At 33.1% G+C, this 128666-nt stretch overlaps 14 protein-coding genes and 1 pseudogene across 24 annotated transcripts in view; 6 read left to right on the top strand and 9 right to left on the bottom strand.

The window, feature by feature from the left end:
- Positions 1-3248, bottom strand: part of LOC133689475 (kinesin-like protein KIN-7O) — a 9047-nt gene extending 5799 nt beyond the window's left edge. The window contains 11 exon segments of the mRNA XM_062109332.1: positions 44-124; positions 232-249; positions 251-335; positions 419-564; positions 664-738; positions 813-880; positions 998-1079; positions 1165-1278; positions 2640-2758; positions 2831-2920; positions 3024-3248. Of these exon segments, the coding sequence (XP_061965316.1) occupies positions 44-124; positions 232-249; positions 251-335; positions 419-564; positions 664-738; positions 813-880; positions 998-1079; positions 1165-1278; positions 2640-2758; positions 2831-2920; positions 3024-3147 (1002 nt within the window). The 5' untranslated portion in view covers positions 3148-3248.
- Positions 3249-5290: 2042 nt separating this feature from the next.
- LOC133690240 (uncharacterized) lies at positions 5291-9220 on the bottom strand. The gene is made up of 6 exons (XM_062110467.1): positions 8820-9220; positions 8170-8276; positions 7038-7146; positions 6786-6947; positions 6070-6243; positions 5291-5547 (listed from the first exon to the last, which is right to left on the bottom strand). Exons 1-6 carry the CDS (start codon positions 9069-9071, stop codon positions 5518-5520), a joined length of 834 nt encoding a protein of 277 aa, XP_061966451.1. The 5' UTR covers positions 9072-9220; the 3' UTR covers positions 5291-5517.
- A 5587-nt stretch (positions 9221-14807) lies between these two features.
- LOC133688417 (protein STRICTOSIDINE SYNTHASE-LIKE 2-like) lies at positions 14808-25400 on the bottom strand. Of its 3 annotated transcripts, XM_062107894.1 has the most exons (4): positions 24996-25400; positions 18067-18159; positions 17038-17304; positions 14808-15451 (listed from the first exon to the last, which is right to left on the bottom strand). In XM_062107894.1, exons 1-4 carry the CDS (start codon positions 25280-25282, stop codon positions 14884-14886), a joined length of 1215 nt encoding a protein of 404 aa, XP_061963878.1. In that variant the 5' UTR covers positions 25283-25400; the 3' UTR covers positions 14808-14883. The 3 variants fall into 3 exon arrangements, with proteins under 3 accessions (XP_061963878.1, XP_061963880.1, XP_061963879.1); XM_062107896.1 differs by lacking the exon at positions 18067-18159 and having other exon boundaries at positions 24996-25397; XM_062107895.1 differs by lacking the exon at positions 24996-25400 and having other exon boundaries at positions 18067-19492.
- Positions 25401-46564: 21164 nt separating this feature from the next.
- LOC133687873 (two-component response regulator ARR8-like) lies at positions 46565-48759 on the top strand. Its single transcript, XM_062107210.1, has 5 exons — positions 46565-47198; positions 47338-47447; positions 47588-47665; positions 48096-48166; positions 48295-48759. The coding sequence occupies exons 1-5, from the start codon at positions 47090-47092 to the stop codon at positions 48602-48604; spliced, it is 678 nt and encodes a 225-aa protein (XP_061963194.1). The 5' UTR covers positions 46565-47089; the 3' UTR covers positions 48605-48759.
- Positions 48760-49967: 1208 nt separating this feature from the next.
- LOC133688217 (uncharacterized) lies at positions 49968-56376 on the bottom strand. 2 transcript variants are annotated; one of them, XM_062107632.1, is made up of 8 exons: positions 56266-56376; positions 55003-55178; positions 53393-53498; positions 52581-52763; positions 51229-51717; positions 50851-50934; positions 50684-50754; positions 49968-50305 (listed from the first exon to the last, which is right to left on the bottom strand). In XM_062107632.1, exons 2-7 carry the CDS (start codon positions 55048-55050, stop codon positions 50726-50728), a joined length of 939 nt encoding a protein of 312 aa, XP_061963616.1. In that variant the 5' UTR covers positions 55051-55178; positions 56266-56376; the 3' UTR covers positions 49968-50305; positions 50684-50725. The 2 variants fall into 2 exon arrangements, with proteins under 2 accessions (XP_061963616.1, XP_061963615.1); XM_062107631.1 differs by having other exon boundaries at positions 50684-50764; positions 56266-56375.
- Positions 56377-57625: 1249 nt separating this feature from the next.
- On the bottom strand, positions 57626-61356 carry LOC133689474 (cystathionine beta-lyase, chloroplastic-like; annotated as a pseudogene).
- A 453-nt stretch (positions 61357-61809) lies between these two features.
- Positions 61810-64637, top strand: LOC133688624 (tubulin-folding cofactor B). Its single transcript, XM_062108172.1, has 8 exons — positions 61810-61968; positions 62047-62198; positions 62301-62419; positions 62575-62636; positions 63088-63129; positions 63369-63502; positions 64095-64164; positions 64382-64637. The coding sequence occupies exons 1-8, from the start codon at positions 61864-61866 to the stop codon at positions 64427-64429; spliced, it is 732 nt and encodes a 243-aa protein (XP_061964156.1). The 5' UTR covers positions 61810-61863; the 3' UTR covers positions 64430-64637.
- Positions 64638-67633: 2996 nt separating this feature from the next.
- On the bottom strand, positions 67634-75449 carry LOC133688566 (condensin-1 complex subunit CAP-D2). Of its 3 annotated transcripts, none has more exons than XM_062108084.1 (17): positions 75232-75449; positions 74425-74768; positions 74120-74280; positions 72846-74028; positions 72504-72695; positions 71693-72355; positions 71429-71602; positions 71200-71267; positions 70897-71119; positions 70712-70811; positions 70500-70615; positions 70366-70423; positions 69569-69720; positions 69277-69478; positions 68321-68461; positions 68149-68242; positions 67634-67948 (listed from the first exon to the last, which is right to left on the bottom strand). In XM_062108084.1, the coding sequence occupies exons 1-17, from the start codon at positions 75362-75364 to the stop codon at positions 67945-67947; spliced, it is 4008 nt and encodes a 1335-aa protein (XP_061964068.1). In that variant the 5' UTR covers positions 75365-75449; the 3' UTR covers positions 67634-67944. The 3 variants fall into 3 exon arrangements, with proteins under 3 accessions (XP_061964068.1, XP_061964069.1, XP_061964070.1); XM_062108085.1 differs by having other exon boundaries at positions 68321-68458; XM_062108086.1 differs by lacking the exon at positions 67634-67948 and having other exon boundaries at positions 68145-68242; positions 68321-68458.
- A 2084-nt stretch (positions 75450-77533) lies between these two features.
- On the top strand, positions 77534-80133 carry LOC133689077 (uncharacterized). The gene is made up of 2 exons (XM_062108799.1): positions 77534-77923; positions 79759-80133. The coding sequence occupies exon 1, from the start codon at positions 77757-77759 to the stop codon at positions 77901-77903; it is 147 nt and encodes a 48-aa protein (XP_061964783.1). The 5' UTR covers positions 77534-77756; the 3' UTR covers positions 77904-77923; positions 79759-80133.
- A 5860-nt stretch (positions 80134-85993) lies between these two features.
- LOC133688839 (uncharacterized protein At5g39865-like) lies at positions 85994-87703 on the bottom strand. Its single transcript, XM_062108460.1, has one exon. It carries the CDS (start codon positions 87434-87436, stop codon positions 86195-86197), a length of 1242 nt encoding a protein of 413 aa, XP_061964444.1. The 5' UTR covers positions 87437-87703; the 3' UTR covers positions 85994-86194.
- Positions 87704-92120: 4417 nt separating this feature from the next.
- LOC133689941 (mitochondrial fission 1 protein A-like) lies at positions 92121-95124 on the bottom strand. The gene is made up of 5 exons (XM_062110056.1): positions 94842-95124; positions 93778-93916; positions 92674-92795; positions 92532-92595; positions 92121-92419 (listed from the first exon to the last, which is right to left on the bottom strand). Exons 1-5 carry the CDS (start codon positions 94932-94934, stop codon positions 92334-92336), a joined length of 504 nt encoding a protein of 167 aa, XP_061966040.1. The 5' UTR covers positions 94935-95124; the 3' UTR covers positions 92121-92333.
- Positions 95125-97005: 1881 nt separating this feature from the next.
- LOC133689940 (uncharacterized) lies at positions 97006-98442 on the bottom strand. Its single transcript, XM_062110055.1, has 2 exons — positions 98130-98442; positions 97006-97957 (listed from the first exon to the last, which is right to left on the bottom strand). The coding sequence occupies exons 1-2, from the start codon at positions 98277-98279 to the stop codon at positions 97316-97318; spliced, it is 792 nt and encodes a 263-aa protein (XP_061966039.1). The 5' UTR covers positions 98280-98442; the 3' UTR covers positions 97006-97315.
- Positions 98443-103316: 4874 nt separating this feature from the next.
- Positions 103317-106050, top strand: LOC133688833 (uncharacterized). Of its 2 annotated transcripts, XM_062108454.1 has the most exons (3): positions 103362-103403; positions 103523-103688; positions 103781-106050. In XM_062108454.1, the coding sequence occupies exon 3, from the start codon at positions 103956-103958 to the stop codon at positions 105654-105656; it is 1701 nt and encodes a 566-aa protein (XP_061964438.1). In that variant the 5' UTR covers positions 103362-103403; positions 103523-103688; positions 103781-103955; the 3' UTR covers positions 105657-106050. The 2 variants fall into 2 exon arrangements, with proteins under 2 accessions (XP_061964437.1, XP_061964438.1); XM_062108453.1 differs by lacking the exon at positions 103523-103688 and having other exon boundaries at positions 103317-103403.
- A 2179-nt stretch (positions 106051-108229) lies between these two features.
- On the top strand, positions 108230-111115 carry LOC133689101 (uncharacterized). 5 transcript variants are annotated; one of them, XM_062108842.1, is made up of 4 exons: positions 108231-108438; positions 108556-108722; positions 108815-108874; positions 109002-111115. In XM_062108842.1, exon 4 carries the CDS (start codon positions 109080-109082, stop codon positions 110688-110690), a length of 1611 nt encoding a protein of 536 aa, XP_061964826.1. In that variant the 5' UTR covers positions 108231-108438; positions 108556-108722; positions 108815-108874; positions 109002-109079; the 3' UTR covers positions 110691-111115. The 5 variants fall into 5 exon arrangements, with proteins under 5 accessions (XP_061964824.1, XP_061964823.1, XP_061964825.1 ...); XM_062108840.1 differs by having other exon boundaries at positions 108230-108438; positions 108556-108653; positions 108815-111115; XM_062108839.1 differs by having other exon boundaries at positions 108230-108438; positions 108815-111115.
- Positions 111116-112901: 1786 nt separating this feature from the next.
- Positions 112902-115696, top strand: LOC133688554 (pyrroline-5-carboxylate reductase). Its single transcript, XM_062108063.1, has 7 exons — positions 112902-113262; positions 113348-113396; positions 113550-113641; positions 113785-113857; positions 114189-114309; positions 114494-114599; positions 115315-115696. The coding sequence occupies exons 1-7, from the start codon at positions 113053-113055 to the stop codon at positions 115501-115503; spliced, it is 840 nt and encodes a 279-aa protein (XP_061964047.1). The 5' UTR covers positions 112902-113052; the 3' UTR covers positions 115504-115696.
- The last annotated feature ends 12970 nt before the right edge of the window (positions 115697-128666 follow it).

The raw sequence follows: 128666 nt of genomic DNA, 5'->3' as shown, positions 1-128666 counted from the left end.
AAGTACAATACAGTTTAGTTAGTGCAAGACAGCAAAAAAACACCTCATTCACATGTGCACAATTCGTGACACGCAACGCTCTGCTTGCAAACAGTAGACTACTCTTTGTCTCGTCTGCATGAATCTACTATCAACAAACGTGATTAGCAACATAAAAAACAGATGAAATCATAACACTTGTGCTTTTAACAATGTTAACCAAGATAAATTTGAATGGCTACAGAATGTTACCTGTGCAAGAGTTATGTTGGCATATTATAGCTGTATTTGCATTTCCACCCAAAGCGGGCTGCAAAATGCGTGTGAGTTTGCTATCTCTATATGGAACATGACCCCTAGATCAAATTGAATAATAAAAACAGTTAAAGTGTATGAAGTGATTAAAAAATAAAGATAGTCACACAAATATAGAAAATACCCTTGGCTTTCTGCACCCTCACTCAATTTCTTAATGACAGTGCCAAGTGTCATTAAGCTTTTATTTATGTGTGAACCCTCTTTGAGCCGAACACCTTCTGCTCCAGTTTTTGCCGCCCGTTCAGAACCAGCAAGGTCCACCAAATTCTAGAAAAAAAAACATCCATACTAATTACCATAACAACAACAGAAAGAAGCATAACCACCATAAAGATAAAAGGAAACACAATACACTGAATCACATACCAAAACCGATACACGTACAGCATCACATGAGTTGCTACTATCCTCATCCCCAGTCCTATCTCTACTCTCAATAATCTGTTCAATAATGAATATAAGGAAAATGATCGTATAAAACAAACAAAATCAGTGGGAGGAGAATTTGATCTTACCATACGGAAAATAGTGTGGGACCTGCTACTATACAAGTTCATGTTTGTCTCTCCAATGTGCCTGTGAGCTAAAATTCGATGAAGAAAAAGCAGAAACCAATTAATCATCAAAAAGCCAACGTAAAAAAATTGTGGTTTCTAACAAAAATCCAAAAATATTAACATTACGTCTAAAAATAACTTACATTCTCCAAACTGCATAAGGTCGAGAACTTGTTGGGGAGAGGCAACTATTTCTTCACGCAATCCAGCTACATATATTCCTCTCTACGTACACAAAACAAAAACAAATAGCTAGCAACAGTCTTGGCAATATAGCACATAATCTCCAAGAAACAGAAATTTTGAGTACCTCTGTACTTTCATGAATTTGCAACTTTCGATGTTCGGGAGCCAATAAGTCATTAATATCTTCATTATATATCTCCATGTAAGACATTCTCAACAGAAACTCCCGGTCCACATCCTAATTTACAAATTAAAGTCTCATCAAGTAAGAGTAATAAAAAAATTCCTTGCAAAATTAAAAATACATACCCAAACTTTTACTAAATTGTTAAAGCTATTTCTACAAATTATAATTATTATCGAGGATGCCAAGGTCTCACTCTCTTGTGTTTGGCTAATGACCTTTCCGTGTCCTTGTGATTTCAACTCCATCAATACAATGCACAATCTTTTGCAGAGATTAAAAGGGTCGTCTAGTTTGGCATTGTTATGAGTCAAAGTAAAACTTAATTTTGGAGGGACATGTGGCATCGTTTGAATGGTTGTGGGTAATGAAGATGATGTAACATGTGGCATTTGGTAAGATTAGGTAGCTGCTACAACAAAATTGGTAACCTTGTATAAATAACTAGCTCGTTTATCATTTTAATCATCGAAGGAAATGTAAAGCAGAATCGTTTTCTTTGTCTTCCTTTGTAAATTACAACTTCTCTTCTTCCCTATAAACACTTAATTCTTGTTTATATAAATTATTTTTTTTTACCATAAAAAGGAACCATAATCGCAGAAATCAAGAAATTGGAGGACTCGGTCCAGAATTTTAGAAAGGTAAATTCAGAATAGTACTTGGTGTTACCACCCAAAATAACCAGTTCTTTGAGAATAGAGTAAATGGGTTGAATATTTGGGAGAAAAGTTAGTACTTGTTTGTAAGGGACTAATTTTGGGGTCTTACGGAATTCACAATCTTTTGTAGACGCTGTTAATCATTTGGGGGTAAATGGTGACGGTTATGTGGTATTTCACAAAATCATTATTATTGGATTTATGGAGTTAGAGTGCAAAAACAGTTTGGAGTACCTAATGATTCCACAATATTTTCAAGAAATTTGGGAAATGGTCTTGAGTTTTAACCTAATCAAGCAGTTAATATGGGAACGGCAGCAAGCTATAAATCTTTTCTTAATGGTGTTAATAGAGTGAATCAAATGGAAACTTTTAATCAAGATGGAAGTTAGAACATTTATGGAGTTAGCAATAGTTTGTTGTCAAACTGCATGTCAAACTATTACTTTTGTTAATGGAAGTCAAAACATTTATGGAGTTAGAATAGAGAACCTTGTATACGTAGCTAGCTCGTTTATCATTTTAATCATCAAAGGCAATACAAAACAGAATTCTTTCTTTCTCTTCCTCTCCTCTCCATAAAAACTTAAATTCTTCTCTATAAACACCTAAAACATGTCCAAAAAGGAAAGGCTCACTGCCATCTAAAAGCTAATTAAAATATCAACATTAAACAAAACAATAAAATAAACCCAGAAAATTGTGTAAATCTCAATTAACATGCAACTAAAATTAGATTCAAATTAAAATTACCTGTTGTATTATATGAAACAAATCATGCACAGCAAGAGGAATCACGCCAGGCTCATTAGATGTCCCTCTCATTGTATGCGTCTTTCCACTGTTAGTTTGTCCATAAGCAAATACAGTCCCTAGAAACCATAATTACACTCTTGAGTTAATCCAATTCACTTATTAAAATCTTAATTACTTTCAAAATTTACCGTTGAATCCACGAACGGCAGCAGTAACGATTTCTTTAGTTTTGGATCTATAAACCTCTTCAGTCTTACACGCTTCACCAAAAACACGATCTAAGCAGCAAAAAAAATTGAAAAAATTAGGAAACCGGAGGTAAAACCTAAAAAAAAATTATTTAAAAAAATTCAAAAAAGTGGAATGTGAACTTGACAGTACCGAATTCGAATTTATTGGAGTAATTAGGGATGAAAATGGAGCTTCCGGAGATTCTCCATGGAGTAGATTTTGCGTCTTCTGCTGATAATGGTCTTGCTCTGACGGCGACGTGGATTCTCTCCATTTTCGTTTTTTGGAGAGAGGGACGGAGTCAACAGTTGATGTTTGAAAATTTGAAAAGCCCTATTTTTGGTGTGCCTGGTTTTTTTTCCCGCCTACGAGGGAGTCGTTTTTATTAGACTGGTTAGTCGGGCCTGGTTATGGAAATGGGCTTCTTGATAGCTTACTTGATTTTATTTTATTGACTTTTTTTTTTTAACTCTCTCTTAAAAACTATTAAGTTTATTTTTTATCAGCGAGCTTGGTTGAATTTAGTTTAGATAAAAAAAAATATCCAATTTAATTAATTATTTTTAAAGAATTTCAGACTAAACTGAATCAAATTGAACCGATTGGTTTGATTTTATTTTATTTTATTTTTAAATTTTAAAAATTAAATTAATTCATGACTCATTTAATTAGAGATTTCTTATGTTTTTTTAAGGTTTTAAAGGCAATGTCTGGGAATATAGTTAAAACCATGTTTTTTATAAATTTAAATTTTTTTTTTATTTTGTTTAAAATTATTTTTTTATATTTTCAAATCGTTTTGATTTTTGATAAGTAGATGTCAAAGGTAAATTTTCAAAAATAAAAAAAAAATATTTTAATATATTTTCAAACAAAAAATATTTTGAATCATAACCGCTATCATATTTTTAAATACTCCATGAGACATATTTGGATCTTTAGGTTATATTGGACAATTATTTAATGGGTAAAAAAAACGGAACTTTAATCTATCATGCAACTTTAATTACTTAATGTAAAAATAAAAATTAGGAAATGCTCATTTAAATTAATATGAAATGTGTGATTGGTATTATTGCCTAATATGTGTGTTTTAAAAATATTTTTTGCTTTAAAATATATCGAAATATTTTTTAAATTATTTTTTATATAAACACATTAAAATTATCAAAAAATAAAAATAAATAAAATCACAAGAATAATAATGACAACTCTAAGAACTCATTTATTTTTGTGTTTCAAAAACGTTTTTGAAAATATTAAAGATATATATTTTTTCTTTGCTTTTAATTTTATTGTATTTTCTGATTATTTTAATATATTAATATTAAAATAAATTTTAAAAGCTAAAAAAATATTATCTCCATAAATTTTCAAATAAAAATTATTTTATAAAAATAATTGCTGTAATAGTACCGAACACATTATCCGTTAAATTAACCCAGCTCCTGTGAGTGTTGTCTGAACCTTCTGAACTTGAACCAATAGCCTTTGCATGCACTGCTAAAATGTGCCAAATGGAAGTTTTGCACCATTTTAAATGTCCAGTTTTTGCAAATAATACAATTTCCTATGGTTACGGGGGCTTCAGGATACAAATGATTAAATAGTTTTACTTATTTTATCATAATAATTTATCTTGTCAGTTAATAAATTAACTAAATATCTCATAATTATATTAGTTACTAATATAATTGTGCAATTATAATTCTAAAGGTATATTGTTATCTTCAAAGGAAATAGATTCACTCAATGCACTGTTAAAAATAATAATTAATCTTTTTTATAATCTAGCCAATTCCTTCACAATTATAATAAATACTAACAATCAGGTATGATTTAATAGCATTTCTTGTTGTCTTTAGATAAGTAAAAAAAAAAACTATTTAAATTGTAAAAAAAAAATCATTTTTAAGTAATTATACACTATTTACCTATATTGCTTTGTAAATATTTCAAAAGCACCATATCAAGGTGAAAATATAAGTTCGATCCTTGAAAAGCACACATATTGAAAGGGATAATTACAAATCCTAAACATATTGAAAGGGATAATTACAAATCCTAAACATATTGAAAGGGATAATTACAAATCCTAAACGGGACTAATCTCGTTCTTAAAAAAATATATATATAACAATACTAGATTGGCACCAAAAAAATAAAGCACCACAGCAAGCAGGTCTGCTGCAAAACAACCCGTAATTTACTGTGCTGATCCTTTCCAGGAATATCGAGTTCTGGGCTTCAATTGTAAGATTTGTCAGTATTGTTTTTCTCTTTTCTTTAGATTGATGAACTCAAGAAAAAAATTAGCAGAGAACCCTACGTTCCATGCAAATGGACCACTAAAAAGTACGAACCATAAAGAACATACCGTGTATAGTCTGCATACCATCAAAAAGAAAAGAAACAGGTTGTCTGCATAAGAAAACTTGCGATATATAAGCGAGATTTACAAGAGATGACCAATTACTCGACAAGGGAAAGGCTGTATTCTCATCTTACATTAGTTACTACCCGCACTTGTCCTTCTACAAACCACAGCAGAAGAGAACACTATGCACAAACTCTTCTTAAAAGTCGAGGTAAACCTTTTACATATAGAGAGCCTCTTAAAGATTGTTACACAAGAAAAAATCTCTCAAACGGGCACTCCTATCCTCTGCGCAACCTGCATCAGCGAAATCAAAGTGATCATTCTTACTTTTGGCAAGGGTAATTACAAACAATGATGATCATGACGGTGATAATTGTAATGTCTACAAGTCATGGTATATAGTGTGTAATGACTGTCTCGTGCATGAAACCATGGCAAACTGTAACCTGGATCCTATTTACAGTAAACTGAACCCATAATAGCTGGCTGACATGCTAACTACAGCCAGAAGATAGTCACCTCTAAAAACGAACATATACTTTGCATGTCAGGTCACAATCCCCGTAAAGATGTTGACATGTTATGTCAAATTTTAGCAAAATTAATTTGAGAATAAACAGGCTGGTTTCCAATTTCAATGCAGATACAACAATCCTAGCTGCAGTTTGCGAACACATCTCCATGCAAGTTTACAAGAGCTTTAGTAATCAAATACCGTCATGAGATTTGAAACATTAAGGATTCCAAGAAATATTAATGTGATCTCTTCCCCGCCCTCAGTTTTCACCTAGTTCTATATTGATTATTGAAGCCTACCTCCTCGAAGGAGTGGACGTCACTTCCCCAAAGCCAAGCATCACAGCCTGCATCCCTTGCACCCCATATATCATTCCTACGATCATCGCCTACATGCACAACATCTTCTGGTTTTACTTCCAACAACTCACAAGCTTTTAGAAATATTGTTGGATTTGGCTTCTCCGCTGCAACCTGATTAGAGAAAGAGAGCAGAATTATTGCCAATACCAAGGAACTTTATCCTTTTCTAATTTATTTTTGTCATATGAAAAGATTCTTAATATCATAAGACTATCACCAAATGCTATGCACTTCATGCATATGATCAATTCTGAATGCAACAAAAATGAAACAAAACTCAGTCATTTCAAGGTTGGACGTTAAATTTATCTTCCAACAAATCAAATTCTCTTTACTTTAGTTTGCATAATAATATCGAAAGAACCTTATGCAGACTAAAGACCTTTCAATTCTTTGAAAATAACTATGAGACAAGAAAGCAATTCTACAAATTTGGAGCAGCTTTAGTTTCTCTGTTTCTGAGTTTCTTAAGAACAAGAGTAATGACTACTGTCGAGCAACCTGTACAGATCTATTAGTATTTGATATACAGATGAAAAATAAAAGCCCGTACACCATTTCATGTAATTCTTTTTTCTCATTTTAGATATATTTCAAAGAGAGAGGAAATGAGAATAATTCAATGCATGTCTCTCTGTATTCGATTTTCTTACTTCAGCTGAAACTGCCACGGCATCAAACCAGTGATCACAGTTTAAAGCCCGCAAGAGAGGTCTAAGACGAGTGTCAAAGTTTGACACAACAGCCAATTTTACACCCGCTTTTCTGATGGCCTCAAACACTTTCTCGGCATCTGGATCACAGAGGTGCCAGGCCTGAAAAAAACAGCATATGAAAGTTGTAGCCAGAATAACAAATGCATTACAAAGGTGAGAATTTTTCTATGCTCAAACAATCTACCGTACCTTTTCAGTGGTATAGTAGCTATAAAGCTCTTCAAAGTACCGAGCATCTGAGCAGCCAGTGGAAGAACTGACTATAAACTGCCAGAAGGGTCTCCCATCATTTACATATCTGCGATAAAATATTAAAAAATAAATATCAAGCTGTTGACCACAAGAAAAACAAATTCTTGCCAAATATGGCATACAAGTGCAAGATAATTTTTGACAGACATATAATCCATGCGTGACCATTGGCCTTTTTCATGTAGACAATATGCCTTTGCACATTGTACCTAGGAAGATTAGGACTAGAAGCCAAATTGTCATTAGTGGACCCTCAGAAGAAGAAAAAACTAAAAATATCAGAATAATGACAGGAAATTCAACAACTTTTACAAAGCAGCAGGCTTGGAATGTGTGGGAATCTAGGAGATACAATATACAACCATGCTATGCGTAAAGAACATTAAAATGGACTGATTCTTTTCCATGTGCTAATATTTCTATTCATGCTTTTAGTTTGTTTCCTGGAATCGCTGAGATTCCCTGGAGCACATTCTTAGAAATATCCATTTAAGGATTTTAAATTGTTTAACAGTCCAGTCTGTCCATATCGCATCAAATACTCTTATGAAACATGCCCTGCACACTGAAAAAGTGAAAACAGGCCCATGCCTAATATGATAACATTACCAACCATACATCTAAGCAAATTTGCAAAAGATCTCAGCACAATTACCATGGTTTGTCTACTAGAATCATCTGTGGGGACATTATAAGCAGCTGCAGCTGCAGTTTCGAGCAACTTGCATGTAATAATTCTAGATTTGTTACACATGATGAATCTGGTATCACGTATCTGTCAAGCAGAAAGAAGTTTACTAAAGAAGCTAACTTGCTGGCGGCGTTATTCAACTCATTCCTAAGAAAAGGGATGAAAACACAGTACGAGCCATTATAGCAATACCACCTAACAAAACGACTCAAGAATTTCTTTGCTACCACTATTATTGCTACTCCAACAGTCCAGAAAGGCAATAGATGCAAGAATAGTAATCTTTTAAGAAAATCCACAAGTTCTAGTACATGGATTCCAGCGAGGAAATCATAAACTAATTCCATCTAAATGCGAAAAGTAAAAAAGGGAGCAGACCTGAGACGAGATCGGCCCCAAGGCTGCCCATAAGCCCATCGGTATCTGTTTAATATCTCATCCTCGGAGTACTCCACTCCATACTTCTCCCCAATCTGTCTATATATCTACAACAACAAAACAACAATTTATCACTCCATTCATATCAAAATTAGTTTACATTTCATACAAGAGAACCAAAAAAAGAAAATGTTAAATACCACCCCGAATAATCTATCCAGACATGTAAACAACCTATACAAAACGAAAGGCATAAATTATTCACCGTACGTATTTATACAGGGAAGAGTTACATACAGAATCCATGAATGAAACAAACTCAGACTCCCCTAATCTACACACAGATCTTTCAGCTCTAATATAACGAGAGATGGGAGCTTTTGATTTAAGGTAGAAGCTGATTTCGCTGATAACACAAGCTCTCGAAACACCACCCAAAATCTTCCTGAGAAATGTTGAGAATGACTTAACTAATCAACTACAAAATTCAGAGCCCAGCATATTAACAAAATCACTAGCAAAAAACAAAATTTGACACAAACATCACCACTTGGAAACCTCATAACACAATCCACACAACCAAAACATCCTAAGCCCGGAAATCAAAACACGCAAAATCACAGTTTAGACACACACACACACGTTAGCACCTGAGCCATGGGCTGTGAGGGAACAACAAGAGTACCAACAGCATCAACAAGCAAAGCTCTATGTGAAATATCACCGTATAAAGACTTCCTATAATCATCATAATCCTTCACCGCTGTAGATGCAGATGTTGAATACTTGGCCAACCCATTAAAAGAAGACCCGGATCCCATTACCCTCAAAGGTTTGTTGTTAACATTATTAATGAAGAATCTTGAAATAACCCTTGTTAGTTTTGTTCCTGCTGTTGCCATTGCTGTCTTAGTTTTGTTAGTACTGTGATCTTTGTAGCTACATTTATGCTGGCTTTGGTTCTTCGTGCTTTTGGGTTCTCAAGTGGCAAGAGCAGGCTTTTAGAAAGCAGGAACCGGGTACTCGAAGAAAGAGAGTGGCGGATAATTTGGGAGATTGTGAATTTGTGATAGTGGGCTTGTAGGGACTGGTATATTACGTTTTTGCCATTTTTATGGATATTGGATAGTAAACATTGTCACTGTGAATGTCAATAAGTTTAGGGATTAAATATTAAACACACGATTATAAAAAAATATATATATAAGCTGGTACTCAAAATAAAAAATCAAGGAATAAAGTGATTTTGAGTGCTAAACTTGAATGTTTGCCTTTTAATTTATTCAAAAATATTTCCAATTTTATATACATAATAATAATAAAGTGTCTAAGTGGATATATGTTGATTGCATAAATATTCTATAAAAAACCAATATAATTTCTTGTTTATTTATTAAAAAATATTATTTTAATATATTTTTAAATAAAAAATATATTAAAAAATAACAGATAAAATACTTTTAAAAAAATAAAAGGAAGGTTCCTGCTTTTTCTCTTTCATGATGAGCAGAGAAGAATCAAGGTTGTATGGATTTTTGCCTTCATCTCTCTTTCTCTTTTTGAAAAGTATTTTTAACATACACCGGACCCATCTCGAATCATGAATCATGTGCGAGGATGCGAGCACTGGATCGTACGGTCAATAGAAGCCTAAATAAAAATCATGATATCAACAGATGAAATAAATAACCAGACTAATAATATTCATGAATCAATCATGGAACTCAAAACCATTATCTAAATTAACTAATATAAAACACCGTGGATGTGATTTTTTTTTTATTTTTTTTAAGCTTTCCCTTCTTTTTTTTTCAAAAAAAAATTTTCAACTTTCTTATTTTTTTTTTGTCATTTTTTTTTCAAATTTTTTTTTATTGATTTTACCTTTTAAAATTTTTGCTTTGTAATTTTTTTCTTTAAAATACTATGGATTGTTATGATGTTTTTCCACTTTATTTTTCTATTTTATTTCTTTATTTTTCAAAATTATATTTGTCGATTTTTTTTTAATATTGAGCTGATTAAGAATTTAGCTTTATATTTTTTTTCTTTAAAACACTGTGAATTGTTGCAGTGTTTTTCCATGTGATTTTTTTGTGATTTTTTTCAAAATTATCTTTGTTCATTTTTTTAAAATATTGAGTTGGTTAAGAATTATAATTACAATAAAACTAAATCATACGAGGAAAGCGTTGTACTTTTTCTCACAAAACATTGTGGATTGCTACAATATTTCTCTAAATGGTTTTTTATTTTATTTAGAAAAAGCGTTATAGTTTTCCTCACAAAACATTGTAAATTGTTGTAACATTTTTTCTCATGGGTTTTTTTCCTTCCAAAATTATCTTTGTTGGTTTTTTTTTAATATTAAGTTGGTAGAGAATTTAGTTTTGTAATTTTATTTTTCTTTTTATTGACTGAAAAGCTAAATCATGTGATGAAAGCACTGTATCTTTTCTCACAAAACACTGTAAATTACTACAAATCATTTTGTTCAGTCTCTAAGTTTTGGATCATCAATACAATTTTTTTTTTGTCATGAAATATTTGCTCCATCATACCTTTAATTTATATTACTTATCTAGCGTTGGTTTACAATTATAACACTATCAAATACATTTGTTTTACAAGCCCACGGCATGTCATCTTGTAAAAATCTATACTGCGTGATAATTTGATACAAAGTAACTTTTACTAAAAAGTGATTTTTAAATTGTTTTTTAACTAAAAAAATTTAATTATTTTTCAATAATTTTAACATGTGGATACTAAAAATATTTTTTTTAATATTGTTTTAATATATTTTTAATTAAAAGATATTACCCACGATGATGTTTTATTCAATATTTCAATAATTTAAATATTGGTCATTATATTACCAAGCTGTGAAGCAAGCCCTGCAGAAGCCATGATGTGGCATGCAATGCAGGTAGTTAAACACCACGTCATCAAATCAAACTCTAGCATTGCCCATCTTCACACAAAGTGGGGCCACAAGTGGGCCCCTTTCCCCATGTCATCACTCATATCCTTACCATCACGGTGGGCCCATTTTTGTTTATATAATATATTTTTATTATTATTAAGATGTGTATCAACGATAATCTAGATTCAAGTGATCTCAAACTAGTTATTTTTAAAAATTAAATTTAAAATCGTTAATTAAACTATATTTTTTAAAATTAATGATTATATAACATTATACCTGTTAAAGATATTTTTTAACATTACCCTACTGGTCAAGTACATAAGTCTTTTTTTAATAGGTGATTAATGTTTATATATTTGTTTAAAATATTTTTTAACATGACCCTACAAGTTAAAAATAAAAATATATTTGTTAATATTTGTCAACATATAAAAAATGTTTATATATTTGTTAAAAAAATTTGAATATATAGGTGGAAATACAGATAAAATTATTGGAGCAAAAAGCGACAGGGGATTTACAAAATATAGGAAATTCTCAAAAAGAAAAGTACAAGAACCCTTTCTTGTAATTTTTTAAACACGTCATGGAACTGTTAACGTTGACATAACGTTGGTCTTGTCGCTACGGACATGCCTCACAAGGTATTCGAAGTGTTTGTGAGATATTCGTTAACTGGTCATCTGCTTGACTTTCACGTTACCATCTCAATCTCAAATCCAAGGAGAGATTAGGAAAAACAATCCATCAATATATCGATTAATAAATAAATTTTTTGTCAAAAAATCATCCAAAAAATTGATTTAATTTTTCACGCATAAAAAATAAATCAAGGATTCAAGCTAAGAAAAAGGTAAAAATTAAGGAAATAAAGATAAATTTCATTATTCAGGATTAAAAAGGTATTTGAAATTGAAATAATGGTTATTTTTTATTTAAAAATATATTAAAATAATTTTATTTTTTAAATTTTATTTTTGATATTATCACGTCAAAATAATTCAGAAACATTAAAAAATTAATTTTAAATAAAAAATTTAATTTTTTTAAAAACCATATTTCTGCTGCAAAAACAAACAATTATATGTTATTACAGTCGAGGTTGCAGCGGCGGTGCAGCCTCAACTACTTTAAAAATATTTTGAAGTTGAGATTTCACCGCAGGTAATCTAAAACATGCTCTAAGTATAACGTTAACCATTAAGAAGAAAGAAATCAAAGAATCTGCACCATCCCATCTTTCTTCTCTGCCTTCCATCAACCTAGCTAGTTCATTTTCGATCATACGAATCTTATTACAAGATCCAATGTCATTGTTTTTATTGAGATAAAACACTGAAATCTGTACTCACAAACGAAGGAAAAATCAAAATTACACCTCCAAGTGACCGTTTATGCAGAGCATTATTGTCAGCCACACGAGAGCAGCTTGAAGCACAAACCACAGGTTCCCAGTTGGTGGTTATATAGTTTTCAAAGGAAAAGCAAGAATCCGATGGAGGACCCATTTTCGACCACAAAAGGCCATGTTCAAGATTAGGTTTTGACATGTAGATAAACACCAGGACTGTATCATGAGCCAAGAGTCCACAACCTTGAAATCGATGCCTGTCAAGAGACCGTATATACAGTGATGGGTGGGTGGGCTAGCTTGAATGTAAGAAGGATATGTTGGATTCTAGACCACATCTGTGTGTTTATGATCTTGACAGCTCGCATGATTGATGCAGTCGGTTTTCAGAGCGGATGACAGGACCAGGTATCGAGCAATATATGGACGACAGAATCAGTGGTGGTTGAAAACAGGTTGCGCGGAGGTGTAGCTCAGCCTTAATGATCTGGGCTCTTTTATTTTTTATTCAACGTAAAGATATTACTCATGAATTCATGTATCAATTAAGATTGGGATTTTTTTAAGTAATTATAAACACAAATCTCTCGTATAAATTTAGTACATTTAAATAAATCCAAATAAATCTCTCTAGCCTTAAAATTTAAATTTAAAAAATCAATGAAGAAACAAACCTCCTTAATCACTAGATCATTCCGTTGGAGTTTAAATTGCTCCACTTTGATAGATAAATTTGGCTTGTATGCTATTATTTCAGATTCAAAATTAAAATAATAAATAAATAAACTATACATAGATACATATAATCACCTAAAACCATATCAAAATGTATCAGATATTTTTTGATGAAGCTGGGAAAATTTCACCGAACTTGGGTTTTCTTCACGGATAATAATAGTCTGGGCGATGAATATTACCTGCAAAAAAACCCTTCGATACTTAAATCAGTTTAAGGTTTTTTCATAAAAATATATAATGTAAAAGAAGCGGATAGAAAGATAACTAAAATGTTTTTTTGGTCTTCTTGAGATGAGAATTTTTCTTTCTATCGTTAAACCTGAGAACTGAGAATATATATATAGTGTACTTGAAAAAAATCTAGAGCAGCTTCCTATAAAAGGTAACAGTTTTATTTTGTAGCTCACTCATGTCTTAGGATAGCTTGCTCATGTTACGTGCAGCTTGTATTGTAAGTGGCTCACCAGTCACCATGAAAAGTGGTAGCTGTAGTTGAAGTTGTAGCTGGTGTAACTCAATATATGTGGTGGCAGCTAAAAAAATTGACATGGCCAATACAAAAGGGAGAGAAATGAAGAAAATAAAAAATAGGGTGAGCTCGTTGGGCTGTAAATTGACCCAATTGAATTACATTATAGCTCTGTTGCTAGCCCGAGATAGCTTGGTAGAGCCCAGACTAAACCAAACTTTTTTTGTTTTTATTGTTGTTCTTCATGATCTACTACCAGTCTTACATGTATGCAAGTATAATGGAAAAGGACTGGGGGGAATTTATTTCTGACTCATCTTTTCTTCGAAATAATTGTGGGTTTTTTTTTCTCTTCAAAATTCAAGAATACATATATCTGCAAACCAATTTTTATGTCTTGAAATTAAATTTCTTTCTAACTGTAAATTAATTAAATAAATTATCTATACTCAGAGGAGGTCATCTTCGAGAGTTGTTGTAACCAATGCAAATCAAGCAAGTTGGATAAAACACGGAACTATATGGAAGGACATAGCTGACAAATTGGTCTCTGCAGCCGATCCATCCCCTTTCACGACAAGACTTGCTTGTGTGACTTTTTGTACATAGCAATCAGAGTGTTTTTGGTGGTGTAAATTTTTTTAAAAAATCAATTTTTTTCAGAAAAGCAATCGAAAATATGAAGTTCTGCGGTATGGCATTCCTAGTTTAATGATAGACGAAAAATGGACACCTTTTCTGATGAGAAGTTGGCATCATTTTCTATCAAAAGCTTTCTTTTTTGGAACTGCTGACAGAGCAATGTATTTATAAATAGGTCAAGGAGTCTTTTTCCATTGATATTTTTTTATTTTTACAGTCAGTTTCCACCAGGAAGTTTATATATATATGACCCTGATAAGTGATTGATCACCTGTAATCCACTTAAGATTTTTAAACAATTCATTGCCATTTCCACAACTAATCCTCCTCCAGTCATACTCCAAAAACCCATTATGTTTTCCCAACTTTTCTAATCGGAGCTCGGCCTTAATTTCTTCTCATATATATATATATATATATATATATATATATATATATATATATATATATATATATATATATATATATGATGAAAAACCATATACATACTTATATTGCCTAAATGTTAAAAAAAAAAAAAAACTTTGCATGTAATTCTTAATTGTTTCATGAAAAATCCATACTAATTAATATATCGTTGCATGTTCATATCCTATACCTTCCAGCAAAAGGTAAAGCTATCGACCCTATCCATAATCTCCCATCTTTCTCCATGACCTCACTTATAGACTTCAACCCATCTCCGTCGTCGTCTTCGAACACTTCCAGTATGTCACCATTCTCACTCAACCTCACTGCCAAGCCACTCCCTCTATACTTGGACAGAGTTGATTGGAGCATCGCTATGTCGAGTGGAAGCTTAAGCAGAACATTCCCTATCCATGGATATGAAAATAACAACTCAGAAAGCTTCTCTCTCCTTGAATTTATACCAACCCAGTATCCTCCTCTAGGGCTCCTTTTTATGTTATCCGGGAAACCCTGTAGTTGAGCAAAGACTTCGACAGTTCCAGCTTTCGACGTTTTTATCCAATACCTTAAAATTCTACATCTGGTGGTCTCAGCTAATAAAATGAAGTTGCCATCTTTGCTTAGAGCTACTCCATTTGGAAACGTGAGGTTGCTGAGAAGAACTCTCACTTGTTTGTTTACTGGATCATATTTCATAAGTCTTCCTGATTTATCCCCACTCAATACCACTGAGAGATATTGCCTGCAAGATTGCATCTATCATTCAGGCTGTTATAAACATTTATAAGAACATATGTGCAGGTTAGGGCTACCTAGAGAACCGTTCAAAATTTGACCAACTAATAATATTTCAGTTGCATTTATTGCTTTGCTAACATATTCAAATGAAGGGGCATGCCATGCAAAAATGCACGCACTTGTCTGGCCTTTCTAGAACGTGCCAGAGTTTTTTCTAGTAGTTCAGTTAGATGGGCCTGGCTATACAGACCCATTAGCACCTGTTTTTAAAAGGCGGGGCTGGCCTCATTCTCTTGGCCTTTTTCTCTCTTTTTTTATTTGATATATATATATATATATATATATATATATATATATATATATATATATTAATGAAATGCTCTTTAAATAAATTTATTAACATTTTATTTGAAACATTATCTACTTTTTTCATAATTTTCAATTAAGATTAGATTTTTGTTTTTATAGTGATATCAACAATTACTTTATGAAAAATTATATATTAACCTAATATGAAAAGTTTGTATTTTAAAATATGCTTATAATTATTTAATGAGAATAAAATATTTTTTATATATCACTTTTTTTTCATATAGTTACGGTAAAATTATAAAGATGTGTTTTTTTATTAAAACTTGTTTTATAGATTATAATGAAATTTAAAAAAAAAACATGTTTAAAATTTTTTAAAAAATAATTGAATAAATAATACGATTTTTGAATAAAAGAATGCATATTTGTTCCTCAACTTAAACTATTAAAATCCTTAAAAATATTCAATCTAATTTATTTTTTTTATAAAAAAAGCTACAATTAAAGAAGGTATTTTTATCAAAACGAAAATGAAACGCATGAATAAAAAATATAATTTTCTACTCTATGAATAAATATTGTCGTTTTCTTTTGAATTGTTTTCATTTTATTAATATTTATTTTTTTATGAAATGCATGAATAAAAAATAGAATCTTTTACTATACGAATACTTTTTTCCTTTTCTTTTGAATTATTTTATTTATCATGAATATTTTATTATAATTATGTAAAAAAACAAAATTTGCAGCAAACCAGCTAGTTTGTGGCTAAAAGAAAATCCATCCCCACCACTTAAAGATTTGTCCCAGCGGTCTTTGTACTGGGATAGCCTCAATTTTGTCCCCCTCCTCTTCACAAATTTTCTATGAAGTGAGGATATATATATATATATATATATATATATATATATTTCAAAATGATATCTGGAACTAGTCAGTCAATCCGTGATCTTAGTCTTAAAAATAATTGGGGAACGCGGTATAACCCGTGCTTTTAAAAAAATAAATTTTTTTTATTAAAATTTAATATATTTTATATGTTTTGGATCGTTTTGATATACTGATATGAAAAATAATTTTTAAAAAATAAAAAATATTATTAACATACATTTTAATACAAAAAATTATTTAAAAAACAACCACAACCTTACTATTAAACATTCCCTTCATGTCATGAGTTAATTTAAGTTAGTTTTAATATCTTTCTTATAACCAAAAAACATTCTCCTAATATTATTATTATTTAATAAATAAGGAAAGATAAGTTGTTTCACATACCTTCTTTGATACTGTGAGCTACTATCGGTAAAATAAATGGCACCACTTGATTGGTCTATGTCCAAACCATTAGTGAATCTCAAGGGAATTCCTTGTGCATGTGTCACGATCTTGGTGGCCAAGCCACCTTGGGTCCCCACCCTAAGTAATCCCATGTAAGCATCAGCAATGTACAGATCACCGTGTGATTCGTCGAAGCACAAACCTAATGGACGCCCGCAAATGTGCTCCGTGTGTTGGTGATCACGTGGCCCTCCACAGCCGTCCCTGTCGGCGTTGTCAATCATAACATGTTAAAATTAGTGCATGCAAAAATCCCATTAAAATAAGAAATTAAATTATTTTATTTTATATAATTTGGTCTCTACAGAAATCCCATTAAAATAAATAAGAAACTGTTCCATTTAATACAGGAATTTGCAATTGGATTTTGATAAATCATTATTATTCCATTTCTTCAACAATTTGGTACAATAACGACTTTCAATTTTTGTTTAACTCGTTTTAGTTAAACAAAAATAACCTGATTAACTAGTAGCTTGATTTAGTAAAACTCAGTAAAAATATAATAATATTTTTGTCAAAATAAAATATTTTAATTTTTTTTAAAATAATTAACTTGGATTAGCCCTGAACCGTCCTTATCGACTGCCCGATCAGGTTATAAAATATGGTGCCAATGATGACCATATTTACCCTTCTTTGAGGAAAACATGAAAGATAAGGTAAGGACAATAAATGCCTTACTTTTTCCCTTCTATCTCCATCACCTACCTGTTTTTGTCCGTTCATTTCCTCTTTTTTTTTTTTTTTTTTAAATTCGGTGCTAAAGAGCAGAAAACAGAAAAAAGAAGAAGATAAGGCTCAACATGCAAGACAATTGCAGGAATTAGCTTAGACCTTCAACGTGTTAATCTTGATGCTGATGAGTAATAACCACGACGTGACTTTCTAGCCTAGAAAACATCTAGCCATGAACTTCTTAAACTTACACCAACGTGAGCAAAAGGCTGTTGCTTGCATGCATACCTATTTGGAGAAGCCACAGCAAAATCTGTCCATCCCTTTCTATTTCCCTGCCATTTCACTATCCTGCCGTCCGATAAACTGGCATAGGGACCCTTGCCAAGCGAATCAAATGCAAAGCTTTCAGGCCCAAAAGCACCCACAATCGGAACCTTTTTGAGTTGTCTAGCTCTGGCACTGGAAAGAGGTTCTATATTGGATGTTTCGGAGGAAAAAATAACAATGGCTAAGGTGGAGAGAAGAAGAGCTATGGCCGTGAACAAGATTTTGGAAGCCATGGTTATGGGAAAGGAGGAATTTTTTTTGTTGTTAAAGAGAGAAGAATTTATATACATTTGAAATTGTTTTTTGTTTTTTGTTTTTGCGCACAAAGAGCTAAAAGGGTGTGTTCGCTTTATTATTTGTTGGTGGAATAGTTAAAAGGATGGGCCAGGTTCATGAACCCGCAGGGTGTATTTAAAATTACGTGGGTTGAAGTTTGAGGTATTTTTTATTTAAAAATATATTAAAATAATATTTTTATTTATTTTTTAAAAATTATTTTTTAAATCAACACATCAAAATAATTTAAAAATATTAAAAATTAATTTTTAATAAAATATCAAAATTTAAAGAAACACTGTATACACATTTCCAAATAAACTCTAGACTCATGAGTTTTACTGATCAATCCATGTATAACCAGTTTATTAAGGATTTTTAAAAAATATAATTAAGAAAGCTGAAATAATATTATTTTAAACAAAATTTTTAAAACCAAAATGGCGAAAATACCTTAAACAGAACAAAATATGATTGAAACCAGATTGGTCGACAAGTTAGTTATCGAGTTGATATTGTACAGAGATGAAGTGGGCTGATAACAATAATATAAGGTTACACGTAATCTTTCTCTCTCATTCATGATTGGTTTGCCGCTGGAAATTAGAAGAATTTGGATAATATTTGAGAGAGTTGTGAAGGCTGGGGTAAGTGCCAAGGACAGGTGGCATATTGTGTGTTCTTAGGATTAACCCTCATCCAACATTTCATGGTTGAGGAGAGGTGAAGTATCCAGCCAAATTTTTATTTTTAGGAATTTTCTTTTTAGACGTGCATGTCAATTAATATTCCGAGTTTTATTTGGTGTTTAAATTCTAATTTAATTGGCAAAGCTACTGCATATAGTTAATTCCAAGTAATTTTAAGATTAAATCATGCTAATATTCGAAATTTAATCTAACTAATTTACCCTCCAACAATTAATGTAATATTGGAGTCTTTTCGCTAAATTAATGTATTATTGTTAATGAAATTCTTATTAGTTCACATTTACGTTCATTTGTAAATGAAAAATCACAACTATATATCAAAGTTTACTTTGTGGTTTATAAATTCATTTTAAAGAGATATATATAAAGATAAAAATAAAATCACAAGAAATAATTTCAATGTTAATTTAAATTTAATTATATATTTTTTACTCTCTCTACTTATCAACTGAGAAATTTTATAAAATTAAACTAAGCAAATCAAAATTATTAAATTTATTTTGTTATGGTTGGTTGATTTAAAACCTATTTGATTTAACCCTTGGTTTGGATCAGAATTTTTTAAAAATTAATCTTAATTTGACCAAGTCAACGTAGTAAGTTAACCCAGTCAAAAATATATTTGATTTAATATTTTTTGAAATAATATTATTTAAAAAAAAACTATTCAATGCTGAATTGATGACCGGTTTAAGACCGGGTTTAATAACTTGGAGCAAACAAAACGACACCATACATGTGTGCACTCTATTTGTACACGTGTGTGCAACTAGTCTACGTGTGCTGACGGTATTCTGACTAGAATTTATTCGGTTGAGGACATTAATGGTCAGAGGCACAGAGCTCACATGAATTGAAAATTTACAGCCGACCCGGCCTAGAGTTTTCTTTCACCATGCTTTATTAATTTATTATTATCATTATCATTATAACTTGAGATTCTAAAAATAAACTAGGCGGTAAAAATTTAAATAAAATGATAAGAATAGCATGTGCACTTTTATTAATATTTTTCAACATCGAATTTTATGTTTATAAATTACTTGATTTTTATTTACTCCCTCCCAATTTTTTTTTCACTTAACCTTGTTTGAAAGTGTGGTTACGATTATTTTTAAAGTGTTTTATATTTAAAAATACATCAAAATAATTTTTTTATTTTTTAAAAATTATTTTTATTATCAACGTATCAAAATAATCTAAAAACATCAAAAAAATATTAATTTGAAGTAAAAATATTAAAATACATTTAAATTTTTTAAAAAATATTTTTAAAACACAAAAATAAACAAAACAGATATCAATTCAAACGTTGACGGGGTTGGTTTTTTTTTAATTTGTTTTTTATTTATATGTTATCACCTGGTGCTACAAAATTTTATTACGGTATTATTTATAAAAAAAAAGTTGTAAAAGGAAATTGTGTGGTAAAAATTGCAAGTGCCATGATGGAAAATACTGTAGCTGTCATACTCATCCTCCCCGAGAATAGTTCGTCAATCTAAAATATTACTTGTTTTGAATTTATTTTTGATGTATTTAAAAAGTTAATTTAATCAAATTCAGTTGACATTTAATTTTTTTTAATACCATAATTTTAATTTTTTTAAAAAATAAATATTATTTTAATATAGGTTTGATTTATCCTGCCAACCAAGACCCGTGCCGCTCTAATAACCATGAAAAATCTTCCATTTGCAATTATAACAGCGAAAAAAAAAAAGGAATTTTAAAGGTCCATCATGCATTAATGTGGTGTCTATAGTTTTTGGTCCTAAACCACGGTCCTGCAGCAATCTTGTTCATCAGAAGTATTCTGAAAGGACAGCTCGTATAAAGTTCAAACGTTGACAAGTCACTGTTCTGACATTAAAAAAAACCAAGCCATGCGGAGATTTCAAAGTATACCTTGCACTGTGCACAGATTATTCTCAATTCTTTTTTTATATATAATTTTAAATTTTGTCATCAGATTTTTTTTTCACAATTGAACATTTCTGGGTCTGAAGTAATAATCAATCACATTGTTTTTTTTAAGAGATGATGAAATTAAAATATAAAGGATTAACATGAAAGGCACATATAAAATAAATAGTGACTCCTCAAATTTTATCTAAAAAATTAGTTTGTATCCTATTTGTTTTAGTTGAAATTCAGCTTCAAAGGAGAAAATACCGTTGACATCTATATTGACCATCACAATTGTTAAAATAGGTATCAATATGGTCTTCTCGATGATAGTTTTATAGTGGTTGTTTTGAATCTTAATATTATCTAAAAATTATATTTAAGTTAAGAATATAAAATTTTATTCTAGTTGATTTTGTGATTTATAACTTTTTTTTGATTTATTAGATTGATGAGTTGGTTTGTTAATGTTTTAAGGCTCTCTGTAAGGAGTTTTCATATTAATATGAGTTGAAAATTGATTTTTTAGGTAAAAAGCACATAGACTTGATTTTCTAACCACCATAATAGTAGCCAAATTATATATTGGCAAAATTTATCTGCTACAACAGGTGACGTGTTATATGTCTAATTTTTTTTATAAAAAAAGTTGTATGTCCATTTAAATCATAAAAAAAACAACAAGCTTAAGCGTATTGGCTAGGGCTTGAAGGCCCCCAAGCCCGAGCTCTTCCTTTCACAAGCCTAGGGGACTGAGCCATGGGCCCACATTGTTGGGTTGGTTGTCGGCCCTTTTTCTAGTATGTTTAGGTTAACTATAGATTTATGGAAAAAATAATTGAACCTCGCTGAGTCCGTGACCTGGATTATAAGTTCGACAAATTAGGCCATAATATCCGATCTATTATTTTTATTGGTTCAATGCATTTTGTGACCCTCAGTATAAAGAAAATGAAATCTTATCATTTATTATCAATTATCTATTTTTAGACCACAATATCCGATCTATTATTTTTTTTAGTTTAATGCATTTTGTGACCCTCAATATAAAAAAAATGAAATTTTATCATTTATTATAAATGATTTATTTTTTTATTTAACTTGAAATAAAAAAAATACAGTTTGACTCTTGTTATCAATAATTTGCTTTTGTTGTCCAAGCCCCATGCATTAGTCATGGTTTTTTTTAAAAAATATCTAATACAAAAAAATTAGTGTGCACTTTATTGTTATTAAATATATTAAATGAAAAAAAATCTATGAAATAAAAAATTTATTGAATCTAATTGTGTGCATCCCTTGTGTCATGAGTTTGTGGTTGGTTGATTCAAGTTTACATGTTTTTTTTTTAATTGAGTGTTTTTTTTTTACGAATCTTATTTTTCAATGTTGAGTTAATTAGAGATTTAGCTTTCCAGTTTTTTTGTTCAAGATTACACCTGCAAGTTTTCAATTCAGACTAACCTAAATAGATTTAATATGTTATTATCTCAATATTAAATAAAAATATCATTTAATATAAACATGATTTTAAATTTATGGTTAAAGATTATTTTTTTCTAAGACATATTAAGAATGCCTATATTTTTTTCAAATTTTATTTTTTAGCTCCGACTTGCGGTAGAACAAGTCCAATAAACTAGTTTAATCTAATATTTTTTTCTATCTCTAGTTTTACCGACAGATGCATGAAAATGTATGTCTCTTGCACACAAAGATCAGATGCTGAGAAAAAGCTGTGACCTATTTAATTTGGGGAGCATAACAACGATGTCACCGTCCCCTAAGACTTCCATCGCCGTCGTCATAGCTCTGTCCTAAACCGCCAATTTGTTATTATTTCAATGTTTTTCTTCTTTCAGCTCAATATCCTCCATTACCTCAATTTTATACACCTGATTCTGTAGGTTTTGTTCAAGATTGTAACAAGGATCAAAGAGTTTTAGAAATCAATTCATTTGCCTCCTATGATATACTGATTTATATTTGAATTAAACATTATAGCTATATATGTATATATATATATAAAATCGAAAAAAAGTTTCAATAATTGCATGTATTTCAAAAATATATATATTTTTTAAACTAAAAATATTTTTTTGATAACAGTGAGATTATATATATATATATATATATATTAATGTTAAAATGAATTTGAACTGAAAAGATATTAAAACCATATTATTTTATATATTTCTAGATAATTTTAATATTAAAATCATTAAAAATACTAAAAATATATTAAAATAATATCGTTCAATATATATTTTAGATAATTTTAATATTAAAATCACTGGAAAAACTTTAAAAATACCAAACTAAAGTTTCAATCCAAACATAATTTTATAAGAATATATACACCATATTATTAAATACACATTAAACTGTATTGATTAATTAATATATCAGGTACAATAATATTGATACCAACGTGATTTAATTTTTCTGAATATCCTCTTACATGCCATTTTTCTTCTTTACCCCCCTAATTAAGGCTCTGCCGCTCCCTTCTTCTTAATTTACACACCAACTATTCTTGCCCCTTTAGTTTTGTACTGTTTTCGTCTTATTTATTGTTGGAAAGTGTTTTTTTTTTAGAAAATACTTTCTTGATTTTTCATGTTAGGTTACAGGTCAATTAAATTCACTTTTTGATAAAAACAATATTAAATTTTAGATAGAAAATAGTATTTTTTCAGTTTAAAAGATTGGAAAATACTTTCCATTAAGAACTAAATTGGTACAACTTTTATTATTATCAATAAATTAGTATTTAAAAATATATTATTATTAGAAGATAATAAATTAATAATATATTTATATAGGAAATAATATATTAGGACATATTAATATAAAATATAAAAGTATATTAATTTAAAATACTAGTGCATATAATATATATATATATACACTTTAATTTAAATAATATTGCTATCAAATATATTCGAATACAAAATATGTCATATTATATAACAACCATGCTTTTTAAATCGTAAAATTGTGTTATGAAATTAGGATGCCATATAAAATAAATTTATTTTCAATGTTTTTCAAATACAAAAAACTAGATATATGTTGAATATTTATATTTAATGTTTTATATTTGTTAGATAAGGTTGAAAAAAATTGATTTATTATTAAGTAATTTTTCAGATTATTTTTTATAATATAACCAAATATAACCAAATATTTTCTATTTTATTTTCTACTTAAATATAAAAAAATATAGTTTATTTTTCAAAGACTAAATATCAGTAAGCAATAGCTTTACAAAAAAGGAAAAAGAAATATATTTTTTTTCAGTGATTAGGTGCGGAAGAAGAATCATATCCTATTTCTACTGACTATTCGGAAATAACAAAAAACAAACAGTTAGGTTTAGGGGTGATTATTCTCGGTTCGATTCAGTTTTTATAAAAAAAAAATAACTAAACTGATTTTTTTTTAAAAAACCGAAACCCGATAAAACTGACTGGGTTTCAGTTCGGTTTCTTAGGGCAAAACCGATTCAAACCAGTTTAGCTCGGTTTTTTCGGTTTTGGCTCGGTTTTTTCGGTTTGGCTCGGTTCGGTTTTTTTTCGTTTTTTGCTTATAAAACTGAAACCAAACCGAACTAGTCTATTTTTTAAAAATTTTAATCAATTTTTTTTTCAATTTGGTTTTTTCGATTTTTTTTTTAATTTTCTCAGTTTAATAGGTTTTTTTCTCACCCCTAGTTAGGCCTAATCCAATCGTTCTAAAGTTTTTTTTTTTTTAAAAAAAAATAAATCGTCATTTTCAAACAAGGCTTGTTGTCAGCAAATCTAAGGCAGGCATGAAATGGTATCATCTCCTTCACTAGTTTTCTTTTTCGTTCACCTTCCTTCGTTCTTTCATTATCCATTAAAATAATCGTAAACACAACAAGCATAGACTTGAAAAGCTGACGCAAGAACATCTTTACCGTTTAAAATTGAAAAGAAAAAATATAGATATTCATTATATAAATAGTACCTCTCTTGAGAAGCAAAGGAAAAATTGATCCAGCGCCTTTCATGTTCTTCCCACTTGACGACTCGACCGTCAGATATTCCGGCGTAGGGACCCCGGGCAAGCGGGTGGAATGCAAAACTTTCAGGCCCGATTGCACCCTCAAGTTGAAGAGCTTCCCATTCCCTACCACTAGAAATCTTTTCTACAACGGATGGACGTTGATACAAAAACTCATGATTAATTGCAATTAAGGAAGAGGTTAGAGCTATGATAGTTGCTGTTAAGAATAGCTTTGAGCTCATGGCCATGGGGAAAAGATGAGAGGATCAGGAAGGAGATATAGATAGAGTATGAAGGGGTTGCTTAAGGGTGAGAGATATATGTTCATTCTCTTGGAATTTGGAAACACACCAATCAGATAGGACTACGTGCGGATGTAAAATCTAATCTTTGATTTGTGGTTCAAATTCTTTAATAAGTGCGAAACCCCTTATTTATCCCCAATTAATTATGCAAGATCGATCGATCAATGTGTTTTTTCTAGGTATTTATTTCTTTCTATATATGTTCACGAAATATTCACTTGTCTAGCTACGTAGACAACATATATAACAACATAGGCATATTGGAGGCACTAGCAAGCAACATTTCTTCAATCTAGAGAGTAATTATTATTATTATTATTATTATTATTATTTGCCTGGAACAACTAAAGGAGTAATTCCATGATAATAATTGTAATTTTAGAATTTAAACCTCTTTGCGAACTAGACGTTGAACAATCGGGGAAGAATATCCCTTTTTTTTCTCCGGCTTGGGTTTACAGGCAGAGCTAGAATTTTATGAAAGGGGTTTTGGTATAAAGAATTGAAGGATAAACTTGCAAGTAAATTAAAACAAAATAAAATTATGAAATAAAAGAAATTATTCTCTAATTAAGAGCTAAGTGTATACTTCTATATATATATATATACATATATAAACAAGCTAAAAAGCCAGTTGGATTGACACTAAAGGCAAATAGCATTCACTCCCTTGCTAGCTAGGAAGAAAAAAACCAGAATAGCATGCATATGATTCCATGATGGAACGCCTCTATTTTTTATCAACTCCATTCATTTAAGTTGTGAGTTATGATTTCATGCAATTAATTTGACATGAAATTCAAAAGAAATTGATAGGACAATGACTTCTCCGACAGGACTATATTGACATACCTCGATGTAGAAAGTTAACCCTAAACTACATTTAAAGACATTTGAACAACGAATCTTAAAGATGTGAGCCACCCCTTCTATAATTACATCCATGAACAACAATAGATGCTTATAGATACTTGATGTTTAATTTGCGCAGGTCAGATTTTTTTAAAATAAAAAAATTATAACATAGGTTTTTTAAACATGTTCTTGTAGTTAATTTTTTTAAAAATAAAAATTAAAAAGTTTTTATATGCATGTAATCAAATAAATAAAAAATTATGTGTGTTAAGAAATAGAAAAAAAAATCATAAATGATAACCAAACAAATAAAAATAAAAATTAAGAGACAAGTGTTGATTTCATAAGCTGGGATATTTATCTAGTTGTGTTTGCTAAATTTTTTTATTAAAATATTTTTGTTATTAAAGCAAACGATAATATAAACATAAATTAAATTGATTGAATAAAATAAAAGGAGAAAAACAATGATATATATTAGAAATATTATCTGAAAATAATTTTTTTATTTACAAAAATAAAATTTATTTATACACAAGATAAAAAAATATATTATAGATGAATTATAAAAATTCAAATTAATTGGGGATTTCTTTGAATCCTCCATGACATTGTATACAACCAATAATTTATTAAATTGTTGAAATCATGGATGTTCAATACTTGAATTTGTTTATCCAATGCGATGTCGTGGATGCATATTAGGACTAACAAAATATATTAAAAACATTGTATATTGACGAATCTAAGACTATTAGAATTAAAAAAAAAAAGACAAGAAAGATAAAATTTTGGACATATAGAATCTTTTTGAAAAAATAAAATTGATCCATTAATCATACCAAGAATTATAAATACAGTATAAATACAATAAATTTGTATTCGATTCATCATAAATCAGAAGCTCATGCATCGGTATACTCTCGTCCAGTTCATGCACTGTGATCTTCTTATTGAAATTAATTCGACAATTCAGTGTGCTCGAATTCCACAAACTGGGTCCAAGTATGCAGAGAATTAAAGTATGGATTAAAGGAAGGGACGCCAACCGTGCCAACATCAGAAAATATGGATGGCTATTGAATCATTAGATTTGACTACAGTGGAGCCCTTCATCATATTTTCAATGGCCAATCAGGGATGTGTGCATTTTGGGATGCTGTGGTGGCCTTCTGGGCACTCAAGAAAAGGCATGAGTGCTGAATAAATATAGAGCTACCCATCCTTCTCCTCCACTTCACTGATAAACCTTAATGTTTTCCCTTCACAGTCTTCGAAAACCTCCACAATTCTCCCTTCATCGCCCAGCTTTATAGCAGTAGCATGTGCCTTTCCTCCCACTAACAGCGAGTGCAGCTGCTTGAGCCTGAGTGGAAGATTCGGATTGTGGTTTTGTTGGATGAACACGAGTCGATCTCAAACAATATTATTTTGGTTTTTAAAGAAATTGCATTATTTTAGATAAAAATTTAAAAAACCCTTGAAGTTGATCTAGTCAATGTCGGCTGAATTTAACTAGGTCAATTTTCAAATCGGTTTGAAATAAAACCCATCTTAAACCTGGTTTTGAATCAATAAATTAACGGGGTGACCTATAAACCATGTTTTATAATTATGATTTTTGCAAATCACTCGTAACCATTGAAAAATCAATCATTTCTCCATGGATCTTGGGGCAAAACCAAGCCACCCCAGGAGTTTCTTGGTCTAGGCTGACCTCTACCTTCCTGCTGAGCTGAGCCCAACTCAAGTTGCACCTTCTCTTTAACTGGGCTGAATAATTGAAAATTTAATCAAAACCTTAAACGGATCTTTCTATCATGTTATTACCTCGGATTCGGATCTCGAAAGTTGCCGGAAATTTTTCTTAATACATTGATCCATGAAAGAAAGAATTCTCGGTATACAAAATTTGTCCTGATTGTCAAAATACACCAATAATAATCACAACCACAATCATCTTAATAGATATAAACAATAGACAATGGCATCACAAATCCACAGACAAAGAATAAAAAAGGCCCATAAAAATTTGAAGTTCCTCGTTAATGTCGTCTTCCTAAGAAGAATCATCCAAGTTTCCAATGCTTCTCTCCTTTTCTTACATGAAACAGTGAGCAGGGAAGAAACCTGTGTGAGTCTTTCATGTGATATAAACATAAAATACAAGAATCTCTATCATATTTTCTCTCTGGGGGTCAAATTTTTTGGTCTAGAGAGTACTCAAGTGAAATGGCCCCAAATTGCCTAATGTCCACTCCATAATCAAGTGCTAAATACATGGTTATTCTATGAAGGAGAGGGACAACTTAACCAAAAAGAAAAGAGCGGATAAAGCAAGCTAATCAAATTCTTACTCGAGGCATTAAGAAATATTTCTTGATTACTTTATTTCCTTCAATGTCAAACAATTCATTTTCTTGGTGGACTCAAGCTTGAGAGCTTCTTCAAGGCTCTGACTATTGATTCCAAAAGCTCACATATATACGTCTTTATTGATTGCTTTTGTTGAGTTAAACTTTCCTGTGAAGACAAAAATCAATCATTTTTTATGTCGTGATGATGAAGTATTATGATTTTCAAACGTTTTAATTATTATATAGATTGCAAGGTTGATGTTATTAACGTTTTGTCTGTAGCATCTTTAAGCTTGATTGACTCAACTCAAATTATCAGAGGGAGATTTTGTGTGTGTGTGTGTGTGTGTGTGGTTGAAGGAAGAATGCTGTCGAGGCTGGGGAGATTTTGGCAATGGAATGTAGTTAAAGCCCAGGAACAAGTTCGAACTAAGGGAAACGGTGCTGGTTTTGGTCCAATCTACACAACCTCTAGTTACTGCCCAAAAATGTTTTGATTATTAAACCAGACATTGTCTGCTCGACGAGTTGATCCAAATTTGTTCAACTCCAGACTTGATTTGAAATGAGTTTTAAAAGAAATATTAAAAGAAAAACATAAGAAGAGTTTATCTAGAATGATCAAGTCGATCGTTGAAAATAGTCTAGATCAACTGAGGCTAATCTTGTCAATCCATGATCATGATAAAGTTTTGACCTATTTTTTTTATTATATATATATATATATATATATATATATAATAATCAAATCCATTCTTAATAATTAAGAAATAATTGAAATATGTTTAAACAGTCTTGAAATCATGAAGTTTCGTACATTCTTATTCAAATGCCTCCCTATTTCTTTTTTGTAGCAGGCAAGATATACATTTTTTACTCCCTATTTCTAAATAATTCACTAAGATAACTTTACCATGATTTGGATTTTTTTGGGTGCCCAAAAAATAAAAATTCCTGTACATGTAGAAAATAATTGTGCTTGAAATCGATTTAGTTCTTCCAATTAGACTTTATTAAGCTTAATTAGACTCTAATTAACTAGTCTGCCAAAACACTTTCTGAAGAAACTTTACATTATCCAGTGTTAGATGTTGCTTGTGAAGAAGCTTTTGCACATATTATTTTCCTTTAAGAAATCTTTGAACAATCCATTCATGGACATCCAGAGCAAGAAAAGATTTGGAGAAAGATTCTGGGTGCCCCAAAGGGATGCCCTAGGGACACTTACAAATGCCCCAAGAGGCCATCTTAGGGGCACAATCCTTTCCTTACGAGTGGGTTATCACTGCTTAAAAATACCCTAAAGATCTCAGCCGAAGAAGATTTTGTGTATAAAAACAATTATATAAAATAATACGACTATATATCATTACAGCAAATTAACACCAAATCCTACATCCCAAAAATAATTGCACGATAAACTAAAGCACAACTGCTTCCATGATTTTTTGGTTCAAGTAGTGGGGGATTTTTTATATTCGAGTCTACGAGCCAATTTCTTTGTTTTTCAGCTTTAGATTATAGTCCTTGAACTTTGGTTTATTTTCAATGAAATCTCAAATCGGTTCCGTAAAAGTTAAGCGTCTATATCTCCATGGCTTGCCTTGTGTTATTTTAGTTTCAATATTATCCTATTTCTTTCATATAGGCCCCTGCACTTTTAAATTTCCTGTTCAGCTCTGTTGTTTGATTGACCTTTTGCATTCTCGTCACTGCATTCGTTTCAAGTTTTGGTAAGGCTATATCCAAGAAAAGCAAGAAACAAGGGTCAATCAATAATTTGATCACTGTTTAGATGAAGAAAAATAAAATTGCCATATCACCATGACAAAACATGCAAACGGATTAGGAATTCTTTCACAACAAGACGTTGACTTTGAGTGGAAATTGAAGATAACTGCAGAACAGATTTGAATATAAAGCTGTTTTTTTTTTTTGGAAGATAATGAAAAACTCATGTTTTTTTCATTATTGTCGGAACAAAATTATTAATCTCATCCTCGAGTACATCAACTAAAACAATATCATTTTAATTAGAAAGAAAATTCATGTTATTTTGAAAAGAAAATGTAAATAGTTAAGTGGGCTTTGAACAGATCATGAGATGATTCGTTAAATCACTTGAGTTTGATCAAATCAAATCCTACTTGGTTTTTTTGAGACTTAGCTCGAGCCAAGTCCTAGATTATTTGAGCCTTGGATCGACCTGTTAGACTGGATCTAGTTTAATAACACTACTAGAATAGAAAACAAGAAGAAAAACAAGGTTAAAACAAATATTTTTCACAAAATATATATGTAGAAATTCAAAATAAAAAATAATTATATAATTTTTTAATTTGATATATATATTCAAGTCAAGTCAAAGTAGAGTTTATATAGCTAAACAATAAGAGATATAAGAAAATAAAAGAAATAAAATATTTGACCATCTTCTTCTTTGATTTAGATGATAAAAATAATTTATTGATTGTCTTTATTTATTTAATTTCTTTATCTTATCTATTAGAAAAAATATTCATGTTGATTATTTTTTTTAATATATGTGTATATACTGGCCGTTTTGTTTCCACAAATTTGCTCATTTTTTTTTAAATTATTTTCTTGTACAGGACATGAAAGACTTTAGAGAAGAAAACATGACCCACAATACCTGGCAAGAATCACGATCCTTGAAAGCTCCCAATTTATAAAAAAAAAGGATCTTTTGTTTTGGAATGGCAAAGCCTTTCTTGGAATGCGAGATTGGGACCATTCACCTTTACAAACAGTTAACAGCTACGATTTCTATAAATCTCAGAGATGATTGCCGCTTGACTTGTGTTCAGTGGGCTGAGCATCTCCATTGCCTCATCTAATTTATTTTTATTATTTTTTGAATTTTATTTTCTATATAATATATTAAAATGATTCAAATACATAAAAAAATAATAAAATATTATTCTGACAGTTAAGATACTACTATATCCCTGCAAAGATAAAAACATAGGTTCGATCCTTAAAAAACACACTTATTAGGAGAGGCAGACACGGACCTCGAATGAGATTGGTTTCACCTTTTAAAGGATTTTAAAGGAGATAAAAAATAATTAATTAAAAAAATTATTTTTTAAAAAGCATCGTGTAAACAACGAGCTCTTCACCGGGGTTGCTTTTAATCCCACCATTATCGAATAACCATTCTCCCTTTTGTTTTAGTTTGATACTTTTGTCCTTTTTTTTTTATAATGTCAATTCCCAAATAATATTATATTGATTATATTTGTAGTAATTTACTATCTACCTTTTATTTATTTATTTATTTATTTTGAGCTCCCATCAACCAATTAAATTCTCATCCCATATTTCTATTCCAACATTTAATTGATTCCCCCCTCGGATATGGAAATCCAGGACTGGAGAATTGAAGGCATAACACATGATGCTCGAGCTAAAAAGATATCAAATAATAATTAACTATTTAATACATCTAAAACATTTTAAAAAAATATTATGGTGATTCACTATTCATAAATAAGTACTTTAACTTCTTCCTTTTTCTAATTAGACCCTTTCATAACCTAATTTTATGAAATTAGCTTCTTTTCTCTCAATTTAATCCTTCAACTATTTTTCCACAATTATTTGGGTTGTTTTTTGACTGATCAAGTTGACTGAATTGATCACGTCGAGGAAACTCTCATGTAAATTAAATTTAAACCCAAGCCAGACAAGAAGTTGGGTCAAGAGTTTTTTTCTTCCAATTTCATTGTTATTTTTTTAAAAAAAAAATTCACCCTAAAAAATTTATTACCGGTTAATCAAGTTATCTTTGGACCGGTCAATTCGACAGGGTTATATTAAAGTAACTTCCACACGGTTTAATTTTAAACATGAGCAAGGTAAGAAGTTGGACCAAGATGTTTTTTTTATATCAATTTCATTTTCTATTTTTCTCAATTTTATCGTTGGAATTTTTTTAAACGGTTTGGTGGGTTGCCTCTGGATGAACCAAGTAGTTGGAGTCATATTAAGGTCACTCCCAAACGATTTAATTTAAACCTAGAACAGATAAGAATTTAAATAGAAAGATTTCAAGGTTAATCTGTTTGGTCGATTTTAATAACAATATCAAATAATTCTCTATTACCTAGATATTTTTTTTCATCCAACAACATATCATGGGCTATAAACTAGTTAATTACTAAACATTGTGCACATGTGCATTGCTCACCTTTTCACATTTTGCTATGAACTTGCTATTCAAAATTTTTGTTTTTTATTTATTTTTGTCCTCAAATTTTTATTTTATACTATTGCATTTTTTCAAGCACAATTAAAAAACAAATTGAATCAAATTTATTAATGATAAAATTGAAATACAAAAAATTAAAGTGGAAAAAAACACCACAAATGAGCGATGCTGTCAAAGTTATCACAAAAAAATTACTTTAGTCCTCAAACTTTACAAATTATACTTGTTCGGTCCCTAAATAGTTTTTCAATTCAATTTTGGTATAAAATCTATTTTTTTTTTAGTTTCTAATTTGAGAAAGGAGAGAGAAAAGATGTTAAATTTCAATAATAGAGAAAAAAATCAAGATTAATACCGATTTCGACCACCAAAATGGTCAATTTTAGTGTTAAAATGTTCCATTTGGTAAGGAAGTTTAACTTAGGTGTTTTTTCACCTTTAAATTTCTTTAAAAACAAGATTTAAGCTTGAGAAAAGTTTATGTTTCAGTTAATTTTGAGTTTTTGTATTTATTTTTAGTTTTCAAGGTTATTTATGGGCTTTTTTCATAGCATTTAGCCTCTTTTTTTTAGATATTTTGGGTCAAAATTTAGTTGAAAAATAGATTTTTAGATTTAAAAAAACATATGTCTTGTTTTTGCATCCACCATGGTGACTAGAATCTTAGGAATAGAAGGCAACGCGTTACTTGTGATTGTTTTTGACAAAATATTAGGGAGTCGTTGGCCCCAATTGAACTTTTTAAAAAAATTAGGCCCTTGTAATTGTTTTTTACCCTCGCACGAGCCCTTTTAAATGGCGTATGTTCTTTTTTTTGTTAATTTTATATTTTTTAAAAAAATCATGATTTTTTAATGTGTTTTTTTAAATAATATTTTTAATTTATATTTAGATTAATGCGATTTCTCTTTGATTTTTTATTTTTTTGTATTTAGAATATTTAAAAAAGTGGTTATTTTTTAAATTATTTTTGCATGTATTTAACTTTTGAAAATATTATTCTAATTCATCTATAATTTTTCTTATGTTTTATATAATTAAACTTTATTTTTAAAAATAAAAAATATTTATTTTTAGATAATATTTCTATAAATACAACCTTACGAGATATTTTTTTCCTTCGATTTTATTCAATCAATTTTATTTGTGTATCTATTTCTATTATTATTTGATTAAATAAAAAATAATTTCAATAAACAGAGTGATTGAACACAATGCGTGAATGAACCGTGTTGCGAGATTATATATCTTGATTTACATCTGCCTCTTGATTTTTCTAGAAGTGTATTTAGTTATCGTTAATGATTTTTTTTTAATTTATTGGCATAAATGATTTTTAATTTATTTAATTAGATTTGTATACTAACTTCATGATTTACATTTAATATTATTTATATAAAAAAAACATATTGCAAATTCCTCCATGTTTAATTTTTTATTGAAAAAAAAATCCAGCTCACCATGGTTAATATCTAATAAAACAAAAGATCCACCACCATATCTACTCATGTGCTAAAAAAATCCAATAAATTATATTTTATCATTTCATTGAAGGTTGACCTACCCATGATTTGTATGGGGCCCAGGCGATAATGATTTCCAATTACTATTTTGTTTGGTTAGGAATTTTATTCATATTTGGCATGATCAATTGGCTCATCTAAACAAGCCAGAGAGGTTTTGAACTACCTTGTAAGTTGTAATCTTTCATATGGATCATGCTAGCTATATGGTTGTTTAAGAAATTAATTTCCATGCACCATCTCTCAGTCAATCGGCCTAATCCAACCTTATTTGTCTAGTAGCTTTTTTAATTAGAAAAAGTAATTCCTAATTATTAACTATGATTCTCGAGGTCCAAATCCAGCGGCTCTTACAATGGTTTAGGGTTTTGCTTGCAAAACAATTGTGGTATTTTATATTTCTTCATCAAATTTTCCAGCCTCGGCAGATGGGATTTAGCTTTAAATGAAACTTATTTTATTTCAAGCTTGTGTGCCCATGATTTGGCTATGATCGATCGATACACACCTAAGACCTAATCTTGCATGTGTTTATTATAAGTCTTTAACTAATCTCTTATCTAATTGTGTATATTCTCCCAAGAGATCTGAAAAAGTACAACTATATCTTATAAATAACTCTAATTAATAGCCTTCCTGCAGGAGGGTTCATTGAATCAATCACTTAATTGGTTGCAACTGCTCATTGAACATCATTAGGTATAACCCCCTTCTCTTCATTTTAATTAATCCCCCCTCTCCTCTTTGTTAATTTCTATCATGGTTTCATGTGATTTTTGAAAAACAATTTCCCAAATCTTGTCGGGTAATTAGGACAAATTAATATAGAGACATATATGAGGATGCTTTTTTTTTTTTTGTCTTGTATGTATTGGTCCGAAGAAAAAAAAGGAGGGTTTTATTTTTACTATTGTATTATCTAGCTACCTTGTCTTTGTTTGATGATTAAGGAAAAAGAAAGAGTGAAATTCTCATAGAAGGATGATTTTTCTAGTTGAAAGGGCACGTCTTAGGAGTATATATGTCATCACTCAAATGATGCATCACTGTGAGCAAAATTAGGTCCACCATGTCTAGTCACATGTTAAGAATTTTTAGCATGTCAACATTATCATTTCGTTGACACCGACTTTACAATATTCTCGTTATATAAGTCAAATAATAAAAATAAGTTGGTTAGTTTATAAATCACCTAGCTAATGTTTTTTTGAGTTGGATGAACCACGTAATCTTGATATGAATAGTATATGATATGTTTTTCATTCCACTAAAAACACGAGCATAGTCTCAATGTATAAAAATTAATCTAAAAATATTACAATTTAATAACATATCTGATCAGAATAGTTTTTTCACGGACCGTTTTTGTTTATAAGCATGTTAGTAATATATGTATTGGCGGATTGTGAGTGTAAAAACCAATAAAATTTTCATCAATAAAACTATTAAATCTGGTAGTGGTAGACATGTGATAGCTACCATTTTTATTAAATTCGGTTCGGTAGGTGAATTCGATAATTTGTCAATCTAAGACATAATTAGAGTCGAGTTTTGAAATAAATTAGATGAGAGTTGATTCAATCGACCTAACAAGTCAACTTATGACTCAATCAAAATTTTTTCACTTCTAAAAAAATTCAAAAAACTTTATTTTATTTTTTTTGTTAAAAAAAATATTATTTTAGAATGATCCAGATCAATATATCCATAATGTGACTTGAATCTCCAACCAATTTGGGATTAATGATGCTACCCTGTCATATCCCAAGATTAAATAGGTTAGTAGTTATTTAAAAAGAAAAACTAAAAAGACGAATTTTGGGATTTAGTAGATTTACCATATCATCACTACCCCATATATGCATGCACTATGCAACAAATAAAAAAAATTGTAAAACTAACACTGAAATTTAATTAATTACCTTGCGACTCAACAAAAAGATTTTGTTTTTTTGATAATGCAATGTTTTATTGGTACATGATTAAAAAACCATGGAAGCCATATCTTACCGTAATTTTTTCATCATCCATATCTTACCATATTAATAATGATTATAATAGATCATGATTTTATTTTCTTGATAGAGTGATTATAATATATGATGATGAGTGTCCACTTATATGCCAATATAACGTGGTACCCAAAATCAACTTTTAAATCTACCTTCTTTTTTCAGATTCGAGAGAAATGGAGGAGGAGAGGGGACCATGTATGTGTGTGTGTGTGTGTGTGTGTGTGTGTGGGGAGAAGCAAAAAGGCCCAAAGCAAAGGGCAAGAAGAGAGGGACCATGCATATATTTGGCACCCAAAAACCCTAATTTCTAACCCAGGAGATTTCTCTATCTGCCAAAGCATAGATCGATCTCTCTCTATATATATGTGTGTGTAAGTGTGTCAACAAGCCATGTGATGACGGAGATGCCTCCCTCCACTCTTATAGTCTTAATAATTTCTACAAGATGATTTACATTTCATTATTACAAACCCTCCAATATGTACGTTTTCAAGTGTTTCTTTTCTTGATTTTGTACAGTATATATTGCTCTCTCGGCAATGTGGCCACGCCAAAAATCCCTCGAGGTTTTAAATGGTAAACAATTCACAGGTGAAAAGTTGTAAGAATGACACAGATAGTGTAATCTACACATATAACACGGTTCTAATGGAAGGATTAGCAAATTAATTTACTTGTTAATCTGTTTATCATGGGGCTAGGGTTGAATGATCGGTAATCTTGAACTAATCTCTATATGTTGATGGAATGAGGAAATCAGTCTTTCTGAATTATTTAATGGAGCCTAGCTACACCATGGAACCTCTTAAAATTAGCATAACTGTGTTTGATTGAGCTGATTTTAATAATGTTGTGGTTTTTATATATATATTATCGGATTAGTTAGCAGTTTTTTTGGTGCAATCAATTAGAGCAAAAAATCTAAAATTGATTTGCTCAAAGCCTCCAGCCAGCGATGCTTTTTACTGTTATTAATTCTAATGGACTGAATATTACTGCACAACCAAACAGATGCTTAATATATTGGCGTGAATGTTTTTGCATTATAACCTGTTTACTTGTTTTTTTAAATGTTTTTTAAATCATTTTTCACTTTAAAAACATTAAATTAATATTTTCTTAGATATTTTTAAATAGTTTTAATATGATGTTATTAAAAATTATACAGCACAATAAGTACTAAACACAAAAAAAGCAAATTAGAAGGTTGTTGAATGTTCTTTCTTGCCCTAACGGTTATTATCGCACAACCAAATACAAGCTTAACATATTGTACTGTGAATCTTTTTGTGTTACAACCTGCTTTTAAAAATATTTTTTCCTTAAAAAACATCAAATTTAATGTTTTTTTATATATTTTTAGATAATTTTGATATAATAATATTAAAAATAAAATAATTTTTAAAAAATAATATACACCACACTATCAAATACAAACAAAATAAATTAGACCGTTGTTGAATGTTCTTTCTTACCCTAACGGTTAGGATCATATATACAAAGAAAGAGTAATTTTTTTTATTTTTAATGACATAGAACAATTAATATAAATTGTGGTTTTTGTAAATATGTATATATATAATAATAATAACTCCAATTTTTTTCATCAAAATAAAAATCTGGGTCTCAAACCCTCAATGCTCAAAGACTATTTAAACAAATTATAGTTCAAAGTGTCCACTCAAACTCATTAATTTCAAGAACTCAATTCACTAACAGTTAACTCTATATATAAAAAGAAAAAACAGAGAGAGAGAGAGAGACAAGATCCCGATACTGAAATATTTGGTCGATGGAAATGCCAAATCCAAATGTCACTGAAACAAAGGTAGGGCCAAAGTGACCATGAAATATGATGGGTGAACGTGTGGGGTTGGTTCTTAGGCAGACAAGCTCAGCTACAATCATCCTGTTACAATGTGGATGCCCCTGTCTAGAATGGTGCAATTTTTATGGCCTCGATGTGATTGTGTCTGTGTGTGTGTGTGTGCACCCATTCCATTTTAACTTTGTAAGTATCAAAGGGATGATCTTTGCCACTTCAATGGTGGCATGCTAGAGCACAGCAATTGCTGGGAGGGGTTTGGTTTGGTAACTTTTTGGTTGATGTAATTCGTTTATATCTTGTTATATTTTTACCTTCTGTATAAATGATCTTGATATTTTATAAATTTGATTATTTTTTGTTTTTAATAGCCTCAAATTGCTACTCTTTATATATATATATATATATTTTTTTTTTTTGGTAAAGCCCTTCGACTTTAGTAAATTCTCAAGAATAATTTTATATTATTTTTTGATGCACAATTTTTTTGAATGAAAATCATTTAAATTTGAAATTTACACATGTTTACTTATTAAATTTATACAGATCCATATTATTTTATGTTTAATTAATTTATATCAACTAGAATGAGGATGGTAAAATTAAAACTTGTGACCGTTTGATTAATAAAATTTTGATATTGTATTATATAATCATTTCAATCTTAAATCTTGGATTATTAAATAATGTTTTAATATTAGTTTTATATTATTATATATCTAACAAAAAAAACATCTTTCTAAAATTTTAAAGTGGGACACTTGTTAAATAGTTGGTAGATCTTTCTAAACAGAGTTATGTAAGTGGTGGCTAAATCACCTAGAAGTTAGAAATTATTTGAAACAAATCTATATTTATCACTAGCAATGCATGCCTTATATACTTCTACCCCATTACTTTCCAGAAAGGAAAGGTGAAAAACGAAAAATAGCGTGGGGGCACTGTATTCTTCTTATTGATCAATATAAACAGTAAAATCATTGCTGAAACGATTGGATAAAAGAACCATCTTAACCCAATAGCTTAAACTATTAGTTGAGGTTCAGGATATGATTTATATTATTCTCTAACACACCCCCTCAAGTGAAAGCTCTTTGGGCTTGAAACTTGCATGGAGCCATATTACCTTGTGCTTAATTTTTATCAAATAAATGGAGATGGTGAAATTCGAACTCGTGACCATTTGGTCATTAAGGCTCTGATACCATGTCAAAGAACCATCTCAACCCAATAACTTAAGCTGTTAGTTAAGGTCTCAGGATATGATTTATATTATTCTCTAACATTTTTCTTATTGATCAATATAAACAGTAAAATCATTGCTGAAACGTTTGGGTAAGTACAAGGCTTTTAACTGTTGTTGTGTTTTTTTACTGTAGTTTAAAAGTTACGAGTTATAACTTCAAAAGTTAATTGTAAAATCATAGAAAGAGTTACGATATTAACTTTTAATTATTATCGAACACTTTAAAATTCTAATTTTGAATGAAAAGCCATAAAAAAACCCGGTAATTCCCAAATCGGCACCAAGTTTAGGCAGCCAAACACTGCAGAAGACTTCATAGTTTTCTTTCAGCAACTACCGATCGGTGAGTGGTGAAAATCTGCAGGCTGAGATATTAGTAAATATTTATTGTGTATTTTTTAAACTAAAAGTAATAGATTTGTAGGCTCCTTATCAGCTGCTCCTAGCAGAAAAAAATAAAAAATAAACAAGACTCAATTTAAAAATTTAAATTGTTAGGTGAGATTTCATGATAAAATTTATATTATTTTTTATTGCATTTTCTCAAGTAAAAGTTTTTTAAACTTAAAACTTGTATAGATCCACTTTACCTGTGCTTAATTTTTATCAAATAAATTAAAATAATAAGATTTGAATTCATTACTGATTAGTCATTAAAACTCTGATACCATGTCAAATAATCATTTTAACCTACAAATTTAAATTTTTAAATAAAAATTTAAGATATAATTTATATTATTTTATAGTATTACTTTCAAAAGGTGAAGTATTAAGTAATGTTTTACTAAACACTTATCAAGGTAAGAACAAGGTTTTGAATTCAAATAAAAAAGACTGATCTATTCGAAAAAAAAGAGATCTTGATACTATAGGGATTGATGGAGCTAAGTAGAAGAGATCGTGTCATATGTAATGTCTGGCAACTGCTTACGTGGCTCCACTAGACAAGCTCTTGTAATCTTGCAGGATCGGATTGTGTGTGACAGGTTGTACAGTGAATTAAAGTGTGTCGGGGAATCTTTCTCTTTTTTTTCGATAATGTGAGTACGTGGCTAGCCATGTAGTGATGCCCTTCCAGCAAGGGAATTTTCTTCATATTTTATTCTTTTATGGCAAATAATCAATCGACTTAAAATTAAATTTTCTAAAGGATTGGGGTTTTCCCACTGTATATTTCCTAGGGTGTAGGGTAGATTTGAAAAGTAAAATAAAATAATAAATAAATAAGATAAATTTTTGACTTTAATATTTTTCTATTTTTAGCTATTGGTCAAGGGTTGAATTTGCTCATAATAATTCATGTTGATGTCTTCTTCGCATGTGTTGGAGATCATTTCTGAGAAAAATCCTTGGAATTAAGATCATTAGTAGATTTTTTTTCTTTCTAGATCATCACTCAATGCGGAGTCGTTTTTCAGTACTCGGATTTTTTAATGAATTTTCCAGTCTTTCTTCATCGTGCATGTTTAATTAGTGTTTTAAGATTAAAAAAATAAATAGAAAAAAAATAGAAACATGCTTGGTTAAAAAATTAAAAATATAAAATAAATTCATCTAAAAATCTCTTATATCCAAACCATTCTCATCTTTCCACTGTCAAATCAGTAACCTGCAGACAATATCGTAGAATCAAAAAATGAAACCATTTTACATGAATCTTTTAATTTTCTTGGATAATTTTCCTGCTGCCTTCAAGACAAGATCCAAACGATCCCAAAAGAACAACACCCACTCTCAAGAATTGAATTCAATCAGTGAGATATTTATAAGCTCCATTGGTGATCATCACTACAATGGGAATGAGTTATTGCATGTAAAATGCAGGCAGGATTTCAATGTAATGTAAACTATCATTAATCGAGTCAAGATCAACGGATATAATATTGAGTTATATATTACATGGCCATGCATGTCTGGACTTTTTGCAAGATTTCTTCCTTCGAGCGAGTAACTGTAATAACTAGAAAAGTTTGCTTTCGGTGAGAAATCAAAGCCATGCTCAATCGTTCACATGCATGGATGTAGAATGTTAATTTCCTCCATTAATATCTGTAGAAAGGACCTCATAGATACATACCAACGCAATACATGCGTCATATACAGGTTATGGTGAGCATTTGCCCAAAATTTAATCGAGATAATACGTTGTTAAGCATCACCCAAGATTTATTTGGGTATTCTTTTTATACATGAAAAAAAATATATAACCTAGAACTGATCTTATTAAATTCGGCTAGACATGTCAACCCAATCTCTAGTAGAGGCCAAGTTTTAAGTTAGACTGAGTGAAAGTTAACTTGATGTGATCCGATCAACTCGGCAGATTAACCCACAACTTAATCTTGATTTGATTTTTTTAAAAAAAATAATATCATTTTAACTTCAAAAAAATCTTGAAATACAATAGTTTTAAATTGAATTGGATTAATCCACCCAATTTATATCCTGACCGAGCTTGGTAACTTTGTCTGGAATAATAAAACAAAGAGTCAAATTGAATACTTTTTAAGCATTATTATAAAATCCAAACCGGCCTAATGAGTCAACTCATAGCATAGACCGGTCTGGGTTTCATATAAAATAGAGGAAGAAATTGACTTGAATAACTTGTAAAAAATCTGAGTTAACCTGCGACTCGGGTTAACCTATTGAGACCTGGTCGAACTCAACCAAAAAAATCATTGTCATTTTTGTTTGTATTTCTTTTAAACGATATCATTTTTATTATTTTAATAAGAAATTGAGGCTGTATTTGTTTCCCGGAAACTGGTTTCCAGGAAATTATTTACCAAACTTTCCTGTATTTGTTTGTCATTAGAAAAGTTGGTCAACGAAAAACACTTTCCAGTCAAAGAAAAATTTAGCTTTATTTCCAGGAAAGTGTTTTCCTTTTATTTTGAGAGGAAAACACTTTCTAGAAGTTGTGAAAAATTTAGAAATGTCATATTATTTGCTGATTATATCAAATTTGGTCATCAAACTTTTGATTGTTATATATATTTTGTTTTGATTTTTTTTTCAATTTCATCTCTTAGAATTTAAGTTTTATATTAATTTTGGTCTTTATTTTTATAATTGTTATTTGCTTTTCCCTTATCCTTTTTTAATTGAAATTTTTTATCTATCAAATTTGATCCTTATTCTTTTGATTGTTACTTATTTTATTTGAAATAATTTATGAAATGTTAATTATTATTATTTTAATTTCTTCATCTTTCAATTTTTTTATTTTTTAGATTTGATCTCTATTATTTTGATTATTATTTATTTTATTTGAGATAATTTATTAAATTATATTTTTTTTCAATTTCATTCTCATTCAACTTTTTAATTTGTAAGATTTGTTCCACATTATTTTAATAAACTTGAAAGAAATAAAATATTAATAAGTTATTTTCCAGCTCATTTTCCATGACATAATCAAACACTGGAAAGTGTTTCACAACTTATTTTTCATTACACTACCAAATATCGGAAAATAATTCATTTTTTCGGAATTTATTTTTCAAAAAAAACTATTTTCCAGCAAAAAAAAAAAAAAAAAACAAGAAAAATAATTTTCATGAAACGTGACTCAGGATTTACACTAATTTGATCCTAGTTTAATAACTGGGTATTTGAGTTGAATTCAACTGAAGCAGCACCTCGTAATTGTAAAGCTTCTAGTTGGAGAATAGTGTACATTCATGTGTGCAAGTTCTCACGCGTATTTATCCATGTATTTTCTCGAGTGACTTCCGGGTGCAGATTTCTCCGATATAGATAAAACACTATGTGACAATTTAAAATTCAAAAGCAGGTGCATGATTCTTGATTCACTTGGCAAGATCATGAGAACGGAAACATGGCCTTTTCAAAAGGCAGGGGAGAAAAATCATAGCAGCTGCAGTGATCAAGAAAGCTAACGCGGATTATCAAAATGATGACCCCTTTTCGGCATCATTTACAGGATTAAACTTGCAATCAGAGGGAGCGAGAGAGAGAGAGAAGGGCAGGGAATTTGAAGATTTTTCCAAGCTACATTGGCCCACTAGAAACTCTCCCTCTCTTTCCCTCTAGTTAATCACTTCACTAATTGCAAGTCTCTTGGTTAATGGGTCTAGACTTTATTTACTAATAGCAGTGGAAATTCAAGAGCATGGTAGACAAAAGATCGAGGGTCTCATCACAGAGATATGATATTTGACGTAGAATTTGTTGACCTGCTTCTGATAACAATCTTGAAGAAATTTGATGGCTTTCTAGAAAGTGAGAAAGGCATCAATCAGCTTCGACGTGTCTTTCGTTCAACAAGCAAATCTTGAATGTTGCGAGAAAAATCCCTCTGAGATCTAGAAAAAATCTACTACAATTCAAACTTCCGAAATTTCAAGGAAAAATAGTCATCAGTTTCCATGTGAGTATCCGTGTTTTATTTATCGTACGAAAAGTTATTTATTATTGTGATACAGCATGTATATTTTTTAAAATATATATTAAAATATCTTTTATATAATCTTTTTATGTTTATGTTGGTATATTAAAATTATTAAAAAATATTAATTAATATATTTTTTTAAATAAATACACTTTTAAAATATACCAAACACACGGTTAGAAACCCGCTCCCACTCAGTTTTGAGGGCCAGCTTGTAGTCTACTGGTAAAGCTACATGCTCTTGTTTTTCCTTGCGTCAGCAATTCGGGTCCCTCTATTTTCATAAAAGTTTTAATGTGGGTCCTCATCAATTAATTTTCCTAATACAGTCCTTCTACTTATCATTCGTTGCTTAAATAAGCTCTTCTGTTTAAATTCATTCGCTAGTTCCTGAGTTGTTATGGCAAATGAGACCCACTGTTCACCTTGTTTTAATGCTTAAATTCTCGATCTACACTACAATTTAATTATAAAATCGTGATAAAGTCTCGTTAATTGATCATGGGTTGAAGTGTGGAAATGCAATTCACAAGAAACTTAATCCTAGATTAAAAGAAAAAAAGTAAGATTTGCACGAAAATAATTTATTTAGGCAATGTGAGATAAGTAGGAGGACCACATTAAAGAAAAACTATGAAAGTAGGGATTTGTTTGATATTATTAACCCGCTTCAATTAACATAAAAATCTCAAATCAATAATCCAACTGTTAAGGGATGTCACAAATAATAATAATAATTAATGAATCCAGATAAAATGAATTAAGAAACATTCCAAAATGAACTAAAAAACTTCCCTTGAAATAGGACAAACACGAATATCTTTATGGATTTAGGCTTGGTTTCCCAAGCTCAAAGTAAATCATGGGGCTAAAATGAATGGTTTCGGGCATAGTAAACCCAAACCTAACACTTAAGGGGCTTGAGCTCGGGCAAGAAACTCGAGCCTATGTAGAGTGCAAGCCCAACGTGGATGTGACATGCCCACTACCCTTAGTGGTGGGCGTGCACCCCAGCACCCCGTGAACTCAAGTTTCCACACTCGAGTCAAACGTGCTTAGATCTAGGTAGATCATTTAAACTCATTTTCATCTCTAATGGCCTCAAGCCCAACACTCACCAGATATTTTTTTGGGACCCAATACGAATCCCTCAATATTTTATATTAATACAATACGTATTATTTTAAGTAGAATATAATTTAACATATCACAAAGGTAAAATTACACTCCATCCTCTCTTTTCTATATAAAAAATAAGATTCGTGAGTTATAAATACAACATGAATCATTCAGGTTAAAAGTTCACAACCAGAATATCTCTCTTTATAATATTATTGTATTTTATCTATAAAAAAAATACTTATTCAAGCATTGAAAAGTTTTTACCTCCACCAAAGAAAATGTTTTGCAAGCACTAGCTACAAATTAAGCACCAAGTATAAGCTATCAACTACTTTGACTACGAATAATGAACGAGGTTGTTAAGACAAAATAATTACTTGATTATCTAACATGAGAATCATATTCCTAGATTAATTGGATTTTTTTTACATTATTCATAATAATTATAATAATAATAACAACAATAACAAGATGAAAATCTGACTACCCTCCTTGCCCTACTTCTTCTCCATTATAATATCGTTAAGTTTCAATGTGATAAACACTTAAATTCAAGTAATAATAATAAAAAAAAAATCCAAAAATACACTAGTTGTTAAAACCAGAAAAAAAGTGGATAATCCAGGGACCTGTTACTTTACTAGGCATCCCAAAGGGTTACCAGTCCTTCTCCAAGCTTAAAAAAAAAAAAAAAAGATTGACAGGAATCCTGTGATAAATTTTACCAATACCAATTTATATGGTGCCTCGATCCCCATGTGCTGCGACAACGTTTTCTCCAAAATACAGCCCCTTGTTTTCCTTCGAGGGACCCCGACTCGCCTTACCTTATTGAAACACAACGCCAACGAAACTGTTTAAATATTTTAGTAAGGTGACCGGTCTGAATTTTAAAAATATATATTTTTAATTGAATAGGTATATATATACTTTTCATTTTATATACCAGAACATTAAGATTATAAAAAAATATTTTAAATAGCATTCAATTAATATTTTTTCAAACAAAAAACAACTTGAAAAACAGATTAAACCAGAATCCATTTAGCAGCGCGGCAACTTTCACTTTTGGATAGTTTTGAAATGTATATTTGTATTGAAAAAATATTAAATTAATTTTTTTTAATGAGTTGATATTAAAAATAAAAATATTATTTTGATATATTTTTAAATTAAAAAATACCCTGCTCAAGATATCAAAATCACATTAAATATTTAATTTTCATGTGCCAAGAAGACCGATGAATTGCCAGCTCTGCACCTCCAAAGCGTGGTTAGATGCATGAACGAATTGAACTGAACATGAATGCATGAAGGTGAAGTAAGGATGGATATAAAGAAATGAATAGTCAGTGAGGTTTTATGATTATCTTATGAGCTTGTTAGTGCGTGCGTGTGTGTGTGTGTGTGTGTGGGCGGGCATGGGAAGCAAATCTTAAAAGGGAATCAAGGCAGAAAAATGGCCTCTCTTCGCCCTCCCCACCTGCTCAAGATATGGCAAGAGCCACATGATTTCACATTAGGAGAAAAAGGCAACTATGCTTACATCACCTGTATCTCTGGGGAGGATTTTGATGGGTCCCACTTCCACCCCTTGAGGGGTTTTTTTTTTCTTTTTTTTTTCAATCCAAAACTTCCCTGCCATTCTCCCCATTTTCTCTCTTCCCCCCTCTTTATTTATTTGTGTAGTCCTGCTCCTCCTCCTCCCATTCTCCCATGTTCTACGCGCTGGTTGGTTCCATATGTAATTTGAACCGACCTCCCCATCTTCCCATCTCCTTCAACATTTCCCATAAAGATTTTATTTGTTTATTTTATTCTTTTATTTTTATTTTCTATTGGGTCGTTGTGCATTTCTTTAATGCATTGCTTACCCTGTAATTCAATTCTAAAATCTACTTGGAAATTTTGCAAGATTTGAAAAGAAATCTGGTCGGATCTTGCTTTGTGGGGTGTGTGGATTTTGTTGGGAAGGTATCGTTTCATTACTACAAAATAGGCCTCTCCCCTCCCCTCTTATTTCTTATTCCATTATAGAAACAACACCGCAAAAACCAACCCACCACAACAGAAACAAAAACAAAGCAAAAACCAAAAATTCTCTTCTATATTTTTTCTCTACTGTGGTGATAATATTGGATCTGGAATTTGATGCAATGGCAATAACGGGAGATTCACACTCACAGTTTCATGTTTTAGCTGTTGACGACAGCATGATAGATAGAAAGCTGATTGAGAGGCTCCTCAAGACATCATCATATCAAGGTACTAAATTTACTTTCTTGGTTAAAAAAGGAATGATTTTTATGACACGGGTTGTAACTGTTTTTTTTTTAATGTTTTGTAAGGTTTCTATTTTTTTTCCCGGGTTCTGATTGTTATGCTCTCCGTTATGTCATGGCAGTTACTGCAGTTGATTCTGGTAGTAAAGCTTTAAAATTTCTGGGATTACATGAAGAAGATGACCAGAGCAACCCAGATACAGTACCTTCTGTTTCTCCTAACGATCATCGGGTAAAATTTCTTTCTTTCTCTCTTTCTTCTCCGTGTTTTCCTGTTTTTCCTTTCTCAATGCCAGAGATTCCTCTCCTTGATAATTTTCCATCTTCTCTAGGTTTCTGATTTTTTTTCTCTGTTTTTTTGTGCTTTTGCAGGAAGTGGAAGTGAATCTTATCATTACAGATTACTGTATGCCCGGCATGACAGGCTATGATTTGCTCAAGAAAGTAAAGGTAAGCTTTTTGGATCTCTATTCTCTTGTCTTCATTTTGAGTAATCATATATTCCCTCTTCTTTTTCTCAATCTTCTCTCATTTCTATTTCTAGCAAAATGGGTACCTTGAAAATTCTTTCCCAGCCTGAAAACTTTCAGTTTCCAAAATGATGGGCGTTAGTTTAGTTGTTGTCAACATGTGCCCTATTATTGCCCACTTGCTTGAGAATCTCAAAGAAAATCTTATTGGAACACTTTGCCACCTATTTTGTATCTAAACAAATCTAGCTCAAGATATTCAGAGATTCTCTTTGTTTCTTATGGGGTACCTTCTTCTGTCATGCCACCCATCGAAGACTTTTAATGCACATTTATTTTATTTTCCAAGAAAACAAATAGTAGTTAAAGAGATTTATGGATTTTTTTTTCTTTTTCTTCTGATCTTGCAGGAATCGTCATCTCTCAGGGACATACCTGTGGTCATCATGTCATCTGAAAATGTCCCTTCAAGGATCACCAGGTGAAGAGATATAATCAAAGCTAGAATTGGGTTCTTCCTTCTTTCCTTTTTGTGGAAAAAATTTGAGGAATATACCATTTGATTTTTTGATGTCATGGAACTGAATATTGCGTATAATTTCATTACAGATGTTTAGAGGAAGGAGCAGAGGAATTTTTCTTGAAGCCAGTACGACTAGCTGATTTGAATAGGCTTAAACCTCACATGATGAAAACCAAAATTAAGAACGAAAAACAAGAAGATCAAGAAAAGCTTGAAAAATCAGAAATTCAGTCAGAACAGCAGCAACAGCCACCGCCACAGCCACAGCCACAGCCACAGCCACAGCCATCACCACTACTACAACAACCCAACAATAACAAAAGGAAAGCTATGGAAGAAGGGCTTTCACCAGATAGAACTAGACCTAGATACAATGGCATTACTACCATGGTCTGATAAATCATGGGGAGATTTTTCGCACAATGTAATTCAGATAATCTCCCCCCCCCCCCCCCATCTAGATATTAATGCTGGTTATTACAGGCTCAATAGAAGTGTAGAATAGAGTTGCTTCATGTATACAGTTTTCACATGAAAATATTTCCTTCCAATTTTGTTTTTGCCAATTAAACTACAAGAAAATGAAACTTAAAAGGAGTTTTGGGGTTGATCCAAGGAATATTATAAAATGTTAACGCCTGTAACTGCAAGTCTGTAATAGTTTAATCCCAACTCCTGGTAATAAGATAAGATTGAAAACGTTTACACAGTCTAAAATATATCAAAAAGAAGAAAGATTATGCAGTTCAAAAAGTGAAATCTTTCTGCTTTGCTGTTGAATCAAGCATTTGCATGGACGATGTTGTTAGGAATGGTTACTGGTTAGACTGTTTCTCTATGAATGAAAGGGCGTGGTCATTGTTTTTGTTGGCATGGTCTATGAACTGTCTTCTTCTTTCATCAATGCATTTACATGTGACTTGACTCTGAGTTTCATGGTGGAACTGATGGCAGATTAGGCCCATATTGGTTGCTGAAACATGTGGCTTCCCTTTCTCTCTGTCTGTTTCAATTTCTATCTTACCAAACTGATACGTTAAACACATTTATCATTTCATTGTCCCAAATCCCATGTTTTCAGACTTTGTTCCCATTCAAATTTCATTAGAAGCTAGAGCTCACCCTCTCAGATACCATGTTACATTCAAATACATTACAAAAGGATGTTTGATGTAATTGGAGAAGAGGGTTTCCGGTATCATTTTCAGGTTCCTTAACTAGGTTTATGATTTTCCAAGTTCATCTCCCTTGAACAGATTCACATTTCTCTATTTCATTCCTTCCACGAATCTATCAAATACTAAAATATCCAATCAGCTTTACTGGGTAGATATCATGCAGGTAAGGGAGTAATCTGTGCGGTTGCAACTTCAGCCTTAGGAACCTACTGTTACTCTTGACACAACTTGCATTACTTGATGGATAACAAATCTATTAGAGTAACTTAATCCTTGTAGTTTAGCAAAAATAATTAATTTACTAATAATAATTATATTAAAAACTATATATTTGATCCCTACATTTTTAAATTCATTGTTATCTCAATCTTTTGTCCATTTCGTAAATAAAAAAAGAAAATTCTGAAGAAAAAATGTATTATTTTTATGAAAAAACACATTAAAATATGCTTGATCAACACCAGTCAGAAAATTAATTATTTCTTATATTACAAGAATCAATTATTTTGTTTCGGTACAAAAATAAATAAATTCTGATGTCAAGCCACAGAGAGAAGAATTATATCAAATTCAGAATCTAATTAAAAAAATGAAAACACAATTTTATTTAATGCAAAAGACCAATCAACAAGAGCAACCACACCAGAGCGCAAATAAATGCTTCTGCAAACACCTAGATATAGTATAAATTATCACCATGAATTCCCATGGTGCTTGAAAAGGTAATCTGTTGCATTCTTCTGAACTTTTTTTTCACCCTAAAGAATCCTAATGTCAAGAGTAATAACTACATACTACAGTCAGCGAAATCTTACACACGCCGATCAATCCCCTGCTGGTCTACTTCTGAAGCTTCTCCCATGCTAAATTGCTATTTACAAACCTGTTCTATGGATGAGTTGGACCTGCAATAACAAAACTGAAAAAGGGAAAAAAATGAAAAAACAAAGTAAATGCTATAACAAATTCAACAGGGAAGGCAAAGATGCGACTCTATGCATGATTCCATGTTTGTGGTAAAAAGCCAGTATGAATTCCTTTTTCTTTCAGAAAATTATAAAAACTAAAGTTAGAAGCAAACACAGATCAATCCAAACATTTATGACATGAAGACAGAACCATTTCTAGCAGTCTTAGGTATATAGAGACGGCGTGGAGACAGAACTTAACTCTGATGCAGCAAAGATGTATCACAGTATACTTAGCTGATTGGTAAATGGTACACATAACTATCCAGTAAACAATAGCAGCACAAGCAACTCAACAAATTAAAAAAAAATTAGCACAAAGAACTCACCACGGAAATTCTATGGTTATTCACTTCCAAAATCATCATAACTCATGCCTTCTGATATAGTGTCCAGCCTTCTGTTGTCTCCTGCAGAATCATGGCACCAAATTAGTTTCCTCCTTTCTGATGTACCAAATATTACAAAGCCTTAAAATAAAATAAAATAAAATAACCTGGTTGTTCTCTTTCTTGAGAATCTGGGAAGTTATCATTGTCTGCTGCTAGATAGGGTGATCTTGGGTAGTTCTCCAATATTTCTGAAAACAGAAAATGTAAACGTAAAATTTGTAAATTGTCTACTAAATGTTCCATTACATGCACATAGGACCAAAATTAAGAAATGACTCCACCAACTTACTTAATCACACAAACTGAGTACTCACCTAAACAGATTATAATTGAGTCCACTGAAAAGCATGTTGCCTAACTTTTCAGTTGACCAACAAACAGATAAAATAGCAATCTTGTGCAAAAGAAGTGTGCTAGAGAGGAAGTCAGGGGCTGGTAAATAAAGAGATGGAGAGAAGAGGGCGGGATGGTGGGAGACAAACCTGAACTCTGAGTAAAATCAGCTGTCAGATCTGAAAGACTGAAATTTCGAGGAATCTGACTCAAAAATCCAAATGAAGAGGTGTCTGCATCCAGAATAGACTCATTCAAGGCTTGTGAACTGGACTCTACACTACTGAATGATGCAACAGATGCATCCGCAATCGATTGGCGTGCTTCTAGGACATTTCCATCAGCACCAAACATGTAGGGAGAAGTACCCGAATAACCAGCTTCTGATTTGATCATTCCCCCATTCATTCCTTGCAGCAGACCTATGTTTGAGCTCTGCATTGAAAGCATGTTTGGTGGTGCATCAATTCTTCTGGAACGGGCAGCTATTTCAACAGCAGCATGCATGCTTGAGTGCAATGATGATCCACCATTAGTGTATGCATTAGTCAAACTGGAGCCAATGGGGTGATGCATGCTCTCTGGCTTCAAGGCTGGTCCTGTATGATCTGGACCATAGCATGCAGTATTCTGGTGCACTGTCAAAGTAACCAAAATCAGTTGCCAAAAAAGTACGAATCATATGAAGCATAAAAGGGTTTGGAGAAAGCATGCTCTACCAAGAAACTACAGAAAAGACTCAACCAAATTATCCTTGTAAATGCACAATGGTATCATTTTGATCGGGACATTCAGATAACATACATTCAGCAATCAATTAGTCACATGTTAAAAAACCACCTACACAAGCAAACTTAAAGCAAATATCCAAAAATGACTTCCAAAAAGTTCAAATTCAAATCCAAAAAAGAGAAGGAAATTGTGCTATTATCACGTTATATTAAGCAAACCTTTATAAAATAGTGGATTCCGCAAATACTGATTGATTGAGAGTTTTCTGAAGTCTATTTTTAAGGCAAAAATCAAGGAAATCACCTTAAGATCTTTCCACTACAATAAAAATCCAATTCCTCCAACTCTTCCCACAAGTGGACTCCCATGTTCTACAAAATCATTTAAACGAGGGGGAAATAGCCAGTATCAAGTCTGATAATGAGAGTTAATTTGCTGCCTGCCAGTTATTACTATACTGTATTCACTATTACTCGGGAAACTTTGAAATATGCATCACGAACTTGGTATTAGGTGTGGATTTAATACAAAACCCCACAGAGGCCCACCGTTTCTCCTTTCCTTTAATCTCTCACTTATAGAACCTTGCTTTCTTTCCAACCAAACAGTCTATTTGGAAGATATATAATGATTGTGAAATCAAATCACAACAATTAGGAAGCGCAACAGCAAAGCTGATTTCCAATTATGTGGAAAGTTATATATTGTAATTTTCTAGATATGCCAATAAGAACAGTAAAAATGTTCATGGGAAGAAAAGCAGTATTACTTGATGGGATATGAGATCCATTAGAAGTAGGCATTGAAACAACTCCAGTTGAATTCAGGTCACGCATCAAGTGTGCCTGCTGCACAAGCAGCTTGTTGAATTCCTCTATTTGTTGCTTTACCTTCAACCTCAGATAATAAGCCCTGAAGAATTCCCGATTCTCTTCTTCAAGCTTTTGCCAAACTGGAAAACAAATTTACAAGTTGTGAATAAAATAAGATCACCGAACTTGAAGTTGTTCCTATGATACAAAATATTGGTTTTAGAAGAATGTGACAATGGACAAAAGGGGAAAAGAAAAGGAATCAGATTTGATGGGCCTCTGCAAGTTTAATTTTTGAGGAAAGAACAGATTTGACCACCTATTTACAATGAAAGCTGGAGTTAGCTCTAGGAATTTTTATTTAACACCAATAATTCCTATATCTAATAACTTTCTGTGAGTATTCATATCTGGACAGAGAGACTAATCTTGAGAAAAGCAAAGAAGAATCTTGTGGTTTGACTATTTTCCATTTCAGTGATTGTTTCACCTTTTTTTATTCCCATCATTTGTGTTTTTTTGCTCCATTAGCATTGTACTACATACTGTTTTATCAAATAATTACACAAAAAACAAATCATTTAGGGACACTAAAAAAGGTTGGGAAAACTCAGCCAAAACATCCAAACACTCCTTTAATCAGCACTCTCAACGGATCAGGGAAACAATTAGCAACCCTCAAAGGTGCCACCATAGGAAAATAGCATGAGTAGAATCTAATCATCAAGCATTCTGCAACACGTAAAAAAGGAGTTACAGTATTAATTACCAAGTTCAGTGAAACCAGGCTCAATCTTTGCTTGAGCTAACAATGTTTCAACAACTTCATTCTGGTTCATGTACAGTTGAAGACACCGCTCAATGAGATTTTGCACCTGGAAACAAACATCAATAAGCCAAAGGAGAATTATGAAGATAGCATGGTTATGTCACAGTTTTAAAGATTATTTAATAATCCCTCAATTCCAAGAAAAGAGAATTTTGATGCAGAAACCCATTTTTTCAAGGAAAAAGGTACAGGTGAGAAACAACCTCTAATTAGCACCTCTTCATAAAGGTATTTTATTGGACACACTGGATTGTGCATAGCAGATATCCAAACTATCTTATCCTCAGTTATTTAAGCTATCTTTTGCTGGAGAAAATAATGTTAAATGGCTAACATTGACAAAGTGCTGATGAGTTGCCAACACACACACACACACACACAAAACAAAGCTATCAGCCAAGTATTTAGACTAATCTTTTTGTCAATAAATTGTTTTCCTTATACATTCTTTGTGGTGGATCAGTATCCAAAAGACAGTAAATCACATGTGGTTCGAACCGACAATATCAAACAGGCAATTGCAGACAGGGAATTTCCATGACATAAAAAGGAGAAATTCTATCTCTTTTTTTTTCCCACTTGACTCGCATATGCAGGAAAACAATATTTAATGGAACCTAGGGAAAAACAAGAGCAATATGTTCATCTTTGATTCACACTCTCCTCCAGATACTATGATCCAATCAGTATTCAAAACACCAGATTTGTACAAGAAATTTTTAAAAATTATTACAAATCTTTTTCCTCGACAACAGCATTTGACATGGAAAAATGGAAGGTTTTCAACCAATAATTATTGTCCATTAGTTTTATAAAATCTTTTAACACAAATTTGAGGATATTAGGAGCTTATGTATAACATGAATGGCTAGAATTGTGTTAAGAAAAGGCCAATGGACCTGTGATGCTTTGAACTCCCAAGGATCTATAGACAAGATTTATTCCCAATGGGTATCATTAGTTGTGACCTTTGCATGGAGAGACAATGTAAATATTGTATGTTATTTGACAGACGACTCCACTAACTTAAGAACCTGAGATGTAAGCTCATATGTGGGTGATTATCAACTGCTACTACTTCAAAATTTACACTTTATGATTTTTTTTTAATTATTTAAGGACCTAGATTTCCTAATTAAAACTCCAACTATCCATTTCAGAAATTATCAGGGCAAGGCCTGGCCTGAGGAAAAAATCAAAACACGCTGTTGGGTTATACATAAGAAACTGCTCTCTAGCAATGAAGAAATGTAATCAGTTCAAGAATTTCTGCATCTATCTCCTCCAAAGTCAGCTAGATCAATTCCAACAGAGGAGCAACTAAAGAAAACATTATGGAATTACAGCTGTTATACAAGATGCTCGAGGAAGCCAAAGGTCAAAACTAATTCAGGACACAGTTTTTTGTCAAAAAAAATCAGCATTTTCAACTAAATAATCCCCATTGGCTGCTTACCTTATACAGAATAATTCTACTGCTAACATTAGAATAACAAGATTGAACACGACGAAAGTTCATCTACTCTAAAATTCAAAGATCAACAGCTTACCACTTGTATGTCTTTTGGCGAGACCCTTCTCACCGGTCCACTTGACATCTCTTGATATTTGAAATGAAAAAGAAAACGAGAAGAATAACTTTCTATGTCACAATATCCTCCAACAGTTTATTTTATTTCACAGGCTAATGCCTTGAGAATTGAGATTTGATGAGAAAGGGTCTAACCTGAAACAAGCATACACAAGAATCAATATCCACGAATTAGTCCTCGAATGTTATCAGATGTAAACAAAAAACCAAAGATAATTTCCATCAAAATCAGCTATGTCAATGATGCCAAAAACAAATTGATTAACCATGTCATAGAGCATCAGAGGGTAGCACTCAAGCAAAGAATCAGGTAGCGGGAATTAGAATAAATGCCGGAACTAAGGAAATTCCACAACAGTTTCACCCAAAAGCAAAAGGAAAAAGGTGTTAGTGCGTGCGCAAAAAACTGTCCCTTACAGAGAATTAAGTTGGACTCGAAAAATCAATAACAATCAAAACCAGCAAATAAACCTCAGAAAAATCAAACGACAGATTCCAGAATTAACAGTGAAGAAACAGTTCACGATTAAGATTTGAATTCCACTGAATCCAGCCATAATTCTCCTTACTAACATAGATTAATGCTTGATTACCTAAATCCCCGATTACAACACAACCAAAAAAAGGTCTTTAATCCTTATTTCACCGAAGTTCATGCCTTTTCAAGCTTAACAACACAAATTAAAACTCAATTTGCCCTCTTATCTCTCAATTTTGAAACTTTCACTAACATTGGAAAAACAGTTCATACAAATGATTTGTATTCCAATTCATACAGCCCTGATTCTCCTTAATAACGCAGATTAATACTTAAACCTCCCAGGTCTCTAATTACCAAAAAAAAAAAACTAATAAAACACCATTCCCGCTCAATTTTCTCAGAAACCTTACACTATCCCTCTCTTTATGTCTCAATTTTCTCAGAAACCAAACACTATCCCTCTCTTATCACCCAATTTTCTCAGAGACCAAACACACCCTGTCATAATTCAACAAAACCACAAGAAAAGTACAATTGATCACCATAATTCATTAAAATAACCAAAACCCTAGAATCTCAACGACAAAAACAATATCGGATCAGACAAAAAAAAAAACACTTGCACACACATTAATTTCGACAAAAAAAACTAAATTCAGAATAAAAAATTAAAATTTAATTAATAAACTACAAAATAATAAAAATAATTGGAAAATAGTTAGACAAAATACAACGTTTTACCTTGAAAAATAAAACTTGTTAGAGAGAGAAGAAGAGAGAGGGAGAGGGAGTTTTCTCTTTGTTTTTGATCCGGAACAGGAATATTATTTTATTTTTATTTTTATGGGTGTGATCTGTGAAGAAGCATGGAATCATGCCGCGTGGATTTTGTGGAGATGTGGGGACCACAGAAGAGATCAGGTGGTGGTGATTGACTGGGACTTTCTAGTTTTGTTCGTGTACTCGTTGCTCAGATGTCGGTCAACGTTTTTGGATTCTTTCTTTCATTTTTCTTTTCTTTTTTTCGGACGTGAATTTAATTTTTGAAGGGAAAATAATAAGCAAGAATTTGTAGTTATGAGTTGCCTATAAAAAAAAATCTTTGGATATGATCCCTTTGGTCTTAAAGAGCTTGTTTTAATTTTTTTTTGTTAAAAAAATTTAATATTAAAAATAATTTCCATATTCAATAATTTTACTTGAAAGAATATTTAAAAAAAACACTTTCTTTATTTAAGAAGAAAATATGAGATAAAAATTATAGAGGATGCAATATTCAATATGAATTTTAATGAAGGAAACAAGGTGATAAAGTAATTTATTGTTTTTAAATTTATGGGATTTTATTTATTTTTTAAATGATGAAAATTGTGCCTGGTTTTATAAAAGCTGGAGTTGATTGTGTACAGGAAAAGGAGTAAATAATTAAGATTTTAGGTGGACAAGACCATCCGTAATTCCGTATGAAGTATTGTACTTTCTAAGTTGACCCGTCGGAGTTTCCAGGCCTGTGACCTGGGAAGAAGATGACAGTGATTGATGGCTCACCCTGATTGAAAATAGCTCAGCTAATGTCTAAATAGATTAAAAAAAACCCTAAATTTACTTTTTTTATACTATTATTTTGGGTTTGAGTTTAATATTTATATATATATAAAAGAAAAAATGGATAATGCTACTTGCCTCGTCCTTTGTTTCTTAGCAAAACACTAAGCATCTTGTAGTTTTGATTTGTTTATGATTGTTATCGGGATGTGCAGTGTGTTTTTAAAAATATTTTTTTATTTTGATATTAGTATATTAAAATTATTTAAAAAGCATTGTTTAATATTTTTCTAAAATAAAAAATCAGAAACTACGTACCGCAGACACCCACTCAGCTAATTGCATATGCCATTTATAGAAATGGACAGAAGAATTTACACGAAAGCAGCTGCTCCGCTCACTTTTATTGTGGTACTGAATGCATACTAAAGAACATCCATCAAATATTTCAAACAACCAAGGTAGCAAATAACTATGCTCTAGAAGTTTTGAACATATCTGGAATAATTGCACTTCATTTGCCTGTTAAAGACAAAGGGCAAGGGCAGGCCATGGTTTAATCTAGGGAAAATTTTGGAGACGCTCGAGCACCTATAACGGTCCAGTTCTGAGTGCGTGCATGGTCTAAATCAGCAATCAGATCACTGACATCCTCTATCCCCACTGAGACACGACTAAGATCTTTAGTGAGACCTCTGGCATCTTGTACTGCAGCTGGTGTGCTTGCATGGGACATGAAGCAGGGCAAGCTCATAAGGGACTTCACACTTCCTACAACAGACAATCACATAGTAAGAGTACAGCTTGCAACCAAGCGTGAGGTACGAATATCATTTCTCAATATATTCACAGTAATCACACTCCATTTTGATTAGACAGGGCTTGGAACAAGATATTTCGCACCTATATAGGGTTAGAAGATTGGAAACACAAGTAGATCTATCAAAGTTTAAAATTGGAATTTATGCAACACGTACGAGGCATTAAGTCTGCAAGTTTTAAGTTACAAGCATCTATTGGTTCAAATGAATCCTCTCTCATGGAACTTTCAAGAGATTTGCAGCCTTAGCTCTAAGGAAATATGGGAGGCATAGGTTGCGGGGATCTTGAATGCCAGTGATCTCCCATGACATAAGATTTCAATACCATGCATGGAGTACGTAACCAGCTGATTCCAAAATCCCTCTGGCGTTCCTTTTAACCTGAGCTTCATTCCCTCTCTCATTGCACACTCATTCAAATTCTAATGTGCAAAGATAATAGCTATGCAGGAACGAACCCGTATCTCCAACATCATCTTTCACCATGCAGATATCTCAGGGGTTTAATCAATTGGATTTTAAATTACCCCCACAAAAATATTTTCAAGTCATGATAAGCTTTAAGTAGGAAAAATGATTACCAAAACTGATTATATATGCTGAATACTTGGTAGTCTTAAGACTCTTAACAACGTGCTTAATTTGAGAGTGCCGGTGACCCGTTAAAAAGCTAAGCACAGATCCTCCACCCTTTGCCTGCAAGAGCTGTAACAAAAGGGCTTTCTTATATAAGAGGTTTCACACTGCAAGAACAAGGTTCATATCTAAGCTACAATTAAAGTCAGGCACACCTGAGAACAGTGCAAATCACGTCCAGGATGAACAGGAAGACCAGCATAAGTTACTTTCTTCACCCGTGGATGTGATGAAAGGAACTCCGCAATTTTCTGTCCATTCTCCTGCCGGAGGTAAACAGGATGAACTGTTTGCAAATGCAATACATTGTTAGGCATTAAGGTTTTCTCACAAGCTCTCCACTCAAAAGATCAACATAATATTTTCAACAAGTACACAACTATTAGAAAAAGACTTCAAGACAGCAAAGGAAACAAAGGACATCCCTTATACAAATGCACTAAGAAATTAATACACAAGTTAGAGCCACAACCTTTCCCCTTTTACCACAAGCACGCCTGCCATGACATCACTATGTCCAGCTTTAAATTTTGTCGCTGAGTGCATCACAGTGTCTGCAAGGACAAGAAAAATTCAAAACTAAGCACCAGGAAGAACTGCAGTTCCTAAAATGTTAGGACCACAAAACATTGGCCAGACCTGTTCCAAGTTCCAACGGCTGTGATAATACTATTATTTACCAATACAAGTGCACCATATGCATCTTTGCAATTTTCTGAAACCTTGACAAGACCAGCAAACCATCGTAAAAAAACACAGATATAAAAACACAAGAACAATTGACAGCACTTAAAAACAGATAATAAAAAAGAGAAAGAGGGAGAATAGTTATGGACAATATATCACAGCATCACGGGTCACTATTGCTCAACCTTTTTAATTATGGAAAAGATATATCAATCATAACTCTCTTTTTTCACAGTATCAAGCACGATTGCCAAATTGCATTTATTCATACATGCATAATATAAATAACATAAACCATTAACAGCAAACACTTCCATATGAAAAACTCACAAATAGTCAAATAAGGACACTTATTGACAAATAAATTTCTTAACTTTGAGAAAGTAAGACCTTTACACGAATATCAGAAATTTAATGACGAGGGCTAGTTGGGCTCTCTAGCCACACATGAGCTTTGTTCGGGGACCAATTGCAGATGCATCTTCATGTAGATCACTTGTATCTACCCGTCTGCACATTGCTAAGCATTAGTATCTCAGATTTCAGATACAGCAGGACCATGATAAACAAGAAATAAAGAAATCATACTAACTTCACCACAATTCCAGTTTTTGGAGTTACTTTTGACAACAATCGGTCAGAACCACCATAAATGTATTCTCCAACAACAATTTCCTGGCCTAAGATGGCATTCGAACAGGTTAACATAAGAATTTACACGCAACTTCAGGATTAACTATCTCTGGCCATATTAAGAATGAAGTAGACATTCTACAGACACAAGTTTGCATAAACATGTGCTGAGTATGGACCTCATAACCTTGAACCTGTAGCAAAATGTTTAGAGCCAGTTACGGATCTCCAGACCATAACAGGCAGGGGATATTTTGAAACATAGGTAATAGTGTGGCATGGTGGATAAAATACTGGTTGTATGTGGAAAGAAGAGACAGCAAAATGAGTGAAAAGCACCTGTTCCAACAAGATGAATGACAGCAGTCAAAGCAGCCATTCCACTTGTGAAGCAGAATGCTCGATCTCCTTTATCTAGCTTTGCCAGGAGGCTAAAAATAAGAATAAGAGCAGAAATAAGCTAACAAAAAAGGAGGTGGAAGGAGAAACAACTAAGTTGGTCCTATAAATACTTGTGAAGACTGCTTTCAAGCATTATATAGACCAACAAACAAAACGTATACCTTTCTAAGGCACCCCTTGTAGGAGCATGAAAAACAAATTCATTAAAACCCAAAAAATGAAATGATGTTAAGCATGTGTTATGTATGAAATACGAACAAGAAAATAGTAGATAAAAAAGGGAATTACGTCCATGTCGAAAGCATACGAACTTGCACAAGCTTCTTGTACTAATGTCCATGATTAATTGAGCTCTCTATCCCTATTCTCATCACATGCAGTTCAAACTTTATACTTTCTAGCCCCATTTTCGTTATAAATATGGCATGACAAAAACATCAAAATTTTACTAGCATTACATTTACACTTTTCATCTACCCCGTCATCTATAACACAGTATATAATAAAGATAATACTTTAATTTTTATACAAAAAAAAAGAGATTAACTGGGTATTTTGAAGGGTGGTAGCATTTATTTGTCGAACAGTTTTTATTTTCAAAAATACTTCCTAAACACAATGTCAAACCTTGTCTTAGTATTTATTTTTTTAACATGTCTATAATTTTACTTGTATATATAAAAATATATTCTAATAATAACAATCTTAATTCTTTTATTTCTGTATTGTATATCTTTAATAGATTTTAAGGATAATACAGGACAAGTAAATTTGAATTTGACCTTGTATTATAATTTTTAATCCTATCGGTCCTTACAGCATTACCTGCTTAAATGTAATTGTGTGGTAAAGTGGTCTACTCATTGCACCATATGAATCAAACTCGTTCTCAAAGTTCATCAATTTTGTCGAAATACTAAGTTTCTTAATCTCAATTTCTGCAAAAAGAAGCATACTTTTCATTATACCCGTAAATTCAAATAACAATAACAATAACAAAAAAAGGCTTACCATTTATACACTCTGCTACACCATCACCCAAAGCTGGATTCCTAACATGAATATCTCCATCCTTCAAGCAATTGACTTCGAAATTCTTTGATAACATCAGATTCTTTCCCTTCAAATTCTTTTCCTTTTTAAACCAAATACTTGCTGGCAAAAACCCACATGAAAAACCCTGCAAAGCACCCACAGAAGAAAAGGAAATTCAGAATTGCTAACCCATAGAATTTTAAAACAAACCCACAAAAAAATACAAAGAATAATAAGAAGAAGAGATTATCAGTTACGTAAGAAGGAAGTTAACAAGCATTTAACATGCGATGAATAGTGATGGGCCTGTGGATTTGTCAAAGATTTGTTTTTTTCATATATACATATGGACCATCTTTGATAAGCATGAAACTCGACCCATTTACTAAAGGGCTTATTAAAGGACTAAGAAGCGAGAGCTAATAGCGATGGACCTGTGGATTTGTCAGAAACAGCGGGGCCCTGTTTTTTTGTGAGCTCAGGTGGGCCTATCACTTTCTCAAAAAAATAAATAAATAAATTATATAGCAAAAGAGGGCGGTGTTGCTATCGTTTTGCAACGAACTCTCAAATCTCTCTAATGGCATCATCACGCTTCCAGATTCAACCTGACGAGGCAGTCCTCTTACGAGTCACTCACTCCAATATCAAGTCTTTCTCTGCTGAAATTCGCTTCTCACTTCAGGTACAAAACCCACAAACACTTTTAGCTGAATCACAAGTTTCATTCACTGAAACTTGGATAAATTTGTATTATTGTTAGTCTTCAGTGGAAGCTGTTAAAGATAAGCTATGGAGAAAATGTGGGACTTCAGTGAATTCAATGCAACTTGAGCTTTATGATGATGCAAACTCAAAAGTCTCTAATTTAACTGATGATTCTAGACCTCTTGGTTTCTACTCTCCTTTTGATGGGTTAGTGTTTTGTTCAAAAAATGGGTTTGATTGTTGGAAATGTAGGTTTTTTGGGTTTCTCGAATTGATTGGTTAATGGGTTTTTATTTGTTGGGTTAAAAGGTATCGGTTGCATATAATAGATCTGGATCCTTCATCAGTAACAGCTGGTGGGTGGCTGGAAGATATTTCATCAGTGGAGAAATATTCAATTTCTGAAGAAGCTTATGATAAACGTGATGGTAAGTAATTGGATTTTATTTGATTGGATTAATTTCTTAATAATTATTTTATGAATGTAAAAAGTTTTTTTTTTTTTTGAGTAGATGCTGTGCCTGCAGACCACATTTTGGGTTTTACTGGTTAAGGAATTTATTTCTTCTTTTGCGCTTTTCAGGCACTTTTAGAAAATTTAAAGAAAAAATGGCAGCCCAAAATCCTTCAGCTTTTGCGCCTAAGGTAATCTTCAATAATTTGAGGTTCTTTACCCCTTGTTTGTTCTTTAATTTTTCTTTTTGTTTTGGCAATAATATGAGTGGAAAATTTTGAGGAGGAACAACCCAAGTGAGAGTAATTAATTATTCAGTAATTTCGGTGTGTGTACGTACACCCTTTCTCACGTTCACTTGGAGTCCATTTGTGGTAATTATGAGTTCAAGTAAGAAAGCACCATGCCATGTGAGGTGAAAATCTGCCATGTAGTAAGGTGCTCTATTTTCAAATTTGCGCCTGAAAATTTGAGTTTGCTATTTTATTCATGATTTTTGCTTCGATAATGTAGTGTGGAAGTATATACAATGGCCTCTTTCAGTGTGTTTGTTTATCTTGATTCAAAAAGTGATATTTTTTGTCAGCATTCTATGAGCTAGTGAGGGGAAATTTAGTTCTCTCATTTGTGTTTCATTCACAGATAACAGATGACTACATGGAAGACCTATGTGCAAATATCAAGGTCAGTTATTCCCTCACAATTTTTTTCTTGGTTTTGGTGGTTTCAGAGATGGTTGAGACTTTGGGTTAAATCTTGTATCCACTTTTAGGTACACGGTGTGAATGGATTCTTAACTTTATTTCTCCATTGCATTTTGAGTTTTTCCTTGCAGCAAATCTGTTGACCATTTTTGTCCTATCCACTTCCTTATTCAACAATTTTCTTTTTTATATATATTTTCCAATTCTCCAAATGATTAGGTGGGTGATAGATGTGAAATTGATCCAGGGGAGAAAAGAGGGGTTGTCAAATATGTTGGTCGAGCGGAATCTCTCGCACCAGGTTTTTGGGTAGGAGTTCAGTTTGACGAACCATTCGGAAAACATGATGGCATGTATGTATACTAATCTCTCTCTCTCTCTCTCTGTGTGTTATTCATAGGAACTTCAAAGTGCGGTGCTTTTGGATCTGTCTTGCATTTCAGTAGGAAAACAGGATAAAATTTGTCTCCCTTTATTTGGGTCAAATCATGCTGACATACTCTGTTTCAGAATATCAATGATGTTGTGTAGGAATAGATAGGCAGTCTTAAATGTTATTTTGATTCAATGTTGGAATTTCTTGCAAAAGTCAGTATTACAAATTCTGGTGGTAAATGGTGTCTGAATTGACTGTACATGAGTATGTTGGGCATTTCACCGATTCCTTTTTACATATGCAGTTGGCCTGCCTTTTACAGAATTACTGTTCTTTGATTAGTCTGTTGGACTGAAAATTTGAATCACACAGCCTTGGGTATGTGTAGGTATATGTATAGTTCATGAACCAAAACGTCTTGAGCGATTTTGACCAAGTTAGGTGTCTTCATTTTTGGTACCCTGGTTTACATTGTTGGTGTTGTGCTATGCTAATAGGCATTTAAAATCTTTCTCATAGATCATTCTGTGCTGCGTCCAATTATTTATTTCTTTCTCGAACATTTTCAGGGTAAAAGGAGTGCGCTACTTTGACTCTCCTCCACTTCATGGCGCTATGATTAGGCCAGACAAAGTAAAGGTTTGTATAGAACTATGTTCTCATGATGCTTCTGTGCTGGATCTGTCATTCACTGATGATCCAATGAAAATACACATCATATTACTGTAAGAGACATGGAGTAGATATAATTTCATGCATATGAAATCTAGATCATTCTAATGTTAAATGTCTGATATCAAACTGCTCATTTTGTTCGTGGATTTGATGAACAGAGCCTTTCTCTATATGATTTCAGGTTGGTGACTATCCAGAAAGAGATCCTTTCGAAGAGGAAGAAATATAACCCCTTTGGAGAAGCGAGAATTATCCCTCGAACTTTTATCTTCAACGTAATCGATTTGTTTTTGGTTTGAAGAATGTAAACACATACAGTTATTCAGGTAACTCTGAGAGCTTGATTGTACAACAAAGAGCAGGTTACTATGCTTCCTCGGTTGGTAGGAAGTGAAGATATCTTATAACTGATGGAAAATAGATCAATTTCTGAAATAGTTTGACCTGTTTTTTGCCAGTCTGATAACCTGCAAAGTAGGGGTGAGCAAAAAAACCGATAAACCGATTAAACCGAGAAAACCAGAAAAAAAAACCAAAAAAACCGAACCGAAAAAAAAACCGAATTAACAGATTAAAAAATCACAAAAAAATTCCGGTTCAGTTCGGTTTTGGTTTCGGTTTCTAAAGTCTGAAACCGATTGAACCGAACCGAACCGGTTCAACCAGCCACCACTTAAAAAAAAAAACAACTATAAATAGAATATTTCCTAACCCTAAATAACATTTACCCATCAGCCGCCGCCCCCCCTCCTCTACTCTCTCTGCATATCTTATCTCTCACTTTACTCTCCACATTGATTTTTCTCCCCTCCCTCTACCATCTACGAGACTTTTGTCTTGCTGTGGTTTCTTCCTGGAAAGCACGAGTTTTTGAGAAAGCAGAGATTAATCAACAATGACTTTGTTTGTTTTTGTTGGATCTGGTGGATGGAACCCCGATCCGCTCTCTCATTTTCTTGTTGTTTCTTGTTCTTCCCCTCTCTGGTTTTTGGGTTTTCCCTTTGTTTGTTTTTGTTGGATCTGGTGGATGGAACCCTCCTTTTATTGTTGTTTCTTGTTCTTCCCCTCTCTGGTTTTTGGGTTTTTTCTTTGTTGGTTCTGGTGATGAATTTCCTTAACATTAATGATACATCGTGGGGTGAAGGAAACTGAAACAAAATAGGATTTGTGGTAGACAACCAGATCTACAATGTGGATTGGATTTGGTTGTGTTGATGGTTCTAATAGAGGCCAACATTTATTTTTTTTTTCAGGCGGGTTCTTGTATTCCAGAGGAGGAAGAGGATGAACAGTGTTGGTAGAGGACCATTGGGTTTGAACCGGTTTGGAATGGAAAAAAACCGAACCGAACCGAAATTAATCGGTTTGAACTGGTTTTCGGTTCGGTTCGGTTCAAAAAATTAAAAAAATAAAATTTTGGTTTGGTTGTTTATTTTGGTTTAAAACCGGATCGAACTGGAAATGCTCAGCCATCCTGCAAAGTCCCGACATTGCTGCAAATTGACATCGTTTTTGTTATCATACTTGAATGCAATCAGAGTCTTGCCAGTTGCTAAAGCTTATCTTCGCTCTTCGCAAACTACCCCTTGGTTTTTCCTAATTCTCTAGTCAGGGACATTAATGCATTTTAACACCACGTTCACACACGAAGATAATAGTATCATGTTGATTTATCTCACTGAACGAGCTTCATAATCGTAGCTTTTATAGAGAGATGGTATCATGCATGGTTATCAGACCTTACAAAGCTTGGGTTATTGAGTTGTCATATCATTTCGAGTGAACAATATCATTTTAATTTTATTAAAAAAACTTCCTTTGTTTTAACCCAACTAGGTTTATTCAGGCTTAGCAGGTTGCGAGTTAATCTATTATTAAGTAATCTAGTATCAATGTTAAAATGGTTCGTAATAAAACATGGTCCAGATTAAGCTCTAAATTGCCGAGTTACCGTTTCAACTTTTAGGTCAGATTGAGTTTAATCGTTTTCAACAGTTATTTATTAAACTTTATTATTCTAATACTTAATCTTATAATTAATTCCAACATATATCAAACATTTCATATAATCTACTGTTAATTTCTCACCTTAGAATTACTGTGTGGATATGTTTGCAAAGTCATGTGGGTTATGCTTGCTCATTTTGATGGTGTATGAATTCTATGGAATCATCTATGATATTTACCCCCTTTAATTTTATGAATTCTATCAAATTATTTTCAAAAGCTTGTTTTCTTTTGACTGCATTCATGGCGTTTCATTGCCAATGACATCCTTCTGTCTGCCTTCCTTAGAAAACTAACAAGAGTTGTGTTTTTATACAGGCAAGGGAGAAAGAATTGAAAAATTATAATAACATGGTTTTATGAGATATATAAGAAAAAAACAAATTGACCACCCTAAAATTATAGTTTGAAAATCCCACTATTACAAGGACATGATCAATTATTTCAAATCAAAACTGAGTATTTTTCTCAAGTTATATTATTATCTGCAGACCAATCTAGATTTGACTAAAAACAGAGTTCAGGTTACAAAGTCATTGGGTTAATCTGCTGCTCATCAAATCAACCCAAATCCATCATTTTTTTCTACAACAACATACTTTTAACTAAAAAAATCATTGATATTGACCTATTTAAGTCTACACCAAGATTAGTTGGGTAAGTCAAATCACAAGTCAATCTGGTTAAATCAGTATTAAAATCGGTTCAACTTGAACTCTATCCTAGATTCTGTTGTATCGGGTTATAAAAATTTCAGACCACCGGTGTTTAACCCTTAAACAGTAGTAAGATGCTCAAACCTTTTACCAGAGTGCTCATTGAATGACACTAAAAACAGAAGCGAGGGCTTATAGTAATGAACCTTGTTGGAAAGCATCCGAGCCCTGTTTTTTTCTTTGTTTTCTCAGGCGGCCCTTCAATGCTCAATTTTCTCAAAAAACAAATCAAGAAATCAATTTTAAAGAGTAGCAACGGCATTTGTTTTGCAGCAAACTCTCAAAATTTTATATTCCTCTAATGGCGTCATCTACGACGAGTCACTTACTCCAATCTCAAGTCTTTCTATGAACTCAATGTGATTTCAGGTTTGTTCCCATCCAGATAGAGATGCTTTCTAAGAGTAAGAAATATAATATAAACCTTTGGAGATGCGAGAATCATTCCTCGCTTTTTACATTCAACATCATCGTAACTTTTTTTTTTTTTTGGCTGGAAGATTGATGCATGTCAGTACATGCAGTGAAAATATTCAGGAGCAAAAAACTGAAACTGAGCTTGATTGCACAATCAATAGCAGGTGATGATGCTTACTCTGTTGGTTGACATGATAGTTGATATTGGAAGAGAAGAAAATATGTCAATTTCTGAAATAATTCGTTTAAGACCTGTTTTTGTTGGATCATTTTTTCAAAAACAAATACCAATGTTGAGAGGTAATAAAATTGGTTGAGATAATCTAAATCAAATAGAATCTTTACAGTGAAAACAGTGGTCGTAAGTAGTTTTTAATTCATCAAGCAAAAAATGGTAAAAAGTAAAACCTTAGTTCCAGAACTGTGTGGTGCATTTTTTCATTACACAAATGCATACAGGCTGCGATAAATCTTTGAAGCCATTCTTTAAGTAAAAGAAGCAATATGATACAAATACCTTCTCAAAAACTTGAAACTTTACTTTTCTTCATTTATGGAAAAGCAAAGACTGGTCTGCAAGCTACCCCTACTTCTCTCTTTTTTTCTATCTGCATGATCACATAAAAAATTTGTCACTCTTTTATAGACCTGATACGGTGAGCTAGAACTAAAAGGTACTGGACAATAGCTACAGCTCTGACAATCATGGGTAAGGCCAAATTCTCGTGGATTTTTTTTTCTTGTGGAAATTTGTACACAATAGCATGCGGCACATTCATACGCATGGAGATAATATTTAGAAACCTACCTTTGCTTTGACCTGGTGGATCTTCTAGATGATGCAGAAATATCACCACTCTCACCCTTCACTTTGCTTTCCGTAGCTCTAGATTTGGAGGCCACTGTAAAAGATAGCAGATTATAGCAACAGTAGAAAACAGTTGACTGTAGTTACAAAAGAGTCAGAGAACTTGAATGACCTTTTGACTGTACTTCAATGCCATCTGACTCCATGCCTGTCACCTCACTTGAAGTACCTGAATATTCACCTGACCTGTTGACCTCAGAATCCGATGATTGAACCATTTCTTCCATGGATGGATCATCGATTTCACCATCTGCTTCATTGGTTACCAAGCATAGGCAGAAAGTATCATTTATAAGCACATATCTTGCAAACAGGAACACAATTCTTAAAACGCTAGTTGAACCGAATATTCTTTGCTTAAAGGCCTATACCATATCCACAAACAATGCAGTGCGTCAAGGTAATATGGCCCTAAAAGTCTACACCTTCACTAAGGTTCCATCAATTATTTAACCCTTTGGAACGAATGAAGCCTATTCAAGATGGAACTAAATTTTAGAAAACAAAATGTGTTACATTGAAAAGATGAGATGTATTTGACATTAGCAGGAACCAAGGTACTGAAAGAGAAATTAAAATCAGTAAATAGTTCACCACATTTGCGTTCCACACTAAAAACCAAGATATTGATAACCGAAAAAAAAAAACAGAGAAATCCTGAAAAAGACATCCGAGTCAACAAGTTGTATCTTGAACAGGCACACAACAAGCAAGAGTACGATGCCTGGCAATATATCCTGGCACAATCCAAGGCTTAAGTACATCTAATCACCTAAAGGGAGGAAGATTTGATCAGACCTATAAAGCATGTTGTGGAAAGGCTGAATCTACAAAATATCCTATTGATACTTCTTACCTTTTAGGGTTGTATTCATCAGTAGAAAAGGATATCAAGAGTGTCATCTGACATGTACATTGTTTTAACTAGGTAATTCAAAAGCTTCCAAAATATAGCGATGAATGTCTTTGGAAAATCTGGAAGCACGGGGAAAGTTCCAAGACATTAAACATTGAAACAAGCACCCCCTTCCAATATATATATATATATATATATATTACTGTACCAACCTTCAATAACATCTGATCCTTCACTCACTTCTCCTTCATTTCTAGCCACCGCACAACCTTCCATGCCACCGATTTTCTGCTGATGAATTTGGGCATTTCTTGCTGTCACTTCCTGTTCTTTCTTTTCCATGTGGAACTTAGTAAGCTTCTCCTCAAATTCCTCAATGCATAATTTAAGTTCTGGTTTTGCAAACTTCTTAGCCTGTTTGCACATAATGAAAATGGAAAGCATACCATTAAATCATTACAAATGATGGGATGGAAGAGGAACAGGATTACAGAAATCCAATACCTTAATGATTATGCTTTTAAAATTGTCCATGACAGAATCCTCAGACAGGACATGTTCAAACGTCTTAAATGAATCAATGAGTTTTTTCATTCCCTTTTCAGTAAATGCCAGCTGGGAGAGGCAATACGAGATGTATTCCCACTGCCTAGTATCTGCAGCAATAGAGCAGTCCACACAGTAAGGAAAAAATCACCTTTGAAGAACTATATATATATATATATATATATATATATATATATATATATATATATATATATTAACAAGCATGGGAGAAAATCATGTGCTACACGTAAAAACAAAAGGAACATCTCCATCCATGCATGTTTTTCTTTTTTTTCCTCTGTTTTGTCCTAAAAGCAGGCAGTGTAAGATTAGAGACCAACTAGTCCAGGAAAAGCCTGCATGCACTTGTAAATAATAGTTGAAAATGAAAAAGCAATGAGCATCTCCATCCATGCACAAGGAAATGAGAGTACATTTACAATCTCATGCTTATAAAGGAGATATGGTTTCATGCATCTACGTGAGTGATGGTTTTTAGAACAAATTTTAACAATAATTGAAATAGCTGAATTTGCAAGTATGGTGTAGCACATGCACCATATAAAAGTCATAAATCACTTAATCATTAAAATCAATGCTATCAAACAAGTTTGAATAAGATCATATTTTCTCAGCCAGTAAGTTCGTACTCGGTGTACTATTGCATAACACAGCAGACTTGTATGATCTGACACCATACGATCACATCCGCTTGGTAAACACTATGTACAGAAGCATAATGAACAAAGACATACCTATCACTCCACTGAACCTGTTGCAAAGCTTTTCAACAAGAGACTCCATTTGTTTGTCCTGGGGAGAATCAGGGAAGTATAATGTTCAAGTCATTGTTATACTTGCTAAATCAACTCAGTTGAGCAGTCTATACCTTTTTAATGGACCCAATTAAAAACTGCATGATGTTGCAGAAAGTCTCCCTTTTCAGCTCCTGGTTGGATAATTTGCCAAGTATATCTGGAAGTAAGTTATATATAGGATTGCTTCCTGCATTATAGTTACGAAAACAATTCAGCATCCATTTTCCAAGAGAAATGACCAATTCACTTAGCATGGCATTACTAGTTAAGTATCAATATTTACCTTTCTTTGACAGCTCATGAAAGAAAAGTTTAGCGAGATTTGAAATCCTCTCCTGTTCATCTTCTAATCTTATAGCCATCTCATTTATATAACCTTTAACCTGATAAGCAAATGCCCAGAATCAGATATTGTATCATTAAAATAGCAGAGAAAGAACGGTGAAAGAGATTAGCAGGTTCTCTGACCTTCATCATATCATTTAATATGAGATGAGAAAGCACCAGCACAGCATTTTTCCTAACAGAAACCGAAGGATCTCGTAAGCGAGCATACATGTTTTCAGTCCATGGTTCTAACAGATTAGGAAACCGAACTGCTAAATCTCCAAGAGCAATAGTGCAGTTTGAACGAACAGTTTCTGATGGGGCACTTTCCACAACTGTGAAGAGAAGCTGGAGATTTGCATCACTGAGAACACATTCACCCCGAAGTTAGGCATAAGCTTTTCATGAGCGTGAGTGAGAGAAAGAGGACGGGGGAGGTCTCACCAAAAATCTGGATCAATAATCATAAATCGACAAAGAGCAAGCATTCCAGATGCCTGTAGTTCAGGATACTGAAAAACATAAAGTCCTGTTAGTTTCACTGAAAAATTGGAGGATATTCAATTATTCATGGAAAACAAAAGATGATGATTGCATCATGTCATACGCAAATCTCTTAAAGAAGAAAGCAAACGCGAAGGCTTTGTAAAGCCAGAAAAGCTAATAGAATCACCTTTTGCATCAAACTAAAATTTCTACAAAGCTTCGACAGGAAAGGTGCACAAAGCCCTATCAAATATTTCTCTTTGGAACCACCAGCAACAATCTCTTTCTCTGCTCTCTCAGAGAGTGTATCCAGAATTGCATCTTCAGAGGCAGAAACACCTAGCTCCGCATTGATGTTATCCTGCAACAAATAGTCAAAGAGATATTCCAAATTAAAAGCTGGAGTTTGTTGTACATGACAATGATGTATAGTACGAAATTTTCAACCTACCTTTGGTGTATCATCTTGTTTTATACCATTATTATGACCATTCTGTCCATCAGCTCCCAATTTATCCCTCTTCAGCTTCTGTTTTTGGATCTTCCGAACACAGGTTTCTATGTATAGTAACTGATTCATGGCAACATGACTTGTGACAAATAAATATCTACTAATTTTTGCAACTTGAACTGTTGTAAGAATATCAGCGCTGCCACTTTCAATATCATTCTGCAAGTCATCTCCTCCACTACAAATGAAAACAGAACTAAGAGACTTCTTTACAAGGTCAGCAGCTAGGGTTTCCGGAGTGGGATGAATTGTATATATGACACCTATTGCTTTATCAGCAGCAGCATACCATGTGTTTTCTGGAAGCCAAGAGCCACTAATCAAGTTCTCTAAGAAACCAAACACACGGCTACCATTACTAGCCAACAGCTTTTTCTTGTCCTCTTCTGACAATCTCTGAATGGCAATGCATGCTGTCCTGGCAAGCAAAGGGTCCACTTTAGCCCAACGGCCAAAGCCAATATCAATAATATCTTGCAAGTGTGAGCCAAGAACTCCAGGGGACGCTTTTGCAGCCATGCAAAGCACTGATAAAGCTCCACGACTTTGCTCTGGGGTTGTACCACTAATGTTAAAGCAAAAGAAATCCCATAATGCTGATATCTGCAAAAACAAATGCTTTATGAGAGATCTAAATGTGGCATGAACAGATGAATATTAAGTTAAAGAATATAAAGTAACACCTTTTAACTTTGAATTAATTACTAACAGCAACTAAAACCTCCAAAATCATATGATAAGAGGGACTCACTGTGCTTGTGGAGATATCACCTTTGGAAACCAATGCATTGACAATAAATTCCAGAGCCGCAAGATCTCCTATATTTGAATCTATGGCAAGATCCAAAAGATTCTTAGCAGTATCTACTGGATTTTTCCGGACATAAATTGTAATGAAGGCATTCTCCACAGCTTCATAGATGGATTTATCCTGAGAGAATACCTGCAGAATCCAGCATTGATGACAGCATTAATTTCAACAGTTTAAAATATAAGTACAGAGTAGACAACCTTAAAATTAAGAATACATCATCTTTGCTTCCTAACTTGCAGTGTCACTATTTCCCAGGCATGACCAAAATTAAAAACCTACCAATGGCAACATCTTACGGAGGCAAGCCTCTGCACCATCAATTTGGAACTGTTTGCACCTCATCAGCAGCAAAATAGTGTTCTCAACATCTGTGGCTGAAGATGAAGCCATCAACTGGACAAGCGTAGGCATTGTGGCAGATACGCACTTAGAAAATATCAAGCCAGCCTCCAGAGATGCAACCAAAGCCCTGGTTTGCTCCAAATTCCCAATATCTGGCACTGAGCTATCCTTCTGAGGAATCCCTTCTTCCAGATTAGGCACACTGTCAGTTAAACTCTCCTGCTGTTCCGTAACTGGTTCTTCCATATTCACATCATCCACCTCACCTCCATCATAGGTCTCATTATCAGATTGCAATCCATCCAAAACACTTTCTGCACTTTTATCTGGTTCAAGCTCATTCAACTTCTTATTGTATTGTTCTAATGTTGCCTGAAATGAAGCTATTCGAAGCTGGGGACCAAAAGGGTTATGTTGCAACATCATGATAAGCAAATTTAATGCAGCTTTTCTAACTATTGCAGATTTATCCTCCAATCTCCCAGCAGCAACTGCAGCAACCTCGTTCCACAGACCAATTGAAACAGAATGCTCTTCACATAGTTCAGCCCAAACTTGAAGAACCCGACTCCTGGTATAAGCAGAAACATCTCGGCAGCGCTCAAGCAAGATTTCCAACATGGCTTGCTTTGTGCGGAGACGAACAGATTTAGAACTGACATCACCCTCAACATCTTTAAATGCCTTTGCCACCAACTTCCCCAGAACAGCAACAAGAGCATTCCTTATCTTATAAGATTCTCCTCCAAAATGTGGGACCAAGACCCCAATGTTAGTTGAAATCAACTTTGGTAGCCGATCAGCAAGCTCTACAAGAAAACGCCCAACATTTTCAGCCCCAGCAGTGTCTTTCACATAAGCTTTTGGATTGGTCCTCCCAACCTCTCTGATCAAAGAACTGGCAAGGGTGCCATCAGCATACTTCTTCTCAGCCCCAGCAACCGCATCAGCCATGTGGGTAACAACATAGTCATATTTGTGAACTAGGTGCATGATTGAAGCACATGACTGTGCTGTATAGTGGTATTTCGTAGCACAAGCCCCAATTATTCGGCAAAGAGCATCTTTTGTCTCAGAGTCCTTTATAAGTGTTGCATTCTCAAACAAACCAAATGCATTTCTGTAAAACCCCAAATCAAAAAATTTCAAACACTGCACCAAAACATAATTATGGCAAGTCAAAGCAGAACAACATTACTAAGTAAGCTTACTTTGTAATAAAAGAAAGATAATTTTCATCAGGGTCTGTCGATCCAAAGAGCAACGCAAGGTTGATCTCTAGTGAATTAGCAATCAAATTAAGTACCCTGCCCCTCTGTGGTTCCCAATTCCATGAATGTACCGACTGTTTCTTCCTATTAGGCCCTGTCATCTAAACCAATCCAACAACAATATCAAACCCAACAAGTCACACACGCACAAGCACACACAAAATTCAAAAAAAATAAAACAGCAAACCCAATATCACTGTCACACCTAAAAATCCCTTCAGGTAGCATAATGGCAAATAGATTACCTTAGTTTTGTTATTTGAACTAGCACTTGACTCCTCAGACAGAACAATACTGACGAGGAAAAATGTGTAAATTTTAAGAGCATTTCGATAAGAAGAAACTCGATCAAGCACCGGAGGAGTCTCATTCCCATTGTCATTATCATCATCCTGGCCTTGAAAAACGCGCAAGAGAGAATCCACATTTGGTAGCAAAACACTTAGGTTCGACCGAAGACTCTCCACAAGATTGACTTTACCGGATGGAGTTAGACTAGAAAACCCTTTAACTAAGGAATATACGTGATCAAACACTTCTTGCTCCTCAATGCAGAATATCTCTTTATCCGACAAATCAAAGGATACTCCTAATCCAACAAAAAAAAAAATCAGAGTCTAAAAACCATTAAAAATGAGCACTTAAAAATTGAATTTTCCATCAGTAATTCAAGATTACATTCACAATTAAAATTATTTCTGATTCCTTTAAAATTAAATGCTAAAAAGCGTCGAAATTGAGCACTTTAATTACATTTTTAAAACACCTAATCCTATAAAAATTCAAAATTTTTAATAATTTTTTTTTAAAAAAAACTAAATCTTTCTGTTTCACTCTATTATGATTCATAAGAACAACTAAGTTAAAGAGTTTATTTTCCCTATTATTAACAGTTCACAAAAATATAAAAAATTCTTTTATTTTCCCGCACCTTCTCGAGAAACAAACAAAACCAAACCCTTAACAAAAACAACAAGAAATCCCAAGTTGAAACGAAGTAAAACCTGAGGGAATGAATGTAATTAGTGGAATTGAGTAAGGATAGAGCTGACCTTTGACAAATTCTTCGAGTTCAGGAAGACGGAGAGAAGCGACGTCGGTTGGGTTCAGAACATGGAGACGATTGTCTTCGTTTTCTTCTTCTAAGGATTTTAGATTTTGTGGAAACACAAAATAAGGAGCCATTTTTAGAGAGATAGAGGGGGGGTGTTGTTCTCTGCGTCTCTTTTAGGATCTTCTTTCTTTGCTTGAGGTGGGGGATGAAATTTGAATCGGACACTGAAAACTGAAAAGGGAAGGGAGCGGGAATTTGAGTGAAGTTATGGGCTCAACCCATAATATTACAGGCCTTTGTATGGGATAATCGGGCCTGGCCATATAAGGCCCGATAAAAATGGCCCTGTGTGGAATCCGTAAGATAGTCGTAAGCAGGTATTAGGGCTTTCATCTAAACCAATAAGCATGACCTTGACCTCTTTTTTAAACTGTTTTTCATTTTAAAAAAATATTAAATTAATTTTTTTTATATTATTTCAATGAATTTAAGTTGCAAAATCATTTTACACCACATTAATAAGCACACAATAATTAAACAATATCTTTATTGATTACTAAAAATATTTAAGAAAAAACCCAAATAGGTTTAAAATTCAAGAATTACTGAGATTTAATTGGATTTTTTAAAAATAATTATCTCAACCTATCTTAATTAAAAAAAACTTGGACACCATGATTTAATTAAATTTAAAATTTATAATCCGAATCTAACTTGGTTCAAAGTACAGGAGAGATAAAAACAACATTCATCTATACATACCATACCTTTATTCAAAGGTGAACAAAAAAATTAAAAAATTAATTAAACCGAGAAACTGGAAAAAAAATAACCGAAAAAACCGAATCGTGAAAAAAATCAAGTTAAAATGTTGAAAAAACCGACCGGTTTAGTTCAGTTTTATAAATTTGAAACCGAAAAAACTAAACCAAACCAAAAAAAAAAAATCGAGCTAAATCGAGCAAAACCAAAAAAATCGAGCCAAGCAGAAACCGGTCGGTTTGAACCGATTCGGTTTGGTTTCGGTTTTTTTAAAAAAATTTGATTTAACTACTTTTTTTTTTATAAAAACCATACAAAAAATGATCACTCCTATCTTTCCTTCTCCTTAATCATAATTAGATAAGAGACAAGATAATAAATATTTATTTTTTAATATCATATAATTTAATTTAATTTAATTTTAACATGTAAATCTCGAGATGTAACCTCATCTTTATTTTATTTTATTTTTTTTTTAAAAAAAGTAGGTGTGTGACCTGTCGCCCAAATAAACATATGTTTGGCAACTTTATCAGAGATGTTACGTGTATAACTTATGGGTTCCAGCTTTTCTTTATTTAATGCTTTTAACAATCAATGCTTTTATTGACATGGGTCTCATTGTCTCTCTCGACAAGAATTGAATCCTCTGGCACCATGCCACGTGTCCTTCATTCGCCAATCAGGTTTTTGTCCAAGAGGGCTCAACCGAGCTTCCATTGTAACATCAAAGATTGCCCCTTGTTTTGGGGCGTAATTTTCCACAAAACCCATGTCCCAAGACAGAGCACTGTCCTTGCTTGCAAGACTATCAACCCCAGCAAAGAAATAAAGAAAAATCATTAAAAAAAAATAAACTCCTAACTGGCTAATATTATTTTATTCTCAAATATAATCCTTTTAAGTTTCGATGGAATTTCTCAACTTGTTTGATAATTATGATAATTATAAATGAAAATAATTAGTTATAGTCAAATTAAAATTCATCGGTGTTACTTAATAAACTAATTATAGTCAAATCAAATTTTAATTGCATTTTTAACTTAGTAGAACAAAATTTTGGGAATAAAATCACTTTCACAGATCAGGTGTTTTGACAAATGAAATTTTTGAAAATTCTTTCATGATGGATGACTAATTAAGAAATAGATAAAACAATTATATATATATATATATATATTGAATTTTTATTCATGATTTTCTCCAAAAACTTTAGTTATCGAACCAACTCATTTTATTTTTAAAACTTTATTTATTGATTAATCTACTTAATTAAGAAATATTATTGAAATCTAAACTTACAACAACTAATCTATTAAGAAATTCTTTTGAATTTAAATAGACTACAATTTATTATTTTCATCGAAATTATTTAACTAATAAGTTAAAGAATCTTATTAAAATGTAAATAAATTATTATTAAGAATAAAATGAATCATTTTAGGAAAAAAAACCTTTATATTAAAAAAGAATTTATTTTTTTTTGTAAGAAATTGTTGTTCCTAAAACTACATCTGGAGGTGTGCTAGCTTATCAAAAAATTTGTCGGGAGGTTATATTTTCAAAAAAAAAAAAAAAACACTCAAAGTCTTTCCAAATCTTTGACTTCACCATCTGTAACTAGCAACTTTAGACAACAGGTTGTTGATCCTGAAATGGGGTTATCTTTCTCTCTTGAAAGCTGAAAACACAAGAGTGGACTTGGTGTCTTAAAAGGGAGAGGAAAGCAAAGAAAGCAACAGAGAGAGTGAGAGAGGAGAAATGGCAATGCCATGGAGCATGGCTATATGGATTGCAAATATGGTGTGGGTGGGACTTGTAGGATTGGTTTCTACTTGCTTGACTGTTGCTGATGAGCTTGCTAGTTCTCTTAGAACTGGAGATATTAGTCCTTTTCATGTTGGCTGATCCTTTTCCTTCAAAACTAGGTGACTCTCTCTTTTTGCCTTGTCTATTGCCTTATCTTGTGTACCTGCAATTTTTTCTCCTGTCTATTCAATTAGGCAATTGCTGTTTCTTTATTGGCCATCCCAAATTTCTTTCTTTTTCTTTCTTGGGTTTCTGTTTGATACTTTGGTTTCAATTGTTTAATCAATCTGATGTCTTGTGGTTCTTGTTTAATTCCACCACCGCTGCTTAACTTTTGGAATTTAAAATATCAAAATATTTTGGTGGTTTTGTGTTATTTTCTTTTATTAGTCTTGAAAGGCATATGATTTTTCATGTAACTCAATTGCTTCTTTAGCTCCTGCTTCTGCTAATAAATAACAGTTGGATGCATGATGGCCTTCATCTTGTCTGTAGCATGGCTTTCTGTCTATGTTTGTGTTTGTCTTTTGAAGTACATGTGTTGTCTAGCAAATTATTGGTGATAAGGATAAAGGAGACTACGTTTACAGTTCATGTAGTTTTCAGTACTTGCTTGGTGTAGAACTTCCTTTGAATGTGACATAGGAAAGAGCTGATCTTGACAAAAATATGAAACTAGAATGGAATTGTAAGTTAAACTGATTTGTTCCTTGACCCATTGGACTTGTGGGAGTGGGGGTGGTCCTGCAGCACAAAGATGGGGTTATTCATGATTGTATTGTTACCAGGTTTCTCTGGCAAGGTTTTGGGAAACTTTGCTTTCTCATCCATAATGTCCTCGTTCTCAACAGAACCTGATGGTGTCTCATCTGACACATAATTTTGTTACGTGTGCTGTGCATCTCCTTTTATATGCCTTAATAATTGATCTGTCTTGTACATGTTTCTGGTTTTCATGTATCATGGCAGTGGTGGTAGCAATCGAGAAAAGTTTTCACATAATGTTTGTGGTCTCATTCTGATCCTCTTAAGCTCGGTTGAGATATGGTTTTAGTATGTAGCTCAGTTGTTGCTTTCCATATTGCAAAATTTTGGGGAATCTTAGTCCTAGTTCTCTAGTTAGTTTATTGACAAAGGACTATTACCCTTTTCAATGGATTTCTAGCGTTGCATATCAAATGTGAATGAAGCTAGGTTCTCATAACTTGGTTGGTCTCATAGGTGATTTTATGGTTCTTCCATTGCTTCAGGTTTTTGTTGGCTTTGCATCCTTGAGACATGTATTCCATGTTGGTCTCAATGGTTTGTTTGACCCTATCCAATGTTTTTTCTGATCCTCTTAATCCGGTTATAGCTTCTTTTCAAATATCTTTGCAGCATATGGCCTTGTCTTTTTAAGGCAATCTTAACAAAAGTGAGAAATTGTTTGGTTTTTGGTTCTTGTGTTAGTGAATATACTCATGCACTTGACAGTAATGATACAGGTTAAAAAAAAAAAAAAACCATGATGAAGTTCACCTGCGAAATAGCTTGCCTGAAGCCTTAATTGGCTATTCTTCTGGCCATCTTTTTCAGTGTCAATCTTTCAAATTTGTGCAGAGAACAAAATACAATCATAAACAGAGTGGCATTTATTACCTTGACAAATTATGTAAATAAGCTGAATGGTGTTCATATGCCAGAGATGTGATTCTTTGAGTTCCTACATTCTAGTTGCTTGGTCGAGTCTGTATCCTGCATACACTTGAACCTTTGTTTCTCACTTCATCGACAAAACAGTTGGTGACTGTCTAAAGTATTTTACTTAACAGATTAATTTGACTTCAAAGATACTAGAAATAAAGTGATGTGTATATTGAAACTAGGAATTCTTCCAAGATGCTTCGAGTTTTAATTCAAACATACTGGAATTGTATATCTCATTTAATTTGACTTTCGAATATCATATCCACAGAAAGTATTAGAAGATCAGGAGGAGATGATTCTGCAGAAGTTGGAGCTCTTAATCTTTTGTAGCTCAGACAGTGAATAACACTAGCAGAATTTTGGTGACCAGAATTCTGTCTGACAGCAATTGTATTACAAATGTTTGCAACGCATGAGATTTGAAAAAAAGGTTTATGTTTCAGTTGTTTTTTCTATTGCACTGATGGTTGAACTGTTGCGATTGTGAACTGTAAATAGATTGTGGGGCACTGTAAATATACCAACGAACGAACATTAGATTTAGTTTGTTCTTGGCAGTACTGCAAGGGTGAATGATTTAGTGATCCTTGCTCCTGCAAAGCATCAGAGATATGAAATGAAATATCGAGTTCAGTTCTGCCTATGTCACTTTATGAGAAATGGAATTTAAGGCACGCCAATCTCCAACTTTTTTGTTTGTGCCACAAATTTACGCAAAAACCATCAAATGGCCTCCTCTATTGTGGTCCTTCTACAGCTCCACTGGGTAGAGGTCTCTTCTTCGAGTACATATGTGGGTGGGACTAATTAGACATGGAAATACAACTTTACTAAGAATCTAGTTAAGAGATTCGAATTAAAGACCTTAACTGCATGAGCCTGAACTAGTCCTTCGAAGCAGCCATTGTGTTGCTGGCTAACACGAGCTCCTTAGCTAAATGAGCCTGACCCGAACCAATTCGTGGGAGCAGCCGTTGTCTTGTTGGCTGTAACATGCTTAATCAAGCTAATACATGTAGCAAACTTGGTCCTTCCAATTTCTTGTTCAGCAAGGAAAAAGCAGCATAGCAGCTAGCTGTATTGTACGAATGGTAAAACCCCTGTCTTCCAGTTCTCTTCAAATTTGCTTCACTTGTTCCATTGCTATTTATCTCTAAAACCTCCATTAAACCTTCCAAAACATACTCGTTCCTTTTTATCTTACATACACAGTACTCCCCAGATTTTCTTGTATGAGTTACTATTGAAGTAGAGGAACAAACACAGCAAAATCTGATAGATAGGAGAAGATGCCATTAGCAAGCACCACTAGATTGCTTTGGCCTTTCGGATTTCTTAAATCTTGTAGTGGGTGTAACTATTTTCAGTACTGCTAATCCAACTTATTTTGTTCTACGTACAATCCTGTACTTAGACAAGAATCAAACCAAAACCACTACATCATGGTGGTCTCTGATCTTTAACGATCAAAGATTCTTGTATTTCCGGCATATAGATCTTGTTACCCCAACGAGATTGTCTCAATCGGGGTTTGCCCAAATGCATGAATCCTAGCATCAGTTTATCCAACAAAGTCTTTTGGTAACGAGAGAGAACATTAATAGGTTCGCTGCTAATGCTTCTGTGGGTGTGGGTGTGGGTGCTTGTTTGAACCAGAACATGTCCATTCACAAGGTCTTCCTTATGGTGCTATAACGATTTGGCAAGAAAATCCTCACCCTCTCTCACCTGGCCAATGCCCAGAGACGTGGTGGCTAGGGCCTTGCCTTTGCGGCCAAATGGTGGAAATAATATTATCCAATTATGCTATTATTTATAAATAATATTGGTGTATTTTATGGTAATATTAATAGCCTTTTGAATTATTTTTAATTTTTAATCATAAAAATTTAATACGAAATGTTAAATTTACTATGTATAAACTTCTTAAGTATATATGAAATATTTGTTTCTAATTTTTTAATATAAAATTTTTATGTAACTTTTCTCAAGCTTATCATTGTTATTTTTTTTTCATAAATTCATGTCATGATTATTAATTTATTTTTTAATTAAATTTTTTTATGATTATGATAAAACAAAATCTTGTAAAAAAAAAAGAAGAATGCATTAATAAGAGAAATGAATTTTGATTAAAATGATACTTTTTTATACTTATTTCAGATCATTAATTTTTTTTTAATATTGATTCTAATCGCTTAAGGTTTCTATGTAATAAACAATATAGCTAAAGAAAGAATTTTTTTTTGTTAAAAAAATACATTGATAACAAAAAGAAAACTTATAGTAACAATTAAATTAATTTATCTACATAATTTAAATTATTAAATTTCTAATGATAGTATATTTTTATTATCATATAATTAAATAAAAAATAAAAGACCATATCATGTCACCAAATCAAATATATTCATGTTTATATTTTTTTTAACTTCCTACTTTAATTAATTTTTAATTAATATTAATGACTCGTTTTATGATTTATTGACTCATTATTTTTACTTTATGTTTGTTAATATGCATTTTTCAAATCTTGGTCAAAATTTTTTATGATCTCATAAAATGCAGTCAAATTGATTACGATTTCTTCTCTTGTGAGTAATTGCTTAATACTAGATTAGATAATTATTTAATACTAGATTAGATAATTATTTGTGTTTTGTTGCAGGTAAAATTTAATTTTTATTGAATATAAAAGAAATATCTAGATGTTGTTAATATGTTTTCTAACAGAAACAAATACGTGGAAGTTGATCTAATGTGATAATATTGACTTTGTAGGTTTAAAGAGAACTCAAACGAACCAAAAAGAAAATTGAAAGTATATTGACTTTGTAGGTTTAATCATGAGACTAGGATAACTGTATAAAAAGAAAATTGAAATAAATTATAAAACTAAATTCTCAGTAACCCAATGTTAAAGTATGAGATTGACACAAAAAGAACCAATTAAAAAAAGAGCATGAAGAAACCATCTGAGTCAACCAACCAAACTTATGATCTAAGTCATGAGATCAAAATAACTTCATAAAAAGTAAATCAAAATAAATTATAAAGTCTAATTCTCAGCCAACACAATATTGAAGGATAAAATTGAAAAACAATTAAAAAAAAATAAAAAAACTTGAGGCAACTAAGATAACCTGCGATTCAGGTCATAAACCATGATAACCCCATAAAAAATAAAAAAAAATAACGAGACACAATTCCTAATCATTCCAATGTTGAATGATTAAATTAAAAAAAAAATAAGAAAACAAAAAATAATATCTCGAGTCAACCCAGGTTAATTTGTCAAACTTGGATCATGAAACCTAGATAGCTCCATGGAGAGAAAAAAAAAGGTTTTGAAATCAAATTCTCCATCAATTCAATGTTATAAGATAAAATTGAAAAGAAAATCAATTTAAAAGGGACCTAAAAAAACCAAATCCAAGATAACTAACTCGAAAAATTCATGTCTAAGGTCATGAAACTGTGATAACTTCACAGAAATCAAATAAAAAAAATATGAAGTTGAATTTTCAATCAACCCAATATTGAATGATAAGTCGAGAAAAAAAATTAAAATAAAAAACAAAAAAATAACCCAAATCAATTTTGGTTAACTTATCAAACTTAAGTCATAAGACTAAGATGATTCAATAGAAAATAAATCAAAACAAATTATGAAGTTCAATATCTATTAAACCCAACATTGAAAAATAAGATTATAAAAAAGAAAACTTGAGGACCAAATTATATATAAAAAAACAAAATATTTCACTGTTTATTAAAATGCCAAAATCTTTTGGTATATGTTAATAATCTATTAATTTTAATTATATTAAGAGTTGGATTTGTAGAGAGATGGTTATTTATTAAATAAAAAATACAAAATTTTACTTATTAGGTGTAAAATATCTATTTAAGTGTTCATTACTCAAATATTATTTCTTATTTAGTATAATATATATATATATATATATATATATATATATATATATATATATATATATCAAATAAGATAATTAAATTAAATTAAATTATCATAGCTACTCGCACTCCTAATTTATACATCAAGCTTAAAGCTTTATTAAGTGTGTGAGATCAATGCAAGAGTAATTTTATTAAGGGATTATTTATGAGTATAATAGTAGTTGTTTTATAAAATATTTTTTGTTTGAAAAAAATATTAAAATAATATATATTTTTTATTTTAAATTATTTTTTATATTAACATATTAAAATAATATAAAAATAAAAAATAATTTAAAATAAAAAAATATTTAAAATTTGGCAACATGGTAGTTGTAATGTCCAGCAAAAACACCTCTAAGTGGGCCTGTATACTTGGGGCCCCTCTCACACCCCATCGGGCTCTGGGCATGTTCTGTTAATAACCAGCGATTATCCTATGCATTGCCCTAAAAAAATGTAAGGGTATTCTTAACTCTCAAATTCCCAATCAATCATAGGTTTTAAACTTTCTTAATGAAAATCCCATGATACATGATAAATTGATATTATTTTGAGATAAATATAGCTACCAACCTGTTAACTTAAGGATTATTGGGTAAATTATTTTTATTAAAATAATATAGTTTATTTTCTTTTTTTTTTAATGCAGACTCAATCAAGTTAGGTTAGGTTAGATTGAGTAGATCAAGAAATTTAATATTTGACTAGATAAACTGATTTTAACAAAATTAATTTTATATTCAATTTAATGAAAAATATAATTAGAATCAGATTTTTAAGTTTTATTTTTTGAAAAATTAAATTAAATTTAATAACTATACTTAAAAAATGATGCCCACTGTGTGATGTCCCATAAATTGCCACAATGCTGGTGTGACGTCCTAACAAAATTTGTCTAAAAGTACCCTTCAGGAAAAAAGAAATAGAAAAAGTGAAAATCAGCGTACCTATGCTATACGAGGTGTATAATAGAGGTTAGGCCATTCTTTTTGGACACCATCATTCAAGGTTAGTTTTCGTTTGTTGAAATTAATTTTCTTTTTTATCTGGATTTAGATAGGTAATTTGTGTCTAAATTATGCATTGAAAATGGAGAATTTATAATTTCTTGTCCATTTATTATGGGTTGAATCAATGGATAAGAAATAGTATAATTTTCCTGTAAAAAAAGGGAGATTTGGATTCTAACCAATCATAAATCCTTTGGTGTTCATCCTTACCCTATATCTAGTTGAATTACCCAAGAAGCGTTACAGAACCATCTCCATCACGGATCTCAACTACCATTGTCGTTGAAATTTCAGTATTGTGTCAACTCGGAGCAGTTTCTTCACGACAAGTTACGAAGGGTTAAAGCAAGCGGATGTGATGGATATGTTCAATTCCATGATCGACTCTTATCATCCATTGCTTTTTGTTCCTCTTCCTTTCCCTTTATTTATTCTAACATTCATGATCAGTTCAATCTGATTCACCATAACATGACCTTTACAGTCCTAGTTGAATCTTAGCCATGGAACAAGTTGACAACATGTGATCGGTTGAAAGCATTCTTAGGCTTTAGCCATACTGATTGGCAAGCTGGATTGAACATTCCCACTAGGTCACAGCTCATGTACTGCATATAGCTGTGATCACATGTTTTATACCAAACTGTAGCAAGCAGGAATAGAATCCTTGGACAGCATGTTTGTGTATCAGGACCATCTATGATGCTGTCAAAGATTCCACTGTGTAACATTCAAGATGCTTCTTTTTTGTTTCATCATTCCTGCATTTCTGGATTTTGAAGATTGAATGAATTTTTGATGGCAGTTGCAGCCCTCACTCAAAATCTAGATAAAGTTCAAACACTGGGCATGCCTGTATCAGTTGCGTTGGTTAATGTTCCCGGACAAAAATGATAGATATAGAAGAAACGAAAACGTGTTTAGTTGAAGAGATAGAGATTGATTGAGATATGAAATAAATTCATTTCTGAACATTTCTAGAATGAATTTCAATACTTTCAAAACAATTAAATAATACATGGAAACATGCTATCTTCATCTCTCTTGTCCAAGATAGCAACTAAAATGGACACCATGGGGCAATTTTATTATAGTTTCTCACAAATTATTTCATCTCACTGATATTATCGCAGCTACCAAAGCTGGCTAATCAGAGATTGGTTCATCATATGCAATTCTGAACACTGATATGGCCATTTCCCTTTTGTTTTAAAGACTTTGTTGAGATATTAGCAGAGCAGAATCCGTGCTTCATGTTTTCCAGGCATTCAATTTGCACGTGCTAGCATTAATTTTGTGGACCAGCAAACTTAATGAGAGTTTCTCATCACCAAACAGTATCAACCATCACCCACCTATGATATTTACTCTTTAATTGTTCAGTTTATTACTCAAAGTGGAGATTGATAATGAAGAAACCAATTATAGTAATGAGTAGATTGACCAAACAAATTTGATGAAACAAAAAAGGGTAAGCTGGAAATTCCACGAAAGAGAGAAGAGGGATTACAATAACTTGAATAAACAAGAACAAGCACAAAAAATGTTGATTCTTATTGCATCCTCATTAAAGAGATGAGGAGGAATTATAGCCAACAGCTTAACAAATATGGCAAGAAAATATAAAGATCATGAAGATAAATAATTTCCAATGGTATTAGTAATCACAATAGTAAGATGAAGTTGCAATGTTGTAGGCAAGCACAAAAAGAAAGCATTAATTACAAGCATCGTCTATGAGCGGCAACCAGGGCAACGAATCAAGCCATTCTCATTGCAATCTGCGCACCTTCTCAGTTGCTCTTCTTCTTCATCAAACACTTTTCTACTTCCATTACAATTTGGACATGGCACAAACCTTGCGTCCCCACAACCCTCGCAAACCAACCTTGGATCTTGAACAGGAAAACCTTCGAACAGCTTTGCCAATTCACCAGCTTCATTTAGCTGCCTGATTTCCTCCACACCACCAATATGATTTCCCCTAACAAAAACTTGTGGCAAGATCATTGCTTTCCCTTCAAGCAAACTTTGCAGCTCCTTTCTATATGTGGAATCCATTGAAATATCTCTTTCATCAACTGCAACTCTGAAACCTCTGAATATCATTCTAACTGCACAACAATCCTCATAAGTCTTTCTGATTCCTCTCAAACTTGTAAAATACAGAACAATTTTTCCATCTTTATCGTTCAAAAAGGCCCCCTTTTCACTTGATAAAGTATCACTCATGGAACTAGAATTCACTGGTGTTGCATCCTTGGACTCTTTGTTACACCCCAATTGCCTTGATGACAATGCACGCATGTAACTTGAAGCCACATTAGGATCCATCTTTGAAAGCAATGATTCCTCAGACAAATGCTTCCATAATGGCTTTGACAATGAAACAGGCTTTTCAGCAACTATTTCTTCAAACTTCAGTGAGTCAAAAGAATCATGCAGCTTTTTAACAAACTTATCAGAACCCGGATGATGAAAAGAACTAGCTTTTGAGACGAACTCAATAGAATGACCAGAAAGTGAAGATCTTGGCTTAAAAGAGTTGTTCATTTCAAATTCAAGCTCATCATTCTCGTCAAGACCATCCATGAGCTCCCAAGTGTTAATGACAGAGTCAGGGGATAGAGACTCACATGGGTCTTGATTATTTTGTGTTTTATGTGTCTTTTTGGTAGATTTTCTTGGTGGTTGTGGCTGATCAAAGGATTTTTGGGTGTTCACGTTGGGTTCAATGAGGACAAGAGAGCCATAAGTGGTGGAAGTTAGAGACACAAGGTGATGAGAGTCACCTTTTCTTGAAGGTGGGTGGTGGACTAACGGGGTTTGAAGAGAGAGAGCTCTAGGGACAGTTGGTGAAGAATACTGTGGAGAAAACATGGAGTTATCTTTAGAAGGAGAAGCATAAGATAAGGTCTCTTCAGGATGGTGATTCTTTGTGAGGAGGGTATTTGGTCTTGAAGCAGAACAGCCCATGAATGAAGAGAAATGGATGTCTCTGTCTCTCTATAAGCTGCTTCTCGTTTGCTCAACTTTTTTGGTTTGGTTTTGCTTGTTAGAGAGCTTTTGCTTTCTCCAGTCTTTCTCTTGCTTTTTTGGTTCGAGTTTTAGGCCTGTGGCTTTGTCGGTTTGAGAGGGTGATGGAGAGAGCTCTAGAGGCAAGTTCGGAGAAAGAAGAGTGTGCGTGCTGGTGACAGAGAGCTTTCATGGGGGTTGGAAGTGGAAGATAGATGTCATTAAAGCTGTTGGAAAGTAGATTTGGAGTTTTTTTTTTTTTTTTTGTGAATTGATTAAGGATAAAATGTTTGGTGTTTTCAAAGTTGGCTTTTATCAGATTAGGTGCTAAATTAGGAAATCAAATTTTAACCAAAGGATAAGATTTATCTTGGGCAGTCATGTTGATAATCCGTAGTGTTTAAGATCTATCCTTTTGTCTTCTAAATAAGTTTTTGTTCGATGAAAATAAGAGTAATTTGAAATAAAATTACTTTATTTATTAATCTCAGTTCAAAAAGTTGATATTTAATTGATTTATTTTTATATAATTTTTTTTAAAAATTAATTTGAAGTTGACTTTGCTGACTTAATTAAGATGATGTTTGATTTTTTAATTTTTTTTAAATGTTATTATTTTAAATTTTAAAAAATATCATTTTAATTTATCAAAATCAATCTAAATTAACCTATTTAAAAATTAGTCGGGCTTAATTAACTTTAGAAATTACTACTAGTATTAATTTTGATGGAAAAAAAAATTAAATGTTAATCTAAATCTTTTATTATTATCGTTATCATCTAACATTATTTTAATGGATTTCAACACGAAAAGTATTTTTAAAAGTAAGTATTACCACACTTCTAAACAGGGAAGCCTATTTAGGAGTGTGGTGGTAGTTACTTTTAAAAATATTTTTCGTGTTGAAATTCATCAAAATGATATTATTTTATTTTTTAAAAATTATTTTTAAGATTAACATATTAAAATGATTTAAAATATATAAAAATAATTAATTTTTAATAATTTTTTTTAAAAAATGATTTGCGTATTTTTGTGAGATTGTCATTTCTTAATCGGGTTTTAAGTTAAGACCAGAATATCCATGCGCAGGAAATTATTTTCTTGAGATTTGTTTTAATCTCGAAGAATAAAGTGAGGAGCGTGTCAGTTTTTGAGGAAATACTGAAGAGTCTTTTTCACTGTCAGTTCGCAGAGAAAAAGAAACATATTTTTCACTGCTTGATCATGTCTTATCATTTCCCTCTAGAGTCATTTACTCTGATCTCTCATTTTTTTAAAATAATATAATAAATTAAAAACATTTACAGAATATTATAGTTTTAAAAAGAAAATAGGTGGAAATGCACAATTTCATCATGTTGTAATTAAAAAAACACAACATTTCATAAAATTCGTGATTTGAAATAGAGACATTTAACGAATTTAACCCCAGCCTCTCTTTTTCTCTAATAAAAATAAAACATGTATTTTAAATATGTGATCTACTGATAAAAAATTGAGATTAATAAATTTATTTTTTTTTATCATATCAAGTTCAAATCTTGTGGTTGCTAATATAATATCTATTGAAGGCTTACATGGTCGTTAATTTCAGGGCCTGTAAGATTAATAGAAATATGAGCAAGCTGATCCGGATACCCATATTAATAATAATAAAAAAACATGTACTTTGATATCACATTTTTAAATTACAATATCTTTATGTGTAGCATTTTGGAATTGAAAAAAGTATAAATTATATTATTTTGCTAAAAGATTTTGCAGGTCTATATTATTTTACTAAAATTTTATGTGTTAATAGCTGGAAATAGCCCTAGTCTCCAGCATTAGATTGATTTTTGTTTAAATTTTCTGTTACTGTGTGTGTTTTGCTTTGTTTGATTTAGTGTTAATATGAGATTGGTTCAAAATGTTTTTAGTTTAGAAATATATATAAAAAATATTTTTTATTTTTAAAATTATTTTTAATATCATAACATTAAAACAATATAAAAATATATAAAAATAAATTTTTTTAAAAAAATTTAAAATTTAAATTAACACGATTTATATTACATTTCCAAAAATATTCGGCAGGTGCTAAGAGAATGATCGCCCATACATGGTTTATAAAAGAAAGAAAAAACATTATGATAAATATTTGGTAATTGGATTTAATGAAGTGTATATTAAAATTAGAAGCAAAGCAAGTACAATCACCAAATGATCGTGCCTGCATCTTATTTTGCTTGTTCGTTAATCAAGCATTGATACAACTTATTCATAGTCGTGTGCCTTTTAGAGGGGCCACAATAACTTCCGGTTTTAATCGAAATTATTACACCGTTTTTGATGGATGAAGATCTGGGTTATGAGTTAAATGAATTTAATTTAATTTCTTAAAAATTATTAAATCAAATTTTATGATTCATCATGTTAGCTATAGATTGATGTCATTACATATCTATGTTGAGATCAAATCTCAAATACCTTCCAATCTTGTTTTAATGAATTTTTTCCTTATCAATTCCACACTGAAACCAATTTCTTAGTTCCAAGATGAAGATGGATTGAAGGGCTTTTCAGGGAGCTTCAAATGCAGGACCCCAGCTCGAAATAGTGCTTCCAACCAGGAAGAAAAGGAAAGATAGTCGTGATCCGAGGTCGAACCTAAACCTGTGCTCATAACGATGACAGAGGATGCATGGATGAATTTTTGCTGGGAATTTGTGGTTCCACGCCTTTTTCTCCTCTGTCTCCAACTCTCTACTATTCACACGAACCACTCTGAGAATCCGTTACCAGACATAACACAACTTGATTGCTAGGGCATCGGCAATTTCAGTCACTAGTTTTTTTGTGAAATTTCAAGAGTCAGGAACCCTGGCAAGTATTGGTCAGGAGGCTTTAGCAGAAGAAAATCGTGAGCAACAGCAGCATTTGCCCAGAAAATCATGATGAATCCAAATTAACCCGTGTCTCTGTGTGTGTACACTAGTCGCTAGTTTTTTTGTGAAATTTCAAGAGCCAGGAATCCTGGCAAGTATTGGTCAGGAGGCTTTAGCAGAAGAAAATCATGAGCAGCAGCTGCAGCATTTGCCCAGAAAATCATGATGGATCCAAATTAATCCGTGTCTCTGTGTGTGTACACTAGTCACGACAGGCACCCCAACACACAAGCTGAAATGGACACATGACAAATTTGCTGGGCCACCATAGCCAGTAAGCACAATTGCCCAGAGCAGACCACGATTCATTTTTTTGCAAATGTGGGGTCGAGGTGGTTGAGTCATTGTCATGCAATGCCCACTTTATTGCTCTTTAACCCTTTAAACTTTGAAAAAAGAAAAAGAAAACCTTAAGAACCTAGCAGCACTCGTGCACTCTGTAAATTGTGTCTCATCTTAGTTTGCTGGAAAAACCAGGAATGATTGCAAGCTCGATTCCTCTACTTGTTACCTTTGATCATATCAGGCCCTCTACTTTAAATTGGATCAAATAAACTCCTTTGCTTCCATTAAAGGTGATACGAGCCCCTTAATCCAACTTTATTACTACATAATTAAGTGGCCAGTTGGATGCCATGGGTTATAATATAATTGGAAAAAGGGGTATCATACCGTATTTAATTGAATGAAAAAAGGGGTTGATTTGGAACAAGTTAAAGTGAAGGACTTGATTTGAAGAAAACCACAGAGTAGAAGGACCAAATGTGATTTCAGCCCGTTAAGTTTTTTTGCCCTTTTTCCAGAATCTAGCGAATCTAGTTTTGGTGATGTATAAAATTATTGACTTGCAGGCTTGCAGCACATGCAATAATTATTTTTGTACCGTGGACCAAAATTAGTTCGTACAATAATTTCTTTGTCCTTGGCTAGAGCTGCAAGACAGGAATTAATGAGCCTCGTTAATATAAAACTCTGGGGTCTTTTTTACTTTTTTTTTGCAGCAACCCAGCCATATTCATGGTAGTTCCGGGCAACGCCAATGGCTAGAAGGAAGATTGCGCCTACAGAACAACTAATTGATGATTATTTAGTCCCTCAGTTTGAATGCATTTATATTGCAGCCCTTCATGTTTGAAGATATGGATTTTATAATGCAGTCCTTATGAGAGCATTTGTTGGTGTTTTTCTTTATCTGAGAATTTTAATTCTTTGAGAAAAACCTCCATGGTTAGGGTTCGGAGGAAAATCAATAGGCTCTTCAAAAAGACAGCAGTCAGCAAGAGTAAACGGACTGTTATATATTTTCAAATATAAAGATTAAATTATAAATGCATTCCAAACTCAAGAGTCTAAAGTGTAATTTATTCTTTGTCAAACTGCAATATCTTCAAGTTTGGCATCGTCCACCACCTGGTTCAAGTCTTCTGAATAAGACAATGCTGGCCCTGCATACCGACATAGACAAGATACAATCCTTGCACAGTATGAAGATCAATAGAGATTTATTCCATCTTGCTCTCGTTGTATGCTACTTGAAAGGCATGGTTCATATTATAATAATAGTTGTTTTTTAAAATATTTTATAGAATAATATTTTTTATTTTTTTAAAATTCATTCTAGATATCTATACATCAAAACAGTTTAAAAACATTACGGTACAAACAAACTGGATTAAACCGAAGCTCACACACACACACTTTGGCAAATTCAAAATTTTCAAAGGCTGCTGCTATAGCAAATACTAGAATCTAGTTACAAAGAGTTGATGATTCAAAGATGGCCATATGGTACAACCACCTCATAGCTCAAGCCCCTCCTATTTTGGTAACTGCAAACGATATAAAATTTGTAACATAGAAAAAACTGAGAGATGCTATAGTTTTTTTATGTATGTTTTTTTATGAGCATTGGAGGGGTTGAGAGTTGTCATTTCTTGCGAGCCAATGCTGCAGCAATTCCACCAGCTATCAGTCCCACGGCAGTAGCAGCGATGCCTATTCCAATAACACCATCTGCATTTTGACAGACACATTTCGGTATTGTTTAGATAAATCCCTGTGAAATTTATTCAGATAGATGTTATCAGCTCTAATGAGAGTAAAAAAATTCAACGTATGAGCATGCCTTTAGCAACTCGATCTTCAAGTGTCTTCTTCAGGACCAAAGCCTGCCTCCAATCAGGTGCAATCTACAAGAAGTTGAAATTCAGAATAAAGAACCAAAATGAAAAGAAAACAGTATGCATGCACACACAAACAGAAGAGACCTCCAAACACTGGTCCACCAGCTGCCTGCTCCTTGAATATTCACCACTTCTGTAATATCCCACGGCCAGAAGATAAATCTTCTCTCTCTGTAGCAAAGGGGGGCTACTATTTGCCAATGAAGCTGCAAATAACAGGGTTTTTGGTTCAAGAAAGAGCATGCAAATTATAAATAAAGATATAGAAGTTAGAATCAAAGAGAGTAAGCACAACTTAAAAAGGAATTTGCTGACAAGAAGAAGCAATTACATGAAAGAGGTGATGATTTATCTATGAATATTGACAGATCAAGGACTGTCAGTTCCTCAACTACATAGAACCCATTAGGGATTCACTGTCATGCCCACAATTTTCTTTACCTTTTCTTCTTAAAATACTTCCTTCTTTTTAAGAAAAGATTTCTCCAATATTCCTGCTATGGGTAGCTAGTTCATAAAGATAACATTTTCATTTGCTTACAATGAGATACCAAATGAAGTAAGAAGATACTGAAAATATTCCATCATCTGCAAAACTGTAGTAGCAGCAAGCAATGGACTTCCTAAATGATTTTAAAATTTTCAGTAGGAACATAAACACTTAAGACTCCAAATCTAAATTCTTACAGCAACGGGGATTATGGGTGAAGCAGAATAACAACTACTGACATAATCATGGTGGCTGACAAGGCAATCTGTCCTCAGAAACTAATGAGGATTTTGCCTAAAAATACATACCCCAGATAAACTGCAAGAAATTTTGAAGAAAATGAGAACCCTAAAATTATGCAGCAGAATGCCATCCATTTTCTCCAATTACCATGCATGCCTATGCACTGCTTTCCTCATCAATAAAGCCTTTCAAAGTGAACCACACATTTCAATATTTAGCCGCTGTACCTAAAAACCTGAAGCTTAAAATCTGTTTCAAATCATCAACTCCTTGCCACCAGCTTCACTATTCTCCAAACATGTTCAGATCTTGAACAATTTACACATTTTGCACCAATTAACCCTAAAATCCCCAGTTACTCCGTTTTCAAACACAATGGGCAACTTTATCTAATTTGTCCTATGTGATGGCATCGAATGATGAAGTTGGAAGAGAACACAATTTAAGTCGCTCACCTTCAAGCATAGCTATCCCACGCTGCACATCTTCTGGTTGTTTAGAGTGAACAAGAGCCCATGACAATCGCATTATGGTATCCCTTTTAAGTTCCTCTGAGTCACCCTCAGCAGCTTCTGCAATCTCCCTCTCACAGCCCTGGCATAAAAAGAACAGTGATAGCCAAAATACGAAATTATGGAAAAGTGAAATAACCTATAAATTCATTGCTTGCAAAAACATAAAAGTCCATCAGTATTTTCTAAACAGCAAGGCTGACATAAAAGCTAAGACTTGAGAGAAAGTGAAACACACACACACACACACACACACACACATCACACCCAGAGAAAAAGCATTCCCACCTCCTTTCCGTTTTCTATTAAAACTATTCGCATTTCTCATGCTAAATGTAGCTGTTACATAACTCCTTTAGCAAACTAGGACACTGAAGTTATTGAATCTAAATTCAGGTGAACATGTAGCAGTGGGGCATAACAAGAGCAACACGTGAAATATCCCAAAGCAAAAAACAGTATGACATAATTCCATTCCCACAAAAAAATAAAAAAAATGGACACTAACACACAAACTTTCAATCACACAAAATTGGATGATTTACAAGACTTGATAGGAAATGTCTCCAAAATAAATAAGAAGAATGAATTGAGGATCTTAAAGGGATACAAAGACCATACATTAAAGAAAAGCGAATCAGCTCCCGATGGATCTTTATTTTAGCAAAATTGATTTCCATTGCACCTTACTTAAAAACAAAAAACCTGTATTCTCTATCATGATTTTTTCACTCTTTCCTCGCATTCCTCTCATATTCAACATCAATCACCAATCCATGAATAACCCAGAAGAAAAATATTCAAAAAGCATCACCAAGTTTTAATCTTTGTCTCATAACAATATTAAAAACACCAAAAATTTCTTAAAGTACAGCATGATTAAGCAGTCTAACATGTATAGAGCATGAAATCTGAGTCTACATATCTTAAAAGTAACAACTTTTACAAAATTTTCAAGCCCAAAATGACAAATAACAAAATTCTGGAAAACCCACAATTGTACTTACAGTAATGATGTCACGGTCGCACCATGGGATATGATCGCCGCCGGTGAAGAAGGAACCGACGGACTCGAAGGCCCCTCTGATCTTCGCTTCCATTAAATGATGATTTGAAGAGGTTTTGGTGTGTTTGTTTAAGGTATGTTTTTATATTCAAGGTTTGCGTTGGGTTTAGTTTGGATTATGTATGTGGTTTTGTAGGCAAGAAAGCTTGCAAGAGAGGATGAGGATGGAGAGGAGAGACCAAGGATTAAGTAACTGACTTTTGTTTTTGTGTGTGTTTTTTTCTCTAATTTCAATTTTATGAAAAATATGGAAAGTGACAGTTGTTAATTCTTTTTTTTTTTTTAAGTTCCATTACACTTTTTTTAAGTTCCATTAAAAATAAAAAAACTAGTTAATTCCTTAAAAAATTGGTTTGATTCATTGACCAACAAAACTTGATCTATAATTCATTGATTTTTTCTTTTTTTTTAGATTAACTCTTCTAATTTTTTTATATCGCTATATATTATACATAAATCTGTAGTAGAGTTTTAAATTCAAAGCATTGAGTTTTATTTAGATCCCGTATTGTGGTTTAATATTTTTAAAAATTTTATTTTTTTTTAAGTTTTAAATTAATTTTTTTTTATGTTTTTAGATAGTTTAAATATATTTTTTTATAAAAAACATTTAAAAAATAAAAAAATATATATTATTTTGATATGTTTTTATTTTTTTAATGTAAAACATATATATCCATTCCTGTATTTTATTTTCTCCGCTGCTTATTGGGTTGTTTTGCTCCAGCTGAATTTTAATAGTATTTGGTTTTTATTTTGAAATAAAAAATAAAAACAATAAGGCATAAAAATATTTGATTATGAAGATAAATAGCTAGAGCATAGATATTTATTCTGTCTATTATACTACTATTCATCTCGTCTGGTCTCCTTTACCTCAGTTGTCTGTCTTTCAAAACCATTTTCTCCAGTAACTATGAATCTACTCTGCTTTCAGATTTTTAAGTGGATTGGGCCGTGCATCAACTGGAGCAAGTGATCTTGTTTTATCCACTGAAAAGGTAGCTAGGAAGCGAATGGCGTGGCCAAATGGGAACTATTGCTGGAATTTCTTTTGTTTCATGAGGGCTCTTGTCGTTGCCAGGTATCGCTTATATCAACATAAATTCTTCAAGGAGAACTATCTATGTATGGACATCAGTTCCATCGATCTTGTGTTGAGTGTTAGTACATCTTTTCGTACGCGAATCTCCCTGCTGGCCGCAAAGAAGAAGCTATGGCAACATTAAAAAGACTTGATCCAACAAGCCTGAATTTATGCTTACCCTACATTTCCCTAAAAAAATGAAGCCCCAAAGGCCAACCTCTGCTCATCAATCAAGATCTTACTTGGAGGGAAAATGGGCACTTCAAAGGTCGTTAATCGTGATGCTAACAGGTTTTGGCATTGGAATTATGTACTGCAGCATGCCGCCTTTAGCAGTAGGAAACTTGGACTAAAACATGTAATGAAGTGTTGTATTCAATGCTCTAGCTGAGATACCATCCTGTATAAATTTCCATTATCATAAGCAGATGGAACAGTAAAGGATCTCTTCTTGCATTCACTACATTAAGTGGCATATGCAGCACAATGTGTATCATGAACTGGAAGGGAGGGATACCAATTGGATTGGATCTGGTATCCTACTTCAGTGCCTTTACAGCTTTTATCATGCTAATGATCTGCACCTTGAAATTGTTTCCAACATGTGTTAGGAACACAGCCTCGTCGATATTGGTAAGACAAGAACTTGTACTTGGAGCTGTGTTTAGTACAGTTTTGATTTCTGCTGGGAGGAGTACCAAGGTTTTGTCATATGGAGTGTCTGGCTTGGTGATTTTGTATTATAGATTGTTTGTTTTCTGTTTGCCGGAGATAAGAGGTACGACGCTCTGTGTACCATAGATGAACAAGAAGAAAAAGACCAGCTAGCTATGTGATGGCTATAGAGAAAATTAATACCATTGACTTGGGCAAAAAGATCCGAGCAGAAATTCTGGGCTGTATGAGGTTACCACATCTTTGGTCCGGACCCCTGTGAACGGGTCACCATTCATCATAAAAGAAACGGAAATCACGGACTACTTCTTCAGTTTGGTGCATTGGAAAGAACTCGAAAATCAAACCAACAAAAGCTGAACAGAGAGATTTTCATTAAGGAAAACTGAACAACTGTGATCAAAGAAATGGAAACATATCAACTTTCAGTCTGAATTGAACGGGTCATCATTCATCATAAAAGAAACGGAAATCATGGACTACTTCTTCAGTTTGGTGCCTTGAATAGAACTCAAGAATCAAACCAACAAAAGCTGAGCAGAGAGCTTTTCATTGAGGAAAACTCAACAATTGTGTTCAAAGAAATGGAAACATATCAACTTTCAGTCTGAATTTATTTTTCAGCTACCTCGTTAACCATTTGATTTGCTATCTCATACATTTCCCACCTTGCCAATCTTCAGGTGAACAGGAAACTTGACAACTTTTTGGTCATGCCCATCTTCATTCCAGGCACGCTTGAAACTTTCAATCACATCATCTCTCAGTAGCTCCACACCCTTTGTCTTAGCTGTTTGATATGCAGACCATGACCTTATGTACGTAAAATACTCATCTAAATCCATCATCTTCTCTGTTACAAACTTGAATGGTCCGGTATTGTCAGTTCCTTCAACTGGTTCAAATGGAAAATCAATGCTCATATACTTGTTGTCGACCAATTTACGCTGCGGTTCCCAATAAGGATCAGAATCAATGGAGTAAAATGGATTGAAGACCGAGTCTACAGAGTCATTGACTTCAGGAATTGTGTAGCACCAAGCAGCAATGACTCCATGAGGTTTTTTGAGCACCCATTTTACTTGGTGGTAAAATGAAGGAAGATCAAACCAATGCATGGCTTGGGCAATAGTCACTAGATCAACACTAGATTGTGTTGACACAGTCTGTTCAAGCTCACCCATTGACATGACAGGAGAAGTCTGTTGGTATCTCACATTGGGAAGTTTTGGTGCAAATTCTAGCTGTTTTAGGCTCGTGTCCGTGCCTATTACATTCTTGTAAATCCCAGCTAGCTGAAAGAAACTTGTATTAGAACTTTACAAGGCTAAACAAAAAATACAATAAACATAAAATGCCATCCTAATGGCTTGTAATAATCACTTCCATGCCCTTAATTTTCATTAAAAAAAAAAAACCTGCTGTCAACAGAGAAATAAACAGAAGAGGGAGGATAAGAGAACTCACAGATCGAGCAGCTTGTCCACTTCCAGTGCCAACATCCCATACAAGGTCACGAGAGGGTGTTTTTGAGGCAATGAATTCGAACAATTCTTGTGGATAACTTGGCCTTGTCTCTGCATATTGTTTTGCTTGCTCAACGAACAATTCTGCCATTTCTTCCTTTTTTTGTGGGTTTGTTTTGCTCTTAAAAATACATGTGATTTGCTCGTCCTACTTCTACTCTTTATATAGCTTTCATTTTTCAAGTGTGGAATAATAAATAAATAAAATATGAGACTGCCGGAAGTCTAGGAAGGAAGGAACGAGGGAGTAACTGGGGGTGTGTTATCTATTTTTAACGGGCAGCCAATTTTGATGCTTCAATTGGGTTTGACGACGTTGATGAAAAAGGAAACAAAATTTGGTTTTACTACTTATTTTCTTAGTATAAACAAAAAGAAATAGAGGTTTCTTACTGGTTAATAACTTAGTTTAAGTAGTAATTTTAATTTTAATTTTAATTTTTTTTAAAATGATATTATTTTAATTTTTTTGTAAAATATTTTTTTTTTAAATTTAGATTAACCTTTTATTTCCATAAACTAGACATAATTAATCAAGTTTAACAGCTATCATGTACAAGTCTATCTGAAATTTAAATGAAAATTAATTCGGAGAGTTCTAAGTGTTAAATGAGGAATGTTGCTGACATATATGGTGACGAAGGCAAATAGGTGTTCAATTTTGTTCATGCAAGTAACTGTTATCTTATCTGTCACGGTGTGGTCTCGTCTTTTTGCCTCTGCCTATCACGGCAATTGCTTGGAAAACTCGTAGCAACACGGTGCCAGAAAAGGGGCTCCACAAAGGAGCAACATCTCTGGATGCAAAATCTAAAAATTATTTTTTATTTAAAAATATATTACGTTAATTTTTTTTAAAAAAATTTATTTTTAATGTAGCATATTAAACAATTAAAAAATATAAAAAAATTAATTTTAAAAAAAATCCAAATTTTTTTATAAATACAAATTGCAAAAACAAATAAAACTTGGGACTAAAAGGTTTGTTTTATCTGTGGTTTCAGGTTCGAGCCCTATGGTTGCTTATATGATGGCCACTGAAGATTTACATGGTCGTTAATTTCAGGATCCGTGGGATTAGTTGAGGTGCACGCAAGCTGATCCGAATACCCATATTAAACTAAAAAAGATTGCTCATGCTATCCATGGTCCAATATTTTATTTATTGTTATTAAACTTGGCTGGTCTACCAATAATAAGCCTGCTAGTTCTTCATCTAAGTTTGAATTTAAATTAAATTTTGTGGGATTTATTGAACTGTACAAATCAATTTAGTTTTTTTTTAATTTCAATTTAGTATTTTATTTTTTTAAAAAAATTATAAAATAATATCATCTTGAAATTGATTTGAATCAAATTGCCAAATCCATAAAATTGAAATAATTTTATTACCCTGTGCACATAAATGAGAATGAGATCATGGGTATATCCATCAAAATAGTCTGGTAGATCGAGATGAACAAACCACCAAGTCCATGGGTGTTGTCAAATTATGAACTTTTATTTTATGTTATTCTTAAAAATCCTTGTCCATTTTTTTTTATTTTTTTGAAGAATAATACCCAAAATAAGGTCTCATTGTCGTGAGCATATACATACCAAATCAACCCTAAAGTAAGAATCATGAAAAACATTAACATGCTAATCTTTGATTACAATCCTAATTTAATATATTTATCTATTCTCTACTTTTTTTTTAATGAAAACCAAAATTATATTTTACAACGGTCCACGATTATTTTGATGCATTTAATTAAGTGCTAACAACATAAAAAGATATGTGAAAAAGCAACAATAATAAAGAATAAGTATTTTAGAATCTATTTAGTATTATATTTAAGATATTTTTTAAAAGTTAAGAATATATGAAAATATATTTTTATATTTAATTTTAACATATTAAAATCATCAAAAAACATTAAAAAATATTAGCTTGATGAATTTTTAAAATAAATATAGTTTTAAAAAGTTAAATATACTTTTGAAAAGCACAAAATAAATAAATTAAAGAAACTGTCAGACTCTTAAATAATTTCTTGTACAGGCAATCAAATCATGACACAAAAGCTCTAAATTTTTGCACGATACCAATAAAATTAATATACACCAATCGCACTTGATAAATCATTATTTACCAATTAGTCTGTCATAATGTTTTAAGTTGAAAAAAAAGGCTTTGATGTGCAACTATATATATATATATATATATATTAACAAGGGTGTTCGGACCAACTTGTATATATCTTGATTAATTTTATGGGTCTTTAAATTAATAATTATATAAATTTTCAGTAGTCTTAAAATTTTTTCAATAATCTTAAAATTTTATAAAATTTAAACTGATAATTTTAAAAAAAAATTTAAAATCTCACTATTTAAATTATAACTGAAAATATTTCAACCTTCAGAGGAGCATCACTTTTACCGAATGGCAACAACACGTTGGTCTATTTTTTTTTTTCCCGTAAAATCAAAGGTTAGAGAATCAATTGACCTAGTTAGGAATCAAGACTGCTACCTTTTGACCCGCTCATAATGGGCATCTCCCGTTGCTCTTGGCTCTTTCACATCCAATAAGTGGTTTACAGAAAAAAAAGAAAAGAAGCCCTAATGTGTAAAAACGTAACCTGATCAACAGAATCAAATCTAAGAAATATTTAGGGAAGCTAAACGAATTTGCTGATAAGAACATGCATAATTTTTAATTTTAAATGTTGGAGTATATTTTACATGCTTTGTTTTATATGATATCAACTCTCTAAAACTAGTTGAGATTGTTTTTATATTTATATTTGACTATTAAATTAGACTAAAATTCTCTTTCTAGATTTGAGATATATACTATATAGTATCAATCAAAGTGGCAGAGAAGTTGTACCTTAAAATTAAAAAAATAATCCCACACCCTACAAGTAAATGACTGCATGAAGATAATAAAATAATCATGGATATATAAATGCTATCTCATGTTGTTTTTCATAAAAAATAATTTTTTTAATAATATTTAGCGTAATGTGATGAATATCTATGCAGGTGATATATTGTTGGGCAAATCATATCAATATGACATGAATGTCGTGCATTATAGAAGACATAATATGTATACCCTCGGTACAAAAAAATATATATAATATTGACCTTAGGGCAAGAATTTGGTGTGGAACAAGCAATATTAATGATGAATAGTAATTCTATCAAGATCACAAGTGTTTTGAGAATTGATTTTTGATCTAATTTATCTAAGTCTATTAAACGATAAAGACCAAAAAATGGTCAATGCCCTCGACATTGTGATGACTATAACTCAAGGACGAGTTCTTCCCAATCCATAGAAAATGATGTAGCCAAGTTTGTAGAGATTGGGGGGGTTATAAATAGTTAAAAATGAATCTATTTTAAACAAACTATGTGGATGACCTAACAAATACTTTAATAGACCAATGTAACATGTGTAGGTTTAAAAGAAGACCTAGTCACTCTAGACCGAGATAATTGCTAATAATAGAGATAACAATAGATTTGATTGTTGAATTGAGTTTATATTTTTACAAAGATTCTATAAGTTGTTTTTATTTTATTTTATTTTATGAAGAGCTACTTAATTTGTTACTCAACAAATTAATGGATGTCTCAAAATTAGACATAAAAGTTACTATTTGGGTCAGTTATTTGTCTATTTATTTTCAGATAATTTGTTTTATTTCAGATCTTGTGTTAATTTTATTTATGTGTTAGGATTCTAATTTTGTTTTATAGTCTTAATTGGTTTTTCTTGTCTATAAAAAACATCGTAAATCTTTTTAGAAAGTAGACTTGGTCATATTAATATTTAAGAAATAAAATGAAGTTGAAGATGATCAGTTATCTTGTGTTTTAACCCTATGCGTGTTTTCGTACTCTTTTTTTTTTGCTCTAGCAAGCTGCCTCTTTCTGTACCCTTATGCCAATATGGGATTTGCCTGTTGGTGTCCTAAGAATATAACCTCAGCTTTAACAAAGTAACTAGTGCCCACACTTTATCTAACAAAGTTGGGGTGGACAATGCGAGCCTCTGTGTCTTTATCTCTGATTCTCTTCCATGCATTTCACATGTTAGAGTCACTTTTGCCACAAGCAATCTCATGATTCTCATCTATCTTGATTACTTCTCGGTTCTTACTAGTTAGCATGCATGAATAGCCCTAGCTTTAGGGTTTAATTTTTCCACAAACGTACGTTAGTTCACCTTATCTGCAAGTATTCAATTTGCAGAATTCTTATGGCACACATTTTGTATTATAGAATAACTTTAGAACTCTCTGTTCTGCGGCTTCTGCCACTATCTCGCATCACTTCCGTAGCTAGTATCTTTAAGCTTTGGTATCTGTTTCTTCACGTTTTGTTTGCTGTCTTTAAGCTTTAGCATGTCTGTTCTTTAATTTGTGCTGCTTTCCTAAATCCAAACCTGAGCTTTAGTGCAAAGAATATAAAAAAGCATAGAAGCTTGATTTCCACATAATTACCTGCAATTCTTGTTTAGCTCTGCGGCAAAATAATGTCTTTCAGCATGTCTGTAAACTCTATATTTTCCTTTATTCCTCAAAACTTATTAACTTTAGCACTGTTTGGAGCCAAAATTTATTTATTTTTGTTTTAAATTAATTTTTTCATAGCATTTTTGGATAGTTTGGATGGATTGATGTCAAAAATAAAATTTTAAAAATAAAAAAAAATTTATTCTAATGTTTTTTCGAGTAAAAAATATTTTGAATAATAATCATTACGTACCACACTTTCAAATAACATCTTAGAAAAAGTTTTAGAAAATTTGAATAGTCAAATTTGGATTTATTGCAATTCAATCACATGAAAGACATAATATTTACACATACACACCAAATTTTATTGTTTTTTTATAATAGTTTAGAGTGTATTTGAAAACGCAGTTGAAACCGTATTTTTTAAAAATTTAAAATTTATTTTTTTATATTTTCAGAATATTTTAATATGATAGTATCAAAAATAATTTTTATTATTTTAATATATTTTTAAATAAAAAAATACTTTGGATTACAACCACTACCATACTCCAACTAAGATAATTTATAGATTCTCTAATGCTATTTAAAAAAAAAGAACATTTGCAACAGACAACAACTACTATAAATAGGAAGACTTGTCCTTTATTAATTCTTCATCGCTATAGTGTAATGGATGGTGATCAGTGGTGAGAAAGGTCAGTGAAATCTGTGAGAAATTCTGCGTTAGTAATGTTCTTAATTACTCTTCTATGATCTACTAATATTTTACATGATACTAATTTTCCCCGTTTTAATTTCTTTAATATTATTTCAGTACTAGAATTCCAACAAGCAAGGGATAGCTAGGTTTCCTGAAAAAACTTCTATCCACGTTCTGTTTGCGTGTGTGAATGACTGCATGAGATGCACTCGTATGCTAAACTAAAATTCTTGCACGACACAAACACGAGTCCGTAGATATATAATCTACGTATTAATACGTATGTATATATGTATGCATGTCTTCTTCTGTTATTGGTTCCCTTCTATGAACTTCTAAATCTTATCTTTAAGTGTGTGTTTGTGTGCGCAGAAAGCAAGCAGGGAGCGCTGAGCAGAAACAAGGAGCACAGCTTGGAACAAGGGGATCTTTCTTGTATCGAATCTAGTCTTTTACCGCTGTCCTTCAGCTATTATCAATATTTTTTTTATTAATCCTCCAACAATGGATAGTAGCCCTGTTTAGTAGTCTGTGATAGCTGATAACAATGGCCGAAATGCAGCTAAATGAAATAAGAGTTGATCCGTTGACGAACAGGCAGGAAGATCCTCTAAGCAACAGACCTGAGCGAGGGTCAAAGATGGCCATGTCAGAAATACAAGGTACCTCATCGCAAACAAATGAGCATTGTTTGTGTCTTAGCGGCATAATGAGAGGATTTGAAGAGGTTAAAACCAAGAAACAGTCAGGGCCAATGATTCCAAAGGTTCCAGATAATCTCAAGCATGAAAACAAGGAATGCTACAAGCCATCGGTGGTCTCAATTGGTCCTTATCACTATAAGGATCGTCAAAACAAGCTCCATGAGGCGGAGAAACTGAAGGTTCAGATGGCTCGTGAATTCGTCCTGTATAGTAAGAAAAACATAGAAATCTTATACAGCGAGGTTGCAAAGGTGGCAGAGAATGCAAAGAGATTTTACGAGGGGAGCTCAATAAGATGCTTTGATGATGAGCAATTCACGCGGATGATGTTTCTTGATGGTTGCTTTATTCTCCAATTCATCCGTTGTCTCAGTACTACTGACAATATTAAAAATATGAGTGATCAACAAATTATCCTTGTTAAGCAGGACCTGCTATTGTTGGAAAATCAGCTCCCTTTTCCAGTCTTGAAGTCATTGATGAGCTTGACGCCCGATGGAAATGATCATGGAATGAAAATCATCAATGATTTTCTCTCACTCCAAATTCTCCAACAAAGTAATCATCAACGACGTCCAGTGGTGCTCACTTGGCTTGTTAAAGGGTATCTCCTGTTACTTCTTATATATACTACAGTAGCTTACCCTTTCCATATTCTTCAAGGCTCAGAGGACTCCCTTTTTTTCTCCCCTCTTTTTGGCATCTTGGTTGCTGGCGTGATATTTGTTTGCCAAATGGTCGCCTCGTTTATGAGGTCACTCCTATGCGGAAACAAATGGCAGGCGGCAAAATATCATTGGCCCCCTCATCAAGACCCTGTCCATATTCTTGAACTTCTATACTCCATGTTCATACGTTCTCCAAAAGAAAAACATAAGCTGTCTCTAAGAAGCTGCTGTATTCATTACTTGTCTGAGTGTCTTGGGAATTTATTTCCTAAATCCAAGCCGGGAAAACGTGGCCACAATTTGTATTATTCTGCTAAGGATCTTCAGAAGGTGGGAATCTACTTTAAGCCTAGCAAGACAAACACTTTGATGGATGTCGAGTTCGTGTCATCAATTTTCTATGCAACATTGAAACTTCCTTCAATTACTATAGAAAAAGCAACCAGGTCCATGCTGTTGAACTTAGTGGCCTACGAAACAGCTGCTTTTCTCGATGATCTTTGGGTCACTTCTTATATATGCTTCATAGACTCGCTCATTAATGATGCTGAAGATGTGAAAGTGTTGAGGTCACAGGGCATACTTATCAATTATCTTGGACCTGACCAGAACGTAGCGGATCTCTTCAATCAAATCGGCTATTCCCGAGAACTTAATACTAATGTTTATAATGATGTTAAAGGAGAGATTAATCTTTCGTGTGATAGCATCTGGAAGAAATGGATAGCTGAGTGTCTGCAAAATTATTTTAGCAGTCCTTGGGCCTTTATTGCATTTGTTGCTGCAGCTACTGGCTTGGTTCTAACTGCCACTCAAACATACTATACATTGTATCCCTACAAGTCAAGTGATTCACCTATGTCAGTTGGAACCTGACAGATTAATTGTCCGTTCGTGGGCTCCAGTTCTGCCTGGTGGTTGACTATATTGCTAGAAAATAAGGTGATGTGGGCCATTGAGAAGTTCTACAACTAAATTAAGCCTTAATTACCAGTACAGTTTTCCTAAGAATGTTACGAGTGTGGTACATCGTGTGCTAAATCAGCTTGTTAAGAGTATCTTTTATTGATTTTTTTTAAAATTTTTATTTTGCTTTAGGGCTTCGCAATTGTTGGGATTGTTTGTGTGGCTTGTTTTAAAGCTAGCGTGTATTGAGTTACAACCTTCTCACCACATCCAAGAGAATCCAAAGCTTGTTTGCTAGTTTTTCACTTTGGTTTGGGACTTAAAGTGTAACTCACCTTTCCAGCTATGAAGATTATTTCTTGTCTGGGATCGAGTGCAGTGATGAGTTTACGAGGAAGAGTTTGCAATTCTTGTAATTATATATATATATATATACACACACACACACACACACACACACACACACACACAACATAAATAATTATGAAACCCATATGAGATAGAAGAATATATGTTGCTTGTGGAGCAAAATTCTATAATTTTGAAACCCATATGAGATAGAAGAATAGACTATTCTCTTCTTTCTTTTTCTAAAATATTTTCATCAGAAGATGTTAAAGATGGATTTTAATTTCATATTTATTCGAACCAATTCATATGCTCTGGTCACTTTTAATAATAAGATTTCATCCAAAAATGTAAATTTACTGTCATGTGCTTCTTCATGGATGTCTGGTAATTAATCATGCATGTAAGCGTATAATTAGTGATTTGACAGCAAAAGCAATAAGAAATCAAGTATATATAGAATAGTATCTCCAAGGTTAATTACATGGTATGATTGATTAGCTGATGTTTCAAATTTAAATGCTGATTCATTGGAAGCATAGAAAGCAATACCCCGGCTTCCATTAATAAAAGAACACAACTTCCTGCAATATTCAGAATAAACTTCGTAGCTATACAGACGTTGCCTCCCCTGAAGAAAACAAAGGAATATGATAGTTTTATTCAATAGGAGAAACTTCTGTTACAACAGGACATCTACATACAAGGCGGAGATCTGATGAGAAAGATGCTAACTATCAATCTCCTATAATCCTGGTATATCAAAATCTATCTATTCGTACTAATAATTGTCCTATCAATTGTTTACATAACAGTAGTAATATGAATTAGAAACATTGTAGTGATCAGAAGTAAGAATATAGAAGACGTACAATATAGGATCCACTGCAACTTTCCTTAGCTGCTGCAATACTATAAGAACTGCACTACCCTGGGAGATATATAATGTAAGAGAAAATATAGCAGTTTCCCCTTCAATACTCCCCCTCACGTCAGATCAAAGGGATTTAATTGATTCAAGCTTGGATAGCTGACGATGAATGTAAGGCTGAAGTCAGAATCTTTATAAACACATCAGCTAATTGGTTATGCCTATAAATATAATATGATTTAATAATTTACAACTGAACTTGTAATATGAATTTGTTTCCTAATCTAAGTTGGTTTTTCTGGTCTAAAAAAACACTGTAAATCTCGAGTTAGTTGGTTATATTAATATTTAAGAAATAAAATAAAGTTGAAGAGTTATCTTGTGTTTTAACCCTATGCGTGTTTTCATGCTATGGGTTTTTTTGTTTTTTTTTTTTAGCTTTAGCTAGCAATCTGCCTTTTTCTGTACCCTTACGCCAATATGGGATTTGCCGGTTGGTGTCCTAAAAATATAACCTCAGCTTTAACAAAGTAAATAAATACTAATTAAATAATAACTTGATCCCTATTATTGCCCACACTTTATCTATCAAAGTTGGGGTGGACAATGCTAGCTGTGTATCTTTATCTCTTCCATGCATTTCGCATGTTAGCCTGCAGAACTGATCAAATCGGGTTAGTCACTTTTGCCTCAAGCAATCTTATCTATCTTGATTTCTTCTCGGTTCTTACTAGCTAGCATTCGCGCATGAATAGCTCTAGCTTTAGGGTTTAATTTTTCCACAAACGTACGTTAGTTCACCTTATCTGCAAGTATTCAATTTGCAGAATTCTTACGGCACGCATTTTGTATTATAGAATAACTTTAGATCTCTCTGTTCTGCCACTATCTCGCATCACTTCCGTAGTATCTTTAAGCTTTAGTATCTGTTTCTTCAATTTTTGGTTGCTGAAGCTTTAGCATGTCTGTTCTTTAATTTGTGCTGCTTTCTTAAATCCAAACCTGAGCTTTAGTGCAAAGAATATAAAAAAGCATAGAAGCTTGATTTCCACATAACCTACAATTCTTGTTTACTGGTGTTAAACTTTGATTACTACTCTGCGGAAAAATAATGTCTTTCAGCATGTCTGTAAACTCTATATTTTCCTTTATTCTTTTCTACTCAAAACTTATTAACTTTAGGCACCATGCATCTAGTTTCAAACTGTTTTTTATTAAAATTTGATTTTTTTTATTTTAAATTAATTTTTTCATTGTATTTTTTAATTGTTTTGATGTTTTAATATCAAAAGTAATTTTTTTTTAAAATAATTTTTTGATGATTTTTCTCGAAAAAACAAACTTGTAAATAACATTTTAGACAAGGTTTTAGAAGATTTGAATAGTCGGATGTGAATTTATTGCAATTGAACCACATGAAAGGCATAGCTAACACACTTTGCAACCGACAGCAACCATTATAAATAGGAAGACTTGTCCTTTATTAATTCTTCATCGCTAGAGTGTAATGGATGGTGATCAGTGGTGAGAAAGGTCAGTGAAATTTGTGAAAATTTCTGCGTTAGTATTGTTCTTAATTACTCTTCTATTCTACTAATATTTTACATGATGCTAATTTTCCCCGTTTTAATTTCTTTAATATTATTTCAGTAGAATTCCAACAAGCAAGGGATAGCTAGGTTTCCTGGAAAAACTTCTATCCACGTTCTGTTTGTGCGCGCGCGCGCATGACTGCATGAGATGCACTAGTATGCTAAACTAAAATTCTTGCACGACACAAACACGAGTCCGTAGATATATAGTCTACATATTAATACGTATGTATATATGTATGCATGTCTTCTTCTGTTATTGGTTCCCTTCTCTGAACTTCTAAATCTTATCTTTAAATGTGTGTTTGAGTGCGCAGAAAGCAAGGGAGCGCTGAGCAGAAACAAGGAGCACGGCTTGGAACAAGGGGATCTTTCTTGTATCGAATCTAGTCTTTTACTGCTGTCCTTCAGCTATTATCAATATTTTTTTTATTAATCCTCCAACAATGGATAGTAGCCCAGTTTAGTAGTCTGTGATAGCTGATAACAATGGCCGAAATGCAGCTAAATGAAATAAGAGTTGATCCGTTGACGAACAGGCAGGAAGATCCTCTAAGCAACAGACCTGAACAAGGGTCAAAGATGGCCATGTCAGAAATACAAGGTACCTCATCGCAAACAAATGAGCGTTCTTTGTGGCTTAGCGGCATAGTGAGAGGAGTTGAAGGGGCTAAAACCAAGCAACGGTACTCAGGGCCAATGATTCCAAAGGTTCCAGATAAACTCAAGCATGAAAACAAGGAATGCTACAAGCCATCGGTGGTCTCAATTGGTCCTTATCACTATCAGGATCGTCAAAACAAGCTCCATGAGGGGGAGAAACTGAAGGTTCAGATGGCTCATGAATTCGTCCTGGATAGTAAGATTAAAGACATAGAAATCTTATACACTGAGGTTGCAAAGGTGGCAGAGAATGCAAAGAGATTTTACGAGGGGAGCTCAATAAGTTGCTTTGATGATGAGCAATTCACGCGGATGATGTTTCTTGATGGTTGCTTTATTCTCCAATTCATCCGTGGTGTCATGGACAATAAATTGGATATGAGTGATCAACAAATTATCCTTGTTAAGCAGGACCTCCTATTGTTGGAAAATCAACTCCCTTTTTCAGTCTTGAAGTCATTGATGAGCTTGAAGAACGATGGAGATGATCGTGGAAAGGAAATCAATATCAATGATTTTCTTTTAGTCCAGATTCTCCAACAAAGTGATCAACGACGTCCAGTGTGGGTGCTCTCTTGGCTTGTTAAAGGGTATCTCCTGTTACTTCTTATATATACTTCAGTAGTTTACCCTTTCCATATTCTTCAAGGCAAGGACTCCTTTTTTTTCTCCCCTCTTTTTGGCATCTTGGTTGCTGGCGTGATTTTTGTTTGCAAAATGGTCGCCTCGCTTATGAGGTCACTCCTATGCGGAAACAAATGGCAGGCGGCGAAATATCATTGGCCCCCTCATCAAGAGCCTGCTCATATTCTTGAACTTCTATACTCCATGTTCATACGTTCTCAAAAAGAAAAACATAAGCTGTCTCTAAGAAGCTGCTGTATTTATGACTTGCCTGAGCGTCTTAGGAATTTATTTCCTAAATCCAAGCTGGGCAAACGTGGCCACAATTTGTATTATTCTGCTAAGGATCTTCAGAAGGTGGGAATCCACTTTAAGCCTAGCAAGACAAGCACTTTGATGGATGTCAAGTTCGTGTCATCAATTTTCTATGCAACATTGAAAATTCCTTCAATTACTATAGAAATGGCAACCAGGTCCATGCTGTTGAACTTAGTGGCCTACGAAACAGCTGCTTTTCTCGATGATCTTTGGGTCACCTCTTATATATGCTTCATAGACTCGCTCATTGATGATGCTGAAGATGTGAAAGTGTTGAGGTCAAAGGGCATACTTATCAATTATCTTGGACCTGACCAGAAGGTAGCGGATCTCTTCAATCAAATTGGCCGTTCCCTAGAAACTAACACTAATATTGTTTATGATGATGTTAAAAGAAAGATTAATGTTTCGTGTGATAGCACCTGGAAGAAATGGATAGCTGAGTGGCAACAAACTTATTTTAGCAGTCCTTGGGCCTTTATTGCATTTGTTGCTGCAGCTGCTGTCTTGGTTCTAACTGCCACTCAGACATACTATACAGTGTATCCCTACAAGTCAAGTGATTCACCTATGTCAGTTGGAACCTGACAGGTTGTCCGTTCGTGGGCTCCAGTTCTGCCTGGTGGTTTGACTATTGCTAGAAAATAAGGTGATATGGGCCATTGAGAAGTTCTACAACTAAATCAAGCCTTAATTACCAGTACAGTTTTCCTAAGAATGTTTCGATAAGCTTGTTAAGAGTATCTTTTATTGATTTTTTTTTTATTTTGAATTTTGCTTTAGGGCTTTGCAATTGTTGGGATTTTTTGTGGCTAAAATTGTTTGTGTGGCTTGTTTTAAAGCTAGCTTGTATTGAGTTACATCCTTCTCACCACATCCAAGAGAATCCAAAGCTTGTTTGCTAGTTTTTCACTTTGGTTTGGGACTTAAAGTGTAACTCACCTTTCCAGCATGAAGATTATTTCTTGTCTGGGATCGAGTGCAGTGATGAGTTTACGAGGAAGAGTTTGTAATTCTTGTAATTACACACACACACACACACACACACACACACAACATATATAATTATGAAACCCATATGAGATAGAAGAATAGACTATTCTCTTCTTTCTTTTTCTAAAATATTTTCATCAGAAGATGTTAAAGCTGGATATTAATTCCATATTTATTCGAACCAATTCATATGCTCTGGTCACTTTTAATAATAAGATTTCATCCAAAAATGTAAATTTACTGTGATGTGCTTCTTCATGGATGTCTGGTAATTAATCATGAATGTAAGCGTATAGTTAGTGATTTGACAGCAAAAGCAATAAGAAATCAAGTATATATAGAATAGTATCTCCAAGGTTAATTACATGGTATGATTGATTAGCTGATGTTTCAAATTTAAATGCTGATTCATTGGAAGCATAGAAAGCAATACCCCGGCTTCCATTAATAAAAGAACACAACTTCCTGCAATATTCAGAATAAACTTCGTAGCTATACAGACGTTGCCTCCCCTGAAGAAAACAAAGGAATATGATAGTTTTATTCAATAGGAGAAACTTCTGTTACAACAGGACATCTACATACAAGGCGGAGATCTGATGAGAAAGATGCTAACTATCAATCTCCTATAATCCTGGTATATCAAAATCTATCTAGTCGTACTAATAATTGTCCTATCAATTGTTTACATAACAGTAGTAATATGAATTAGAAACATTGTAGTGATCAGAAGTAAGAATATAGAAGACGTACAATATAGGATCCACTGCAACTTTCCTTAGCTGCTGCAATACTATAAGAACTGCACTACCCTGGGAGATATATAATGTAAGAGAAAATATAGCAGTTTCCCCTTCAATACTCCCCCTCACGTCAGATCAAAGGGATTTAATTGATTCAAGCTTGGATAGCTGACGATGAATGTAAGGCTGAAGTCAGAATCTTTATAAACACATCAGCTAATTGGTTATGCCTATAAATATAATATGGTTTGATACATGTAACTGAACTTGTTAACGAATAAAATGAAAATCAACATTTTTACAAAACAAAGACATTGGAATACTGCTTGAAAATCCCAGTTCTAACAAAAGATCTTTAAGCCAAATTAATTCACAAGCTGCTGATGTCGCATGATATTCAATTTTAGCACTAGAACATGTAACGACATGTTGTTTCTGGCTATGTCAGGAAATCAAATTACCATCAACAAAAAACCACCATTATTAGTCAAAATAATCTCACGTCCAACAAAACCCTTTAGGGAGTGCAAAATTCGATTGACAAAGCTCAAATAAAAGACTATGAAAGCAATGCATGAACTGACTAATAAAACTAATTGCGCAAGTGATATTGTGCTGTGTAATAGTAATATAAATGGGTTTATCAACAAGATGTTGATAACGATTGGTGAAAATAAGAGAGAAAAGTTAGCAGCGAAGAGGTTTTTTTTTAGAGTCTCACCACAATTATTTTTTAAAGTTTTTTTTGTTTGAAAATAAATTAAAATAATATATTTTTTTATTATTTTTTATATTAATATATCAAAATAATAATTTTTTTTAAAAAATTAATTTTATAAAAAAATTAGTTTTATAAAAAAAATTAATTTTAAAAAAAATATGATTTCCAAATCCGGTATAAATCATAAGAAAGTCAAACCTTAGTCTCTCCTAATTAAATTATACTTTCTTCAAAATATATTTTGATTGAGAAGACAGTTTAAAATAAGGATTTGGTTAAAAAATAATAATAATTAAAAAAAACAAAAAATAGTAAATCCAACCCAAACCCATCAAGCCACTTATGGGAGCCTAAAAACAGCCGCCCATCAAGACTTTGCTCGTAACTCGACAAATCTGCTCGCACACAGTACATATAGCAGAAGACTTTTCATTCGTCTCAGCTTCAGTAAACATCAGCCTCGTATCAGAGATCCAATAACAAGAACAAGAAAATGGAGGCGACACAGTTCTTAGCTATACAAACAGAGACATACAAGTTGGGTTTTATTGGAGCAGGTAAAATGGCAGAGAGTATTGCTAAAGGAGCTGTTCAATCTGGGTTTTTGCCGCCTCCTCGTATCTCTACATCAATTCACTCCAATCCTGCTCGCCGTCTCGCTTTTGACTCTCTTGGGGTCAAAGTTCTCCCTCAGAATCGCAATGTAATTGGAAAAAATATATTCTTTATTTAACTTCTTGATTAGTGATTAATTACTTATTTTTTTATTGGTGTTGTGGTATTTGCAGGTTGTTGAAGAGAGTGATGTGGTGATTTTCTCCGTCAAACCACAAGTTGGTAGGATTTTTTTTTTAGTGAAAAATTAAACTCTATGCGCTAAATATGTTTTCGATGATGATTTTTTGTGGCTATTTTAGGAAAGTTGTGATTTTTTATGGGTTACTAATTATGTTGTTAATGATTATTTCTTTTGGGGTTTGTGTGGTGCAGTGAGAGATGTTGTTTTGGAATTAAGGCCATTGCTAACGAAGGACAAGCTTTTGGTTTCAATTGCGGCTGGAACAAAATTGAAAGATTTGCAGGTATATTTGTTTTCTCACATTTTTAGAAATTGTTGCTATGCTTGTTTTATTTGGAAATTTATCTGTTCTTGGCCATCTTTAAATTTTTTTGGATGTCTAATATTTGTTTTCTAATTGAAGTAGAACATTTTTGTTTAGTTTAGGAATGGGCTGGTCATAGCCGATTTATCAGAGTGGTGCCTAATACTCCTTCAGCTGTTGGTGAGGCAGCTTCAGGTAAAATTGTTTTATTTATTTATTTATGATTCTTACTGATTGAGCAACATCACACATGTTATTGCATTAAAGAATACTGTGTTCAATGCTATATATTACCGAATCATGAACCACGTTATGTTGGTCTTATTTTGTCTTCATGATCAACTTAGCAGCTGAAAGATTTTGCCTTTTTTTGTTGCTCAGAATGTTCATTCATTTCTTTGTGTGATAATATGCACCTTTCAACTCTTCAAGTCCCGCTGCAGTTCATGTTTGTGATCAATTATTTACATATTAAGTTTGTAGCAATTTGGAAGAAGTGGTTTTAATTTGCCTGTTTCTTGGATAGTTATGTGCTTGGGTGGAGCTGCAACTGAAGAAGATGGAGAACTGGTAGCTAAATTGTTTGGATCGGTTGGCAAGATATGGAGAGCTGACGAGAAATTGTTTGATGCAATTGTTGGCCTAAGGTATGATGTTTCTGCAGAGGGTAATAACATACTGATTTAGTTAATATCTTGAGAAAGGCTCTAAATCAATCAAGTGGCATGCACTAATTTCTGTTGCTTTACACATGTTTTTCTATTTAAATTAATAGAGATTGTATAATTGGATTCTGCTATAGTGTAACTCTCTTCCTGCGTTCATGATCAGTGGAAGTGGCCCAGCTTACATATACCTAGCAATTGAAGCTTTGGCTGATGGAGGAGTGGCTGCAGGTCTACCACGAGAACTTGCAATGGGCCTAGCCTCTCAAACTGTAAGTCATTTATTTGAGATGGCTATTGCTGTTCACAGAGATTCAATTTAGTATTTGAACTGTATCTTATTACACAAATTCACTTGCTGTAGACTCACTGAATAGAACAGAAAATAGGAAAAAAATTGGAGCCTTTGATGTTGTTTTAGACCAATGCAGCAACTGCGTATTAGGATTAGCAAGTTTGAATTTCTGATGTTTTAAAGCTCTGGATTTCATCAAGATTCTGCTGATGAAACGATAATCCTCTAGTGCTTAATTTACTAAAACGTAAAATTCAAACATAGAATGAAAATGAATAGGCAAACAATGTGTCCTTTGAAAACTAGTTGTTGTGACATCAATTTTCTTATTGAATTATTGTTTAGGGTGAATGATCTGGAGTTGTATGTAAAGACTAGATATGACTACTCTGGACAATGCGCATGATAAAGAATTCACTGTCATTCCATTTATAAACTATTTAAGGCATCAAAAATAGTAAATCAACGTTCACTGAGTAATCCCTTGTTTAGTGGATTTTAGTAAGCTACTGCTTCTTGTACCTAAAATGGAAGCAGGGACAGTTTGCTTCCTGTTTTGAGCAGTCGTTGGATTAGTCATGAGTACATCTGTGGGGTATCCAATTCTCTTTGGAACCTTAAAGCATCAGGAGATCTACGCTCTTCTTTTAGTATGTTGCGTGAGTTGTTGAATTTTTTTGTTTCTTCTGCAGGTTCTAGGGGCAGCATCTATGGCCTCTAAAACTGGGAAGCATCCTGGTCAACTTAAAGATGACGTTGCTTCACCTGGGGGGACAACTATTGCTGGTATTCATGAATTGGAGAAGGGTGGATTTCGTGGAACACTAATGAATGCTGTTGTTGCTGCTGCAAAGCGCAGCCGAGAACTTTCCCAGAGCTAAGATTTATTATTTTAGTTTCGTTTCTTTTATCACAGGCTAGGACTGTGGCAACAGAATCTTTTCCAGTTATTCAGTTTTTTTCCTATTTTTTTTATCAACCGCCGAGTAGTTTGTCAGTATTTTTTAAAATTGAATGGATGAGCTATTGGCCATAATTTTTCTTGCTTATGGCCAAGTGAAATTATTTAGACTATTATAGTCTCATCGTGTTCTTGGCTACAATTTGGCTTGCCAATTTAAGGAAACCTTTTAGCATGCAAATTAAAGCTTTCATGAGAAGCATTAATTTTCTCTTGGTCTTGTGTTTAATGCTATAGTGAAATAGAAGTTGGAACTTGTTATATTAAATTCGGATAGAACTACTTTAGTTTGTGATGCCAAGGGGCAAGCTGTCACACTTGGGCTCTTTTGGTCAGGCATAGGGACTAGTTATAAATATAGCTTACCAAACAACAAAGCTACGCATCTTGTATCTGATCCGTCTACCATATTACCCATTTCTTGAATTTGAAACTACTGCTAGGCAGACGTAAGCTAACTTGTTCATGGGCAACGTCAGTTCTTAAAATAGAGTTGATTCTTTGCTTTGAATCCCCTTGTGCCATGTGAGATTTCATGGAGTTGTTGAAAAGCTAAGGACACTTGTTGATTCTCACGAGGACGAAAATTTCTAAGCTTATTTAGCGCTTCAGAAATTGAAAAAAAAAAAAAAACAGAAAATATATAAAGCAAATACAACTCCATCTAAAGATTGAAGAAGAGAGAGTTTCATTTCTAATAATTCCTGCACTTTGAGACCAGGAACCACCCCAATCCTTATCCCTCGTGCATTTTTTAACTGTAACTGATCAAAAGTCGAGTTAGGCCGGGCAGTGTCACATTTCAGATAACCCTAAAGCCCCTGTTTCTGAACAAAGCGTGATTACTTTTTGATCTCGTTGGAGCATGCTTCAACATAGTAACTTTTATCATCAGCTGATGCTTTCTATAGTACAATTTGAATTTTGCAGCAATTTCACTTGTGTAGAGCAAATTATAATAAAAGGTAAATTGTTCGGGGGAATCACCGTAGAGCAAGATATATTTCAAGATTATAATAGTAGTTTTATTTTTAATTTTTTTTTTATGAGCGGATAAAAGTTTCTTTGGCCTTCTTGCAATTGGGTTTTTCTAATTTTCAAGAACAAGTAAATAACGATTTTAGCTTCTTTGTTTTTGGGGACATTTGGTATTTTTTACAGGAGCATTGTGTAATTAAAAGAATCATGAAAATGTTTTAGTATTTTTACGTTATATATTGTATTTTTTTAATTAAAAAATGACTAGTACGTGTTTCATATATTTTAAAGGGGTGGCGCGTGTAAGACATTTTCTAGAGGCTAAATCTGCCCGTTGATTATATTATTAGATATTCAGGTGTGCTCTTTTCAATATAGAGTGAGCCGCGTGTATAGACATAATAATTAGATTGTCACCAATAATTAATTATTTAATTTTTTTTCCAATCTCCTAACAGTACGCTGCTCTCGGTAACACCATATAAAGACGACTTTTGCCGGCTCACGGTTCGCCTTGAATTAAAGATGGAGAAGAGAGAGCGGATATCTATGGAACTAACTAACTACGTAGATATGGGTAAAATAACTAGAAACTAGAATTTTTCGAGTTCTAAAATTACAATCTTAAACGGTAGAGTAAACTATTCTTTCAAAATAAATTTTTAATAATGAATCTTAAATAATTTTGAAAAATAATTAAGCTACAAAGCTATTTAAATAATGGCTAAGCTAGGTTAGCTAATCAAAATTAATTCAGATTAAAATTCTCAAAACCTAACGTGAAAATGAATCCAAAAAAACTAGGAAAATAACGAATAATCTTGAACAGAGATTTTCTAGACCTAATTCGGGCATGTTAGTCGGCCAACTTTCGTAAGGAATAAAGTTTTTAAAATGCTTTGAAAAAATCTCTATCTAAGCTCTAAAGATCACATATGTTTTCCAAAAGAGAATATATGTACTAATAGATCCGTATTGATCTGTTGATATGCATCAGGAATACATACGAAATCCTAAAATTAGTGTACTAGTCTGTAGTTCTAATGGCCAAACAACTAGAAATTTCAATTGAGGAAATTGCAGGTTCAATTACTCCTCGTAGCAACAAAGAGTAGTTTAAATCCATAATGAAGGGTGAAGGGAAAGAGACTACGAACAGCCAATTCCGAGGGCCAAAGATTCCGAAGGTTCCACAGATGCCTAGTCTGATTGAGGTGAACAAGGATTGATACGATCCCTTGAAGGTTTCCATGGGTCCTTATCACCATGGGAAGCCAGAGCTCAAAGAGATGGAGAATATCAAGCTCATGATGGCACGCCAGTTTGTCCAACAGAGTGAATAACTGGTTGAAGATTCGTATGGCATTGTGGCAGAGGTGTCCAATGAAGCGGGGCAGTACTATGCTGAAGATTCAACAGAAGGTTTGGAAGACGAACAATTCACCCAAATGATGTTTCTTGACGGTTGTTTCATCCTCCAATTCATCTTCTGCCTCTTGCTTATGACGATTCTTACTAGAAAGGATGAATAGTCATGTTTCAGCTTTGGTTACAGGGACTTATTCTTACTAGAAAACCATCTCCCTTTTCCAGTCATTGATGAGTTTGAGGTTCAGAAGGGGAGATCTAGAGGCAGGAGAAGATGAAGAAGAAGAAAATCGAGAAGGGGAAGGGATGAAACTGCTCAAAGAGTTCTGCAAGCACATTTGGGCAGTTCCCCCTCGAAGAGAGTCATGCAGGGAAAGGATATCGAAGTTCCTTCGCAGAAGGATTTTTCCTCGATCATTGACGAGTTCAGAAGACGGAAGAATTACTAAACAGCCTATCCATCTTCTCAAACTTTTTCGTGCCCAGATCGTTGGCAGATAAGTGATCTCACCTAATCATTCCAGGACCAACTGGTACCGTTATCATCAATCCTGCGATGGAGCTTAGGAGGGTGGGAATCCATTTCAAGCCAAGCAAGACTAGTCTTTTCATCAGTGTCCATTTCAAATCAACGGTCCTTGCTGGAAGACACCGAATTCCTCCTCTAACAATACACGATTCGAACAAGTCCTTGTAAACTTGGTGACATAGGAAGCATGCCTTGGTGAATTCAATGAATTTTGGGTAACTTCTTACATTTGCTTTCATGGATTCCCTCATTGATCACCCTGAAGATGTGAAGGAGCGGGAACGGCGATCACAAGGCATATACACTCCTCAATACTCTTGGATGCGATCGACAGGTAGCAGAACTCTTCAATGACATAGCCAATTATTTAGTGCCTAATCCGTATGCTTATATATATATTCAGGTTAAAAGAGGCATCGAATCACATTGCAGAAACACGTTCAAGAGATGGATACTTCACTGTAAGGGTCCTATTTATGGTGTAATTTTCAAGTTCTCATTTCTTTTTGGCATTATAATAAGTGCCATTAAGGCATATGTAGCAGTAATGCCCATGCAACCCGTGTATGTGTTGGAAACAGGTTGCAGAAAGCAGAATAGAAGATGAATTTTGTAGGAAATAAATGGTAGAGCTGCAGTTCGATACCACAAAAGACTTTCCATTATTGTTTCCCGATTACAAAAACAGAAGGGTGAAGGACACAATATATATCATTGACAGATTGATGAAAACTAGAAATACATTAAATTCCTTAATCTGGAGAAACCAAAAAGACTTTGACTTGTTAAAGATGATACTGAAAATTACAAACTATACTTTAATAATAGGCGTCTGCAGATTACCATATATAAATGTCACCCTATACCCATAAATATTTTTGTGTTTGTCCCTTGGTTGTCTCGTTTGCTATATAGGTTGTTTGTTAAAGAATTATCTCGTTTAAAAATTTAAGATTTATATTATTTTCTAATATATTTTTTTAAATAAAATTTTTTTAAACTTGAAATTTATATAAGCTTATACTACTATTTATATTTAATTTTTAAATAAAATAAAGATGATGATATTCGAATTCATAATCGTTTGATCAACAAAACTCTGATACTATATTAAAAAATAATCTAAATCTAAAAACATAAGATATTAAATAAGATCTCAAGATATACTTCTTACCTTATCCATATGTTGTTTATAGAAAAAAAAAATGATCACATTGTATTGAATTCTTCTACTGTTATTATTTGTGCCAAGTTTCATAACCCAAGTTTTGAAAATTTTTTAATTTCACCCCTTAATGTGGAGGCATTTCCACAAGCCCTTCTAAAATATTTCTTCCGAGAAGCTTCTTTCTTTTCCCCGCCTTCATTCAGCCCTCGGACACTCATTCTTCTGTCATTTTGAGGCCTGATACCACATGCGGTTGCTGCCGCTGTGAGTTTCTCTTGTCATCAGGGTCGCACTGTTCCTTAACCCCTCACAGTTCACTGTGTCATCCCTTTGTCACTATAGGCATAGCTACCGAGTAGATGTATTCATCATCTGCCCCTAGAAATAATTAATTACTGTGTTTTCAATCTAAATGTTAAGCCCCACCTTTTTTTCATCGCATATGTATTGCATATGCCATGTGGTATGGATTGATTTAGGTTGTACGGTAAAATTGAAACACCGAATTAAAAAAAAAAAACTGGCAGATGTTGCAAATTTGATAATTTTGTTTTCTCTAAAAAAAAAAATATAAGACAACACAAATATTTATGATTTTTTTTTTCTGAAAAGACAAGTCAGTTGCATTTTTTTGTCTTGAAAACTTAGGATAAAGTACTGTTGCAAATTTTAAAAATCATAAATTATTACTAATATTTTGTTAGTGTTTTTTCTGATGTAATGACTGAAGTGTATATTAGAAACTAGAAACTACGTAATCGACTAATCATAGGAGCACAACATATGCAGATTCCAAAAGGGGTGAAAATTGTGGAATCTCAGTCCAAGCTTGTAAGCCCAAAAGAAAGAAAAAGGGAACATCTATGGTGAAGGCATAACTTGCTTTCTGTTGCAAACAGTAACCAAAACTAAAGCACATGTGCAACATGCTAGCCTGTACCCTTGAGCTTCACATGTTAGCCTGAATTAAGCTATGCAGCGTTCACTTATTTATGCTTGAATTAGGCTGTGATACTTTCTGCTTAATTTGTGTTGATGGTTGCAACTCCTTGATTCTTGCTGAGGATAGATTACAACTTACACAGAGGGTAGTATTTAAAAAATAATAATTAAATTCTCTTAAATATATATCAGGCTGAGGATAGAGCTCATCTGTGTTTTTCTATTCCATGCATTTCTAAGTTAATAAGATTTTCTTTGATGCCACAAATCAGCCTGTCAAAATTGCTGATGTTTTTGCGCTTTGTCAGGAATGTGAATTTTATTTTGCTAATTGCTTTTGACGACAAATCAGTCTCCAGTTTCAAGTAAGCTAAGATTCTTGTTCCAAACTAAAAGCTGATTCAATTTCAAGATAAATTTCTTCAAGGAGTCTTATATATATATAAGAGTCTGGTATCCTCCTGTTAATGTGCATTAATAAAGTAAATAAAAACCCTCTTTTTTTAATCTGCACTAACGATGCCTGAAAAAATTGATATCGTGATCGCAGAACATGCAAGCCTGCAGCAATCTACCTCTAGCTTTGACGAGTGGCTGAAATCCATGATGGACAGAAAGAGGGAACAGACCGGCAACTACCAACTGGGAGGGCCTATCATTCCAAGGGTCCCATCGACGTTTCGTAAAATTGAAAATAACAGTGGTTGCTACGATCCATCGGTGGTCTCCATCGGTCCCTATCACCATGGGAAACCAGAACTCAAGGAAATGGAGGACAACAAAGTCACATTCGCGAGCCAGTTCGTCATGGAGAGTCAAGTGGCCCCTGATACAATGTTCTGCAAGGTTGAAGGGGTGGCAAGCAATGCAAGGAAATGCTATACAGAGGATTCAACGCGGCAGTTTGACGACAAGGAGTTTTCCCAAATGATGTTTCTTGATGGTTGCTTCATTCTCCATTTCTTCTTCTGCCTCTCAGAGCAACCTGAAAAACTAAAGATGTCTAATTACCATGTGTCTTTGGTTGCAAGGGATTTGTTCTTACTAGAGAACCAACTCCCTTTTGAAGTTCTCCTTGAACTAATGAGTTTGAGGTTCAATATTCAAGGAGGGGAGAGAGTGGATTTGTTTGAGCCTTTCTTCAAGCATATTCGCTCAATGCCCCCTCGAAGAGAGTCATGTAGGGAAAAGTTATCAAAAAACTTAGCAACCATTTCAAGTTTTTTTCGCAGCCTGCTAAAATTATTTTCAAGTACTGATCATCCAAAATCCCCAACAAATGAGTTGACTGCGATTCATCGTAAGCCTGCCCATCTTCTAAAACTTTTTCATAACAAATTTGTTGCCAGGAGCATAATAGATGCCGCAGGTGTTAAGGATCACAAAAGCTGGTACAAGGATGATTCTCAAAGAGCTGGTCTGGCCGGTATTATCCCGCGAAGGACCTTAGGAAGGCTGGAATCCATTTCAAGCCAAGCAAGACAAGTCTTTTCACCGATGTCAGCTTCACGCCAACATTACTCGCTGGAAGACTCTACATTCCTCCGCTAAGAATAGATGACTCAACCAAGCCCTTGCTCTTAAACCTTGTAGCCTATGAAGCATGTCTTGGTACGCGCGATGATTGGGTCACTTCCTATGTATGCTTCATGGATTCATTGATTGATCATCATAAAGATGTGAAGGAGCTGCGATCTAAAGGCATACTCATCAGTACTCTTGGAAGCGACAAACAGGTAGCAGAACTCTTCAATGAGATATCTGATTATTTAGTACCTAATCCCTATGCATACTCCAAGGTTAAAAGAGACATCGAAAATCATTATAGAAACGGCATCAAGCGATGGATCCTTCATTATAAGGGTCCTACTTATACCTTCATTTTCAAGTACTCATTTATTTTTGGCCTCATAGTGACTGCCATAAAGGCCTACGTATCAGTAGTTCCCATGAACCCAGTTTTTGGTGTCTGCAAAATGCCTGCCGCAAATGTTACCCTTTACCCTTAAATACCCTATGCGTGACTCTGTGTTTTTCATTCGCTGTGTGGATTATTTAACTATTTGCTCGCTGTTGCACCTCTATGTATTATCTGAAAGTTCCCGCGTGTTATGAATTCTTGAGATCAGTTTATAAATTTTTCTCTTCGATGCTTAATATGTTTATATTATTTTTTGGTTAAGCACTGGTAAATATATTGCTAATTAACAATCATTGTAAGTTTTAACAAATTAGTCTTCAAGTTATTAAAAATTGAAGCCTTTAAAACAGCAAAAATCAAAATCATGACCAAATTATGACTTTACAATTAATCAATCATCCACAGCAAGCAAGAAAAATTCACTGCCTGTATTTGTCCCTCAATATATAATTGCACTGGATACACACACACACACACACACGATTCCTTTAGATTATGTGTAACATTTGATACAAAAATATATTTCGTTCAGGATCATCTTCAGAGCCATTTGATGTTGTTATATATTGACAGAAAATAAAGATCATTGTGATGGTGAATTTCTTCCCTTTTCTTATAACAATCCAAGGAGTTTTATTGCACTGGACTTTTAGAATATTATGGCTATGAAGAAAAACTTACAACAATTTATCCTTCCAAATTAAGCGAAAGTACGTCTACTCCGAAATTTAGAAATCATAGGCTTCCAAGTAGAAATCCGCTTTGAATTTGACCCTAAAGGAATGCCCAACTAAGATAGTGGTAAAGAGTCCTGTCTGCAATGGATATCATTTGCCAATCCAGCATAATATTCCTCATCAAGATTAACACCATCAACCAGACTCTTATGAAAATTAATTTTCAAACCTGAACATCTTCCAAAGCAACACAGAATTCTCTTGACTGTCTGCAAGGAGTTCAGAGAAGCTGTAAGGAAAATAAGATCAGTGTTATTATTCTCTTTGAAGTTCCATGATGTTAAGCACTTTTCTTGTAGGAATTAGGAAACAAATATCTTGTTTAGAGCACGTTTGATATCATTAACTATTTCTGTTTTTAAATTTATGGAAACCAACATTCTAAGAAATTATTTATTTTGAATTATTATGTTGAAAAAGAAAAAACCAACTACCAGTGACATAATTTTTTAGTTTGTTTGATTTTTACAATTATTGGGTTTTTTTTTGTGTGTAAAACAAAGAACAAAAACAACTAAATTTATGTTTTTATCTTCAAATTTGGTTTTTAAAAGGATTAATTTCAATTTACATCCTTGAGGTTTGAGAGTTTCTATTTCCCCCTCTAAAGTTTTGATTTTCTCAATGCTCTTGAAGTCCCAATCAAGTATCAATGTTCCTCTTTAGATTACTCAAATTAGGAAAAAAGGATTAAATAATTAGTTTTTAAAATGAGGGAATAATTAATTCATTTCTTAAAACTAAAGGGTCTAATTATTTATGATTTATTCAGCCAAAATTGGGTTTTTAGTGTGGTTTTTTTTTTTTAAAAAAAGAAAAATATGACCCCATCCTACATGCCGGTGTCAAATCCAACTGGGAGTTTCTCTGGTCATCACACCATTTTCTTTTCAAAGCCAATTTTTTTTTTCAATAAACGTGATACGAGAATATATAAAAAGAATGAAAAGACATACCATTTATGGAAAGAACAGCGATTATTTTACGAACGCTATTTCCATTGAATAGGGAATTAAAGAAAATTGCTTGCATTTTCTTTCATTTTCTCGTATCTTTTCAATCAAGGAGCTCTTACTTTTCTTCATCATAGTTGCCCAGCTGATTCCAAAGGGATAAAACCTGAGTAACTTATTTAGCACAAAAAATAAAAGAGAATATTTATATGGGAAGACATATCACACACATATATAGAGAGCTTACTCTCTACTGCCCACTTTATCTAAAGATTAAAGATGATAAGAAAGCATGCCTGCCTATCTTCACCTCTCCCATGCGTTTCACAAGCTAGCTATCCTGCATGCAGAACTCAATATATATGAGGTTAAGCCCATGCATGTCACTTTTGGCTCAAACAAACTTATCAGTCAAACAAATTGCCGAATCTTTGTTTCCCACACTAACGCACACTTTATCTGCAAATGTTTATATATACTCTATGCTAAATGCTTATCCTGCACATTTTATATTTGATTTAACTTTTAATTCATAGTTCACTACTCGTCAGACCAATCTGTACGCGAAGTATATATATTAACTATCTAGGTGGTGGCCCAGTAGTAAGAGCTTGTGACCAAAAGGTTTGCTCCCTCTGTAGTCTCAGGTTCGAGCCCTGTGGTTGCTCATATGATAGCCACTAGAAGTTTACATGGTCGTTAACTTTAGGGCCCGTGGGATTAGTTGAGGTGCGCACAAGTTGGCCCGGACACCCACATTAAACTAAAAAAAAAAATGGAATGTGTGTTTTACCCTTAAGTTTTAGTTGTATCAGTTCTTTAATTTATTCTGTTTTCTCAAGTACAAAACATGAACGTTAACAGTATTAGTGAGAGTTTAAATAATAAAAAGCATCCAAGTTTGATTTCCACACCAGCTATGATCATTCTGGTTTCTTAACCCTTTTTTGTTTTTATGATAGTCGGAATTTTATTACAGAAAGGTGCTAGAGCCAATAACTATTTACTAGCTAGCAGAAAAGAGAAGCAGAGTACATTATATACAAGATAGAGGCAAGGAATACAAAAAGGAAATAACAAAAACATCCTTTTTAACCTACTAACATAATCCCATTTTTGAGACCACAAATTAATGCATACCTTCCGAACTTCTAAATCTAAACCTGTGTGTAAGTAAGAAAATTTCAGTTGTATTCAACAATAATGCCAGATGATGAAGAATTAACTCAAATAATGTACCCCAATTAGAAGGTTTTTTTTTCTGGAAAATCAACTTGTTCCTAATCAACCAAGAATTGTATTGCACTGAAATTTCCCTTTTACTAGAGAATACCAAGCAAGTAAAATCTCATTAACAGTGTTAGGCATGCATCACTGGATGTTCAACCATTTCATATAATGATTCCACAATTTCCAAACACCAGAGAGAGAAAGAAAATATGATATGCAATTTCTATGGATTCATCAGAAAAGGGCATATGGATTTCTCTAAAAGCAAAAGATATCTTCGAACAAGAAAGTCCTTAATTAGTGCAAACTCTTCCATGAATTAAAAACCAAATAAGCACATCTACTTTTGGAGGAGCTTTTCCTTTCCATAGTAAGGTAAAAGAAGAAGTAGACATACCCGGATAAGTGATATATCAATGAGGTTGCTGCAAGATCTGACAAAGTAAAAACCACTTCTTTCTTGTTTACAACGCCTCGAAACCATAATATTTTTCTTCAATTGAATATCTTTAATTTGGTTTAGAAGTCGAAGCAGTTACTCCAGTATTTCAGTAGACCTCAAGTCTCTCTTCCAAGATAAGTTCCAATACCAATCTTCATTAAAGAAATTACCCGTATCTGAATCATACCTTCTGGCACTGTATATAGTGTGAACAACTCTGAAAAATGAATTTTTAAAGGGCCATGTTACAGCCATGAATTTGTCCAGAAATGAGTCTTCTTTTCATTTTCAATTGAGTATTGACAACAATTTTTCAACTCAATCAATATCTCCCCTTCATCTTGAATGATGGAATATATACCGGACCATGTATCTGAAAGGGGGTAGTGGAAAGAAGGGAGACCATTTTAAAAAACAATCTGATACTTCATGTTAATAACATCCTGCCACCCACCACTATTTTGGTCACCCAGCCCCCATAACCATTTTAAAAGTAGAGCTTTGTTTTTGCCCTCAAGAGAACCCACTCCTAGATCGCCTCTCTTCTTTTTTCGCACCACTATATTCCAAGATACCTTACTAATATTTCTTAAATCAGGAGATCTCTGTTAGGAAATTGCTATTATTGTGGCAAATGCCCCACCCACCACTATGCTTAGTGGTAGCTCCATTCATGCCACAATTGGTGGCACACTCTAAGGTATTATTGGCCCCTCCATGTTGACCATATTTGCCTATAAAGAGGCATGTCTTGTTGAGAGCAAATTAAGAGGGTTGAGAGAGTGAAGTGAACGTGAGAATAGAGAGGAAGAGTGAGCTGCAATGGCAGCAGCCTTGCTGCCATTGCAGCAGTTGCAAGAGCACCAAAGTGAGCTGAGAGTTGAGTTAGAGTGGATGTAATCCTCCTCCTCCATGTATCTCTATATCTAATCAAATGAACCTCTCCCGTGGATGTAGGCGGATTTGCCGAACCACGTAAAATATTGTCAGTGTGCTTAACCCATCTGAGCAACTATCAGAACACCACCGGTCCGCGCATGGGGAGCTGGAATCCCCAACAATTGGTATTAGAGCACATGGTTTAAAGGGGTGTTTGTTTTTTGCTCAAAAATGAAAGTTCTCAAAATGGTGTTTTTACCATACCACTGTGTAGAGGAGGCTGAGACGAAGCCACTGGTGAAAACGGCGTCAAAATCGGACGTCAGACATGGCTGCACTCTCCGGCAAGGCGTCTGCCCACGCGCGCAGACGCGCCCCACGCGTCTTCTTCACCCGGATGAGTTGACCCGACCCGAATACCAGTTGACCCGACTCATGTGACTGGCTCGGATATTGATGACATCAGCATGACGTAAAAGTGACATCATCATGAACAGTAGACATGCCATGGATGACATTAGCATGATGTAATTGTGACATCATCATGTACAGTAGCATGGCCCATGATGATATCCGCCTGATGTAATGGTGACGTCATCATGCATAGTAGGGCATGCCATGTCAGCAGCCACGTCATCGACCAGTCAGCAGACACGTCAACAAAGTGGGACCCACCTGCCACATCATCAGCCTCGAGCCGAGCCAAGCCGAGCCGGGTGAGCCGAGCCGAATTGGAGCCGAGCCGAGCCGCGGGCCGAGGGACAGGATCCAGTGTAGCTAATCCTATGTGCAACCGGATCTGAGATTGAATCTGAGCCGTTGATTAGGCCAGAATTTTTTTGATCAAATCTTAGCCGTCTGAAATGCGATTTGGACGATTTCAGACTTGTTTCCAGCTAATTTGATCATTCCGGATGCAATTGTACGGTCTGATCGTTGAGATTTGAGACCAAAAGTGGTGGTGGTGAATTAACAAAAGAGATTGCCCGATCAGGAGGCATCTGAAGGTCATCATGGTGGTCGTTGAAGAGAAGAAGAAGAAGGTGCACATGTTTACCCAATTACATGTGCTAAACTGCTAAGTGGGGAGAATTTTAATTGCCTTGAGGGAAGGCAAAATTGGGACACTCTGGACACCCGATCAAGTGGACAATTAGCGGTGTAGAGTGAAAACTGATGAAGACCAATCTTGACGAATCTAAGAACTGGTAGTCTCGCCAGATGTTGAGAAATCATGTATTAAACCAGTATATTCCAGATCACTTGTAAAGGAAAGCCGCAACAAAGCTAGCAAATGGTTGTATATACAGAAAGACAGTACGATGGATAGATATGGCCTGAGAAGTTCTGTCTAGGAGATTGGGTTTTAAGCGGGACCAGTGTGACCCCTCCAATCTTTCCTGGGAACTTGCTTAGTGGAAGGATTATCCATACGGTACTATTTTTGTATATATAACAGTTTGTAATGAAACGGTTGAAGACTAGCAGGATGACGACATAAAGGAACAGTTGGGTTCCGAAGGTTCAAGGATCTGATGAAGTGGTGATTTCTCCAAAGAAGTTAGATTCGGTGACTGTGATTTCTTGAGGGGAGAATTGATGAAGACCCTGATAATGGAAGAGGAATACAGTAAAGGGATAAAGATTGGCACCCTATTTTGACTTGGACAGGTGTTGTGACAGGATGAGCTGCTGTCAAACATAAGCAAAGGAATATGGAGAAATCTGGAGAACAGAAATTGCACGAGGGTACACGGAGATTGTGCTGGAATACCTGTAGGATCCAACGAGGTACTGTAATGAGACAACAGGTGCAAGGAAAAGAAGTGTTCCCAGATGAAGCTCAGAGCAGAGACTGTTAAAGTTTGTATAACAGGAAGTCTCTTATGCTCTTAATGAAGACAACAAACGAAGACCTTTCCAATGCATGCAAGGA

The sequence above is a fragment of the Populus nigra genome, chromosome 3, assembly GCF_951802175.1.
Source record: "Populus nigra chromosome 3, ddPopNigr1.1, whole genome shotgun sequence".
Classification (NCBI taxonomy): domain Eukaryota; kingdom Viridiplantae; phylum Streptophyta; class Magnoliopsida; order Malpighiales; family Salicaceae; genus Populus; species Populus nigra.
Note: the sequence above shows the minus strand (reverse complement) of the source record. Positions and strands in the feature narration are given on the sequence as shown.

Bases quoted from the DNA above. Each gene is read 5' to 3' on its own strand.
- LOC133690240 (XM_062110467.1), bottom strand. From the start codon at position 9,071: ATGGCAACAGCAGGAACAAAACTAACAAGGGTTATTTCAAGATTCTTC. The intron at 7,147-8,169 runs GTCTGCTCCCTT...ATTTTATCGCAG, and splicing joins TGGGGCCGATCTCGTCTCAG to ATATGTAAATGATGGGAGAC. The intron at 5,548-6,069 runs GTAGGCTTCAAT...TCGCTGATGCAG, and splicing joins ACGTCCACTCCTTCGAGGAG to GTTGCGCAGAGGATAGGAGT.
- LOC133688417 (XM_062107894.1), bottom strand. From the start codon at position 25,282: ATGGCCATGAGCTCAAAGCTATTCTTAACAGCAACTATCATAGCTCTA. The intron at 18,160-24,995 runs GTACTATTTATA...TTCGCTTGGCAA, and splicing joins TCCTTTGCTTCTCAAGAGAG to GGGTCCCTATGCCAGTTTAT. The intron at 15,452-17,037 runs GTATGTGAAACA...GCAATCTTGCAG, and splicing joins AGCTCACAGTATCAAAGAAG to GCAATATCTCTCAGTGGTAT.
- LOC133687873 (XM_062107210.1), top strand. From the start codon at position 47,090: ATGGCAATAACGGGAGATTCACACTCACAGTTTCATGTTTTAGCTGTT. The intron at 47,199-47,337 runs GTACTAAATTTA...ATGTCATGGCAG, and splicing joins CAAGACATCATCATATCAAG to TTACTGCAGTTGATTCTGGT. The intron at 47,448-47,587 runs GTAAAATTTCTT...GTGCTTTTGCAG, and splicing joins TTTCTCCTAACGATCATCGG to GAAGTGGAAGTGAATCTTAT.
- LOC133688217 (XM_062107631.1), bottom strand. From the start codon at position 55,050: ATGTCAAGTGGACCGGTGAGAAGGGTCTCGCCAAAAGACATACAAGTG. The intron at 53,499-55,002 runs GTAAGCTGTTGA...GTTTGTTTCCAG, and splicing joins CGCCAAAAGACATACAAGTG to GTGCAAAATCTCATTGAGCG. The intron at 51,718-52,580 runs GTAATACTGCTT...TTACTTTGACAG, and splicing joins TGGATCTCATATCCCATCAA to TGCACCAGAATACTGCATGC.
- LOC133688624 (XM_062108172.1), top strand. From the start codon at position 61,864: ATGGCATCATCACGCTTCCAGATTCAACCTGACGAGGCAGTCCTCTTA. The intron at 62,420-62,574 runs GTAAGTAATTGG...TGCGCTTTTCAG, and splicing joins AGCTTATGATAAACGTGATG to GCACTTTTAGAAAATTTAAA. The intron at 63,130-63,368 runs GTCAGTTATTCC...CCAAATGATTAG, and splicing joins ACCTATGTGCAAATATCAAG to GTGGGTGATAGATGTGAAAT.
- LOC133688566 (XM_062108084.1), bottom strand. From the start codon at position 75,364: ATGGCTCCTTATTTTGTGTTTCCACAAAATCTAAAATCCTTAGAAGAA. The intron at 72,356-72,503 runs GTGAGTCCCTCT...TTGTTTTTGCAG, and splicing joins GTGATATCTCCACAAGCACA to ATATCAGCATTATGGGATTT. The intron at 71,268-71,428 runs GTGATTCTATTA...TATGTTTTTCAG, and splicing joins ATTTTAGTTTGATGCAAAAG to TATCCTGAACTACAGGCATC.
- LOC133689077 (XM_062108799.1), top strand. From the start codon at position 77,757: ATGGCAATGCCATGGAGCATGGCTATATGGATTGCAAATATGGTGTGG.
- LOC133688839 (XM_062108460.1), bottom strand. From the start codon at position 87,436: ATGGGCTGTTCTGCTTCAAGACCAAATACCCTCCTCACAAAGAATCAC.
- LOC133689941 (XM_062110056.1), bottom strand. From the start codon at position 94,934: ATGGAAGCGAAGATCAGAGGGGCCTTCGAGTCCGTCGGTTCCTTCTTC. The intron at 93,917-94,841 runs GTAAGTACAATT...TTTTTATGCCAG, and splicing joins GCGACCGTGACATCATTACT to GGCTGTGAGAGGGAGATTGC. The intron at 92,420-92,531 runs GCATGCTCATAC...GTCAAAATGCAG, and splicing joins TGAAGATCGAGTTGCTAAAG to ATGGTGTTATTGGAATAGGC.
- LOC133689940 (XM_062110055.1), bottom strand. From the start codon at position 98,279: ATGGCAGAATTGTTCGTTGAGCAAGCAAAACAATATGCAGAGACAAGG. The intron at 97,958-98,129 runs GTGAGTTCTCTT...AGTTTCTTTCAG, and splicing joins GTGGACAAGCTGCTCGATCT to CTAGCTGGGATTTACAAGAA.
- LOC133688833 (XM_062108453.1), top strand. From the start codon at position 103,956: ATGGCCGAAATGCAGCTAAATGAAATAAGAGTTGATCCGTTGACGAAC.
- LOC133689101 (XM_062108841.1), top strand. From the start codon at position 108,987: ATGGCCGAAATGCAGCTAAATGAAATAAGAGTTGATCCGTTGACGAAC.
- LOC133688554 (XM_062108063.1), top strand. From the start codon at position 113,053: ATGGAGGCGACACAGTTCTTAGCTATACAAACAGAGACATACAAGTTG. The intron at 113,642-113,784 runs GTATATTTGTTT...TGTTTAGTTTAG, and splicing joins CAAAATTGAAAGATTTGCAG to GAATGGGCTGGTCATAGCCG. The intron at 114,310-114,493 runs GTATGATGTTTC...GTTCATGATCAG, and splicing joins GATGCAATTGTTGGCCTAAG to TGGAAGTGGCCCAGCTTACA.